General features: G+C 44.2%; 1 protein-coding gene across 1 annotated transcript; it reads left to right on the top strand.

Moving 5' to 3' along the window:
• Positions 1-42,595: 42,595 nt before the first annotated feature.
• Positions 42,596-106,294, top strand: Rtkn2 (rhotekin 2). The gene is made up of 12 exons (XM_052164189.1): positions 42,596-42,835; positions 49,960-50,156; positions 55,280-55,338; positions 59,626-59,679; positions 61,221-61,338; positions 64,764-64,958; positions 80,764-80,858; positions 87,670-87,776; positions 88,684-88,815; positions 99,194-99,356; positions 103,690-103,797; positions 105,196-106,294. Exons 1-12 carry the CDS (start codon positions 42,797-42,799, stop codon positions 105,726-105,728), a joined length of 1,800 nt encoding a protein of 599 aa, XP_052020149.1. The 5' UTR covers positions 42,596-42,796; the 3' UTR covers positions 105,729-106,294.
• The last annotated feature ends 5,694 nt before the right edge of the window (positions 106,295-111,988 follow it).

Raw genomic sequence — 111,988 nt, 5'->3', positions numbered from 1 at the left:
CATACATAATAATTTGCAGGGAGTGCTGAAACTCGATCTGACAAACATGTTGCAATGCAGACTTCAAAATCCCCACATACGTATTTCTGCCTTGTCATCCTCCTCCTTTCTACTGGGAGGGCTCACAGCAATTATGCTGTGCCTGCCTTGCTTATGCAGGTGGGGTGTTTAGGAATCCTAGAACACCCCCATTGTCCTGCCAGTACTCTGATCAACAGGAATGACTCTAAAAGCTATAGGAGAGGAAGTGCAACCTCACATCCGGGCGCTGCACCTGCCGCTGCTTCCTGTGATGTTCAAACAGCCTGAGGTGGGCAGGGATTTAAAAGTTAATGTTCGATTACGGAAATATCACAAAAGAACTTCTTATTCATAGAAGACAATGAACAGGTAGAGGCTACTCTAGACGGGACAAAAATGTGAGAAAACATTTGTCTTGGGATTTCCTTTACTGTTATAAAACATCATAACCAAAAACAATGTGGAGAGCAAAGGATTTATTTCAGCCTACAACTCCCAGGTCACGTTCCATCTGTGAGGGAAATCATGGCAGGAACTCAGTACAAGAACCGAAGCAGAGGCTGTGGAGGAGTGCTGCTTCCTGTCTTGTCCTCCTTGGCTCGCTTAGCTGGTTTTCTCATAGCACCCAGGACCTTCTGCCCATTGGTTGAAGTTTGGTCTGTTGCTATGTATTGTAAATACTGGCTCCCAAGGTCTAGTTACTCTCAGGCATAATGAAATCCTCACATACACCCAGCGATGTTATATAACCTCTCCCCCGCCCCCCCCCCACCCTTCAAGTTATCCCTGATTGGTCAATAGAAATGCTAACAGACCTTAGCTGGACAGAACAGAGGTAGGCGGGGCTTCGGTTTCTGGGTCTGAGGCAGAGACCACCAGTTGGGAAGGATACAGGAAGATGCCATGGGGTAGGTAGATTGTGAGCACATGGTCTTGAGGGCTGGCCAGTTGGAGTAGGAGCAGCCCAAAAGAAACATATATCTCAGGGTTATTTATTGGCAAGGAAGTAGACAAAATAACTTAGAGGGTTGATATATGCTCAGCTCTAGTGCTATTAAGACATAATAAATATAAAGGTTTTATGTCTTTTGTTTGAGAAATAAATAATCTAAGATGGGGAAGAAGCCCTGATTAATTTTTACCATCCATCACTAAGAAAATGCACTATAGTCTCTCTTATGGGCCAATCCGATGGCGGTTTTCTCTCAGTTAAGATTCCTTCTTCCCAGATGACTCTTTCTCGTATCAAGTCGATGTAAGTCTAACCAGCACAATGCCGTTTACAAACTGAGCAGGTTGTTTGGAGCTGTGACTCCTGAGAGAAGGAGGGACTGATGATGGAATCCTTAGCATCCTCAGGTTTCAGTCTGAAGGCTCTTTCCAGGCTGTGGAACAGCAAAGAGACGACCCCCCCCCCCATCACTGCGTGAATGAGACCTGATGCTGGAAATGGGAAAGGTCGGGGTTGTTAGAATGTCCAGACCAAAGGTCCAGAGAAGACAGGACGGAACACAAAGTGTTAACGATTATGTTGAGTTTCATATAAGACCAGGTGAATGGATGACCAAACTGCACAAAAATAGGAAAATCTGGTTGCTGAAAACTTCAGAACCCTCCGCACTCAGAGAGGAGTAGATGAGAGTTTTCACTTCACACGTCCTGTACTGGCTGGTTTTGTGTGTCAACTTGACACAGGCTGGAGTTATCACAGAGAAAGGAGTTTCAGTTGGGGAAGTGCCTCCATGAGATCCAGCTGTGGGGCATTTTCTCAATTAGTGATCAAGTGGGGAGGGCCCCTTGGGCTGGTGGTACCACCTTTGGGCTGGTGCTCTTGGGTTCTATAAGAGAGCAGGCTGAGCAAGTCAGGGGAAGCAAGCCAGTAAGAAACATCCCTCCATGGCCTCTGCATCAGCTCCTGCTTCCTGACCTGCTTGAGTTCAGGTCCTGACTTCCTTTAGTGATGAACTGCAACGTGGAAGTGTAAGCTCAATAAACCCTTTCCTCCCCAACTTGCTTCTTGGTCATGATGTTGTGCAGGAATAGAAACCCTGACTAAGACACTTCCAGAATGGGGCTAAAAATTAAATCTATCAGAATACTCCAGGAGCCAGGCGGTGGTGGCGCATGCCTTTAATCCCAGCACTTGGGAGGTGGAGGCAGAGGCAGGCAAATTTCTGAGTTCAAGGCAAGCCTGGTCTACAGAGTGAGTTTCAGGGCAGCCAGGACTACACAGATAAACCCTGTCTCAAAAGACCAAAAAAAAAAATACTCAGGGAATTCTAATTACTAAAATCAAAATTATCAAGTCTTAAGAGTGAGACCTGGTTGTCCACAGTGTACAGGTTACTATGAACTACTCCAGTGAGGTAACAGATATCGAACCAGCCAGGCTGACCAGCAAGCAATTTTGGCAGCTGACTGAGCAAACTGAAAAACATTTTAAAGAAACACAAGAAAGACTATTAATTGTTTTTTCATTAATATGATAAAATGGAATAACCAAGACAACTTATGGAAGGAAGAGTTTATTTTGGTTTTCTTTTCCCAGAAGGAGAACATTTACTGGCAGGGGAGACATGTCAGCAGGCAGCTGGAGCTGCTGGGAACAAGCAACAGAAACGTATTCTAACGGACTACCATCTCGTTTTCAGACTCCGCTTAATCACAGGGAGAAACTCAATTCAAGATCTCAGGCCCTGGAGGAGCTGGGGACTTCCAAGAGCTGAACAGCTTCTGTTGTAAACTGTGGTCTGAGTCCAGCCATCTCAAGGACAACTTGTCCGTCTTGCTGGCAGAGTTAAACAAGTTCATGTTCCCAGGCCTAGGAATGAACACCTATCCATGTCTCCAAATGTTTTTATTTTCTTTTTGCTATTTATTAGATATTTGCTTTATTTGCATTTCAAATGGTATACTCTTTCTGTGTTACCCCCCTGAAAATCCCCTATCCCCTCCCCCTCCCCCTGTTCATCTTCCACCCCCAATTTCCTGCCTTGCATTCACCTATTCTGGGGAATCAAGCCTTCACAGCACCAATGGTCTCTCCTCCCACTGATGCCTGAAATGTTCATCTTTTGCTACCTATGTAGCTGGAGCCATGGGTTCCTCCATGTGTACTCTTTGGTTGGTGGTTTAGTCCCTGGGAGCTCTGGTGGGTGCTGTTGGTACATATTATTGTTCCTTCTGCAGGGCTGCAAACCTCTTCAGCTCCTTGGGTCCTTTGCCTAGCTGCTCCATTGGGGACCCTATGTTCATTCTATTGGTTGGATGTGAGCCATGGGTATTTTGATCCATTTTCCAATAAGGATCAAAGTATCCACACTTTGGTCTTCCTTCTTCTTGAGCTTCATGTGGTCTGTGAGTTGTATCTTGGGTATTCTGAGATTTTGGGCTAATATCCATTTATCAGTGAGTACATATCATGTGTGTTCTTTTGTGATTGGGTTACCTCACTCAGGATGATATTTTCTAGCTCCATCCTTTTGCCTAAGAATTTCATGAATTTGTTGTTTTTAATAGCTGAATAGTATCTGTTGTATAAGTGTACCACATTTTCTGTATCCATTCCTCTGTTGAGGGACATCTGGGTTCTGTCTAGCTTCTGTCTATTATAAATAAGGCTGCTATAAACATAGTGGAGCATGTGTCCTTATTACATGTTGGAGCATCTTCTGGGTATATGCCCAGGAGTGGTATAGTTGGGTCCTCAGGTAGTGCTATGTCCAATTTTCTGAGGAAGTGCCAAACTGATTTCCAGAGTGGTTTTACCTGCTTTCAATCCCATCAGCAGTGAAGGAGTGTTCCTCTTTCTCCACATCCTCTCCAGCATTTGCTGTCCCGAGTCCAAATGTTTTCTTAACTGTTAACTGGTTAAAAAATACAGAAATTGCTGTTATCTAAACCAAGGTGCATACATCGTAAAAGCATATAACCAATTGCCTATTATGGTCTAACTACGGGCAGGTGACCCAATCCTTTGTCCCCTTATCACTCTGAGCCCCTGGCCTAATGTCTAGGAGAATGAGATAAAGATCCTGAAGCCAGGTGCCCTGGAGACTGCCCAGTCTCCAACGAATACATGCTTTGCTTAATCCATAATGTCAAGGTACAATTGGATAGCACTGCAGCTCCCCCCAGGTCCCCTTTGCTGTGTTTCCCATCCTTTGAGAATGTTGTTCAATCTCCCTTTGGTGATACCATTCAGATCCTGAATTGGCCCCCTCCCTGAATGCTCAGAAAATAAAACTGGCATTTTAAAGCTTCTGTGTCTGAAGTGAGTTTTCTCAGCATCCGCCCTGAACTCAACGGAACAAGAAGCTGAGAGATGGCTTCTTCAGCCATGGGGAGGAAGCTGTGAGAGCAAACTGGAAGGGATGGGGCGGGGTTGTAAATTCCCAGAGCCCTCCTCCGTGGTAAGCTTCTTCTCTCAAGGCCTTATCTCTTAAAGGTTCCATTACCTTCCCAAAACAGCGCCACCAAGTGGAGACCAAGTGTTCATGAACCTAAGACTATGGGGGACATTTTTATTCAAACCACCATTAAAAAAAAGTCCAGATGCTTAAATAATTAACCCCATGGTATTAAGCAGTCATTGAAAACTTACTGGTCATAAGAAGGATGAGAAAAAACGTGGACACCAAGAGAATCAGCAGAAACCGATTTAGAAATAGAAGAGACAGTAGGTTGGATAGTCCAAAGGACTCCGAAGTCATAAGACTAAATGCTCAAGGATTTAATGCAACTATAATGGGGGGAAACCTGGAAGTTATAAAATGAACCAACTGTAACTCTTAAGTCTAAAATACACAATACATAAAATATAAGCTCACTGAATAAAGTTATCCTAAACTAGACAGTACAATACAAAGAGATTGGCAAACGTTAAGACCTGGTGATATAAGATAGACAGATATAAAACAGGGGTGAAAATTAAGCAAGAATGAATTCTCATTGACCAAGTCACCTGGGAGAGAGAGAGGACTAGTCATTATGCAGTTAGAGACCCAGAGAAGAAAGGAAACAAAGAGAGAAGAAATATGAAATAATAACTGAAAAAATTTTCAAATTTGGCCAAATCTATAAACACATATGTAGGTTATTTTTCATTTCTAGAATGTATTCTGAACCAGATCCAATAAAGACAAGCCCACGTAGAAGAGGCACAGCACTGGACCATAAGTGAATATTATTTCCCGGCCAAATTCATCCTTTAGGGTGTGCTGATGAGGCTTAGAAGGGTTCTTTATAATCATTTTCCCCATGTAATAAACACAGTATGATGCTTTATCAAGAGTGCATGCTGGAGGGAAAGGGCAGAAGAAAAGGGCCGCCTGTCTTCTGGGTCCAGTGTCTGCCATTTTCTTTCTTTGGATTGCAGCAGTACCGTGTGTCAGAGGAACTCATTCAGAAGCAGCCGGAGCTCCTGCAAAGTAGCAGCACACAGTCCTCCAGAGACCTCGCAGCCCAGCTCCTGCGCGGGCTGGAAGGTTGCCTCTCCAACAAGATCCCCTTTAACAAAGCTGTCTTTTATCGCGTGTGTCCACCCCCGGCCTTAGATGTCTTTCCACGGTCTCCTTATGAGTCACTGGGTCTTGCTGCTTCTAAAATTCTCTTCTCTTTGACAGATTAACGTTGACAGATTGGGTGCGGAATCACTAAATGTAGTCTGTTTGGGATTTGTAGAGCATCGCCTTTGTTGCTTCATGTTTTTCCATCAACTTTGAAGCAATTTTTGTCCTGATTTCCTTGACGTGTGCTCTCTAACTCTCCTCACTCCTGGGAATGGTGACTCACGGGCTTCTGAGGCTATTCGGTTTTCTGTATTATTTTTATCCCTGGGTCTTGCCAACCATATGGACTTTGCTGGTTTCACAGCTCATCAATTCTTTATTTTTTTTAAGATTATTATTTTTTGAATAGTATACGTGCTAGGGTATATTGTGTTTATATGTACGTGCGTGCCCACAGAGGCCAGAAAACAGCATCAGGGTCTCTGGAGCTGGTGTCACAGGTAGCTGTGGGCCATCCTATTTAGATGCTGAAAACTGAACTTGGATCTTCTTCAAGAGCAGTATGCACTCTTAACCTCTGAGCCCTTTCCCTAAACCCTAATTAATATCTTACAAACTGCTCTAATTACAGTGTCTCTGCTCTGCATTGAAAACTGTCTTGGCAAAACATGTTCTCAACATGTAAATCATGTCACCGGTCCCACTGTGTGCGTACTGCTCCACCCCCGACGCCCCACCGGGAGTCTCTGTCCCCTTTGACATCTTACTTGTCATTTGTTTGTACAGGACAAGTTGCTGCTCAGAATAAGTACTGCGTTTCTAACATCCTCTTAGCCGAGGGTATCCACGCTCATTTGGTTCCCATCAGAATGTAAGAGGTGATTTAGGAACAACTTCCTGGTTTCCTCTCTGAAGGGAACCGATTGTCTCTCTCTCTCCTCCCTCCCCATCTTCTCAATGGTCAGAACGTTCTCTCAGACCTGAGCCATCCGCAGCCAAGCGCTGTCTGGGCAAAAGCAGGTAGCTCCTTCTGGAAGGAGGAATACACGACTGAGAAACCAAAATGGGAGCCGCTACTAGCGTTTAGATACAGGTTGGCACACTAGAAGCCTTTACCTGCTGTTTTGAAACTTGTTGCTATGGGAACAAAATCAATCCTGTTGGCTTACATGTTGTCTATTTAATATTGCTGTGGCAGAGGTGAGTCCTTGCAAGGGAGGTATGTAAGTCCTATGGTAGCCACTGGGGCTATGATAAAAAATTGCCTCAGATTGGATGACTAAAGTCACAGAAATGGATTTTTTTTCTTACAGACCTTGAAGTCCAGGAGTCCAGAGTTAAGGTATCTTCAGGACTCCAGGATATCCTATACCCTCTTTTGGCTTCCACAGACACCCACACACATGTATAAACACTCACACAATATCTATATTATACATGCATGCACACACATGTATACAAACATATATACATGTACACACATATGTACATGCACATGTGCACACCAAACACATACACACATAAACACATGTACACGTGTGCATGAAGACACACATACACATGCATGTATAAATGCATACACATGCACACACAAACACATATATACACATAAATGTGCACATGAACACACATGTACACACATGGGCACTCACATGTACACAGATACACACACACACACATACACATCTTGAAAACATCTTCATGGAGTAAGGTAAAGATTCCTCCTCATTAACTTGTCAAGATGAAAGGACTCCATGTTATTCCTTACAACCTTGCTGTGGTGCGCTCATTAATATCAGTCAACTACCATTTATCTCTTGTTTGTCCTTCCTCTTCAGAAATACTAATCAGTATTCAAATTATTCTTTCATGGTGAATAAGAGTTTATTCATACACTGCCTGGATGTTGGAGATCCAGTTTATCCATGGAGAAGATCAGGCTCTTAAGGAAGTGACTCACACGGTTAAGTTGCAGGATAACATAAACTAGGCAAGCTGAAGTCTCTGAGTGGAAAACTTCCAAGACAGCAAAAATCTTTTCTCTTTATTTCAAAGGTTCTCGATGATGAAAAGAACAATCTGAAAAATCTGCCCTCAGATTGTCTCTTTTTCCGTAGGTATCCCCATCGAAGTCCTGAGAACTTTACGTACATACTCAAGATTGGCATATAACCTGTGCATGATTCCATGTGCAGACCCTAGAGGCAGAGGGAGCATACCGTACCCCACTGAACCCCGCCCCTGTTGGCTTCAAGTAAATACAGATGAATCTAGAAATCACTAATCCTAGAATGCAATGCTACATTGACTGGGTTTTTAATCCCTTTGGAGACACAACTCCACGGAGTGAGGGCGTTTCCAGGGAGGCGTGGCTGCGGAGGAAAGCCCCGGATGTGGACAACATATTCCGATAGGTTGGGATCTTGGACTAAATACAGAGAAAAGAAGGCGGCAAGCCGAGCCTCAGCCTTCCGAGCTTTTAGTTTTCCAATTGCGCATGCTTAGTGACCTGCTGCTCCCTGCAACCATGACTTCGTGGTCCATGCGTCCATGATCTGTGGTACCCCTCAAAGTAAGAGCTACACTAAGTCTTTCCTTCTAGAAGCTCCTTTTAGCAGGCTTTTTTTTTCCTGCCACAACAATGAGAAAAATTAACTAATACAAACAGCAAACAAACAAAACCAACAACTCTCCTGTCTGCCTTTTCCTCCAAGTCTACGGTGAGCTTGACATAAAATTTGTGTGGTATTTGAAGTTGAACCCAAGCTTATAGGCATGAATACTTTGTTCCCCAAACACTTTTATACTATGAAAATAATTTGCCCATGTGACTTTTTTAACCTCTTGGGCCGCATTTTGAGCAAACTGTCAAAAAAACCCAAAAAAACAAAAAAACAAAAAACAGTGGAAGAATGTTTAGTGAACTATGGTAAATATCACGGTAAAATATCAGATACTTCAACCATGAATACCACATGATAATTTCCCCAAATCAATCCCATTTCCTTAATTACAAAATTAATCATTTGATATTATTAAGCAAATATGAGGCAAGATTAAAATGATGCTGTTTATTTCCTTACACATCACTTTAAAAATATTTATTGAAAACAGTGTAATGCTATTCTTGGGGAATGCAGGATTGCAGTTGAGAGTTGATTTAGTTACATGGCAACCAGGCTGCAAACTTTCAAGTGCGTTGTTTGTCTTTTTTTTGTTGTTGTTGCGAGTCCAGCCTTTAATAGCTGAGCCTTCTCTCCAGCCCTCAAACACTTAAAAAAAATTGCTACCACCTGAAGTCAATATTAATGTTTTTGTGAACAAAAGCATCATTTTCTTATCTCCTGGCAATGAAGCATGATGCTCCAACGGCCCAAGGACAAATGACTTTTTCAACGACTCTTCTACTAGACAGAAATTCTTGCTATCTTCCGAGAAAGGCGCGGCTGAAAATGAAATTGTTTATTGTTTCCATTGCCAAGGGATCCTCAAAGATTACCTCCGGAATCCAGCAAATTGAGGCAAACCAATGTATTGTCCAACCACTTAACGATCTGAAAATATTCATTTTATTTTGAATAGCAGTCTCCAAAGATTTCCGTCCAGTTCCTCTCCTGGTTCGACTAACTGGGTGGGGGTGGTGGAGAACGGACTGTTTTCAAAGACTAGGTTCCTGGGTCCCCAGTCCAGAGTGAGTTCAGCAGGAGAGAAAGTAGAAAGTCACCAGAAAGCTACTGCTAAAGTGGACGAAGGGTCCGTGACGTCACCGTTCTCGCTCACCCTAAGCCGGTGGGACCTGGAGAGCAGTCAGTTCAGGAGGTGGTTGTCATTTCAGTTCTTGGAGGATCGTCAAGACATGAATTTGAACACAGTGTTGTTTATAAGTTCTGGCATGAGGCTTGTAAAAGGGAGGTCTCTGGGAGCACCTCGGAAAAGTGAAGGGGACAGTAGAGGAGCGAGAGGCTGACCTCCCTCCTGGACACGGCTCCTTTCTGCCTGTTTGAAGTCCTTCTTATATTTTGTTTGGAAACATATTTCCACTGTTCAAGTGTCACCTCTGAGACATCAGTCATGGAAAAGTGGGGCCATAATGTAACCAACAGCCATGTTTGAGATGTTTATCGGAGAACCGTAGGAGCCGGACCTCGGTTCTAAGCGCAAGATATAAAAACACTTGGGGGTTGAGTGTTTATTCTTTTTTTTTTTTTTCAGTTGAGAGGAATTTGTTCTCAAGTCATGGGGTTTTTTTTTTTTTTTTCAGGTATTTCATGAGCTCTGGAGACAAATTGAGCTCAAATACTTGCACCTGAGAGATACCTGGGACAGATAAGAAGCTCCGCTCGCTCGCAAGGGTCCTACTAATGATGAACTTGTTACAGCTTACACCAGCAAGGGCTTGGCAGAAGGGATGCTACCTAACACTGCAGGTCGAGCAGCCGGCTCCGCCTCCCCCTCCTCTTGCCCCTCCCTTTCCTCTTCCTCTGTCCCTGGACCTTTTCCTTCTTGGAGCTTTGACCCATCATGAGAGAGACGAGAGAGAGACGCTGACCGCCTTTGAGTTTGCCTTGCTGGCAAGGTCTGGGAAGGCATCGGGCTCTCAGTCCCTGCAGATACAAAGCTCTCTCAGTCAGCCATCCCCGCCAAGGGTGTAGGCATGTGGGTGAAGCTGATCTCAGTCTTCCGGACTAACTTGTTCCCAGGTAAATACCATGGAGCAAACAGAGGAAAACAAAATAAACCCCGGGAAATCTTGCTGAATTGTTAACCCTCACACTTGTGAAGGACTTGTTACAGCAAGTCAGATAGCAATTACTCTTTACAGTGGGGCGATCTCAGGCCCTCCAGTGATATAATGATACCAGAGGCGCATTAATATTTTAATGCTCAGGCGTTTTGCTGGCCAATCTCCTGACTGCTCTAATCTGACTAATCCCTGCACTACATCCTGCCACGTGATCAGGTCTACATCTCTGGTCATCCTCTGGCTGATCCCCTTCCTCTGATTCTTCTCCCAGCGAGTCTCTGTCTCTCTGTCACTCTGTATCCATCTCTCTCTCTGTCTCTCTCTCTCTGTCCCCCCCACCCCCAGATCTGCCTTCCACTTCCTGCCAAGCTATTGGCCTTCAGATCTTTATTACAGCCAATCAGATCAAGCCTAGATTCCCTTGGGCAAGTGGGGAAAGAATGGCTATTATAAAGATGCCAGACATGGGCCAGAGAACCTTAATAACCAAGATCCTGCCAGTTTTTAGCTCTCTGTGGGGACAGAATTAACAACTGAATATATACAGAGACGCATCTTCCCACAGTGTACAGGAATAGCTCACACAGTGTCAGGAGCCAAGAGGGGGATATCAGACAGAAAGGCGACTGAATTCACAGTGGTTTGTTCTTTCACAACAAGATCTCTTCCTTTTGGTTGTGAAATTTTCAAACTAGCACCTGAGAAGAAACGGAAGGAAAGAGAAGGGAAAGGGAGGGAAGGGAGGGGCTGGGGGTGGGGGGGGGGGGAGGCGAGTCAGTCTTGGGGCTAGTGGGATAGCTCAGTAGGGAAGGACATTTGACATAGAAAGCCTGACCAGAGTAAGGTCTCTCGCCAGGCCAGCCAGTGTTACACAGTGAGGCCCTTAGAAATGGAGAAAAGAAAAACAACATATAGAATAAGCCATAAAACCATGACTGAGCCACGCCCCCTCCCCGTTTGACAGCAGAATCACCCACGAAAGGGCACAGAGCAACCCGGGGCGTGTCATTGCCAAGACTTGTGTAAGGAAGAGTATTTGCCTCTTGGTGCTTTTCTTCAGCTTCCTCTAGGGAGCGCTGCAGAGACACTCAGATGTGCCAGACTTTCCAGGGAGCTTAGAATAGGAAATTCCATTGGGAGATCAAACCAAGTGGGAACGGGAGATAAGTTTCAAAAGAGGAATATGTTGTTTGAGGGGGATCTGTGAAGGTTGGCAGCAATGAATCAAGGAGCCTCTAGTCGGCCACCGAAATCCAATCTTCGGGGCGCGTCAGCTGCAGAGCCCACAAAACCGAATAGCTGCTGATGACCAGCTGACACCCTGCAGTCTTCATTCCTCAAAGGTGCAAAAGGGATATTTTAAACGTTCTATTTTTTCACGTTCACTTAAATAGATGAAGGGCCTGCTTCAAGTTTTGAAAACCCAAGCTGTAAGAACCAATCTTTTGAATTCACCCTCTTCTTTTAAATGATTCCAATTTTGGTAAATTCATCTGCAATTCATCCACAAACGTTACATTTTATGACTCCTAATTTAAACTAAAAATGTGGGTTTTTTTTTCTTTCAGTGAAGAAAGCTCATTTTTCTGGCATTGTTAACGTGGAATAATGTCCTATTGCAAACTGAAATTCTCACTGAGGATTCATCTTTTGTTCTATACGAATAACTAGTTTTCACATCTATAAAATGTAAACAAAAATATCTCACACAAACCTCTCCTGATGAGTTTAATCATGGTGGCTCTAGTGACACAGGCAATACTGTCACCAGACTTGTTCTCATTATCTACATAATAGAAATAAATCATGACAGTATTGGAATGGGCACTGCTAGGCACTGGAAAAACTGTAAAAAGCCTTACAATTTAATCTTCTTTGTATTTTTTTTTTAATTTCGATTTTCTTTTCCTGTGCAGGCTTTTTAAAAAAGGTTAGTGTGGGGCTCACAAGATGGCTCAGCTAATAAAAACATTTGCTACCAAACCTTATGACCTGAATTTAGTTACTGGGACTCCCAAGGCAGAAGATATGACCTCTGCCTAGGCACCATGGTGCACACGCATAAACACGGGTGTGGAAATCTTTTAAATTAATATGTAACTTGATATATGCTTATTAATCTTCTCAAAAGAAGGATGATTTTTTTTCTGACTCTGGATAGAAGTGTTATATATTCCTCTTGGAGAAGGGGAAGGCAGGGTGTGTGGGGAGAAGGAATGGGATGAGGAACTGTGGGAGGGTAGAGCAGAAGGGACGTAATGACTGGACTGTAAAAAAAAGTAATAATAATAATAATAACAATAACAATATAGTGTTATTTCAGTACATGTATGTGTGTGACTGCTAGTCTGTTCCTGTAGGTGTGCAGGCCAGAGGTAGATATTGGGATGTCTTTCTCTACCTAATCTTTAAGATACGGTCTTTCTCTGTGTCTGGAGCTCCCCATTTGGTTAGTTTGGCCTGCCAGCAGGCCCCTCGCGGTCCCTCCACCTCTTCCCTAAAGTTCTGAGACTCTGAAAGCACCCTCCTCCTGCCTTTTATGTAGATAATGGCGGTCAAAACTCAGGACCTCATGCTGTATATAGCAAGCGCGCACGGGACCACTGCTCCATCTTCCCTTCCTGTGTGCATCCTAAGATGGTATTCCTAATTATCTCCCACCCCAGAGCCCACGCAAGGACAGCGGGGGACTGGGACAGGAAGCTACTGCCACGGGTGAGCTTTGTTGGTTTCGTTTTGACTTCCTGAATGGCGAAGCTCAGCTAGAAACCAAGGCCGAGGAAGTTTGTCGGTTTTACAACCGCAATATTGGGATGAAACCAAGATTCAACTCATTCACAGCCCCGAGCCCTCCCTCCTCTCTCAGTACGAGAAAAGACAAGCACTCAGGGGTGGGGTGTTTATTGTTAGACTGGCAAAGTGGGTAGCGTAGCATAAGAGTGGAAACTCATTCATTCATTCATCCATTCATTCATTCATTCCCTGGCACTTTACTGGATCTCTTCCTTTAAATCACAGTACTTACTACTGTTGGGAATGGCATACATCGGTTATTTTCGTCAGCCTCTCAATGGGACTGCAGCTGGATACCACAGTGACCCACCGCGAGTGCATCCCAGCATCTCCGGCAAAGTGGAAATTCAATACATATTTGTTGAGTACGGTAAACACTACAGAAATTCTTTTCCTAATCTGTCTCTTAGCCTAAAGCTCCATTAGGATCAAAAAGTCTGTTTGCCCTGGGGAGGGAATGGCATTGGACAAATGACTCAGCCACTGTTGGAGCCGGAGACATAGGATCCTTCTCTCAAGAACTGACCCCCTCTCAGGACCACCCAGCTGACATTTATCCTCAAATATTAGCTGTTTGTCTGATTCAGAAGTTGCTCCCAAGAGACTCTGACATATCCTGCAGCTGACTTTCTACAGAGGAAATTTAACATTTGGAACCCCCCCCCCCTTTTTTTTTCCCTGCTAGACACTTTGTTGGTTTTAAATATGTTTTAGTCCTTTTTTTATGAGGTATGTGTGTTGGGCAGCCTCACTGTGTAGCCCAGGCTAGCCTGGAACTGCTGTGTAGACCAGGCTAGTTTTAACTCAAAGAGGTCTACCTGCTTTCTGCCTCCCAAGTGCTGGAATTAAAGTCATAAACCACAATACTTTTTTTTTAAAAAAAAAATCTTAAAAAAGCAACACATATTTGATTTAAAATCCAAACAAATATAACTCTTTCAAGAGTCTGGTTCTACTATTTTTTCTTTTTTCTTACTTTCTTTTTCTGTTTGTTTTTGCTTTGTTTTTTGTTTGCTTTGTTTTTCTTTCTTAAGACAGGTTTTCTCTCTGTAGCCCTGGCCACCATGCTGACAATAGACCAAACCTATGAAGCTGTAAACAAGTCCCAGTTAAATGCTTTCCTTTGTAAAAATTGCCTTGGCCATGGTGTCTTAGGCAATAGAACCCTAAGACATTCCCACTGAGGTTTTGAACATGTTTACATTGAATAGTTTCTGAAAGCTTTGCAGAGAGCAGACCTTAAAGATGTTTTCTTTCATATGTATGCTCAAGCCATCCCTGTGCCGTTTAATGACATGGTCATCTTTCTTCCATTGGTTTTCCATGCCATTTTCTGCATAAGCTCAGGCTCCAGGTATAGACAGACCGGTCCCCATGCTTTGGACTGTTTCAGAGGTCTCATTTATGCCTTTCTGTGATGAGACCATATCATTTCTTACGGCTTATAACACATCTTGATGCTAGGAGAGGTAGCCTGGATGCGTTGAATTCCTGCAGTGTCAGGACAAGCTCATCCTGCCCCTCTGTGGGAACACCCTTGGGCAAGCATCAAAATGCCCCTGTCACTAGAGCCTCTTTCTTTTTGACAAAGTCATCCTAAAGGGAAGCACATAGCATGTAGCCTTTTGAAATGTATTTCTTTCACTTGGCTCCGTGCTTCTGATACTCATCCAAATCGTCGTGTGAGTCAAATCATTTGCTCTTTTTATTATGAGCACCATGTTCTGTTGGACGGTGGCGCTGGTTTTATTTACACACTCACCATTTGGGATGTTTCCAGAGGTTTCTGTTTCGTTGTTGTTTTGTTTTGCTTTGTTTTGTTTTTGAATGCATGGGCCAGATAGTCCACGAATGTTCAGTTTGAAAAGATTCTGGTACAGGTCCCCAGAGCAGTCCTGCTGTGTTGTACGCCACGTTGAATTTCATCAGCAGAGTTGGTTAGGTGGGGGGGGGGGCAAAGCACTTGTTTTGGATATTATCAATCTCACGGTTTTAAAGCGAGCATTCCCATCAATCAATGTCAGTGAAGCTCTTAGCAGTGGGCACATTTTACAAAGCAGGTTCTCTTTGGTGAAGTGAACATTCAAGTCTCTTGTGAGATTTTTAGCTGGGTAATGTATTGTCATATTGTTGAGAGTTTGAAAGTTTAGTGTGTGGATCTGTATACATACAAGTGTTTGGGGAAATCTCTTCTCTCTCTTTTCTGCCATGTGGGGCTCACAGAGTTGTTAGTCTTGAGGATGAGTATCTTTACTGAGTCAGCCCACCAGCCCTTACTGCTGAGTTTTAAGAGTATTTTCTTGACATCAAATCTGAGTCTTTTTATAGGGTATGTGTCTTAGTTAGGGTTTGACTGCTGTGACAGACACCATGACCAAGGCAACTCATATAGGGACAACAACATTTAATTGGGGCTGGTTTACAGGTGCAGAGATTCAGTCCATTATCATCAAGGTGGGAGTATGGCAGCATCCAGGCAGGCATGGTGCAGGAGGAGCTGAGAGTTCTGCATCTTCAGCTGAAGGCTGCTAGCAGAATACTGGCTTCCAAGATGTCATCAGCAAGGGAAGGATTCCTAAGTCAAGTCGGATGGATGAAAGTTCATCTGGGTCTTGCCATCCATGCAAGATGCACTACTTTCTCTTTGAATACCTTTTGTTTAATAAATATTGACTTATTCTTCATCTTGACTTTTTGGCCATGCTATCAAAGTACTTTTGCCAAGTAACATCTTATGTTTAAAACATATTATTCTAAAAATCTGTCCTGCTGTTAATTAATCTGTCTTGTCAGATAAATTTGGAACATATCCCCCTTGATAGATAGCACCTTGGTAGGAATATTTACCCAAGAGCCATCTCCCCAGCCCTTGCTGATGACATCTTAGAGAACATTGTCCACTATAGGGATTGTGCCTGGTACACTTTTTGTTTGTTTGTTTGTTTGTTTTGCCAACTTGACACAAAATAGGGTCATCTAGGAAGAGGAGCCATCAATTCAGAAAACACCTCTATTAGAATTGGCCAGAGGTAAATCTGTAGGTCACTTTCTTAACTGATGATTAGTGTAGGAGGTCCCAGGCTGCAGTAGCTCATGCTAACCCTGGGAAAGTGGTCCTGGATTGTACACAAAACCAGATTGAGCTAACTCTGGAAGCAAGCAATAAACATCATTCTTACATGGGTTCTGCTTCAGTTCCTTTCTCAAGTTTCCTACCCTGACTTTTTCACAATGGACTATAACCTGTAAGCTGAAATAAACCCTCCTTCCTCATTGCTATTTATCACAGCAATAGAAAATGAAGACAGACTTAAAAAGGCTTTTGAACTCCCTGCCTCGATTTTTCCACTACCTTAAAACAGCCTCAACAGCTATGGCGATTCTTGTGTCTACAAAACTCAGAACTTAAACTTGAGAGAAAAGTTAATATTTGTTAGGTAAACACTGGGGGATTTTCCTTCTGAAGCTTAGCGCATTCTTAGTGTTGCGCATTTCTCATCAGAGTCGAGAAATTATATGGTGGAGAGAAACTACTTAACTTCAGTTTACTCTTTCAGGAGTTAGATTGGAAGAAAATATAATGAAGTTTTAAAAATATTTGAAACAGTATGGGTGTAGTCTTCTGCCAAGGGTCTGCTTGTTTCAAAGTTTGACACAGTGTATAAGAAAAGATCAGCTCACAAATATTAGAATCCCAGAAGAAACCTTCTTTGATCATCTTTAATATCCCTTGGGAGCTTCTGTTCGCTTCCTTTCTCTCCTTTATGACTTTGTTTTATATGCTTGATCCATACACTATATTGGCAATCTGGGGCTCAGGAAGTCAGATTCCATTTACAATACCTACCTACAAACATGCTAGCATCTGGGCATCTGGAAGTGAATGAACCCCAGAAGCCTTCTATGAAGAAAAGAAAACCAACATAAATTGGGGTTTAGTTTTAATTATTTGAGTGTTACCAAACTGTATCTCAAAAAAGCAAAGCAACCCAGAAATTACTATTAATTCAGCATTGACCTTTAACAACAGGGCATTCTGGGGAATGGCCAGCAGGAAAATAGTAGGCCATCACCATAGAGATGGAGTTGTTCACCTCAGGATGCGCTCCCCACATGACCATTTCCATGACCTGTTACTCTAAGTGGTTGCACTCGGGTGATCTCTTCTGGTGATAATTACAAAACTGGGCCAGGTGCTCAGTACTTACACAATGGATCAAAATGAAATGCTGTGTTTTTAGGGCTCTGTGAGGTAGCTGTGAGACTCCAGAGCTGGAGAGATGGCTCAGTGGTTAAGAGCATTTGCTGCTCTTGCACAGACCTGGGATTTGCTTCCTAGCATTTGCTTGGTGGTGAAGTCTGTGAATCCAGTTCCAAGGAATCTGACATCCTCTTTTGGACTCTGTGGTCATCTACATGTGCATAAATGCATGAACATACATACATACACAAACATAAAATAAAAAAATAAGAATGATTATATCTTAAATATGAAGAGAGCGTAGTAACTCATTAAAGGTTCCATCTTTTCCCCACTTCCCAAACCACCCGATGTTTACTTAGAAAACTCACATCTAGATACTGGTAGAGTTGCTACTAGAATAGAATTAGGTGAGTGCATTGAGATCACTTGTCCCAGCCATTTTGCCTCTCTTGTGTCACCATCACAACTTCCTGATACCCATCTGTCATCTTTCCTATTCTTGGAAGGTTTTATACTAACTCTCTGTCACTCTAGACTTACTTCAGCTTACACTATGAGGGCTAGTGTTAGCTGCCAAATTGACAGGAACGAGAGTCCTGGGAGACAGAACTCTGGTCATCTTGATACATTAGCTGATGTTAGAAGACTCCCCTTGACTGTGAGAAGGACCATGCCCTGGAACTGGTGTCCTGACCTGAATAAAAATGGAGAGAGGGGAGACAGAGAGAGAGAGACAGAGAGAGAGAGAGAGAGAGAGAGAGAGAGAGAGAGAGAGAGAGAGAGAGCTGAGTACTAGCAAGAAACACACATCCATTTCTCTGTATCCTAATGGTACATGAGGCGTGGCCAGCTCCTTCTAGCTCCTACTTCCTTGTCTTCCCTGCTGTGATGGACTGTACCTTGAACCTCAAGTTTAAACCAACACTCTCTCCATAACACTCTCTCCATGAAGTTCTTTTGTCAGAATACTTTATCGCAGTCAAAGGAATCCAAACTAAGGCTCTACCTTTCCTACCATCCCTTTGCAAAAACATTATCTTCACCTCCCTCTGTCTCCTTTGTTACACCGAAAGAGGAGATGCTGTGTGCCTTAGTTTCTGTATCCTCAGCATCTTCATGACAGAGGACATTAGGGGCTCAATGGCCGATTTCTTTTTTTAAAAAGTTGGTCAGTAGAACTAACTCTTCTCTATGCGCATCCTTTGCTTCATTGTTGAATGTCCCGTGGTGTGTGTGTGTGTGTGTGTGTGTGTGTGTGTGTGAGACTATACCCACTCTCATTTACTTTCATCACTGCACTGAACACCCGGGTCTCATTCACTCTTTCTCTTTGTCTGCATAGCAGCTGCCTGCATTTCCTACTGGCTAACTACCCCACTCTGTGTGCTCTGGGTGGGACAGACACCATTGCTAGCTCTGGCAGTCGTCAGAAGACCTGATCATTATGTGTGGTGCTCTTTTGCCAAAGGATGCTTTCAGGAAAGAGTGTAGAACACAACTCAGGTGACTGTATGAACTCTGGGCTGCTCTGGGATTCTTCTGTATGCTATTCTCTTTAACCTGTGACTGAAACACTGAAACAAGATGTTAGCTTGAACTTGCATGAAGCCACTGTTGCTGGAGCCCAAGAATGAAGCCAGCACCAAGAAGCACAGAGTAATATTCAGCAAATCTCTTGAATTTTTTGAAGTTAGCCATCCATTTAGTCAGCAATATAAGAGTGCTTTTGACTACACACAATAAATTTTTTTTATCAGACTTGAGTACCGGGACTGGGGATGGCTCAGTGGTTAAAACATGAACTGATAAGGACATGGATGTTAGAGTTTGGATCCCTAGAGTCTATGAAAATGCTTTGTGAGTATGCTCTCCTGTAGTTGCAACCTCAGAAGGCAGAGACAGGGAATCCTTAAGCAAGCTGTATAGCAAGACTAGCCATATTGGTGAGCTCAGAGTTTGATTGAGAGACCCTGCCTCAAAAAGAATTAGAGAAGGCAATTTAAAAAGATTCTTGAAACATACACAACACACACGCACACACACACCACAAAGGAGAAAGAAAGGACATTTTATTTCCTCATATAGCAAGGAACAGTGATAGATTTTTCTAGAATTGATTTAGAATAAATTAGTTCATAGCCCACATTTCCTGTGCAATCCCTATAACATCATATCCTCATGCAATTATATCCAAAGGCAGAATAAAACTGGGTCCTCCTGCAGGCCTCTGCTTTTTAGTCTAGTAGGAAAGTCTTTTTCAAGGGTCTTAAGCCAATGTTTCTTATGTCTTATTAATCATCATGAACTCATGTGCCTATACCATAGCTGCAAGGGAAGCGGGGATAGGGCAAATGTCTCATATTTCCCATCTGTGCAGTGAAAGCTTCACAATTTAAGCACGGGGGAAAGTATTACTAGAGGGAGAAAGACCATTAGCAGGGTTACATCGACTGAATCATTGGGTTCTTATTTAGTCATTATTTAACTTTCTTGGAGTTAAGTTTCTGGACCTTGCCACCAATCATGTATAGTATTATACTTTTAAATTCATGTTTTATTATAAAAATTTATTTTTTTCAAAAACAAACTCTTACAAATTAGGACACTGTCATCAAAAAATGCATAGGTACACAAGTTCATTTCCACAGCATGGGTTGATTTTCTAGCATTCATTGAGGTGGACCAAAACATATAGATGCAGACTGAGTGGAGCCATTAATATATGTAGTGAGAGAATAACTGAGGTGTTGACTCACAGTCAGAGCTCTGGTATAATTTCAAAATAAAATCACTTCATGCGTCATAAGGTTCTTCACCTTGTCTTGTTTTTAATCTTTGAGTTTAAAATATTTGGAATTCAAGAGCAGCAGACACTTTTACCCACTACACATTGTCTAAGTGTATGACATTCTATTCATTTTTTAAAAAATAGTTTTAGGGAGAGCTGGCTTTTCCCTTTGCGGGCTGCAGCACTGGATGGGTCATTCAGGCCTGGCAGGAGAGCTGGCTACAGTGGTGTGGATGTAGGAAAAGCTGGTGGGCTGATGAGATCAGATCCAGGGCTTTGAATTGGCTTACCCCAACATCTACCCCATCAATGGATTGCTGGAGTACATGAAGGGGCCGGTCCTACAGATTCAAAACTACAGGATCTCCGTGACACAGGGCAACACAGGATATTCAAGAGGAGTCCCAGTAAGGTTCAAGTATTGATCGCATAGTAGAAGCCAGAGGCTTTGAACCAAACTAACTAATCATTGCAATGGGCATTTCCAAGCAAGAAGTATGAACAAAGGGGTGTACTTAAGGACACACTGCGACATACTGCAGCTTCCATAGTATTTTTTTCTCTGTTGGGGGGGTGCCAGGGTGAAGGAAAGGTATTCAGAGGGGGGGAGATGAGTGGAATTTGGGTACAGAATGTGAAAATCACAAAGAACCAATAAAAAGTTTAAAAAAATAATAATTGCAAGGGCCAGGGAGATGATTTAGTGAGTAGAGTGTTTAACACCAAGTCTAATGACCTAAGTTTGACCCCCAGAGCCAACACTGTAAAAGAAGAGAACAGACTCCCATGGGTTGTCCTCTGATTTCCCCATGCACGCCATGGCATGTGTACACACACATGCACATACATACCACACACATAAGTACATACACACACACATATAAACACACATGCACATATACACCACACATAAGTACACACACATACAAATACACACATGCACACCACACTCATAAGTACACATACACATGCACATACACACATTCACAAGTACACACACATATTCATATACACACATGCACATACATACCAGAGACATAAGTACACACACACATACACTCATATACACACATGCACAAGTACACATATACACATACACACATACACACATACACCTGCACACCACATACATAAGCATGCACAAGTATATACACACACTCATATACACACATTTAAACACATGCACACACGTACACATAAGGTTATTCATACACACACAAACATACACATGCACATATACAACACACACAAGCACACACACAAGTATACACACATGCACATACATATACATGTATATACACACATGTACATACATGCCCACTACCCACTAAAAAAAATAAATGTAAGAACTAAGGATAAGAAAGGATAGAAGTGAAAGCTGTTGTTTGAAGATTGGAATGTTGGGATTTCAACATTTTCTTAAAAAAAAAAAAAAAACAACCAGGCTGATACTAGGGGGAAAAAGTATTTTTTTAGTATATTTTAAGTGATTAACTTTTAACGACTTGAACAATTTGTAAATTAGATAACCTTTCCATTTTTTTCCTAAATAATGTTATTTTACTTTTTTCCAAAGGACAGGACAGATGGCTGTTATTTTCAAACTTAATTATAGCTGTGTATGTTAGAGGCACATTTACTGTCTTTCACAGTAATTTTCTGAAAAAAAAATCTGGTAATTTTTCAAGTACTGTGTTTTCAAGTCCTATGATAAAATATAATTAAAAAGTATGGGCTGAAGAGATGGCTTAGCAAAAGAGCAATACGGTTCTTGCAAAGGACCTGAATTCAGTTCCCAGTACCCACAGTTAAAAGCTCACAACCACTGTGACTCTGGTTTCAAGGTAATCATCCCATGCCATCTTTGAGAAGATCTGCAAATGTTTGTATATATCTTTCCCTGACAGCAGGTGCTCTCTCTGTCTCTGTCTCTGTCTCTGTCTCTCTTTCTCTGTCTCTCTCTTTGTCTCTCTCACATACACACACACACACACACACACACACACCACTTAAAAGCAAAAATGAAATGTTTTGTAAACTGATTAAAATTTATATTAGCCAGTTAGTACCTAAAATCTGAGGAACAGTAAAATATTTAGACAAACTGGGAAAATAATGGGAGATGAGGTGGGAGGGGACAATAGGTCAGATTGACCATGCCTGGGAGTTTCCCTGACCTTGGGTCCGCTGGTGCTTCAGTGTGGGTGACCCCTCGTGGGACTGGGCTCCACAGTTCTTTATGAAAGGGGCGAGGCTGGCACATTGGATTGGGACACTCCTTAGGCTCCTTAGGCTCCCAGGCTTAGGGGATTGTCTTGAGTATGGTGGCATCTCCAGCAACTAATTTGGTCTTCTCTGTAGATGTCAAGAGCACCTTTCCCTCTGTGACCACTAAAAATGGTTCTAGACACTCTTAAGTGTCCCCAAGGGTCGAAAATGACTCCAATTGAAGACTATTACTTGTAATCCCAACACCAGTCTTTAAGAAATTCAGAGTATGGGTGGTTTAGAGACATAATTAAAAATAGCATAGCACCTGAGCTATCAACCACAGATCAAATTACCTGGGTTTTTTTTTTCTTCCTCTAGAAAGACAAACCCACTAAAACACATGTGCCGTATTTTGACCCTGACTCGCATGAAATATAAAATGATGTGTCAAGAGAACCATAAGCTCACTCACCTGATACTGATGATAACACCGTATGATTAGAGTCATGGGGTTGAGGTTATGTCCTTTTAAAAGCAACTCATTTGGAGGGGCTTCTGCAACACTTCAGAAGCAAGGAGATCTTGTCTGAAATGTATTGATAGGGATGGAGGTGGGGAGAAACTCAGACAAAGGAAGACTCTGTGAGTGGATAGTGCTGAAATCATGTGACAGGTCTGAGAATTCATTAAATTATTCTCTTTAGATGACTGTAGTTGCCACAATAGCATTACAAAACATGGGTGCCTTTCTAACTGGTTTTGGCTCTAGGCGCTGTCCCGTTGACAGCTTAACTTTTTAAGAAAGAGTGATTTAAGTTATTAATTTCTAAGTTAATTATACAGACATAGCACCCATGCATTCATCTTCATATCCATTGGTTTTGTCTATTGACCAACTTACAACGCTACTGCTGAGCCACCATCTTCTTCAATTAAGGGGAAGAACAAAAGCTATTCTTTCTGCTCTGGTGTCCACAAATATTTCACTTAAATTTTGCCTTTTAAATATTTTTTTCAAGTGTTTTTGAAACTGCCATTTAAAAACCTGACTTGGAGTCAGGCAGAGTTGCCCATTACTGCAAGACCAGCTCTCAGGAAGTAGAAACTGAAGGACTATAGATTCAAACACACAAACCAACCAACTCTGATTGGAGAGTTGTCTGTTGCTGTATATGTGGGCTAACTTAAAAGTCTCAAGACTACAGAGTCAAATCACCTCTGCAACCACTGTTGAATGAAATAAAGAATCAAACATTCTGGCATTGCAAGATGTTTAGTTGAAAAAATGTAGTCTCCTTTTCTAGTTTGAATAAATATGAATTTTGTTGATGATATCTAGCATTTCAAAAATGTGCATGCATTTCAACTGTTTTATGACTGCCTTTACAACCAGAATATACAAATATTTAGTATCCATTGCTTTTAATCCATGCAACCGCTATAGTCTGAATGTTGTCAGACACCTGCCCAGTTCATATGTAATAGTCAATGTGATGATTGTATTAAGGTAAGGCCTTTGGTTACGTGATTGACCCACCCTCAGAGATAGAATCACCCGTATAGAATAAACGAAAGGGGGGCTGCTTTCAGTTCTCATCACATTGAAACAGAGACAAAGCACAGTCTTTAGGAAACATCCTCAATAAACTCCAGATCTTACAACTGACCACAGACCTCCAGGCCTTCAGCTCCAAAAGGTAACTTTGTATGATTTCTAAATTCCTTAAGGTTTGGTTCTAGCAGGCGTACAAACTAATACTGAAATTGGTATCAAGAGTGGGATGTTTCTCTAGGAACTTAAAAGATGTGAAAGCTACTTTGGAATTGGGTAGAGACCGGGCAAATATGCCCAGATATGTTGGGAAAAGTATCTGCACAGCCATGAACGGACCCTGGTGGCTCTGGAGGATGGGGAGTTACAGAGGACACATCCCTGGTCTATGACATTACACCAGAATGTGGCTGGAAACACCGATGATAGTTGCCATTGTGAAATTTAAAAAAAGGGCAGGGGGAGCTGTGTTTGTAACAAAGTGCCAGTGAGCTTGACTAAGCTCCATGTGCTGGTATTCAGGGGAAGCCAGAGTTTGAGGATGACTAGACAGGCTAGTTGACCATGAGAGCTCTGTTCCATTCCACCCCATCCTAGTGCATTTGAGAACATGGAGTGGTTAGCTGTGGAGAATCGGACATCTGCTTGCAGCTCCAATCAGGATGTTCTCATTGTGGCCATCTGAGTTGAGCATGTTTGCTTCTGTGTGTTTACCTGCTCTGCATTATGAGGACTGCAGAGAGAGAGAGAGAGAGAGAGAGAGAGAGAGAGAGAGAGAGAGAGAGAGAGAGAGAGAGAGAGAGAGAGAGAGAGAACACTAAGCAGAGTGATGGCAAAACCCAGACCTCAAGCCAGCCTTAGGTACATTTGCTCTTGGTGCTCTCTGTCAACTGTCTGTTTCTCCCTTCATATCCTACAGGTGTGGAAAAAATCATTCCCTAAACAAAAAGACTTCATTTCTTAAGTTCTTACTTAGATGCATGTGTGTGTACCTGAGTGTGTATCTGCATAGCACATGTGTGTGATATCTGTGGAAACCAGGGAAGAGGATACTAGATCCCTTGGAATTGGACTTATAAGTGGTTGTGAGCCCCTATGTGGGCCCTGCTAGGATCTGAATCTCGGTCCTCAGAAAGAGCAGCAAGTGCTCTCAACCCATGGAGCAATCTCTTCAGCTGCCCTGAGATTTCAATTCTATTATTTAGGTTCTATCTTGTTTGGGATGAGGTCTCATGTGCTCCCGGCTGGCTTCAAACTCACTTTGTAACTAAAGACAACTTCGGTGATTGGCTCTCCAGTCTCCGCCTCTGGAGGACTGGCATTACAAACATGCAGTCCCACACTGGCACTGAATTCCAGTTTTTAGTGGAGAGCATACTTGAGAGGGGTGAGGAAGACCCTCAGAGAGATGGCTTGTTTCCAGAGAGTTTGTACAATGGCCAAGAGCAATAGCTAACATTGAGTAAGGCTACCAAGCTGAAGCCATTGGGAGAAATATGACTTTTCAGTAGCATAAGTGAAAGAGGAATTGGCCCCAATTAAATTAAATGATAATCTAATTAAATTAAGTGGTAATCTGTACATTAAGAAAGTAACTGCACGGTAGAATTTCTCAAACAAATTGTATCCTCCGGGACAGTGACACTGCTTATCTTTGTTCTGCAGTTATTTTTGCTTCTTTTCTCCCCCATTTTGACATTCACTTCTAACTTAGCAATTGCTAAATGAAGTGGTAAATTATATGAATGCATAAACGTGTCTTTTTTGTCCTATAGTACCCACGGGAGAGGCTTAATCCTTCCTCGAAGGCCCAGCATCCCTTCACCACTCTGAAGGTTCAAAGGTCCAATTTTTGTTCAAATGTATCCCCTGCTGTAACCTACTAGATAACAAGATTCCCTTGTATCCTCTGCTGAGGAAAAATATCAAAGAACTAGATTCTTAATCTCCCAGATTCTAGCTTAAATTAATGAGAGATTTGTGTGCCCAATATTGACTCAAACAAAACAAAATGAACAAACAAACAAAACCAAGGGCCAAAATGATTAAGAAATTAAAGATAGCAATGTCCTCCACTTTATACTTTCATTTAAACATTTTGAAGATTAGTTTCCTCTAACCCACAGAGTAGTAATGAAGGGATGTTTGTACTATGAAGTCAAATATGATTAATTTTAGAATACACTCCTATTAAAAAATGTCTTAGAACTAATAAAATTACCCCCAGAACTCTCGGGTTAGTGTGCAGTAATTAAAGCGAAAATGAGCATGTAAAAATCTACAGGATAAAAAAACATGATATATTACATCCATAAGAATTAACAACTTGCAAGAGAAGAGCTAATTTCTTTAAAGAGTTTCAGTTTATTAGAAAATGGAAGCATGAAACAACTTGGATTCATTTCCTATTGACCCATTTTAAGAAAAAAGCAAATTGGTTATTAGAAAGTTAAATGAGAGGCCGGAGAAATAATCTATCTTAATTGATCATTAATTAATGTCTACCAGATTTCTGAGCTAGATATTTGCAATAAATTATTAATATTGAAATGGCTTCAATGGTTTTGCTAAGTGTTTGGCATAAGTTATCTTAATGGTACATGAAAGTCATCTTGTTACCCATCTGAAATGAATAACTTTATCCTTACAAGCATAAATATCATGACCATAACAACAGATTCAGACACGTTACCTCATTTTTTTAAAACAAATTACTCTGGTATCAGACATTGCTCATAGTACAATGCAACCTTTTGCTATTAATCTTGTTAGCTTAAAGGCTGCAGTGTAGCCTGGGGAAGAAATAGCAGTTCTTAGAGTCATTTAGTTCAAGATGTAGGATTTTAGTAAGTTTATAGGAGAATGGGGTTGGGGGCGGGGGTAAGGGTTGAAAGGCTTTTATATTATACATTACATCTAAAAAATTAAAGACTTGCAATCGAGCACATGAAAGGCTGTCTGGTTATTCTTCCAACAATGGCCCTTTCTATTCAAAGCTGAAGATGAATTCAACAGCGCTGAGCCTGCCTGGGCTTTGAAGAAACAGATGCGACTATTGTTCAAGATCTGTCTTGAAAAAGAATGCTTCACTCGGATTCCGAAAATTGTTGCCACTGTCAGGAAGGGGGAAAAAGCATTATGTCAGTGGACGAATGAATACATTCGATCTATGATAGGCAATGTTGAACTACACCATAGTCACAGACAGCATCTCTTGTGTGCATCCTGACCCGTGATAGCCAGCTGATCAAAGAATGCCACATAAACTCACAGGTTTGCAAGACAGAAGTCAAGCAATGTAGCAGACTCTACACAAGGAACATCTTCTCTTTCTGTCTTGTTCCTTCTTATTTCAATCTCTGTGACCTCCAACAACAGCTGGGAAGAGATGCCACAGTAAAGGCCCTCCACAGACCACCCTTCTACCTGAGAGAACACGGTCAACCATTCTAGGAAGGTGAGGCACATCGGGAAGCCACTACCTACCAGTTCATGCCCACTCGCTGATCTGCGATCCAGAGGGCCACATGGGCACACATCCTGAGATGCTCTCTTGAGATGTAGCAATGCTACTTGAAGATGCCATATCAGTACTTCCAATAGATAACAAAGCTACCAATTTATCACATTTGTAGAGATCATTAGGATAAAATAATGTTCCCCAGTAGCATACTAAGAGTACCTAGTAAGTGTGCTCTGCCTGGTTCAACGCTTTCCAATGGAAATTGGGTGGGTGGTTACTACACAATATTTCAAAAATATGTGAAACTGAGCAAAAGAAGCATGCATTAGTGTCCAGAGATGGTTGTGTAGGTGAAGGTTCTTGTCTCCAAGTCTTAGGATGTATGGTGAATCTTTTGGAATCATGTGACAGAAAGAAAGAACTGACTCTCACAAATTATTTTTTGATATACACATACACATTTTGGCCTATATATGCAAGTGTGTGTGTGCGCGCACACACACACACACATTAAATAAATGTGAAAAAATATCCTTTCAAAAAATTGCCTCAAATCAAGAATCTTCTTAATTAAAGGCCAGCCAAGCTCATGTCAACTAAGATACTGGACTTTGGGGAAGAAAATCTTTTAGCAAAAAATAATTTCTTGATCTTTTTCTTATAATGTTTATTTACCTTTTGAGGGTACAGTCACTTTGTAAATGCATGTTTTGGCTCAGCACTTTCAAATGTGCATCAAGGGTAGGGTTATCATGGAATGACCCCATTAGGAAGTGTCCTGTCGCTGGGCAATGGTGGCGCACACCTGTAATCCCAGCAATCTGGGAGGCAGAGGCAGGCAGATTTCTGAGTTTGAGGCCAGCCTGGTCTACAGAATGAGTTCCAGGACAGCCAGGGCTATACAGAGAAACCTTGTCTTGAGAAAGCCAAAATCAAAAATAAAAAATAAATAAAAAAAAAGCGTTCTGTACAGCTTGCTGGAGTTGAGGGAGCTCTGCTGATTTCCACAACAGCAAATGAAACTCTCATACCGAGATACTGCTGGGACGTGAAGCAATAAAAAGCCGTATCTGATGACCGTGCTCTCCGGCTTGCAGAAACATCTGTCCCGAGGGTCAGAACCAGGACCCCAGGTAATGAAAAGCCTCCATGTTGATATCAGATGCTCTTTCCCTCTTGGGCTACTTATTTCGACAGGGTATTTTCTTTTCGAGCATGTTCTAAGAAACAAATGCTCACCTTTCTGTGTGTAATCAAGAGAGAGTCTTGAAGAAACAAAATCGCCGTGTTCACGGTGGAGTAGATTGGTCAGAAGGAAGTAGAAACGCGAGGTGCTGAAAAGCAAGTTTTCAGTTAGCAGTAAAACATCACTCCAACCACTAACTGGGTTGTAACTGCAGAGGGAGTTAAAATAGATAAAGATAAAGATAAAGATAAAGATAAAGATAAAGATAAGCTTTTCCTACTCTCAGTTTTATACCTGAACTCCCAACCCTATCCCCTACCATGGTGAATGAGTGAGTGAATCCAGCTCTCTGAGTATTGAAGTAGCAAGAACCATTTTGCAAGTCAAACGATCTCAGATCCCTTTGAAGCAGTGATTTTGAAGGTTGGGCTCTCTTTTTCATTTCTTTGACCATCAGGACATTAGTACATCTGTCACATTGACACACTAAGAAAGAGAGATTTGTTTTGGTGGGAGGGACTTTGCAATCTGGAAAATCTCTCTCTCTTTTTTTTAATCTTCCTGTTTAAAACAATACTAATTATTCCATTAGGCTGTTGAACACAATTCGCCGGTGACATTTATATAGAGCTCAAAACATACTTTGAGTCATTTAGACTTCTCAAGGCAAACTAGAAAGCACAGAGATGGGTAATCTATTCCACTTGTTTAATAAGAGTCTCCTCTGCACTGAGTCTGGTGTGTAATTACTCATCACAAACTGTTGGCCTTACTGTGGTACCTATCAACACAGCACTTCCTACCATTACCATGGGGTTCTGTCTGACCTGTTTGGACTTTCATACCACAGCAAATGGGAAGCCAAAACCAACAACCTCAGGAGGCCCAGCGTTCCCTCTGGTTGACAGCTGAGGGAATAGGTTTATGTTCTTTGTCACCGATGCAGAGCCTGCTAACCAGCCTCCCAAATTCTTAAACAAGGTCATGGCACATTCTCCCATTTTTATATTTACCAGAAAATAACAGGAAAGGCACCTTTCAAGACTCTACGTTGCTCTTTCTAAAGAGGTTTCACTGGTAGACCAGCTCAAAAAGGCACTCGGAGCTTGAAAACAATGTGGTTTAGCAACATTGTAGCAACTGAGATTGGTAAACCAGCTCAGTGTTCACTTTGCTGTTGCACAAAACGTTAATCCTTTTCAACCTTAAAATAAACTCTGATTTTTCTAAAATCGTCTTTGGTTTTATTTTAATTGCTCAAATGGTTAACTTATAATAGACGTTCAAAAGCTTTTCGCATCTTTGTAAGAGAAGGCACACGTGGTCCCTGAGATGGTTTGGATGGTAATAGCTCCACTCCATGCTGAGGTTTTCAAGCATTTCATTCCACAGTTATCTCACTTAGATCTTAAGTTTTGGTAGCTTCTCCTGTGTTTTCTTGAGACTGGCAGTAAACAAAGAGTGCACCAACTCTGAGTTTCAAGAGACACTCTAGGCAAGTATTTGCGCAGGCTTTACATTTCTCAAACACCTTCACCTAGACAGGTACCACAGCAAGTCCGAGGAGCAGAATGGAGAACTCTCAGTTCTATAGTATAGGCTAATTAATTACCTGGGGCTCAGAGGCGTGAAATGTCCCATCAAATGGATATTAGGTAGTTTGGCTACTATACCACTGAATTCCTCCCTTTTCCATTGGTTACTTCTGACTAGTTTCGATTGTTAATTTGACACAATGTAGAGTCCCATGGGGAGGGAGTCTGGGGGATTGTGTAGATCAGAATAGCCTGCTAGCAAGTCTGGGAGAGGGGGCGCTGTCTTGATGACTTCATTGATGGAGGAGGGCTCTGCCTAAAAGTGGAGGGCGCCATTTCCTGGTCTTAGATCCTGGAGTATTTAAGAGCAGAAGCAAAACCCTTTCTCTTTAAGTTTCTATAAGTTGCTTTTTGTCAAAGTATTTGATCACAGAAACAAATGAAGCCAGGACAGGCTTAGCATCCCTTAAGATTGAGCAGATTAGGCTGTTGCACCTAAAGCCCTCAGACCCACAAGCCCAAAGCAAAACATGTGCTCCCATATATGCACCTCAAGATGACTCTTGAGTTCTCCCATTCTGAAACCCCGGGATGCCACACCATTCGCATTCTGGACACTTGCCTGTCATTGGGACAGTGACAAAGGAAACTGCAACACATAGCTACACAGCCCTCCCCGTTCTTCCAGCTGTTTTCTCAACCTCTTCTGTGCCTGGTTCATCTGCCAAAATCTCTTGGAACATCTGCCTCCAAAAAGGCAACCCTCTGAGGAAGGAGAACAAACTAGATCCTTTTCGATTGTTGCTAATTATAAAACAAATGCTGACTACTCCCCATCACTCCAGCTCCTCCAGATGACAGGCATTTGCCAACTGCAGGAGCGAACCCTGTTCCACGGAGGGAGAATCCTAAGCTCATCCTAAGCTTGTGTTCAGGATCGTGGGTGACCTGCTGTAGCTCTGACATGGGAAGATCTGTGCCTCCTGTCTGGAAGTATTCTGAACTCAAAACCTGTGAGCTAAGCGAGAAGATCCATGTGCCAAAGAGTCCAGTTCTCAATGGGGACACATTTATGGAACAGCTCAGTTCCCTTCTAGAAAGGAGAAAGCCAGGTGATAGCTGTGAAATCTCAGAATAAATGTTCCAGGGGTCTTCTGTCACCAGTAAGAGAGGAATTTTCTTGGAGCTGACCAGAGAGGGAGACACTGTAGTCCATTATTCTTCATAATTCTCGATTATACCTTCTGGAAAATACTACCTTTTCTGTTTTGCTCCGAATGGGTCTGTGTTCTTCTGTGTGTGTGTGTGTGTGTGTGTGTGTGTGTGTGTGTAACCCTGGCTAGGGACAACCAGGTAATGACGGAAGGACAAACACTTGGTAAATATGGGGTTCTTTAGAGCTTCTGTCTGCAAATGGACCCTCAGAATGTTTATTAGGAACAGAAGGAGGGGCTAGTGTCTGTAGGAGGTCTCTGTTGACCAGAAGTCTCTGGCTGTAAACATCCACGAGGAGAAAGCCACAGTTGCTAGTCTTCAAATACATTGATCAATCCTTCATAAACAATAAGACCCTAGAAGAGAGCTTCACCATCCCTATTGAGCCTGGCTCATAAGGCTTTGCCAATTTTTCATGGGCTAGTTTGTCTTCGAATCCTTTGACAATCTGCGATCGTGTCAAAACACTAATTCCCTAAGGATATCACTCTCTCAAGGTTTCCTCCATTATGTACAATTCATAGACCAAAATAACCACTGTCATGATTTGTATATGGTTGGCCCAGGGAATGGCACTATTAGGAGGTGTGGCCTTGTTGGAGTGGGTGTGGCCTTGTTGGAGTGGGTGTGTCACTGTGGGCTTTAAGACCCTCATCCTAGCTGCCTAGAAGGCAGTCTTCTGCTAGCAGCCTTCAGATGAGGATGTAGACCTCTCAGCTCCTCCTGTACCATGCCTGCCTGGAGGTTGCCTTGTTCCTGCATTGACGATTATGGACTGAACCTCTGAACCTGTGAGCCAGCCCCAGTTAAATGTTGTCCTTATAAGAGTTGCCTTGGTCATGGTGTCTGTTCACAGCAGTAAAACCCTAAGACAACCACTATAGAGCCAGAAAGAAAACTCAGCAAGAAAGATGTTGCTCTGGAAACCCAATGACCTGAGATCCATCCTCAGAGACCATTTCTTAAAATGTTGGTTTGTGTTGGGACACACCTGTAATCCCAGCCCTCCCACAGTGAGCTAGAAGGCACAGATGGGAATTACCCAGAAGCTCTCTGGTCAGCTAACTTAGAAAGGTGAGCATAGCAGAGGCAAGAGAGACCCTGCATCAAAAACATCAAAAACAAGCCGGAGGCAGACAACTCCTGAAAAAGCTGCCCTGTCTTTCTCATAAGGACGCTGTGATACACACTCACCTGCACACACATACATAGTAGTAGTAGTAGTAGTAGTAATAATAATAAATGAAAAGGAAATATTCACTATCCTCAACATATAATTTCCCTCTAAATTCAGTACAATTCTAACAAATTCCAATGGGTTTCTTTTTTACTACACTCATGTGGGGGGGAGGGGAGGAATAACGGGGAGAGGGGGAGGACCTGTGTGCCTCATCAGAGGACTGAGAACACCCAATGGGTATCAGCTCTCAGCTTGCATCATGTGGATCCCTGGAGTCAAACTCCAGTCGTTGGGTGTGGGGGCAAATCCCCTAGCCCCCTTAGCTATTTCATCGGCTCTCCAGTTGGTGTCTCCTTTGCTCCTTCTAAAACTGAGGAGTTTTAACTGAGGGCCAAAATTTTTTTTTTTGAAGATAAAATCTTTATTTTATTTTTTAAAGATTTATTTATTCATTTCATGTATATGAGTACACTACACTGTAGCTGTACTGATGGTTCTGAGCCATCATATGGTTGCTGGGAATTGAACTCAGGACCTCTGCTCTCTCTAGCCCAAAGATTTATTTATTATTGTATATAAGTACACCGTAGCTGTCTTCAGACACACCAGAAGAGGGCATCAGATCTCATTATGGATGGTTGTGAGCCACCATGTGTTTGCTGGGATTTGAACTCAGGACCTTCAGAAGAGCAGTCAGTGCTCTTAACCCACTGAGCCATTTCACCAGCCCAGGTCAAAATCTTATACAAAAGAGTGGAGGACCCAAAATAGTCAATGCACTCCCGAAGGGAAAAAGGTAGTGTGTGTCTCTAGAGAGAGTATTTGAACAATCAAGCGAGGGAGAGAGGGATTTATCCTTTGCTGGGTTCACAATAGTGATATGGCTTAAGAGAGCATTACCCAGACAAGGTGTACCAATGTTCCAGAAACTAGAAGGTGCTGGGAGATTGCTGTGAGGAGCAGGATAGGGGGAAATTTTGAGGTATTAGGTTTGCTTCCCTAGCAGGGTTCCTTCTGCTGCCCATAAATGGGCCCAGCTGGAGTGGGAGGCTATGTTGTACCGAAATCAGCAGTTTCCCCAAGATTCTATGCAAATATTAATTGAAATATTTTAAACCCTTTCAACTTTATGAACATTTAGGTGTCAACCACGTATTAAACATAAACAGTCACAAAGCACCCAATTCCTGGTGTGGTGATGGTAACTCCTATTAAAATTGTAAGCACTATTTGGTGTAAGTACAGTTCATGAAAGAAGTGATATTATCATCCATTTAAAAAATAAAAACTTGGGGCTGGAGAAATGGCTCGGTGGTTAAGAACACTGACTGCTCTTCCAGAGGTCCTGAGTTCAAATCCCAGCAACCACATGGTGACTCACAACCATCCGTAATGAGATCTGATGCCCTCTTCTGGTGTGTCTGAAGACAGCTACAGTGTACTTACATATAAAAATAGAAATAAAGAGAAAAAAAATAAAAATTTAACCTCTGGGTCCGATGTTTTATGTGTTCCTTTCCTTCTCAGATATATTTTACTTGACTCCCTCAAAATGTACACTAATGTGAAATTCTTTATGCACAAGGTTTTTAATTGCTCCTCTTGATGTATTTCTTTGCAACATATTCATGTAAATTGAAATCTTCCACACGTTGCTACTTTACTGAATGGATAAATACCTTCTCTCCTGATTCTTTATGTCTCTCTGAGTAAATATCACTTACACTCTAATGCAGCAGGGTTCCCCCTCCATTCCACATATGGGTTTAATTTTTATAAAAGTAAGCATTAAACTCCTGGTTCATTGCTTGTAGCAACATCCACACCGATGACCTTAATTGTCCTTTTGGTCCTGATGTCTTTTCATGGCCTGGGGTAATGCAGCTCCAGTTGATCCTGAAAACTCACAGGATTAACACAAGGAAGTAGAAAGTCACTTTCAGGATAAGGAGTGTCAACTGGGGAAGTTGATTATGAGTCCCTCAGAACTGCCCAGGGATGAGCACTGATTTGAGGCAAACTCTGCTAATTCGTCTCACTGCCTTGTGCACTCCATGAAGAGCACGCTGGTTTTGAGGCCCCTTGATCTCCTCAGGAGAGTGTGTGAAGACGGGTCACATTAGCAGGAACACCTTCTGTACGTCTTAACGTTTCCCTCGCTCATGGACAATGCATCATCTTGTCAATGCCTCTGGACAACTTCTTCCCGGGTAGTCCCAAGCTGTGGTCCACCCAGTCAGCTGTTCAGCACCAAGCATTACAGCACAGTGCCTAGGTTTTCAAATTAGAAAATAGGCTGTCAGGCATAGATCAGATGTCGGGTCAAGTTTTGATAGCGCCAAAACTGTATCATTATTTGGCCAAGTAAATATTTTTGCAGAACCTGTATGTTATCTCCAAATTCCACGTGGATGTTTCCTGAGTCGGGTCAGGAGATGAGGGAAATGAGAGGGAAGAATTGGGAGGAACCCTCCTCTCAGAGTCCATGAAGCCTTTGCCCAGCAAAGGGGTGGGGATTCTGCACAGTCGACATCTTCCATGGTGATTGTTAATAGAAATAATAGATAAAATATAGAAATAATATTCAGTTCACATATAGACATTTGATGTTCAAGTCATAATGGTTCAGGCTTAGGTTTTGAACGTGTATGACCTTGGATAACAATTAACTAAATTCTTTCCCGATTCAGCCTTCCGATCTCAAGCAAAAATTTTAACTTTACTTATTGTTCAGACTTCCCACTCTTGTGCATCCTGTGGGTGAGATTTCTACCTTATCCAGTGTGCTTCTAACACAGTGGTTCTCACCTATGGGCTGAGACTCCTTTGGAGGTCAAATGACACTTTTACAGGGGTCACCTAAGACCATTGGAAGACACATTTACATCACAATTCATAACAGTAACAAATTTTACAATTATGAAGTAACAACAAAAATAATTTTATGGTTGGGGGGTCACCACAATGTGAATAACTGTATTAGGGTCACAGCATTAGGAAGGTTGAGAATCACTGTTTTACCAGGTGTCCCTGGGTCAGTAATCTCATTTAAGCTCTCAGCAACACCGTAAAGATGATAACTAAGGGTCTGGTGAGATAGTTCAGCAGGTAAAGGCTCTTCTCCTGGAAGCCTGGGGTTTCATCCCTGGAACCCACTAAACGTAGAAAGAGAGAATCAACATCACACAGTAACCAGTCACATCTGATCAGAATTAAGGTCCACCCATGAGATGGGACCCATGACAATGCTCAGGTGACAGGGAACCTGAGACTGGATAGGCCAAGGGACTTGGGGAAAGGAACCTAGCAATAAAGTGACTCCCAATGACATTCTGTTATACTCATAGATCGGAACCTCACTCAGCCATCCTCCTGCCGTAGATGGGAACAAATACAGAGACCCAAGTGGGCAATACACAGAGTGAGAGACCTTGGACCATTTAACCTTAAAAGCAAGGTCTCCATCAATTCCCTCCCCTCGGGGCTCAAGGAACTTTGCAGAAGAAGAGACAGAAAGATCATAAGAGCCAGAGGGAGTGGAGGACATCAGAGAAAAAAGGCCTTCTAGACAGAACAGGGTTGACTCACTTATGACCTCACAGAGACTGTGATGCTTAGCTGCCTGAGTTCTTGCCTTGACCTAACCAAAACAAGGGAATGTAACTAGGAACTATAAACCAAATTAACTCTTTTCTCCCCAGAGTTGCTTTTCTGTTAGCGTAGGTGGTGCTGTTTGGGAAGGTTCTGTGTTATGGCAAATATTTAATATTAATTGGGAGTTTCTATCCTGCCTTAGATCATTTAGTTCCCACAGAAAAGACACACAACCTTTATATTTATATAAAATAAGCCTTTAAAACACTAGAGCTGGGCAGATACCTACCCTCTAAGCTGTTATGTCTGCTTCCCTATCAATAACCCCAAGTTATATATTGCAATGTTCCACCTGGGCGGCTCTTACTCTAATTACCCAACCTTCGTGGCCATACTTCCATGGTTTACCTTACCCCATGGCATCTTCTCCTCTCTGCACTTTCTTTCTCTTCTCCTCTCCTGTTCCTACCTCTAAGCCAAGCCCAGTAACTGAAGCCCCGCCCACCTCTCTTCTGCCCAGCTCTAGGCTGTTGGAATCTTTATTCAACCAGTGGTGTTACATTAAGGAGCTAGGTCACATGGCATCACTTAGTGTAGGAGAGGATTTCTGGGGCAGCCAGATCTTGGTTAGAGAGGAGGCAATGTTTTGCATTACAGTACATAGCAACAGACCAAACCTCAGCAGTTCTCCAACCATTAGGAGATGAGGCCTTGAGGGAAGAATCTGACATTGGGGAGTGAGCTTGAGCCCATAATTTATCCCACGTCTAGTTCACTCTATCTGCTTCCTGTTTGCAGTTTAAAGAGGCGATTCCTCAGCTTCCTGTTCCAGCTGCCTGCTGCGGTGCATAGCCCTGTCATTATGAACTCTTCTTACTGGATGCTTCTGTAAATCATCTCCATCACGGTTTCAACACAGCAACCAAAGGCACGGAGGTTACAGGCACATGACACATGTCCTCCGAATCCCTTCCCCCCCTCCCTCTCTCTCCCCCTCCCCATTCCCTTCTCCTGCCCCTCTGCCTGCCCTCCCTCTAAAGTTTTCACATTAACCAAGGGAAGGGCACAGGGCTGACACTAGAGCACTCGCACTCGCTGTCCAATCACCTTCTAAAAGCCCTCTCTCTGAACACTGCCACAATGGCGACCTAGCCTTCAATATCTGAGCCTTTATTCCTCCCTTTTTATTAGTTATTTTATTTATTTACATTTCAAATGCTGTCACCTTCCCAGTTTACCCTCCGCAAAGCTCCTCTTATACCACTCCACCTCTATGAAGGTGCTCACCCACCCATTACTGCCTCACCGCCCTAGCATCCCCCTATGCTGGGGCATCGAGCCTCCACAGGACCAAAGGCCTCCCTTCCTATTGATGCCAGATAAAGCTATCCTCTGCTACCTATGTATCTGGGGCCATGGATCCTTGGAGGAACACATCAGTCACACACCATCACAAGGATTCTCCTCCGTGTTCAATGTAAGCTTGTATCACATGGGTTTCAATTAGCAGTATGGCTTCAATTCCATTGTGACTGAAACTCAACCACCACCACAACAACAACAACAAAAAATAATATCCAGTGCAGTCTTCTAAAATTAGCTTCCTTCATCCAGTTAAATACCCACTTGCCCAGATAACACATGACTTTGGCGTGTTCCTTTTGAAAGATGGATGCAGTCTGGGTCGAGTGCTATAATTTATTCACATTCCTGAAGTGAACACTTGGATTATTTCAGTATATTTTTCTGTCACAAGCACAATGTTGCCAGTGCAGATTTACAAGTATTTTTTTTTAGAAAGGAAAAGATATATACCTATACCTAGGAGTGGGATTTATATAGAGTACACACATACATCATCAACCTCATATTTCCACTTTCGACCCAGAGTGATTAGGTACATTTCCATCTTCTCTGCCAGTGTGTCGTATTGATTAGATTCCCACCTTTCAAACCTTAGCATTATTGGATTAATATCGATCCGCTTACTAACCATAAAATCTCAACCCTCTCAGTCTTCATCTGCAATTTATAGACTAATAATAACCATAAACAATATTTATATTTTATTTGCTATATAGATTTAATGTTATATTCTATGTCTGCCAGACAGTTTTTATGACTCTATTGATTTTTGGCACTAGGGATCAAGAGCCCATGGTCTTGTGTTTGGTGGGTACTTTGCCACTGAGCTAATGTCCCCAGTTTCTTTCTATCTTGTTTTGACTGGCTGGATAAATTGTTCTATTGCCAGTGGTGGGTGATGAATCTTGAACATCTCTCTCACTCTCTCTCTCTCTCTCTCTCTCTCTCTCTGTGTGTGTGTGTGTGTGTGTGTGTGTGTGTATTTAACAATCTATTCTTAGAGTTCTTTGGGTCTAGAATGGTTGACTTTACTTATTGGTATGTTCTTCCTGTTAGCAATGTGTTTGTGTTCAGTATTGTGTTTGTGGAAGGAGAAGGTTTCAGGACACTTTCGAAAACCTTATCTCACCTGACTGTCTCTGTCTTGAAGACAGGATAGCTATTAGCATTCTTGTTTTACAGGTAAGAAAACTGAGCAGCCTTCCTAGTGATGCGGGGCTAGCTTCCTCAGACTCAGCATCCTGTATCCTTCATAAGACTGTATGCTGCTTCAGCTGTTTGTAGATTATGGCTGTCTTAGTCAGAGTTTCTATTCCTGCACAAACATCACGACTGAGAAGCAAGTTGGAGAGGGAAGGGTTTATTCAGCTTACACTTCCCACATTGTTGTTCATCACCAAAGGAAGTCAGGACTGGAACTCAAGCAGGTTGGGAAGCAGGAGCTGATGCAGAGGCCATGGAGGGATGTTTCTTACTGGCTTGTTTCCCTTGGCTTGCTCAGCCTGCTTTCTTATAGAACCCAAGATTATCAGCCCAGAGATGGCACTACCCACAAGGGGCCCTCCCCCTTGATCACTAATTGAGAAAATGCCCCACAGCTGGATCTCATGGAGGCATTTCCTCACCTGAAGCTCCTTTCTCTATGATAACTCCAGCCTGTGTCAAGTTGACACACAAAACCAATCGGTACAATAGCTTATTCATGAAAAGATCTCTCTCTCTCTCTCTCTCTCTCTCTCTCTCTCCTCCCTCCCACCTTCCCTTTCCTTCATCTTCTCTCCTCTCTTCCTCTCTTCCTCCTCCATTTTCTTCTTTCTCCCTCCCTCCTTTCTCTTTTTTTATAGAAAGTACAACTCCTTTGTGGAGTTCATTTTAATTCCATTCTCTGTAAGACGAACAGATAAGTAAAGAAAGCCCCAAGGTAATTTTCATTAAATTAAAAAAACACACTATTTATTTATTCATTCATGTATTCATTCATTTATTCATTTGCTTATTTATTGGAGGTAGGGTGGGCATTTTTATACAGAAACACTCATGTGGTCAGAGCACAACTCACAGAGGTCAGTTTTGTCCTTTTACTGCGTGGGTGTCAGGGATAGGTCTTGGCTTTGCAGCCCTGACCGGAAGCCCCTTTACCAGTTAAGCCTTCTCACCGACCCTCCAAGGTAATTTTCAGATAGGATTTTTTTTTTTGAGATTCTTCAGTGACATAAAAAAAATATCAAGAGTTGCCTATTCTGTAATAAAACTATGTTTTAAGAAAGCAAAGGGTCTGGGTGCAGTGTGGCATGTCTTGACTTCCCAACGCTCCAGAGGAAGAGGTGGGGGGGGGGGGCATGTCTGTGAGTTTCAAGCCAGTGTAAATTAAGAATAAGATAGGAAAACGGACTTTTTGACACTCATTGTCTTATTTAGTTGTTTTGTTTCTGTCACTTTCTATTTAATTATGAATTAACCCCAATATGTTGTAGCTAATCTAAATAATGCCCATATGATAATGGTATTATTATATGATGATATTATAATAGTGATCCCATTATTCGACCTCCAGCTGAAGCAAACTTGAGCAGGTGGGTGACTATTTAGCATTTTCCTGGCAAACCTGAGGAGAGTAGAAGGATGCCTCCATTTAGCTCCCACACATTTAAAAATAATAATTATTTTCTTCTAGTTGTAAAATAACTACCTTGCTAGATAAATAAAATTTCTCAAATGAATACAACTACTTCTTGCGAGCTCTCAAACCCAGTTTATTTTATGTTTGATGGTGTCTCTTGTAGCCCACACTGGCCTCAACTCACGTTGCAGGCAAGGTTAACTTGTAGCTTTTGGTTGTCTTGCCCCTACCTCTGGATTCCTAGTATTATCGGCCTGAATTGCCACATCCAGTTGATGCCAAGCTAGGGGATGAACTCAGGACCTTGTGCAGACAAGCATCCTGCCAGTGGGGCGCATCCTCAGCTCCTACTCTTTAAGCTACTGGTGTTTTGATAACTGGTTCTATTTTTACATGCATTATAGACATCAAAGAGAACTATGTTTGCTGAAACTAGCAGTAACAAAGAAAGGGCCTGGGGATAAATAAGGAAACAGAAATCCTATTCTGAGGTACTTTAATCACCAGCTAGGCCATAAGCTAGCTTAAGCACTTCCAGGACACACATCCCGATGACTTAGAAAGAGATAGGTGCACATCATTTCTTCTACAAAAAGAAAAGTCTTTAATAGCAACTATCTATAGTCTATGGGTAAGTACCCAAACACGGCCTCTTCTAGATTTCTTCCTAAGATTATTAAAACTACAATACTCATCCACCACTTTTTCTACATGGGTGTTCAGTTTGAAACTGGTCATCTTTTTGGTTTTTCTCTCTCAAGGTGCTTTGATCTGAGTCTGAACGCTGTATGTGTTACATGGTAAATGCTGTCTGTGTGTCTGAAGATCAGCTCTCCGTGTCTATTTCATTTATGTGTGTATATTTTCGTTTGTGAGTCAGGTGTAATGCCTGCTTCCTGCAGCTCACGTTAGTAGTGCATAATTACACCACAAAGCAGCAGCACATGAGACTTGTGTGCTAGGTCAAAGGGCACTTTGTGAGGATGGAATTCAGACCTGTGTTTGGAAGCACCTGGGTGAGTTGGGTGTTGGAAGTTTTGAGTTTCACAGGCTCTACAACTGTGGATCATTACAGGCTGCTAAAGGGAGAGGAAAATCACTCCTAACTGGGCAGCTTCTAGAATCACCTAGTTCAGAGGCTCTCAACCAGGCAATTATCCACTTGAGAGGAAAGAATGTATATGTATACGTATATGCATTTGCATTCGTATTTGTATATGTATATACAGTTTGACCCTGTTTATTTTGGGGACATCCCTTCTTGGGTATGTTGTCCCAATGGTCCACCTATCTTACACTTGTTCCAAAGTGGACTTTAAATGATATGGTCATTTTACTCACTGACCTCCTTGTTAATGTATATGTATGTGCATATGTATATACATACATATATGCATATGTATATGTAATATATGTGATGTATACATGTATGTGCATATATGTGTATATGTATATGTGTATATGTATATGTGTATATATGTATACATATATGTACACATATATATGCACATATATACATATATATATATATATATATACACACACACACAAATTCTCCCTTCTCCCTCCTCCCTCTCTATAATATATATTCAGTGTTGGGGGCAGGGGACATATGCTCTCACATCCTAGCACCCATGTGAAGATTACTTTTGGGAATTGGTTCTCTCCTTCCATCATTTGGATCCTGGGGATTGGAACTCAGGTCAGGAGGTTTGGTATTAGGTGGGTACCTTTTCTTGCTGAGCCTTCTCACTGGCACACTCAATTTCTTTTTAAGAAGCACATCTTTCAGTTGACTGCTTTAACAAGGATGTCTGTGAGTAAGATGACTATATCATTTAAAGTACACTTCGGAACAAGTGTAAGATAGGTGGCCCATTGGGACAACATACCCAAGAAGGGATGTCCCCAAAATAAACAGCATCAGACTGTTTACAGAAGGAGCGTTGCCCAGGCCTTTAATGAGGTGAGGTAGGAGAGTTGATTTGGTAGAGTCTTCCCTCGGGAGGAAAATGTCCAAAGCCCTACACATTTCCGGTACAAGATACTCCAAGGGATAATTTTAAACACTTTACAGGGGTGTGGACATCCTCTAATTAAAGTCTAAGCTGGAGAGTTTAGTGGTGGACCAGTTGCTCGCCATGCTTAAGGCCTTGTTCAGCATTTTGGCATCTTCCCTTCCTCTTTCTTAATAAAAGCCTGTGCTGATGACCAGGCTTCTGGATAGTGCAGTTTGCTGTCACTTTAGAAGCGAACAAACGCAGGGACATATGTACTCGCAAAAGATAATGGTGCCTTATATTACTGATTGGTCTGTGGGGTCCGGCCAGTCCATCCCTTTAAAGAACTTCGGGCAGGATGCATGAAGAAAGCTCACTTCAAACCTGACAAGAAAACCACCTGCGAGAGATTTCTATGGAGAGCCTTCTCAAAGGCTCCACCCCGCCCACCGGCTGAAGCCCCGCCCACTAGCCGACACAAACAAGCCACTCTGCTTCGGTTCAGCCTATCCAGGCGTGTTCTTAGTTCAGACTCCGCCCACCACAAAAAAACCCCGGCCCGCTTTTCTTATTGAGGCCACGCCCACCACACATCCAGACTCCTCCCACTCCCCACCCGTGCTTAAGCCCGCTGTTGCTGAGGGTCTTAAACAGTCTCGTGCTGTTTAAAAGACGGAGCGGCCCCTAGTGCGCTTGCGCGGCGGCGTGGGCCGTGTACCCCCTGCAGCCCCGACTTGGTACGGCCGAGCGGTTGGTGCGGTTTGCAGCTGCAGCCCTGGGGCGCGCTTTTCAAATCGTCCAGGACTTGCACCGAAATGGAGCGGCAGCTGCCGAGGGGTCTCGCCGCGCAGCAGGTGAGCGAGGCCGGGCACTGGCGAGCCGCAGCCGGGACCGATACCGGGTAGCCGGGCGAGCTCCGTGGGGTTGCACGTCTGTAGGCTGCACCCACGGAGGAGAGCGAGGCCCGGGGGCTGGAGGAAGACGCCGGGGGCCCTTCCCACCTGCGGGTCCTCCCAGGCTTGCAGAGCGGAACATCAAACTTGGGGTGGGGTGGGGGGCTGCGGGGTGGATGCTCAAATGGCTTGTTCTTACTTTTTTAGGAAGGTGTAAGTTTAAACGTGGATTCTTGCACAAATACTAGTTAAAAGGAAGACCGAGTTGCAAACAAATCCAGTGTCCTTTTTTTTTTCTATCTAAAATGTGTTCAAAATCTTTTACATTTAGTGTAGTCGAGAATATTTCTTGGGAACCCCAGTTAAAAGTATAGTTCCATTATTTTAGCATTTTAATTAAAAGAAGCCCCTTATACCCTTTTAGCTATATCTTCATTTCTGTTTTAATTTTCACCTCTTACTGGCTCCTGAAGTATAGTAATTTGAACCATATATTCTTGCTAGATTTGTGGGTCAAGAAGCAGACTGCAGGTTCACAGAATGAGGAAGTCCTCTTAAGTCTCTGGAAAATTGAGCCAGGCTTCGAGTTATTAGTCGTCACAAGACATGTTTTCCACTAACATACACTAAACTTTCAGCTCTCTTGTGAAGCATGTCTTCTTCTTTTGGTATGTATTCTTGGTGTCCTCAGTGCCTTTCCTAAGGGTAGCCTTGAACTCCTGACGCTCCTCTGGCCTCCTCTTTCCTACTGTGGAGTTTACAGGCAGTGCCCCACCAAGCCTGACTTCCGGGGAGTGGAGCTGTGGTCTAACCCAGTACCTTGTCTATTCTTGGCTAGCCCTCTATCAGCTGAGCCACACCCCACTCCTGTGTTGATTGTTAACAATACAGCCTCTATTTCTATGGAACTGAATGAAGATCTGTTGAGTTTCTCATGGGGATTGTGTGAGTGATGTTGTGGCCGTGCAGGTGTGCTTGTTAGTGTGTGTGTGTGACAGTGACATTTGAGAATGGTACAGAGGAGAAAAGAGGATAACGGAGCTAGCTGTATGGAAGGAAAGTGTGTGTGTGTGTGTGTGTGTGTGTGTGTGTATGTGTGTATGATGCATACAATACTCAGTATATATAGCAAATATTTTAAGGCATGTTTATGTAAATACAGCAAGTTAATAATTTTCTAAGCATAAGATCAAAATCATTCAAATGTAGAATTGGCTTTTGTTTGGGTCTTGAAGATAAGCAACAAAATAGTAATAGGTTTCAACGTCACAGGAATAAATACTGAGTCAGGAGGAGGATATTATACTTGACTAACAAACCCTGCATTCTTATTTGGTATGTGTCCCACTTCCCCCAAATGAAATCTGTGCTCTGACAGGACAAGGCCAGAGGTTTAGCCCTTTGTGCTCCAACCTCGGTGGCGTCCCTGACTCCTCATGTGCTGCATAGTGGCTTTGGAGAGAGGTTGGGGTCAAATCCCATTCTGCTGTGTAATTCTCAGCGACCCACGCGTGACTCTGAGTTCAGTTTCCACAGCTGCAGAATGGCTGAGGTACCTGTCTTGGAAGGATGCTGGGTTTGGTAGCCTCTCTGTGGCAGGAGCACAGGCTTGAGAGATGACTATTTTTATTACATCCCTTTGTCCTACTCCTTCGAGCACCTAACCGTTCTTCCTGCTAAAGTCTATGCTCCTACGAAAAAGTGCAAGCGGAAATGCCATTTGGGAAGAAACAGTTCGTCCTTGTAAAGTCTTCTCAGGACACAATTACGTTTCTCTGCAGTTCAGTTCCCTAGAAAGGCTAGTGTTAATTTTTTTTTTTTCTGTACATAAGCAGTTCTTCAGTTCTCATGTGGGATGTTGTTTAAGAAACAGAGATTAGGGCTGGTGAGTTAGCTCCACAGGTAAGCCTGCTTGCTGCACTTGATGTGGACCTCAACTTGATCTTAGGGACCTGAGGTGCAGGGAGAGGATACTCCCCAAGGTTGCTGTTTGACTGCTACATAAATACCACAGTATGCCAGGTATCTGTGTGCACACACATTACACACACACACACCCTGTACACATACCTTACACATACACACAGGCACACATGATAATAATGACATTAATAATTTAATTAAGTATTCTTGAAGTCAACATACTGTATATAAACAGCCTTTCCTTGTCTTCACCTCTCCTTTGGTCTCTTTACCAACTCGTCGTCATTACAGTTGTTAGGTGGGCAGCAGAATTACCTACGGATGGTTTCCGTCTTGGCTTTCGAAGCTTCCATCCCTGCTTGCTGTTGTCAAAGTCGCTTCTCAGGATGGACAATGAAGGCCCATTCTCTGCCTTTTTGTGCGGTTCTTAAAACCGTCCAGATGGCTCTCTTCCATAACCTAGATCGCCAGCTTTGTAAGTTTTACCTTTCTGTGGCATTCGAGGTCAAATCCAGGCCTCCACGCCTTTTAGAGAGGCCTTGCACTGCTGAACTATACCCTGCTCTGATGTCTCTCTGTGTGAAGATGCACACATGTCACACGTGTGCAGACTTATGCACGCACATAGGGAGGTCAGAGGTCAGCTTCGGAGTAGCCCTTGTTGTTTTGTTTTTTTGGGGTTTTTTTGTTTTTTGTTTTTTTGAGACAAGGTCTTGCCGAGTAGGCCCTGGCTGGCCTGGAACTCAGGAACTAGAGGAGGCTAGCATGGAGTCAGAGATCTGCATGCCTCTGCCACCCCTATGCTGAGATTAAAGGTGTGTGCCACTGTGCTGGGTGTGTGTGTGTGTGTATGAGAAAGACAGACAGAGAGACAGACAGACTATATTTCTTATTGAACCTGCAGCTTTCCATTTTGGCTAGACTGATGGCCAGTAAGCCCCAGGATCTATCTGCCCTCAGCTCCCTGACCCTGAGGTTTCAGGGGCACGCCCTGGTGCCCCGCTTTTCTGTGGGTGAACTCGGGTCCCCATGCCTGCACAGTGAGCACTGTGTCTGTCCATCTCCTCAATTCCTGATTTCTACTCTTATTTATCTTAAACATTTATTTTTATCTATGTATTTGTGTGTGTGTGTGTGTGTGTGTGTGTGTACACATGGATATGGGGTACCTGGAAGGCCGGGAGAAGGCATTGGATCCCCTGGAACTCGAGTCATAGTTGTTTATGAACTGCATGCTGTGGATTCTGGGATCCGAACTCACATCCTCTGCAAGAACAGCAAGTGCTCCCGTTGGGCCCCTATCTCCTGCTTTTCAAGGGTCCAGCTATTCTGCTTTTAGCTTTGTTCCGTCCGTTCTCAGCTCTTAACTTTACTTAACCGTACCAGGACAGTGACATAGGTTTCTGTTTGACCTAATGGTACCCTGAGAACGGGGACCGTTTTCCAACACTGCAGCATGAAGCATGCGGAACAGCTTTTCAGATTGGCCACAGTCTTCCTTACCTCTGCCTGGCTGTGCCCTGTGGGCTGGGGCTGGAACAGTAGTGACGTTAGCTCTTCAGCCCTCTTGGAGGCCAGTCAACATGACAGCATGCTCAGTGGGTGTCCCCTCCTTTCGTGACCCTTAGTCACGCTGGATGTCACGCTGGATGTCCTGAGTCAGACAGCACTTTCTCCCAGCAGTACCATGCACACCTACTAAGTAAAGACTAATTATTGGCTCTTTCAGCAGTTCCTTGACTAAGGGTGTTTAGTATTCCTGGTCAGAGGTTTCCTTCTCCAGGTAGGGTGGCTGCGAGCCAACAGGTTATATGGGAAGCATAAGCTTGCTGTGTGAGTGGACACTGTTAGCTAAGTGTATTCAAAGGCAATGCAGACAGCACGATTAGCGGGGAGTTCACCCTGCCACCTCAGCCCTCTCCCGCTTGCTGGTCTAGCTTTGACAAAGGAGACACGGCCCCAGTCTGCGGCGCCATCTACACGAAGTGCGTAAGAGGCCACATGGTAAATGTTTTCCATTTTGCCGGCCACAATCTTTCACATTTCTCAGCTCTGCCATTGTGGTTGCAAAGCAGCCAGAGCCAGTGATCCAATACAACTTCCTTTGTGAGCTGGTGTGACACAGGACAACTTTATTCACAAAACCAGCCACCAACCAGACCACAGTTTGCTAAGTCTTGCAGTAAAGGACGGAGTTCTAGAAATATCTTCCGCGGATGCCTTATTTCCTTAGTGTGCGTTAACTTAGTCTCACGTGTAAGCTTTGTTTTGTTTTGTTTGAAGACTTGGAGGTCCTTGTCCCTACCGTTTCCCAATCCTTTGTCATCTCCTAAGTTTTTTTTTTTTTTTCCAGCTGATAATAGCAGAAAATATTCCTCCCAGATAGATGGAAGCCCTAAAGCCCAGGCTAATGTGGAGTTTGGTTGTGGCCCCCTGCTGGTGACTCCAGGTTATTGCAACCTTAAGATCCTTGATTTTCTCTGTCCACAATTGCAGTCCGCCTGCTATTTAAAAAAACAAACCGCTAGAGCAGTGGGTCTCAACCTTCCTAAGGCTGCGACCCTTTAAGACAGTGCCTTACGTTGGGATGACCCCCCCCCAACCGTAAAATAATTTTGTTGCTACTTTATAACTGTCATTTGGCTACCGTTGTGAAACGTAATATAAATATCTGACATAAAAACATCTGATATGTGAATCCCCCTCCTCCAAGGGGGTCGCGACCCACAGGTTGAGAAACACCACGTTAGAGGGCCCTTTAAAAAAAAAGTTCTGTCTTCCTTCCAAAGACCTAAGTGGATGGGTCGGGAACTTTCATAAGGTTCTTTCTCCGTGCCTCAGTTGGTTCTCGGATATATAGCCAGCTTTTCGGAACCTCTGGCAGCTGTCTGTCTCATGGGGGCGTTTGAAAGGCCAAGCTGAATTCTGAGGCACCAGACGGCCTTTAGTTCTATTTGTGCTGTGGGGTGAAGCGGCTCACTCCTGCTTCCAGGAGCACCCAGTATGCACTTACCAGTGGTAACCAGCCTGCCCCCGCCCCGCCACTTAGTACTGGGTCACATAGATGGCTTTTATAATTAATTCCTGTTGACGTGAAAGGGGAGATGATGACGTTGGGGCTTACGAGTCATCCTTGCGTGCAGTCAGAGTTGGTGGGAGGCAGTCATGGTCAAACAAAAATGTCCAGCAAGGGACAGTGTTGATAGGGCGCCCCCAGCTTGAGTCAGTATATACAACATGACAAGGTTGGCCCGTGAGGACGCCATGTTGTGGTAACTAACAGAAGGCCATTAAACAGACCTGTTCTCCTGGGTGAATAGCTCAGCCGATTAGAGAGTCAAGTCAAACCATCTGACAGTTTGCGTTGGTGGGTGACCATCACAGACTGCCAACTCTCCTAACTGATTTCTTCTCTTTCTTTTGAAACGATTGTCCTTTTAATCCTTGACACTTCTTAGATCTTATCCACATTTTTAAATTGAATTTCATTACAATGAGAAAGTAATAATTTTTTTTTTAGGTTTTTTTTTTTTTTTAACCGCTGTAGTGAAGCCAGGATCGTCACTTAGAAATAGACACATGTGGGTTCCGTGCTTGGTCATAAAGAGGGCCTCTGTGGCTTCTAATATTTACAAAGTTACTGGGAGTGAACGGAGGACTTTGCGTCTTGTTTGTAGACTTTTAATGGTACGAATGAGCCTTGTGTTTTGAGTGAGGCCATCACACGGTCGTTTAACAGAAGACCAAGAACCAGAACTAGGCTACAAAGACATTTCTTGGTCACTCTGAAGTAAACACATCCAGAGATGAGTCTCTGTCCCCGCAGCCGAGGCCCCTGGCGATTTCCGGGCACGGAGTTTCCAGCCTTTGGCTCCTGAGTCAGGTGTCCGCCGCTCACTGTGAGGACGGCCGAGTTCGCTCCACTGCTAATCAGCTGTTTGATTAGCGCTGATTTTTCCCCCCTTGGTGAATTCCGTGTCCCTCAGGTGCTTCGGAGCCTCCTGTAGTTTTCGTGATCTGCGCATGTGCGTAGTATGCCACTTAGAGTTGTTATTGTATGCCTAAAAGTATTTTTATTTATATGTGTGTGACAGCTGCGGGAATATGTGCACATGTGTAGAGAAAGGGGGTTCTGGGTCCCCTGGAACTGACGTTACGGGCAGTTTTGAACTGCTGGATGTATGCGCTGGGGCCCGAACTGTGGTCCACAGGATGAGCATCAAGTATTCTGTTAATCACTGAGCTGTCGTCTCTCCGGTTGCTTATTCTGTAGGTCTTAAGGCTGCGTGACAAATGACCAGGCACATCCCCCTGCCCGCCTCCCCGGTTCTGGAGGCCAGAAGTCAGTGTGTTGATAGCACCACACACACACACACACACACGAACACACATACACACTCCTCTGCAGGCCCTCAGGGATACCCCTTTCTTGCCTCTTTCAGGCTTTGGCTATTGGGACCAACCTGTGTTCGATCTCTGTCTTCACGTGATACATATCTCCTCATGTATCCGTTGTCATATGGATCTGGCTTTGGTTCTCTCTCTCTCTCTCTCTCTCTCTCTCTCTCTCTCTCTGTGTGTGTGTGTGTGTGTTCATATGACCAGTCCTGTGTGTGTGAGTCTCCTTGTCTCCTTATAGCCCCTTTGTGTCTAAATCTATACATGGCCTCTCTGTATGTGTCCGTTATCTTTATGTGGCCTCTGTGTATCTTGTGTTTTCATGGCCTTCTCTCTGTGTTTCTGTGTCTTTTCATGACCTTATCAAGATGTGAGGCCCATTCTACACCAATGTGACCCCCCCATTATAATTAATAACACATGCAAAATTCTGTATCCAAATAAGGGCCCATTAAAGGGTTCTGGGCAGACATGGGTTTTGAGAGCTCTGTTAAGCTAACAAAAGTTATGGTAGCAACATGTTTTTCTCATCTTTCTTTTCCCTTTTAGCCAGTAAGTTGGAAAGAATTCCTAATAATGCAAGAAACTTGAGAATTTTGCATATAGCTTTTTGAAAACGGCAGTATTTTGTTTCACTCTGGGAAACTTGGTTTCATTCTCAGAACGGTGTAAAAACCAAACAGTGTCTTACTACATTTCCCGTTGCCTGTCTTAAATGTAGTTCTAGACTCTTGCAGCCTCTTACGGAGGATTCTCTGTTTTAGATCCGCAGCCTCCGAGAGAAGATAGACTTAGAAATCCGCATGCGAGAAGGAATATGGAAGCTGCTCTCACTGAGTATAAAAAAAGACCAGGTTTTGCACGCAGTGAAGAACCTCATGGTGTGCGGTGCTCGGATACAGGCGTACACGGCGGAGCTACAGAGGTTAGAAGAAGAAGTTGCAAATTCAACCAGAAGACGGTCAGTGCTGTAACTTACCTTCACTTTAGCGTACTTTAGCGTACTTCGGTATTTGAACAAAAGACATGAGATAGTTTAAATGTAAGTTTGAAAAAAAAAAATGTCAGGACACCAAACTGTTTAAAGGCCAGCATGGGAGTGCCAGCCAATGTCGCAGCTGAGAGGACAGCAGGGATCAAAGCAAACTCGATGGGAACAGGCGCTTCCGTTGGGCTGGCTAAGGTGGGCACACTTTCGTTCGAAAGTGAAAGTGTGTTAGGAGAAAAGGATGGGGCGGGCTTTTAAGGAGAGAGGACAGAGGCCGAGAGTGGAGTCTGTGGAGAAGTGTCTCTGAGAAGTTGATTGCTTGTGTTAGAGAGGCGGCTCGGTGGCTAAGGGCACTGGCTGCTCTTGCAGAAGACCCGGTTCAGTTTGTAGCACTTACAAGGCAGTTCATAACCATCCATAACTCCAGTACTGGGCGATCTTATGCCCTCTTCTGCCTTCCTTTGGGCTCTGGGCATGCACACGGTGCACCGCATACACATAAAAAAAAAAAATTAATGTTTTTTTAAATTAAAAATTTTAAGAAAATTAATTGTTTAGTTGTTTAATTAATTAAACAATCCCTTTTAGTATGCTTTTTGTACTAAGAGTAACAGGAGCTTAGGCAAATCGAATTGAGTGGGCCGCAGATGACAAACCTATACATGGACAGGGACTTAAAATAGACCAGCACAGCCCTTCCGATGGTGAGCCAGTTCCAGAGAAGGGAGTGGTGCTCCCAGAAGGGAGTGGTGCTCCCAGGAGGGTTGCCAACTAGTTCCAGTCAAGACTTGCTGCTTAGTTTCCCGTCCTGTGGTCCCTGTCACTCCACATGGCCCTTGTGGGATAGATGTAGCTTTTGTGTGTCACACTGTGTCTCATTTCACAGACAATGCCAAGTCTCACCTGGGCCCTGGGTGACTGGATCCAGAGGCTAGACTTCAGTGTGCCTTAGTATAGCCTCTGTCTCCCTGGTCTGTTTGTAGTTCTGGTACAAGGGGGAAAAGCCGCTCTGTGTGCTTTCTTGGTCATTGGGTGGGGCACTGTGTCCCACCCTGAAATTCTGTACAAGTAAGGTAGAGGCAGGTCAGAGAAGGTGTCTGTAAACGTAAAAGAGGAATAGGGTTGTGTTGCAGCAGACATCTAGATGCAAAGTGGCCGCTTTGTCAGTGGCCTTACCTTACTGTAAATGCTGACCCATTTGCTTGGTCCTTGTGCTGCAGGTGCACTGTGTGGAAGGTGAAAAGGTAACACCTCTATGTGGGCATTATGCACATATACATACACATATACATATATAAATATATATACACACTTATATATACGTATACACACACATATACACATATACATGCATATATATACACACATACATGCATATATACATATATATACATATACACATATAAATACACAAATATGTACATGCATACATGCATGCATACATATATACATATACATATATAAATACACATATATACATATATGTACATACATATATGTGTATGCATATATATACATATGTGTGTATATGTGCATACATGTATATATGTATATGTACATACATACACACATACATAGACATATCTATATCATATACATATATACACATAAATACTATACATATGCATACATATACACATACACATATACATGCATACACATATATACACATATACATATACATACATATACATACATATATATGTACATGTATTTAATGGAATGCTTTAGTAATCAGCAGATCTATTTTTTGTGTCTTATGTCTCATCATTACTAATAAAATTGTCCCAGTATCACCGTGTAGGAAGACATTTGGAGGCTGATGTTCCTGAGCGGGCCACAGGTCAGGCAGGGATGTGCTGAGTCAGGAGCTGTGGCAGAGTTGGATACTGACACTCGTTGCAGAGCAGAGTACTTGTCTGAGACAAAGCTCGTGCATCTAGACTGTGGTGAAGTTTGGTTTTATAGCTTTTATGAGGCTTTTTTGATAGTGAGGGATCACATAAATGGCAAAATTTGAGAAGGCTTGGTTTAGGGGAGTGCGAGACCAGGCATTCACTATTTTGCAGTTCCTCTAGTCGTCTTCTGGGACCCATATCTACCACGTTTACCGCTTCTTCAGCATTTGGAACGAATTGTGAGTTTGGCGTTTTTTTGTGAGCTTGGCACCTTAGCCTTTCTGGAGTGATGACTTAGGGAGATGTCAAGGAAGTCTCACCCATATTAGATTTGTATAGACAAGATAGGGTGGGGGAGGGGGGTCTGAGACTCTGAGCTAAAAATGAGCACAGCTTTCTGGTTTATTTCTTCCTTCACAAGTGAAAATATCTTGCGCACATATACATAAGTATATCCTCATCATTCATGAGAGAGCCTTGTAGCCCTTTACCGGTATTTCCTGGGATTTAAAATGATTCCCGACTCTTCCATGGGATCTCTCTGTTTACTGCTTCCCTTTGCATCTGCAGGTAGAGCCTGAGGCCACTGACCGAATATAACAGGAATTACCCCACACCTTAGCTCGCAGTCTAGATCTTCTACTAACGAACCACACATCTCTCTCTATGCCCTCTTCAGCTCACGTCTGCTATCTGTTTTATGGGGAGCAGTTTCGTCCCACCCTCATCTGGTGTGCAGGGCTACAGGAGGGCTTGCTTTTCTCGTTGATATGAGTGAAGGCTTTGGTGGTACGTGTAGAGAAAGTCTTAGATGAGGCGCCTCAGGGACGTGGAGTTAGACGCCGGCTGATCACATTAGCAAGTGTATCTTCTCCCTACACCTAGGCTCCTCCCCGGAGCCAAAAACGTCCGTGTTCACAAACACGGTGCCCGCGTTTGTGGGGCATCTTCAAGGATTCCACAGGCGCATTAGACCTGGCGCTTTCTTCCACAGCCGTGTCTCTTGTCGCTCTGTGGATGCTGCCAGGTGTACAGCAACTCACTAAGGGAAGCTGTGATTGATGGGTGAAGCCCAGGCGTGACTCTAGGTCTGTTGCGTGCACCGTTCCAAGCATGCGTGGTGCTTCCCGCCCTCTCCCGCGCAGTCCCAGAAGCCCCGTGGCCACTGAGGCTCGGTCCCGGGTGGGGCGCTCTCTCGGGCACAGCATCCTCCTCCACACTTGAGAGCTTGCATATCAGCACCTTCCTCCATCAGCCCCCGTCCCCCTCCCCAGCCGGTCCATCCCTTCTCCACTCTTAAGTCTGAAATGTTTTATTTGGCTTTATACAAAAAAAAAATACTGATGATGATAATTAGAGCCCTTTATAGGATTTAATTATCTGTGTCATTCAACATAATTGTGAGTTTTTAATAGTGCCGAGATAACATTGCTTGTTGGGTGTGACGGCCGTCCTCACACCCTCCTGCTTTATTGCTTACAGACTGTAAGTTAAAATAAGAACGAGCCCAGCGGGGAAGTAAAAATTCTGTACTTGTAGTAGTTCTATAATGAAACGTGTATTTAAAGGCATCGTCGCTGAATTTATTTCTTAAATTGTAGATGGTTTGGTGTCTGTGGAGAGGGGCTGACTAGAGCACACGTGGGGTATAATCTAGGATATCATGAAGCTATTACTATCATAGTTTTCGGGTGATTTGAAATTCCACACTATGAATTTTTGAGATTTAGTTTTCACCTATTTGCATAAAAGGTGGAGGGTTTATTATCTGCTTTCAAGTTACAGAATACCGTTCAGAATCCTCTTACTATTTCATTAAGGAAAAAAGTAAAATATTGTTGCCATTATGCTATTTATTGTTACAGTACACTAATTTTGGCACAGAAATGGCTGTTTTAAAATCCCCATATGGAACAATATAAAACAGGCCAATCTGTGTTTACTCAATGTTTTTTTCAGACAGATCTTGGAGTAAGAGAGTGGCAGGCTGGCGCCCTCTGTTGATAATTTTTTGTACCTACAGGTGATTTCCTTAATTTTATTATGTTTGTCTTTTAGGTGTTAGAGAGTTCTTACTCAGTGGTAGAATAACAGGCCCTGGGCTTAGACCTTAGCTCTGGAAAAAAATTTCTAGTATCTGCAGATCTTACACAAGAATGTAAACTGGGTTTGTTTGAATAAAATACACTGTTTCATAACTTTGCCCTATCCTCTGGTTACAGGTTTTCTGGCAAGTATATCTCTAACCTAGTAAAATGATCCTATTTAGCAATTTTATTGTTAATTTGGATGTCATTTGGATGTACTGGAAAAACATCCTTTTTTTTTTGCACCCGAAATAACATTTTTGAAAGTATTGGAATTGAAAATAACTAAAGTTCCAGAAATTTGAGGTTTGATTTTTTTTCTCATTTTTTTTTAAAAACAGACTTAATTCTTCAAAATGTTATCGTCAATTAGATTTCAATTATAGTTTGGGAATATCTTTACGTAGTAACTTTGCAGGAATCTGTTCTTTCTTTGCCTTATGTGGACCCTAGAGATCAAACTCGGGACCCCAGGTTAGACCGCAAGTACCTTTACCCACTGACCCATCTCATCTTCCCTGGCTTTATTTCTGAGACAGAATCTCCCTAGGTAGCACAGGCTAGCCTTGACTGTGTAATCTTCCACACAGTCTCACTTTGTTCTGTGCGGTGTGAAATCCCAATTTTGGGATTGGTGTTGGCTTCCGTCTTAGAATTTCCTTGGAAATGGTTTAATGTTCCCCTCCCCAAATTCCATTCTCTCTTATCAGAGTACTGTGTGTTCATTCTCTAAAGCTGACAAGAAGTGAGATGTCACGCCAACTGCACATAAAAATAACGCCTAGGGTGATTTGGGGGGTAGGACCAGCAGCCCACAGACTGGCTGGGTAAGTCTTTCCGACGCTTTCAGGCCAGCGTAGCTGACGAACTCGAAGTGCACGTTGTGTGATAGGTTGGACATCATAGTGCAACCAGTACACACTGTTAGGAAGTATAATAGTTTACATGCACTCAAAGGAGGTGTGTCTGTATCTCCCCTGAAAGCTAGCTAGCTGCTGAGTGGACATCCTTTGAGGCAAATACTTCACATTGGTCGTTAGTATTCATAGCTACCTCTCTATTTTAAAGTTCGGCTGTTTTCAAAAGACTTGATGTGTTTTTCTCTCGACAGGGATGCGAGTTTTGAAAGTAAAGATCGAGAACCCTGCAGAGGAAAGATCGCCCTGTCAGGTATGCTGTGGCGTGTCTCTGCGGGTCCCTGAATACTGTTTATGGGCTATCATTGCTGCCCTTGGGCATTCTTTATTGATTCTATTTAATCATTATGTTCTAAAATTGCCTGGAACTTCAGGGGTTGGGGAAACTCCGTCATATGTTACACACGTTGTGCGGGTTTTGTCTTCTGTTCAGGCTCTGGGGCGTGTGGAAGGTGTGTTCAAGTCACCTGCTTGCTGTTGAGTGCCCGGGGTTGGGCTGCAAACCCACGAGCGTCCTCTCCCTGACTTGTAAAGATACTCCGGGCTGCACGTTCCGTGGGGGTTTGGCCCATGCTTGCTCTGTTTATCACATTATACCCAAGCCATTGTCACTGGGCTTGGCTCCTGGTGGTTGCTCGGTGAATATATCGGGTAGATGACTGACCACTTTCAGCCAATAAAAAGCAAACTGGCCCCGCCCCGCCAAGTTTTCCATTCTGCCCAATTCTTCCCCTGACTCCGTCTTCCATCACGCAAGCCACGTGGTTTAGGCAGATTTTCCCCTCCTCCTTCCCTTGTCAACAGAGGCCTTGATTGAGACACTTAATTGGGTTGTGAAATTGTCATTTCCTCCGTTCCCTCCCATCTTTGCTCCGGCTGGAATGGCGTTTCCTGTTCGCAGGGCGAGGAGGCACCTCGCCACTAGGTGGCGCTTAGGCCGTCGGTCTCAGTTTCTCCAAATCAGCTGCTCTCCATCCCTGCTTGCACCCCTGCAAGAGGTGGCTTGGAGATGCCACACGATTAGCATGGCTGGCTCGCAGATACCTCATCCCCACAACCTGCAGGCAGCCTTGTGGGCTTCGCTGACCCCCAGTAATAGCTGGTGGATCCCATTGGCCCAAAGGAAGTAGAGCGATTGCTTTTGAGTCACCTGGCCTGCTGGTCCTCTGTCGCTCACAACCATGGCACTGTGATTTTATTTGATCTCCCGGGCAAAATTGGAGAAATTGCCCCCAGTAAGGGGGGAGGGGCGCTTCAGAAAATTAGATGAACTGCATTGAAACCTTTTATTTTTGCCTGTTTTGCGTGTTTTTGAGTTCACAGCGACGGCTTCCGCTTGTGGCCGGCCATACCTGCTTGCGTGGCCTATGTCCTGGTCCTGGTCTTGTGCTTGTGGCTGACATGAGGACCACTGCTTTGCCTGGGTCCTTTTTGCTGCGGAATGGAGAACATTTGCAGAGTCCTCTCTACTGTGTTTAAATACATTTTGGCATGTGTAGATTCAATATCGTAGAACTTAAGAGATTTTTTTCCCCATCACCACTTAATTAGTGCCCCCTTCCCTTGCTTCTAATAAGGTACCACTCCGTAGGCAAATGAGGTAGGTGACCCGTTCAGTGGGCTCAGTGACTAACACCGTCTGTTGTCCTTTTGAGATCGATCGTTTGCTGCCACCCCATTTAAAACAAAAATCCTTAAGACCAAGGGTGGCCTTTCCTAATCTCAGATACCTTTGTACAGAAGCCGAGGTCTACATTTTTTTCTCCCCAAGACACTTTTAAGTAAAATTAAGTCATGAACCCCGGGAGATGGGACGCCCATGTCCTTAGCATGATTTCTGCTGAGTGGACATCTTTGCAGCCCAGTTTGAGAATGTTTCAAAGATTGCGCTGTAAACAGGACAGACATAGATTTTGAGGTTTCCACAGACCAGAGCTTCCTAACTATCCAAATAACAGGTTCGCCCCATCCTTCCTCTACCAGGTGATGCGGGGCAGCTGGTGTGTATGTTCAATGACTAGGCCAAATCGCTTACCCACAAATCTCAGCAGTTTGGTTTTTTTTTTTTTTTTTTTTTGTGTGTGTGTGTGTTTCCCTTTTTCTTTTCATATGTGTGCATGTATATTTGCATGTATGTAGACATGTGTAAGTACATGTGTATATGCTTGGGGTCCCAGGGGTGTGGCATCCTCAGACCTTAGGCCACATTACTCATTTTGAGGTGGGGCCTGTCAATCAAACTCACCGGTTGCTGGTGATGCCTAAGTCTCTAGAGCCAACTTTCTTTGGGGACCCCCTGAGGCTGGAATTAACAGGTACGGCCATGGCCACCGGACAGGTAAGTGGGTTCTGCTATCTAAACTGCTTGTGCAGCTAAACCTCAACCTCTGAGCCATCGCCCCAGTCCCTAGATCTCTCTTGCCAAAATTATATAGCCAAGGACCTGGGACATCCAGTCAGCTACAGTGTTGTTGGGACTGTCTTAATTCGTTCGTCATAAAATGTCAGTAGAGACATTTAAATATAAATAAATAAATAAATAAATAAATAAAAGACAAAGGCAGAACACTGTAAGCTGAAACCCAACTGATCATTTGCCAGAATCTAGAAGGTATTTCTGTCATTCGAAGCTGGATCCTTCGCTGTGTGAAGAATGCACAGCCAGCAGGGACACTGATGAGAAAGATTCCCTTTGCTTACCTGGGGAGCCGAGAGGAGGCGGGGCCTGTCAATCAAACAGGCTCGAACCCAAGCTGTGGGGAGGGGGCTGAGAAAGGAAGGAAGCCTTGGGTCAGTGTCCTCCGGTGAGCGTGAACAGTCGGAAGTGTCGCCCCCACAGCCAGGACAGCTGCGAGTGAGAGCCACTGGCCACTGCGGTCAAGCAAGAAGTGAGTTTGGACAGGCCATCAGCCGGGTCATAATTCTAAAACAATGAAGACATCCACATTAAAATCAAGGGCAAAATTTCTGCGACTTATTACATCAACATAAATTAGCACTGGTTTGGCGTTGTAGCTAGCATAATGGCCAAAAAAACAAAGCTATTGAAAAACAAACAGGCAGATCGGATACTTTTGAGGCTAATGAATGGCAGATGGATATGACCTCGGGGAAGCGACTGAGACACTTGAATTAAAGCCTTCAATAGGATGCGACTGGATTTAGGATAAATAAATACAGAGCAGCAGCTTTTCTTAAAACCAGCAATAACTTGCTAGGGACTACAATGGAAAAAAATATAACTTACAATAAAGCAACAACCCCCCCCCCAAGCATTAAATATATAAGAAATAACCTTAATTAAAATTCAAGGGTAGGACCTGGAGGCAGAGCTCTCGGTGGGAGGTTCTTCTGAGCCTCTGGGGTTGACTTCCAGTCCTCAAACAAAGAGTCAAAGTTAGAGCAAATGTTGAGAGTAAATATATTATGTAAAGATAAAATATTCAGTGTTATTAGTTCCCTGGGCCAGTGAGGGTGCTCAACAGATACAGTTGCTTGCTACCAACCCTGATGACTTCAGTTCTCCTGAGACCCACAAGTCGCCTCTGATCTACACACACAGACATAAAGTAAATATATATGTGTGTGTGTGTGTGTGTGTGTGTGTGTGTTATACATTCCTAAGTTATTTTGCATATTAAAACATTTGAGCCCGGCGGTGGTGGCACACACCTGTACTTGGGAGGCAGAAGCAGGTGGACTTCTGAGTCTGAGGCCAGCCTGGTCTACAGAGTAAGTTCCAGAACAGCCAGGGCTACACAGAGAAACCCTGTCTCAAAAAAACAAAAACAAAAACAAAGACAAAAAAACAAAAACCAAAGCAACAAAAAAACAAAATTAAAAAAAACATTTGAGAGGGGATTTTGACCAAAATTGAAAACAATTCTTATAAAGAACCAGTGACAGTCACATGCCTCCAAAAGACAATGACAGTTGGCATCCGAAGGTGTGCGTCGATAACTGATTCCGTTCCATACAGGACACATTTGGCCCAGGAACAAGCACGGATGGGCTCAGAATGGCACAGATAACAAAGAAGGCAGCATAAAGCTGGGGGGGGGGGGAGGGCATAGACGTGGAGCTAAAATAATATTCTCAGGGATGTGTTCTCACTTCAAATACAAATTTCACACGTATTTAATAATTCCTAAAAATACGCCCGTAGAGCTGGAGAGATGGCTTGGTGGCTGACAACATGCGCCGACTTGCTCTGGACCTGTGTTTGGTTCCCAGCACCCACATTTGGCTCACAACCACAGGTACCTCAGAGCTGTTGGATACAGCGCCCTCTTCTGGCCTTTATGGGCACCTGTCCTACAAGTGGTGCAGAGACTCACATGCAGGCGAAATACCCATCTGCATAAAAATAAAACATTTTAAAAAATCATCTATAAATGGTAATTAGGAAATTGCTGGTGTACATTTCTTTTTTTTCTTTGGTGGGCATAATCTGTCATGGAGCTCAGAGGTTCCCATTGCGGGTGAAATAAAAATTATGAAAATAATCATTTCTTTTTCTTTTCTTTTTCCTTCTTTATAGATATCCGAATACCATTAATGTGGAAAGACTCCGATCACTTCAGTAATAAGGAATGTACGTATGGCTTTAATTTGTATCTGGGAATGTTTCCTTGAGTGCATAGGACACACACGTGTGATTTCCGAGCTCAGAACTCTTTGGTTCCGAGACATATCGGTGCCGTTTGGCAGTAAGCACCATGTCGGCGAACTGTTGATTTCTCATTTGGTAGTCTGCGTATCAGTTCCCTGGCTTAGATTAAGATATGCATGCCCAGGAGGGGAGGCATCAGGGATGGATGGGAACTTATGTGATGGGCTCAGGGTGGCGAGATGGGGAGAAAGGTAGAGCCCTCTGTGCCCCAATAAGGCATGGGTGAGTCAGTAAATGTGGAATTTCTTTTTCTTTCTTTTTTTTTCTCTTACTATGACCAGGAGGTCTGAGCTTTGCTTTGCTAAATCATTTAAGAGGATGTAATGAAAAGTTTTTAGCTTGGTGGCGTCTTCTTCTTCTTCTTCTTCTTCTTCTTCTTCTTCTTCTTCTTCTTCTTCTTCCTCTTCCTCTTCCTCCTCCTCCTCCTCCTCCTCCTCCTCCTCCTCCTCCTCCTCCTCCTCCTCCTCCTCCTCCTTCGCCATCATTTCATTGGCTATACACAGTCTTCACAAGTCTGTGTATTGCTTGGATCATGGACGCTAACCTGAAATATACCCTAGCTATTCGAGGCAAAGCCAGGAATCCCGGCAGCCCTTCTACCGCGATAGCCTTGTCCATATTCCAACAAAACAGAATGGTATCAGGCATAATTAGTTTTACATGAAGAATCTAAATCAGGTTAATGTTTGTTTTTCAATTAGGACGTATAATTCACTTCACCAAGGAATGCTTGTGGGATCTGAGTCAATCTTCCCGATTACTGTAGAGAATAAACTCTCTTAAAGAGCTACGTTTTCTCAGTAATGAGGACTTAGCTCTTTAATCACCTGGTATTTTTTAAGACCATCACCAAATTGGAGAGTCTGGCAGCTGTTTTTTGCATCCGTGCCTGCTGTTGGGGTGTTGGGGTTTTTCAGGAACCTTCTTCCCTTTCATAGAGTTTGGTGGAAGACGTTTGGCCACTGTTCATGCCCCTGCGCTCTCTCTCTCTCTTTTTTGTTTTTTTTAAAGTTTTTTTTTTTTTGGTGTTTTTTTTTTTTTTTAGATTTTTTTTTTTTTTTTCGAGACAGGGTTTCTCTGTGTAGCCCTGGCTGTCCTGGAACTCACTCTGTAGACCAGGCTGCCCTCAAACTCAGAGATCTACCTGCCTCTGCCTCCCAGAGTGCTGGGATTACAGGCATGCGCCCTCTCTTAAAGTCACCTTTTCTTAGGACTTGGACGTAAAATGAGGCTATCATTTATATGTGTGGCGCTAAATTGACCAAGAAGGTGGAAAGTTCTCGAAGTGATCCGATCTGACTGCAGAGATCTCTTTGGGATGCCGAGGGGCTGATGTTTCTCTCTGATGCTCCTGGGTTTGAGGTCGGGTTTGAGTGAGCGATGGGGGGAGGGACCACCCAGTGTCTCACACAGGCGTGATTCCCGTCCAGCTTGTGACGGCTCCTACACTGCCTCTCCTCTAGGCACACAGCGTTTCGCCATCTTCTGCTTATTCAGGATGGGAGCTCAAGTGTTGGACACCGACATGATGATCGTGGACCAGACGATCACGGATATATGTTTTGAAAATGTCACCATATTGTAAGTATCCTTAATCCTCAGAGGGTGAAACCTGAAGTTCTGCCTCTTTTTTTCTTATCAGTGAAGAAAGCCTAATTACTGTCTTTAAATTCCGATGGCCTACATCCTGATGGGCCTTGGATTCTTTTCAAAGCTCTAGCAGCTTTAAAATGTTTAAAAGTCACCCCCCCCCTTTTTTTTGGATTCAGAATAAAAATCTTATAATATTAGCAAACAACCAGTTGACTCAGTGGCTCCGCTAAACTTCTTATAAATATTTATATTTCTGTCACTAACCAAGCTATGAGTATGATAGAATTTCATTTGATGCTTGATGTAAAACAGCGAATTTGGGCATAAAGCTGATTTTCTTTTTCCTTCACAGGAAATTCAGTGCTAAGCTAATGAAGTGGTAAAAACAAGTGTACTCGTGAACCATTCTCTTAAGTGCTTCTTAGGGTGAATTTTGGGTGCTCTTTCTCTTACGGTGGGCCTCTCTCGTGTACTCAAACAGTCCAGAACAGCTTGGCCATCTGAAGGGCTCTTTTATGGGACTGCTGTCTGCAGACTCATTTTATTATGATGGTCATCCTACAGAGAGGTGGAAACAGCTTCCTCGGGTGGCTGTGGACATCATTTTTAACCAACGTGAGTTTTTCCTTGGCCTCGCTCTCAAAGTCTTTGTTGGCCTGCCTCCCTGTGGGATGTGTTTCTCATAAATGCCTCCCGATGCCATTTCTAGATGGATTGGTCCTAGCTGCTCCAAGTCCACTTTAGATTTCAGAGGAGTCATGTCACACCGACAGGACCGCAGTAGCCAGCGTTCTGTGGCTTCTGCATCTAGTGTTCCAGAGTAACCGCATAGGCAGTAACAACGCGCTACCCTGGGCTATTAGCAGTAACGCAAGCCTTTTTGCAAGTTGTTCTTAAGCCAACAGAATTTAGTTCTATCCTGCCCAGGGAATAGTCCCAAGTTCTTATACATTTTAGGCTTAAGTGTATTTCCTTCATTATCTCTTTATCTTTATTTCTATTTCCAACGCTGTGAATGGCTTTTTCTCCCCCTGCCAGAATTATCCCACTCACTAATCGTCTCTTATCTTCACATCAGCCTGCCATTGTTCATGTTTTGCCACAGAGACAAAAGTTAAGATAGACGCCCCCCCCCTTCCACCCACAGGAAGAACAATACAAATGACTTGGAAGACAACAAATGATTTATTGGCAGTTTTGGGGTATAAATATTTTAAATTGGCCTAAAAATAGCTGCTGACAAATGTTCTAAATGTTAAAAAAAAAATGTGCTCTTTGTTACGACGACGACGCTTGTTTTTAATAAGTCTTCAATATTTATGAATCTCTGGTTTTCTTCTAAATATTGACATTTGTTACTCATTACCAGGAACACTGTATGTTTAGACATTGCCAATGCCAAGTAAGAGACTATAAAAATAGCTGCGAGTTAGTCCTTGGATAGATCCGAACTGTAGAGTGGCCATTTGAATTTGAAAGCCCCAGGACTGAGGCCACCTTCTGCCTTCAGGTGGCCTCTGCAGAAGAATGTGGTGCTAAGTGTGGTTTTCGATTATTTTTGCTATTGCTTGGCTTGTTGGGGGGGGGGGTTAGAGTAGTTTTTTTGTTGTGGTTTGGTTTGGTTTGGTTTGGTTTGGTTTGGTTTGGTTTGGTTTGGTTTGGAGACAGGGTTTCTCTGTGTAGCTCTGGCTGCCCTGGAAGACCAGAGCCAGCTCTGGCTCTGTAGACCAGTCTAGCCTTGATCAGAGAGATTCACTTGCCTCTGCCTCTCACGTGCCAGGATTAAAGGCATCCGCCACCACATGGTATTGTGTGTTGCACTCTAGTAACAACACGGTGACTTTCTATGCTAATGGTAATTTATTGTACCTGGAAAGAGTATAGCCAGTCTTTGTGCTCCTAGATTGTAGAGTTCCTTCCTTCCTTCCTTCCTTCCTTCCTTCCTTCCTTCCTTCCTTCCTTCCTTCCTATCTATCTATCTATCTATCTATCTTCTTTGTGTGCATGTTTGTGTGTGTGACTTCGAGGGCACTTGTGAAACAGAGCCTGTGTGGCGGTCAAAGGCAAACCTCCGGTGTAGACCCTCGCCTTCTACCTAGTGTGAGGCAGGAATAACCGGGCAAGCAGGCCCGTGGGTCTCACAGACACACGCCACTGCACCTGACTTACGGCCTTGGGAGACCCAGACTAGGGTCCTTACGCTTGTTAAGCATTCTCCTACCCACCGAACCATCTCCCTAGGCCAATGAGAGAGTTTCTGAATGGCTTTGAATAGTGCCCTATCGGGTCTCTTCTCCTTGTGCGCACAGTGCTTTGTGAAGACAGAGCCCGCCCTCTGGGGGCCTGTGCTTTCAAGTACATCCCTTTATGTTAGTCTTGGGGTCCTTCCCCTCTCTATAACCAGATAGTGGAGTGTTGATAGCTGTTGGCGACGGTGGGTGAGGCGGTCTGGCTACGAAGGCAAATGGGAGTTTGAGGTCTCATAGATTCCATTCAGAGACGATAGTCATTTTCCAGAAATTACACATGTGGGCTGGAGAGAAGGCTCAGTGGTTAAGAGCACTGACTGCTCTTGCAGAGGTCCTGAGTTCAAGTCCCAGCAACCACATGGTGCCTCACAACCATCTATAATGGAATCCGATGCCCTCTTCTGGTGTGTCTGAAGAGAGCTACAGAAAAATTACACACGTGATATAAACACTTAAAATGGCGGCATTGAAGGACTACAGAGGAGAAGCAGCGCTATCAGAGTCTTTTATTCTTTTTTTTTTTTTGAGCTCTTTGCTTGCTTATATTGGCTCAAAGGAAGCAAAGCCCTGTGTGTGTGTGTGTGTGTGTGTGTGTGTGTGGTGTATGCGTGTGTACATGCATGTTTTTCCGAGTGTTGAGCGTTCTTGTATGTGTATGGGGGTGTTCATACATATATGTGCATGTGCATCTGGAGGCCAGAGGCCGACCTTGGGCCCTGTCAACTGTGATTTTAAAGACAGTCTCTTGCTAGCCTAGAGTTCACTGCTCAGGCTACGCTGCCTGGCTAACAACTGCCAAGGATTCTCCTGCCTTCCCCTCACTAGCACTGGGATTACAGAGCCATGCCGCTGTCCCTGGCATTTAAAAAAAAATGGATTCTGGAGAATGGACTCAGGTACACATGCTTGCTTGCTGAGTATTTTAAAAAAGAAAAGAAAAGAAAAGTCATTCCCCAAGTCCCCAAGACTCTGGGTTTAGAATCTACCAGCTCTAAAAGTCACAGTGACCCTCTAAGGCTACTTAGAAAGTAAATAAATGTGGATATGGTGTCTCCTTGCGTATGGTTGAAACACTGATTTTGAATAGTAGGAAGGCGCTGAGGGGTTTTAGTTTTGTTCTCTGCTGAATTAGACTCTGAACCTGATAACTGCTCTTGGTTCCAGCAATGAGGCGGGGCCCGACTTCCGGATAAAGCTAGAAGTCTACAGCTGCAGTGCAGAGGAACCTTCCATCACCAACACCCCAAGGAAGCTGGCTAAAAAGCTGAAGACGTCCATCAGCAAAGCCACGGGGAGGAAGATCAGCGCCGCACTCCAGGAAGAGGACCAAGAGGCCTGCTTGATCGTCAGTTCCGTGGCGTAAGCTTTCTGAGGCAGTGGGTGAGGTCTTTCCAAGCATGGGCTTTCGGATGTGTGTTTGTACTTTAGCTGGGAAAGCATCCCGCAGCAAAGGGGAACCCAGTTGTGAGGTATTTACCCAGCTGAGATGCGCTCGGCCCCTTCCTTTGAAGGCTGGAAGTCAGGTGAACTGCTTTTGAGTCATTTGGGATACCATGTCTAACGAGAAAGATGGAACGGTTTTCTCAAAAGCAGCCCGTGTGTGTCAAGTATCTGCTACCTGACTCTAAGTGGATTTCTATGTGTGTGTCTTTTTTTTTTTTTTTTTTTTGGATTTTTGGATTTTTTTTTTTTTTTTTGAGACAGGGTTTCTCTGTATAGCCCTGGCTGTCCTGGAACTCACTCGGTAGACCAGGCTGGCCTCAAACTCAGAAATCCGCCTGCCTCTGCCTCCCAGAGTGCTGGGATTACAGGCATGTGCCACCACCACCCGGCTGGTTTTTTTTTTTTTTTTTTTAATGTTTTTAAACAAACCAATAGAATATCATTATCGCATTTAGCAAACTGAAAAAATTAATCGTGTGTGACTGGGTAGTCGTATATTTCAGATTATACAGTCCTGAAAAAAACACCTTTGAGGTGTGTCTGTTCAAATCAGGTCAGTAGGACTGCACGTGAGTGAGCCTTTTAGGTTTGTTACAGTCTATTATAATTCCATCCACTGTTTTGACATAGCCTTACTTATTGAGGAAATCAGGTTTTGTGGGGCGCCTGTATAGGTGATCTAACTGATGATGTCTCTGTGATGCTTTGAAGGCATCTCCCTGGCTCCTGGATTTCCTGTTCCTTATGGTGGGTCTGAGGGACTGGTTGGATTGAGATTCTCAGTCCAGCGCATGCTCACATGTTTGCTGTGTGCTGTTAGGGGCTCCCTGTCTCCCTTCTGAGCTCGGGAGTTTCTAGCCTGATGCATCCTCCACCATAGAGCTGTTTGCACATAATTCCGCGTCTCACCGGAGTCATGAATCGGATGGCTCTCTAGATCTGCCCTGCGTTTCTTCTTCTTTTTAATTACTTCTCGGAGAGTTTGGCGCAAGGTGTTTGGATCCTAAATCATCATCTTCTGCAGTTCCTCCCACCCCAGATCCACCCCTCACCTCTTACCCACCCAACTTCATGTCCTGCTCCCCACACTCCGACAGGTCCTTCCAGACAACTTTGTGCTGCCCAAAATACGCTCGGATGCGTGGATCCTGGCTGATTGGCCAGGGGCTACAGTCTTAAAGAACACTGTCTGTTTCTTTAGCTGACAGCTAACAGTAGCCAATAGCTCTACAGCAAGCGGTGAGACTGTGTCCAACTTCCCTCACCATGCTGGGATGTGGTCTGGCTTGGGCTGCCACAGGTCCTGTGGATGCTGTCAAAGCTGCTCCGAGTTCATATGAGCGGCTGCCCTGCCCCCTGGTCACAGGACAGGGAGACCTGTCTCCAGAACACACAGTCTCCATGCAGTGACCCATCACCTGTGATTCCTGGATCCTTTCTGCCATCTTCCACACTGATCCCTGAACCTTGGGAGGGAGAGGTGCAGGATAGGTGCCCTGTTCAGTTGCCCTGCATTTCTCCATAAGCCAGCGCTCCTGAAGACAGCCACCTTCACAAATTCTCTAACCACAACTGCAAGAAAGTCAGTGGCGAGGAGAGAGGGAGAAACAATACAAAATGACGTTTACGCTTGACCAAGTTTTAGACTTAAAGACGTGCTGGTCACAGGCCTAGGGGTGGGCCTGCTTCTGTCCGAGCGCTTAAGTTGTTACACATCCATGTTTTCCCATGTTGTGGTTCTAATCCTCCCTCCTGGATCACGGGGTCCCTCAGAGTGACCGGCACATCCTTTCACGGAGCTCGTCTTTGGAGGCGTGATTGCTGTGTGCTCCAGGCAGGGGTCCTTATTCATTGTGGGGGGTTTTGATGTTTGTTTGTCTTTGGTTTTTTTTCCAAAGCTGAGTCATGGAACCATATGATGTGCCTATAAAAAGATAAAGGGAGGGTATGTTCTATGGAGGTGTAGACAGGTATGGGGAAGGGGTGCCTCTGCGGGCCCACGCCCCGAGGGACCAGCCACAGTATGGTGGAGTATAGAGTTTATTCAGGGAATGGGGCAGGGAGTTAAGAGGGTAGTAGAGGCAGAGAAAGTCAGAGGAGAGGAGAGGAGGAGAGGAGGAGAGGGCGACCATGAGCGTGGAGAGAGAGGAGGGAAGGGAAGAAAGGACAGAGCAAGAGTAAGAGACGAGGAGCAGGTCCAGAGCTTCAATTAGTTTCACTGTGTCCCTGTTTAGTTTCTGTTTTCCTGATCGGTCCGTTGAGGAGGGTGGAGTGTTGAAGTCACCCACAATTATTGTGTTAGGTGCAATGTGTGCTTTGAGCTTTAGTAAAGTTTCTTTTACGAATGAGGGTGCCCTTACCCAGAGGATTCCCCAGCATGTAATAAGGATACGTGCTCCACTATGTTCATAGCAGCCCTATTTGTAGTAGCCAGAAGCTGGAAAGAACCCAGGTATCCCTCAACAGAAGAGTGGATACAAAAAAATGTGGTATATCTACACAATGGAGTACTATTCAGCCATTAGAAACAATGAATTCATGAAATGCTTAGGCAAATGGATGGAGCTAGAGAACATCATACTAAGTGAGGTAACCCAGACTCAAAAGGTGAATCATGGTATGCACTCACTAATAAGTGGTTATTAACCTAGAAAACTGGAATACCCAAAACATAATCCACACATCAAATGAGGTACAAGAAGAAAGGAGGAGTGGCCCCTTGCTCTGGAAAGACTCAGTGCAGCAGTGTAGGGCAATACCGGAACAGGGAAGTGGGAAGGGGTGGATGGGGGAAGAGGAGGAGGGAAGAGGGCTTATGGGACTTTCGGGGAGTGGGAAGCCAGGAAAGGGGAAATCATTTGAAACATAAATAAAAAATATATTGAATAAAAAAAAGTTAAAAAAAAAAAAAAAAGAGAGAGAGAGAGAGAGAGCGAGGACCAGCCAAGCAGATCCTTTTATAATGAATGAGTCAGGCATACCTGACTGTTGCCAGGCAATGGTGGGGCGGAGCATACCTGGCTGTGGGCGGAGCTTAGATAGAATGCTAACACCCAGAGTCAGCATTTCTGCACAGAGCCCTGATTTCCTTCTTGTTCTTTCCTTAAACATAATGTTTTTCTCCACAGTTTTAGGTATGTGCTTCACTTGGAAAGCATTGACTCGGCCACATTCCTGAAATGTCTTTGCATGGCTAATAGAGCTAGCTCTTCCATGCATCTTGAAGGTTCTGTAGTCACAGACATGAAATAGCCTTAAGTGTTGATCCCGAAAGCCTCAGAAATGAAGATTTAGCTAAGAACTCTTCCCATGCCAGATACTCTGCTTCTGGTGGCTTTCTGCCATTTTCTTTCCTTTTTATCTCCCTCCCTTCCTCCCTTCCTTTCTCTCTTTCTTTTCCTCTTCTTCTTATTGTTTTGTTTTGGGTTTTTTTGTTTGATTTTTGTTTTTGGTTTTGGCTTTGGTTTTGGTTTTCGAGACAGGGTTTCTCTGTGTAGTGTGGAACTCACTTTGTAGACCAGGATGGCCTCAGAAATACACCTGCCTCTGCCTCCCCAGCACTAAGATTAAAGGTGTGGACCACTTCCGCCCAGTTTTTTTTTTCTTTTTTTTATGGCTTTGATAGAGGCTCAAACCAAGAAATATGCTGTATACTATGACTGACTGCACAGTGCCCAGTGGGTAGCACTGTCAGCCCTGGATAATTTGTGAAATCCTGTTAGGTATATTTTTTCATTATAATTTATTCAGATTTACTGAAATAGCATCTATGAGTCACTGAATTGATTTTCTGACCCATAAATACATGAATGACAATTTTTGGTCCGCAGTCCTAGAAGATTCTCTCCAACAGAGATGTTGAAACCGAGGCAGGGGTCCTTGGTTCTTCTCCCTTGAGACATAAGACTTAAGATACTCATTTTCCTCCGGAATCCTGTTGGGTTTTGCTGAAATGGGTTTAACACTGTCATAAGGCATCTGTGTCGGTTACTTTTCTGTTGTCATGGTAATACACCGTGACTGGGTCAGCTTATAGAAAGAAAAGTTTATTCTGAATTCCGTGGAATCAGTGTTAATGATGGTAGAGCAAAGGCACGTGGGCAGGATCAGGGAAGCTGAGAGCTCAGGGTGCCAAGCACAGAGAGGGGCTTTGAAAGCTCAGAGTGACACAGCACACTTCCTCCAACAAGGCCACACCTCCTAAGCCTCCCCAAACAGCACACAAACTGGGGGCAGATCATTCGAATGCTAGAGACTGCGGGGGTGGGGGTGATGGTGGGGTGGTTTCAGACCACTGAAGTAGTAGAAACATTTCTTGTTTATAGAGATGACGTCATTCTGCTTTCAAGCTCCATATTTGTTAGACTGGAAAGAGACTTCCGAGGTAGCCATCTGGTACAGGGGTTGCCTTTCCTAAGAGCAACATTGTTGAAGAACAACCAGAACCTCGCTCCCGGTGCTCTCTTCCAGCTGCGCCTGCGCCTGCGCCTACATGCTGCCTTTCTTTCCTCTGAGTTTTCAGCTCCTCTACTGGAAGGCAGAGGTGCTTAGACACAGCCCCTTGCTCTCAAGGACATTTTGGGGCTTTCAGACACCCTGAAAGCAAGTGCCTTAGTTAGGGTTTGACTGCTGTGAACAGACACCATAACCAAGGCAACTCTTAGAAGGACAACGTTTCATTGGGGCTGGCTTACAGGTTCACAGGTTCAGTCCATTATCATCAAGGTGGGAGCATGGCAGCATCCAGGCAGACATGGTGCAGGAGGAGCTGAGAGTTCTACATCTTTATCTGAAGGCTGCTAGGAGAAGACTGGCTTCCAGTCAGCTAGGATGAGGGTCTTAAAGCCCACGCCCACAGTGACACGCTTACTCCAACAAGGCTATGTCCACTCCAACAAGGCCACACCTCCAAATAGTGCCACTCTCTGTGCGGAGCATATACAAGCCATCACGGCAAGTGACAACAACAAATAGAGGGAAAGTTTGCTCTTTGATGATGAGTACTTAATTTTTTTATTATCACTTACTATTTGTATAACCCAAGGCAGATTAATACAGTCCCTGCTCTACCCCCACCAAATAAGGACAGTGATTCAGGGATATCTGATCCCATAGGACCATCATTACGAAATTCAGTAAGCTAATCCTTGGGCTTTGTATACAATAGGCACTTAATTACTGCACTGTTCGTCGCGTTATCGTGATCGTTCTCCCTAGAGCTTTCCTTTCCTGCAGAAGCACTCCAGGCAGAACCTTGACATGGGACATTCAATATAGATGTGGTCTCACGTTCAGGTCCCCTTTGTAATTTCATAGATGATGACATAGATGAGGCTAGACCTATAGATGATGTAGATGAGGCTAGACCCATAGACAATGGCGTAGATGAGGCTAGACCTTTGTCTGGCCTGCATTTCTCCGTGAAGCCCAGTGGTTTTTGTGGGAGCCTCTCATGTGTTCCATTATTGCTTACACACAGCCTGAAGCCCCTCTAAACATCCACTTCGGTACTTGGTAGGAGCTTGTGCATAGCATTGGTATTCAAAGAGTGCAGAGGATAAATTTTGCTTTTTAAGATACTAAGTCCAGTGCTGAGACTTGCACTGCAGGTCTTATTTAGCCTTTAACCAAAATGAGTGCCTATAAAATACTGTGTAACTAGGAGACGGTATCTGGCCAAATAGAGCTATTTTTCTTTTTCTTGACAAGCATGCATTTTTTTTTCTGACTATCATCTAAGTAGTCCTTATTTTCCATACCTTTTAATTCCTTCCCCCACCCCCAATATTATAGCAGTCAGTCTACTTGATAGGAAAAAAAAATGTAACTGATTAAACTTTTGGGTACTCGGTAAAGGAATGAGTGTAATGTTTTGGAGACACGCTGTTAATCCTGACCAGAATGCTTCTCAAGTGAAGTCATTGTTGGTTTGGAAGATGCCCATGTAATTAGTCACGGGCTAAAAATGAAGCGACTTCAAATACCATCATAAAATGGTATTGTTGGGCTTAAAGAAGGCAGTGAACATTTTTGGCGGTCTTTTTGGAACGTTCCCTGACGTGACTCATTTCCTCCTCTTATCTGTGGAATGTAGGCTTACCGAAATCTCTTCAGCTAGAACTTGCCAGTTTCCCCCTAACAGCCGAATTAACTGCCTTTGTATTGGGACTAGGACAGTGTTCTTCATTGTTCAAACACACTTTAAAAAAAATTCTGTTAAAACTTGTAGTGTCATGTGTGACACTTTAGGTGACTAGAAGATAAACTAAATATAAAATCAGAACAAGATGTTGGGTGAAGAGTGGTTAAGAGCTCGTCTGTCTGTGACCACAGTACCAGGGCACCTGAGGTCCCCCCTGGCCTCTGAGGGTCCTGCATGCGAAAGTCGCACAGATGACCGTGCAGGCAAAGCACATACCCATAAAATAAAAATCAATCACCCAAGAATCGCCCATGCTGCATCTTAAATTAGAATGAAGGTATAAAGCATCCTAACACATCTCCAGTAAGTGAAGCTTCTGTGGTTTGAAACAATACTGTTAGAAGGGTTGAGGATGGGGAAGCTAATGTAGTTTCTCAATGTAACGAAGGGATCACTCAGCTCCCACCCCATACAACTGGCCTTGGAACGGACCCTGCAGCAGGGAAGCGACTCTTGTGAAAGGTAGTTACTACATTGTTTGTTTTCCTTGAAAAGATGGTTGCCCCTTAATTTTAGCTCGTTGTTAATGAGATGGGCCAGCCACCAGCAAGTCAAGTTGTGCTCTCTGAACTTCCTGCTCTTTTCCCTTTGCTAAGGTGAGCCAGAAGTCCCTGCCCCTCTGCTCACCTGGACCCGGGAGGGAGATGCTGCCTCTCAGGAGTACCTACCTGAAAGGAAAGCAAGGAGTCACGGTTCTCCACCAGCCAGACTTTCAGACGTGGTTTTCAGCTACCACGGCTTAACCACACCAACCAGGTCGCTAGGAAAGCGAATTTCAGGACTAGAATCTAGGAAGGGGAAGCACAGGGGTGGGGCATGCTGCTTTGCCTCTGAGGGGTTGTCTTCCTCCCCTGCATCTAAGCTCCTCCCTGTGATGTGTGTTTAGGCCTCACCCCCCAGATCTCCTCTGAAGTTCCACCTTGGCCCTGTCATGGGCTGGCTGTATCCTAGCAAACCCGTTTCTAGAAGGGATTATTAGTGCCTTTCTTTTTCATACTGTTATTTTTAGATGTACCATTCCCAGGACATGAAGGTTAATGACCTGTGTATCTACCTTTTATCAGTTGGGGAGTTGCATTCTTGGGCATGGTCATGCTTTTAAGCCCATGCTGGATTCACATACACACACACACACACACACACATGCACGCGCGCGCGCGCGCGCACACACACACACACACACACACACTCATGTTGACACAAGCTAGGGTCAATTGAGGAAATAACCTTCATCAGATTGACCTGTAGGCAAGGCTGTGGAGGTATTTTCTTGATGAATGATTAATGTGGGAAGGCCCGGCCCAGCCCAGCCCACTGTGGGTAGTGCCATCCCCTGGAAAAGGTGCCCGGTATATAAGAAAGCAAGCCATGTGGATTGTGCCAGTAAGTAGCCTTTAGTCCAAAGCCCACCTTCAGTTCCTGCCTCCAGGTTCCTACCTTGACTTCCTTCCAAGACTGATGATAAGCTATAGGATGACGTCAACCCTTTCTTTTCCAAGTTGTTTTTTGTCATGGTATTCATCACAGCGATGACAGAGAAGCAACCTAACACAAAGCTGAAGAAAAACCTTAAAACCTGTAATTTGAGCTGGACAGTGGTGGCGCACACCTGTAATCCCAGCACTCTGGGAGACAGAGGCAGGCGGATTTCTGAGTTCGAGGCCAGCCTGGTCTACAGAGTGATTTCCAGGACAGTCGGGGCTATACAGAGAAACCCTGTCTCGAAAAAAAACCCAAAAACCCAGTAATTTGGTCTTTGCATAATTTTTACGTAAATTGGCCACACGAATAGCATGCCTTTTCTCCAGTGCTCCCAGTGCTCCAAGAGCACAGATGCACAGGGTCTAGCTTTCTGCTGTGCACAGCAAGAACACCATTCATGTTTAGCTGTGTTGGAGTGAATGATCTCAAGTGACATGTGTGGTGGTCGGTAAGAATAAATTATAGTGTATCTCCTAGAAATATGTATTGTCATAATATTATATATTAAGAAAAATATATAAGAAATATGCAAGACACTATAATTTATATATGTATATATAAATACACATATACATTGCATGTATATATATACATATGTAGAGATTATATATGTAATACATATATAATATATATAATGTAATATGCATAATATGTAATATAATATACATGTATACATATAATATATACATATATATGTATACACACACACACATATATATATATATATATATATAGAGAGAGAGAGAGAGAGAGAGGGAGAAAGAGAGGGAGGGAGAGAGGGAGGGACGGAGGGAGGGAGAGAGAGAGAGAGGGGGAGAGAGGGAGACTGCTAGAAATACACCCTGGCATATTTTTGGTTTTTGTTTGTTTTGTTTTGTTTGCTTGTTTTCTTCCTCTCTCTCCTGGATGTTTTCTGTCCTGTAGTTAATGGACACAAAGATAACTTGTCTGCTCCATGAGCTCCTCAGACCTTGGCCCGGTCTGCAACATGGGAGTCTTCCCATGGCCTTTGGCCTTGTACCTTTCTGATGTCCCAAGGTCTTATCACCATTGACCACATCCATCGATGACCTTTAGAGCAAGGATGGTGCACCCTCCGCCACCTCTCTCTCCTCCCTTCAGAGTCCTGCTCCTCCTACTCCTGCTGCCGTGGGTGGACTCCAGGTGTCTTAGTCAGGGTTTCACTGCTGTGAACAGATACCGTGACCAAGGCAAGTTTTATAAAAGACAACATTTAACTGGGGCTGGCTGACAGGTTCAGAGGTTCAGTCCATTGTCATCAAGGCAGAAGCATGGCAGCATCCAGGTAGGCATGGCGCAGGAGGAGCTGAGGGTTCTACATCTTTGTCCAAAGGAAGCCAGGAGCAGACTGGGCATGCTCGGCATCTAGGAGAAAGCTCTCCAAGCCCATCCCCCATGACCCACTTCCTCTAACAAGGCCACACCCCATAATAGTGCCACTCCCTGGGACGAGCTATACAAACCATCACACCAGGCTTGGGTAAATGCTTTGTTGTTGTTAGTTTTGTTTTTGTATCATTTTGACACCTGCACTCCTGAGGGCTTAAGAGAGAAGTAACTAGTCCCAGTTTTAAGATGGATGTCCTGATGATGACTGACCAACCTTGGCAGCTCTTGTTACAACCGGGCAGCCCTTTAGTTTCTGCGGCCTTTGACTTTTCCTCATAAAGGATTAGGCATGATTTTCTTTCTCCCCCAACCCCCAAGTTCTCTCTATTCCTCTCCCATGGCCGACCCTTGTGTTTCTGGTGCTGCTGATACTGTCCGGGCCTTCACCAGCCCACTTGTCTCGCCTCCGTGTGTCTCGGGCTCATCTTCTTGAGAACTAGATCCCACTGGACCTGCCTTCTCGGTGACTGAGATGATTCCTTCCCACTTCCTGCTTCCCTCAGCCATCGCCTTCCCTTCTATCATCTCCCAAATCTATCAGCCAGCGGAAGGACCTCATAGCTCTCCGTCTCAGGAGATGGTTTCCACAGTCTGGGCTCACCTCTTTCTCCCCTCGCTCTCTTAGATCGTTTGAGTCGGCCTTCCTCCCGTGCCCCGAATCCCAGCCCACGGGAAGCCCCGATCGATCAGCGATCAGCGAGGCATCCGCACTGTGCCACATGTGGCGTTGGGCGCACTGGTGCCCTCCTTCCAGATAAACCCAGCTGGTCACGCTCCTGTGCTCATGGCTTTCCAACGTAGGCCAAATTGTCCTCACTGGTCACAGGCTTTTCATGGTATCTTAGGCTTTCATTGCTGTGAAGAGACACCGCGACCAAGGAAGCATTCACGTGGGGCCGGCTTACAGGTTCAGGGGTTCAGTCCGTTATCATCCCCGCGGGAAGCATGGCGGTTCGCGGGCAGACACTGTGCTGGAGGAGCCCAGAGTTCTACATCTTGATCTGCTTGATATATATATATGAATGACACTTCAAAGCCCCGCCTCCACAATGACGCACTCCCTCTAATAAGGCCACACCTTCTGCAGTAAAGCCACACCTCCAAAGTGCCATTTCCCACAGGGCCGGGCCTGTGCAACACCACACTTGGCTCTCTCTTTCATTAAATTTCACCCCTATACCTGGAGCTCTCAAATTTAGATATTCATTGTCTTCTGGCTCAGCGTCCACCTTCCTGCCCAATAATGGGCAATTAAATGGAATTGATCTAAACCAGAGTCCGTATCTAATCCCCCACCCCCATTAGTAATCCCATCATTTCTAGTTGCTTGCACAGAAAGCCAGGGTGTTCTTCCGAAGCTGTGTTCACACTGAGTCAGCTTTGAGAAGGTGTTAATATGTCACCTCCTTCCACACTGCCCCAGGCCTGCATCTGCCCTAGTTGATATTTCTGTTTGCACTTTAGACACTTCCCCACAAAACAACGGCCACAGGGACCGTTTCGTTCTGGTAGGGCTCAGGCCTTAAGAGCTGCCTCTATCCGAAACCCATCCATCCGCCCACCGTGCTCCTCCAGGTGTCACCCAGAGAAAGATCCAGTGTCTTTATCCCACGTGTTGGTGCTGTGCGTAGCTTCCGCCCCCTGCTGGCCGGTTGGGCACCAGCATCACCGCCCTTCTCTCTCACTACCCTCCAACCAGGCCCTGCGTGGGCCGCTAAGCCACCCGGCCTGAGCTCCTGGAGTTTTTGTGAACTGTCCTTTGACTGAGCTGTCCCTTCTCTGCTCAGGTGTCCACACCTTTATGACTTGTGTAGGAGGGACTTCCGCTTGTCTGCCTGTCCGAGATAGCCTCTTTCTACCTTAATCCCCCTTTTGGGCCTTACCTAGCCTCAGGTACCTATTATAATTATATATTTTTTCGATTTTTTTTCCTTGAAAGAAATCCATTGAGAAATCCATTTCCTTGAAAGAAACTCCATTGCTTATTGTAGGCTCAGTGACACACGGAGACAACCCTAGATGGCTGTCGGTAATCCTTTTCCAAAAGATAACAACACATTCTGCGTCCAGTCGCGGACAGGAAGTCTGTTTCATTTTCTTTCATAAGGGAAAAAAAGATTGCTTTTATCAATTTAAAACACTTAATAGTTTTCAGAAAAAATGTAATTCCAGAGACCAAATGAGCATCTGGGGAGGGTGCTCCTATATTATACCGTGTTACCGCACAGCTGGCGTCGTGCTGACAGGCTGTGTGCTGTCCGGACGGTCCTTGTGCTGGAAGAATGCCTCAGTTTCTTTAGTTCGTTCTCCAGTTTTCTCCAGCACTTCCTCAGTTCTGCAGGGGCGTGGGGTTGCACATGGATGTTAGGGGAAAATGAAAGCTTAATTGCAAAAGGCTCTGTGGAAATGTGCGTGGTGTGTGTCAGTGCTAGCCAAGGCTAGCCCACATGGAGCAGGCAGGGCTAGTTGAGGATAGCCCACATGGAACAGGCACTGCTGGCAGAGGGTAGCCCACATGGAACAGGCACTGCTAGCAGAGGGTAGCCCACATGGAACAGGCACTGCTAGCAGAGGGTAGCCCACATGGAATAGGCAGTGCTAGCTGAGGGTAGACCATATGGAACAGGTGTTGCTAGCTGAGAATAACTCACACAAAGCATGAGGCCTTCATAAACGTTAACTGGAAACACTATGTGTTGGAAGTTATTCCGGTCAGTAAAAACTACACAATCAGAAACTAAGAGAATGGGCTGGATCAAGGGCTCAGTGGTTCCTAGCACTGGCTACCCTTCCAGAAGACCTGGATTCAAGGGTTCAATGCCTAGCACTCTCCTGGCTGCCCATAACCATCCGTAACTCCAGCTCCTAGAGATCTTCTGCCCTCTTCTGGTCTCTGTGGGCACCAAGCATGGACATAGACACAGGAAGAATGCTCATATACAAGAAACTTAAAACATTTTTTTAATTTTTTTAATTAAAAAATTTTTTTTTATTATATGTAAGTACACTATAGCTGTCTTCAGACACTCCAGAAGAGGGCTTCAGATCTCATTACAGATGGTTGTGAGCCAACACGTGGTTGCTGAGATTTGAACTCAGGACCTCTAGAAGAGCAGTCAGTGCTCTTAACCACTGAACCATCTCTCCAGCCCAACATAATTTTTTTTTTTTTTTTTTTTTTTTTTTTTTTTGGTTTTTTGAGGCACGGTTTCTCTGTGTAGTCCTGGTTGTCCTGGAACTTACTCTGTAGTCCAGGCTGGCCTCGAACTCAGAAATCCACCTACCTCTCTGCCTCCCAAGGTTGGGATTACTACAGGCATGCCCCACCACGCCTGGCTTCCAACAAAATTTTTTTTAAAAGAGGCTTTCCTAAAGAATATTTCCTAGAGTATTCTCTTATTTTAGAGAAGATGTATGTGTTCCTGAATGCTTGCTGTGCATGCTTTTTTTAATCATAGAGATCCCATGAAAGAACGCGCATGCGCTTGCTAACTCTGTACGTGTTTTTATTATCGAGATCTCATTAAAGATTTAGTGGGAGGTAAGTTTGTGAAATAACAGCTGGCACAGTGGAAGAACTTCCTGTCAGAGTCGGTCTGTGTCTGTGTGTGCACACGTGTACCTTTAACATGCTCCAGGATGGCTTAAGAGTCTGCTGTTCAGGAAAATAATAAAACCATAAAAACTCATAAAATTGAGGTTGCCAGCATGGAAAATATGGTTGATATTTATAAACAGAAATTCTTTTTTTTTTTTTGTCCTGTTCTGGGAATTGAATTTAGGGCCTCACAGATACTAGGCAAACCTTTTACCACTGAGCCCAGCCCCACATGCGATTTTCCTAACCATTTGCTACCAAGATACACATTTCTTCTCCAGGATGCCTTAAGAATTCTGGCAAGAGTGCTGTGCTAATATAGACACAAAACCAGGACCACAGTGAGAAGGCTCGATCGACGGCCTCCCTCACCTTTAATGAGGTAGAGACTCGAGACCTTTTAAGCCCATAACCGGAAGGAGATTGCATTTGTCAGACAGCCAGACAGGAGTTAACGTGGAAAAGACAGATGCTAACAGTGTGTTCTCACATAGGGAGTTGAGGCCTGCAAGTACAATTGAGGTGTTTTAAAGAGAGACCACGCCCGGCGGTGGTGGCGCATGCCTGTAATCCCAGCACTCTGGGAGGCTGAGGCAGGCAGATTTCTGAGTTTGAGGCCAGCCTGGTCTACAGAGTGAGTTCCAGGACAGCCAGGGGTATACAGAGAAACTCTGTCTCGAAAAAAACAAATCCAAAAAACAAACAAACCAGAAAAAAAAAGAAAGAAAAAGAAAAAAAAAAAAGGAAAGGAAGAGCAAGGGCTCAGAGTGACGGAAGTAGAAACGTCAGAGGGCCACAGGAGAGGTCTGAGTGGGCCTGGGTGCTGCTTACCTAGTTACTGATTGGGACAGTAGTGAGTTAGGCCATCCAAACAGACGGGGAGACAGGGAGAGGCTGGAACCTTTGTGGAGTTCTTCACACAGCCCCTCAGGACTTGAGCTCTTAGAACCCTAGGGTGCGGTCTGCAAGGTGGAGTCCCCACACCATAGAGGGCTCAGAGAAGCTGGGTCTTCATCAGATCTTGCCTGGGGGCTGCCGTGTAGCTCTGAAGCTCGCCACCCACCCCTCAACTTGCTGTGATTTCCCCTCCCACAGAAACTCCATCCCACCCCGTTAGCTGATCTCCACTTGCGCTTTCAGCCTCGGGCTGCCCTGCCCTAGGTGCACCAGCCACGCGCCTGCTTCCGTTTTTTGCTTTGGAGATGTTTTCTCAGCTCTCCCTGCCCAGGCCGTGTCTCCCCCTGTTCGCTTGGCATGCCTGCTGAAGTCAAAGGTCAACTGTGCGTGTCTTGCGTGGTCACTCTCAACCTAGAGTTCATCTGTCTAGTTAGAGTGACCGGCCAGTGACCCCCAGGGATCCCCCATCTCTACCACCGTGGCAGAGAGTACAGATGTGCGCCCCTTAATGTTTATGTGGCTGCTGGGGACCTCCACTTGGGTCCCCATGATGGCGAGCCAAGTCGTTTGCCCGTTGAGTCATCCGGCCAGCCCTGAGGTCTCTTTGTAACTGCCTAAGTGCCACTTCCTCGGGGACACCCTCTCTAACTGACCTTCTGAGCATGATACTTCTCACCGACATTGTTTCCTTCATAGAAAAGGTTTGATGCCCACTAGCAATCGCTGGTATTTTATATGTTTTTGTCTCTGTTTCCCCTCCTGCCTGTGCCAGAACATCTCATTGAATCTTATTTACGGCTGAATTCCCATCACCCAGCATAGGATTTAACGCAGTGTTTAGAGCAAACGGAGACCCTTTGGTGAAATAATTTGTGATGGGAAAACCTTAGAGATTTTATTGCCAAAATATGAAGTGATAAAGCTGCTTAATTGGCTAATAACATGTATTGACTATAAATCTGTCGTCCATGTACAGAGATGGGGGCGGGGAAACCCTGAGACAGGGCCTCACTTTGGAATCCAGGATCATAGTCTTTGGGCTCTGCCTCCAGCTAGCTGAGACCATAGGGTGTGCCACCATGTGTGTCCTGTATAGCTAAACTTCTTTCATTTTTTAAATGGCAGAATATATGTGACTTAAATTGACGGTTTTAACAGGTTTTAAGAACACAGTTGAAAGTTATGAAATATGTTTAGTTTGCTGTCCTGGACGGCCGTCCCCACAAACCATCTCTGGAACTTTCTCACCTTCTGGAACTGGAATTCTCTACCCATTCAACACTAACCCTCCTCCCCCTCCCCCACTCACCCTCCCAAGGCACCGTCCTACTTCCGAAGGCTTGGAGTTCTGTAGATGCTTGTTCCCCGTGAGATCATATGAGATTTGTCCTTTTGTGGCAGAAATATTTCATTTAGCATAACGTCTTTCAAGTCATCCACGTTGTAGGTAGAATGTGTCAGACTTGTCTTCCTTTTGAAGTTAGGTAATTCTATAGGTATATGGATGGATGGACAGACAGACAGACAGATAGTAAGTGATTGGTAAATAGAAAGATTGATAGGTAAAGAGGTAGATAGCATTTATCTATTCATGCCTGATGGACACTTGAGTTTTTGAGTACTATGGGTCTTGTAAACAACACCTCTGTAAATACAGCGCACGTGTGCGCACACACACATTTCCATGCTTGTTTTGCGTTCTTGTGGGTGTGTGTTAAGAAGCAGAACTGCTGGATTACCCTGTGATTTTTTTTTCCCTTTTTTTTAGTTTTTGGAGGAACCACTGCGGTGGTCTCCGCAGCAGCTGCCTCGTGGCTCTGACTGACAGTTGCACACCCCAGCTAGCATCACTGACGTTAGCGGCCATTTTTCCTAGTAGTCCATGTTAACCAGAGGGTGCCTCGGGTCGATTTACACTGGAAATGTTCAATGGCCTTTTTTACTTTTGTGTGTGTGTGTGTGTGTGTGTGTGCCTCTTGAATGTTTTTGGAGAAATGTCAAGTTTGGGCCATTTGCCCTATTTTTTAGGATGGGGCTGTGTGTTGGTTTTATCTCGTTGAGCATTTGAACAGTTGACCGCATAGATAACTACACGTAAGAATATTTAAAGATGCCTTCTCTCTCCTCCTCAGGGGTGCAAAGTACCATTTGCTGGCTCATACTACGCTGACCTTGGAAGATGCCGGAGACTGCTTCAAGACTCATAACCTGTCTGTCCACGGCGATGGTGAGTGTGCTGTGTGCCACTTATTGTGTGTCATTTATTGTGTGTACTAGGTATGCACGTGGAGTGACAGTAATTCCTAATTTTAACATGTTCCCCTGGAAGAGATATTGGCTTGAAAAATATACTCATGGATGAGTCTGGTTTATTTTTTTCCCCAGTGTATTTCTGTCTTCCCTACAGGAGAAAAATTAAGGTTTTTTCCCCCTTTCTAAATCTGACTTACAGTAGGAAGAACTGAAGTCTTCCATGTCCTTATGTGTGGCTCAAAGATGATGTTTCTCCTCTCTACTAGCTGGATGGTCAGATGTGTCTGGCTTTAAAGTTATCGATCAAGGCAGCCACCCTTTTCTGATAGAAAGCAGAAGGTGAGCCGGGCAGTGGTGGCGCACGCCTGTAATCCCAGCACTCTGGGAGGCAAAGGCAGGCGGATTTCTGAGTTCGAGGCCAGCCTAGTCTACAGAGTGAGTTCCAGGACAGCCAGGTCTATACAGAGAAACCCTGTCTTGGAAAAAAAAAAAAAAAAAAAAAAAAAAAGAAAGAAAGAAAGCAGAAGGTGTGGAGAAAGTAGGGTTACGTTCATTTAAATAATTTTCTTTCTGAATAATAACAGTATCTCTCTTTCTCCCACCCCTAAAAGGAATCTGTGGGAATGTCTTAAGAAGCAAGAAGCTTAGGGGGCGTGGAAGGTGTGTGAGCATTTTGCCAGCTGCGCCTGGGATGGGAAATACAGAGCAGTGTCGGGCATGGAGCTCAGCTGTAGGAACTGAGTTACACACCCACGCTGGGTTTCCAGGGGAACGTGTATGGAATGTGCACAGGCTGATGGGCGCTGCTTCTGGCTTCCTGCTGTAAAGCTCAGAGGCCCCAGTGCTAATGGGATGGATGACTTCATGGTGACTTTTTTTTGTTATAAGCGTGTTCTTTAATTTCTCAACCCCAATTTTTTTTTTTTTTTTTTTTTTTTTTTTTTTTTTTTTTTTGGTTTGGTTTGGTTTGGTTTGGTTTTCTCAAGACAGGGTTTCTCTGTGTAGCCCTGGAACTCACTCTGTAGACCAGGCTGGCCTCGAACTCAGAAATCCAAATCTACCTGCCTCTGCCTCCCAAGTGCTGGGATTAAAGGCGTGCGCCACCACTGCCCAGCTTTCAGCCCCTGATTTCAATGATGGCTCTTAAACGCTTACACCTCCCTCCTAGCCCACCACCCACCACAGGTAACGGAGAAGAACGGTTATTAGGATACGGGGAAGAGGACCTGTTTGGAAATGGTTCTTTGGAGCAAATCCCTTCTGGGATGTCAGGAAATCAGCAGTTCAGGTCACAGGTCAGCAGTGGTAGCTCGATCCACTCACAGACATTTTACGGATCTAACCAGCCGTCCAGTTTAGTCATGTCTGGCAGCAGCGGTGGTGGCACGACTTAGCCGGAACAGCCAGGCCTCACCCTAATCATCATGAGTCAGTGGGGGTTGGGGGACTAGAATCAGCAGGGACTCGAGGAGAGAGGTTCTTTGACATGTCTCTACATCAGACTGAGAAAAATCATTGATAGCCTAGCTCTATACCCAAGCGTCTCCCACAGTCCATTGAGTCCCATTTATACTCCCGCCAAACCTCACGCGCCCTCCATTGATCTAGCCTCATGTGTGTGTGTGTTGCCTCAGTATAAGAGTGTCTTGGCAAAACTCTACGTGAGTCTGTCTCAGCTGACACCACTCTGCCAATCGGCCTGAGTCTGAGGAAGCGGCGAGAAGCCCCAGCACACCACCAGAAGCTTTTAGGTGCGGTTTCTCTCTGTGGAGTCACAACAAATGGAGCTCAACTATGCAGTGTAAGGCGGAGCACTACGTGCGTGCGTGTCTTGTTAGCAGAGAATCCTCCATCACGCGTCCTTTCACGTGCTCGCTTTAACAGAACACCCTTTCACCTGTGTCCGCTTCAGGAAAACGTTCCTTCACGTGTTTGTCCCAGGAGAACACCATCATAGCTGACTCGCTCAAGAACCCTTAGGTTTCCACTTCATATAAGAAGAGAGGGAGGGTGGTGGGCTATAAAACATGTGGCCATTTAAGGAGCATCTCTAGATACTAGTCACCGATACCAGGCCCCTTGGGACTCTGGATGTCCTTGGGACTCTGGATGTCCTGCTTCCGTGACATTGCCTTCCCTGTGGGTCTCTCATGGCTCCGCCCTCCGTGAGGCCTTCCCGGATGCCCTGGTTTGAATTGTGTGCATGGAGGTGTTACGCTGTCTTTAGTGGCAAGCATCTGTTTGTCCTGCATGGTTTTTTCTCTCTCTGCTTTCTTGTGTCTTGAGTCAGTTCCAGACAATGTCTTCGTAGGTCTATGTGGACCTAGTCCATATGCGAGCTTTATAAACGCAATATCATCTCCCCCCCCCCCCGCCTTTATCATTCAGCTCCTGCAGTATTGTCTGCCCCAAGTCTGTTTCTCCCACAGACTTCTTTTTCTCTTGGTTTTAATGCTCATCCCTGACACAGGCCCGGCAGCCTTACCCACTAGTATGATAACTAACTATCCCTTAGAAATAATGGTGGATTTGCATAGTCTCTGTGGCAAGAAGTATGAACAAATTGAGTTTTCTGCTCCTGTTTTCTCTCTTTCTTTCTTTTTCTTCTGTTTTTGCTTTATATGATTCAGTCTCTGTTATTTAGTGCACATACTTTTTAAATAGTGTTTTTATTGTTAGTTTAATATATATTTTTACATTTATATATTACATATATGTTATATGTACATATAACATACATATATGTATGTGTGTATATGTATGTGTATATATATGGCCTGTCTCTTCCAACAAGGGGTAATTACTTTTATTATTTGAATTTCCCTCTGTTGGTAAAATTATGCACTATGTTGTAAATACCTTGGAAATTGCTCTTAAGTTGTAATCGCCAAAATAAACAGGAAGAGATTGTTTTTGCCTTTTCTAAGACAGCATGGAAACTTTAGAATGGTTAGACTGTGTTTCCCTAATCCATGCATTCTGGCTATAGAATATAATTATAATTGTGTTTGTTTTTTAATTTCACAGGGTACATTGAGCTTGACCTAACCTTACCTCAAGCTCTAAGTGTAGGGGGTTACTTTTAATTTCTATATCTTGAACTTTGGATTCCATTTTTTTTCTCAAACCAGTCCTTAGAAACAGTTTCTTTTAGAAAGTTTGTTTTCGGGGGGCTCCTGGGGCTTTTGATTTCACTTTTGAAAGGCATTCTTAAGGGCCTTATACTTGGTACTTTGATTCCCTGTCCATCTTTTCCCCTTGGTTCAGAAGGAATGTTTAAGTATTTTGAGATGTGTTGGGTACAAGGGTTGAGAGAGGTCATGAGACACAGACAGAGTGACTGGGGCAGTGAAGCTGTCCTGGGGATGTGACCAGAGAGGGAGCTGACAGGGGTGGGGGTGCCAGGCGCACGGGCAATGCCATACGTGGACCGTGTACATAGGGTCCCCACCTAAGACAGGGGTTGGTTTTATAAGTGCAGAGATTGCTACTCAGCTTAAGGGAGTGTCCTAGAGACCCTCTTTCTTGAGGGAAGCACAGAGAAGCTGTGGCTGTTCTGTTCCTCAGTAGTCTGAGGCTGCAAGAAAGCCCAGGGGAGAGGCGGCAGGTAAAGGCAGAGTACATGACGCCTGCGCTGTGGAGCTGGGGACCCAGCATCTCCAGGATGGGGCAGGGTGGGATGTGCCACACCTACACCTGCTGTCAAGGATGTGACAGGAAGGGATTCTACATCTCCAACCCCTTCTCAAGGGTGATGCAGGACGGGCTCCAACATCTCTAGGACGCTCAGGAGGGGAATCCGCATCCAGCATCCCCCTCTCAAGGATGTTCCAGAGGGGATTCCCTCTCCCAACATCTCCATTGAAGGATGCTGCAGGAAGGAAAATTTTTTTCCCCTTCCTTACATAAAATCTGAGCTCATTTTATGAGATGCACATTATTAGATGTGGTGTGTTAGGTTCAAATACATTATTGATTGCACAAACTTTATGGACTTGCCTGCAAATCTAATCATTTATGATTCTGCGTCATGGGGAATTACATTCTAACTTAAAAAAAAGAAGCAAGTCACAGATATTTATAACATAAGCCATTCATAAATTTGAGGTTCCTATATAAAAGAAATTTATGTGTCACTCAAAGATGCTGGGCTATGGAGAGTTTTTATTTTGCTTAATGCTCGTTGCAGGAAAGGTGACTCCCACTTACCGCTCTGTGTCTGTACTTTGGAATCGCTGTGTGTTTTGTGTAGATGCATGGATCCTACCAGGCCACCTTTACTAAGCCCTGAATAAAAAAACGCATTTCCATTAGTCCCAGAAGGTAGGATATTGTGGTAGTCCATACAGACTGATGCACGGGGACGTGGTCAAAGCTCTGTAGTTTTATCTTATCTCTTTATTTAGGCTGGTTCCCTCCTTGACGGATAACTAAGCTCTGCTAATTTATACACTACTGTATATCTTAGTGTATGCTCAGTATCCTGGTTAGTTTCTGATATCATCCTGACAGGCCTAGGAAGAACCCCTTTGAAGAATTTCCTCCATCCGTTTGGCCTGTGGGCATGTCTGTGGAGTGTTTTCTTGCTTGCTAATTGATAGAGGAAGGCCTGGCCCACTGTGGGCAGGACCATCCCTACGCAGGTGGCTCTGGGCTGGATAAGGAGCCTCCTTGCTGAGCAGAAGCCAGAGAACAAGCTGGTAATTAGCCTTCCTCAGGTTCCTGCCTTGATCCCGCCCCTGACCTCCCTCATTGAAGGACTGTTATCTGGAAGTGTAAGCTGAACGGAACCTCTTCTCTCTGAATTGCTTTCGGTCACCGTGCCCATCACAGCAACAGAAAGCAAACTAGATGGCAAAGGAACTGTATTTTTATGGGAAAAAAAAAGGTTTTTTTTTTTTCAGTGTCCCTAAGACTTTAAGTAAATAATGATCGCAGCCAACAGCTAGCTGTCAGGATGCAGCGAACATTCAAAAAATCTTTTCTCTGTGGGACAGCCTGAGGTGAGGCCATGCCCTGGGTATTTGTGCATACCCTAGCCACAGACTACAGTTTCCAGTGCTTTCCTTCCATATGGGTATCTGTACCCATATGGATCTATACCTACCGCTGTGCCACCTCGGAGGAATGCCAGCATGTTGGGGGTGGGTTGTTTGTTTTAGAGAGGACTTTTCAAAATAATCTCCAATTTAGAAAAAACAAGTTTATTGCCGAGGTCTTCCCTCCTACACACACATACACACACACACACACACACACACACACACGAGATACCAAGTTGCTGTAACACACACACACACATACACACACACACACACACACACACGATACCACGTTGCTTACAGCGTGTGTAACAAACCCCAAGAACTTTAACATCTGTTAAGTACCGTTGACCACCGCCACCCTCCTCAGCAAGGCGATGAGACCCATGCTTCCCGCCCTGCTGCAGCGATGCTCCTTTGGAAGGACGCAGCGCCCCGCATCAACTCCTAAGTCTCGCTCTTGACTCTCACAAACCTGGCATCTTTAGAGAGACTTGCTGGTTATTTGGTAGGAGGCCCTCCTTTGTGCTTGCCGGATGATGTCGGCTCCTTGTGTGACTTGACTCTATCTCTACGGCCATGCTCTCTGCCTATTGGGGGTTAAGGTGGCCTCTGTCGGTTAAGGTTGTCTTCTGACTCTCTCGTTATAAATATGCATTCTGCGGTTGGAGCGGGAGGCTCTGAGATGTGTAAGTAGGCGTTCCCTGTTGGCCTTGCTGTTGGTCTGAGGACTGTCACAACATGCCAATGTCCTTGTTCACTTTGAAGTCGCATGTTGTAGAGGTGGCAGCAGGGAGACAGACATTCAAGAGGCTTGAGCCCTTCCAAGGCCCCTCTTGGAACATTTCCTTGCCTCCCTGGAATACTAAGATATTCCAGCACATTGTGCTCCATCCCAGATTGGGGGTGGGGGCACCCTGGTTTCCGCTCCCTTTTCTTGGTGCACTGGTGAATCACCACATCATGGTGTCGTTTCATTGCTCTCGGGGACTGGGGCCGCCCAACCAACATGGTCTTTTCTTTCTCTGCTCGGTTGTAACTCCTCACACTAGCCTACGCCAGGCCTGCACACCCTGCTCACTATAATCTCTCGAGGCTGTTCAGCTGCTGTGTAAACTCTGCCTTGGTGTGAACACCCCTTGGCTGGCTCTCTGAAGTTCTGCTGACTTACGCTGGTAGTCCTCCTCTCCCTCCTCCTCTCCCCACTCCCCCTCTTCCCTTCCCTCCTCCTTCCCTTGTGTGATGTCATCAGCCAGTGCAGTCCTAATAGTTTCTTCCCTTCCCTCTCACGGGCTCACCCTCAAGCCTGCCCCTCATGGCTCACAAGGACTTGTTCAACAGGAGCCCGGGAAGGGGTGGGCGAAGGTGATTAAGTGTCTCAACATGGGTAAGATAATGTTCTGCTCAGAGGCTCGCCTTACTAATCATTATAATAACGATCAGATCAAGAAGGGAAATCTGGTGACCACCAATCACTTTGTGTAAAACTCTGAACAATCCCCTTGAATCATTCTGAAGTCAAGAGACTAAAGGCCGCTGCCCTCTTCCAGTTGACCACTGTGTTGGTCAGGCCCCGCCCTGACCGCTCTCACGTGCTTGTATGCTCCATTAGCATTCAGGTAGACAAACCTGTACGTAAGACGAATGTTAAACTATGTTAACGGTAAAGAAAAAACCATCGTGTGTAACAACCTTAATCGTCAATTTATAACTTCCCTTTTCCTCCCTTTGTTCTTTAAACAGAGGACCGCTCCTTTTGGCTTCCCTTGTACGGCAACGTGTGCTGCCGGCTAGTGGCCCAGCCGGCTTGCATGGTTGAAGATGCCTTTGCGGGATTCCTTAATGAACAGGTAGAGCACGTCGATATCCCTTGGCTGTGGGGTACCACTCAGACCCTCTACACAGGCTTTTGCTCGAGGGGCCTTTCTGCAAGTGTTAGTTTTTTAAATACTGCCGTGAAAGGTGTGGGATTGAAGGGGTGGGGGCTGGGTGACTGTGGGGTAGCCTCTCCAGTTCTCTCTGGTTCTCCATCCCACAAGCACAGGCCCAGGATCGTGGCAAGGATTCTCTTCTGGAAACTGACCTCAGCTGCCCAGCGCCTTTCACATAAAGGCTCTCCTGGCAGACAGCCTTTGGCACGGTTGGAGCCTCTGGGCTTCCAAAGCTGCCTCTGTGCCACCTCCTCCTGATTTATTCATAGTCATAGTTATTTATATTCAGTAAATAATTAATTGTGGGCTTCAATGAATCAATAGCTTTTTTTCCTAAAAGATTCCATTAGAAGGAAAGAAAATCTGCATTCTTACCAGGTAGTCAATATCCTCTAGTGTTCTGGAAAAAAAAGGGGAGGGGAGGGAATTATTTTCAGTGTGGAGAGAGTTATTTTTATAATTTCCCTGAGTCTTTTGATGAATTGCCATGGAATTCTAAGCACTAGATTCTAATAGACTAGCTTCCCCAAATCTGTGTTGATTTATGATTTTCTGTATGTAAAATTGTATGGTAATAATTACCTTCATTTTGCTTAATGCTTCTGAGAATTCCAGGCGTCTTCTCTGCTCTAGGGTTTGAGGTGCCCAGACTTAACCGCACCGCCGACGCTTAGCTAATTCTGCCCCCATTTTTCAAGTTCTAAAACTGTAGCTGAGTATGTAAATCCTGAGCTGGGTTTAAAGTTAAGGTGGTAGTAATTTAAATTGATATTTGATAGTTGCTTGACCTGTTTGTTTGTTTGTTTGTTTGTTTGTTTGTTTGTAGCAAACAGGAAAAGGTCTGGTTGGCTGGAGAAGGCTGTACTGTGCCCTGAGAGGGGGTAAACTCCGCTGTTTTTATGGTCCAGAAGAAATCGAAGCTAAAGTGGAACCTGCTCTTTTGGTTCCTGTTGACAAGGTGAGCGGCACCGCTGGTCCAGGGTGGGCACTGAGCCTCTGAGCTGTAGCCCTGACCCTTTGAGATGCTGTATTCACAAGGACGCTATGGCTCCCACAGGTTATGTTCCTGTATGTTCTTGACATCCTTGAAGTCATAAAGAAAAGGAACCAAGGGCTGTGGAGATGGGTTGTTCTCTTTCTTTGCACAGAGAGGCTAGTGACAGGGTGAAGAAGACCTGCTAAGGGACAGGTCTTAAAGGCTAGAGTATGACCCCCACCTTGATGAGATAGTTGTGGCAGCTGGAGACCTGGCGCATTGGTTAAGATGGTTTCCTGCCCTTGCAGAGGGCCCTAAGCTAGTTCCCAGCACCTACATCCTGCCGCTAAGGTAATTTAGCTCCACCTCCAGGGGATCCTGATACCTCTTCTGGCCCCCAGGGCAGGTACACAGAGCATATACAATCACAGAGACAAATGCGTAAGGGAAAAAAACCTTAAAAGCCCTTTTAAACACTACTTATATCTTTTCATGAGGTTAAAGGATGCTAAAATATAAATCATCAGCCCAGGCTATGGGGATGTTCTTTCTTGTTACTACTCAAAGGAGTTTGTATAAAGACCCTGTCGTTTCTCGTGGGATGAAGGGGCAGTGGTCCAAACCAGCACAGGAAAGCTTGGCACAGCACTTAGAACATGTGAAGGCGCAGGCTGCACTTAAACTGTCCCACCCAAGAGTCCACCGAGGATCCTTATCCGGTTTTGACACAAGAAAGCAACATCGTTGTCTAGTTACAACCTTTTCACGTAGAATTCTGTAGGGAAACGATTCAGCACAGGACAGACCGAGTTTCTTGACTTCGCCTCTCTTGCTACATGTATATTGTATGCTGCCCTCCGCTGACAGAACCTTCCCTAGAATACTTCCATCTATGTCTCTGGAGCCACATCCCAGTTGTGTTTTAGCCGTTTCCGGTAACGAGGTCTATCTGGACCACATGATTGGATAGGACCCGCTGCATCCTTTAGTGGTGTGCTGCCTACCCTTCTTCTCTGAAGAGTGACCCGTAAAGTCACGTGTGATTTTATGTAAAAGTCATACTCCAGAAAACATGGGAACAATGTTCTTTCCTGATCTGTCTGGACGTGAATTTAGTTCTGCCATCTTTTCCAGCAATGTTTTTATCTATCTCATTTTTAGAAATTTTTTTTATTAAAGATTTATTTATTTTATATGAGTACACCATTGCTCTCTTCAGACACACCAAAAAAAGACATCAGACCCCATTACAGATGGTTGTGAGCCACCGTGTGGTTGCTGGGAATTGAACTCAGGACCCCTGGAAGAACAGTCAGTGCTCTTAACTGCTGAGCCATCTCTCGAACCCTAGATTTTTTTTTTTTTTTTTTTGCTCTTTACCCAAAGGAAGTTGTGTAGCAAGACTTTTTAATCTCGTAGTTTAAGTCCACTTAACTTAATTTTTTTATTTGCAAGTTCTTCATGATAAAGTTTTAATTAAAAAAAGTCTAAAGAGTTATTTTTTAAATACATAAATAAATAATGCCTCCATATTAAAATATAATGAATTTATCTTGGTTTAGAAAAATGGGTTTATAGAGTAAGTAATTTTATTAATGAAGAATCCATATACTTTCTCATTTGCCAACTTTGTATTTTGTTTTGTTCATGCAATCTCTTTAGTCTCTTGCTACTTTGAAAAATTCAAATGTATAAAAAGGTTGAAATGGAAAGCCAGCCACCTATGGCCTTGAACAGACAGGACTTCCTGGAGTCTGCCCTTCAGGCCTTCCGCTGTTGCTAATGGCTTTCTCTCTCCTGGTTATTTTTCTTTCTGGGTCATTTGAAAATCAGTTGCCAACAGCCCGTTTCTACTAACAGAATACTTTGTATATAACTAACCTGATCACCTACAGGAAGTCTGTTGCTGATGCAGTATTACTGCACAGAGAGGGATTGCCCCATGTCCCTAACACAGCTGACTTCCATTGATTGATTGTTTTGCTCCAGGACCCAGAGGCACCCAGGTCCTTTGCCTCTCTTACCTACTCATGTCCTAGCCTGCCTTTGTTTTCCCTTGGTGACCCTGACATGGTTTGTAAGTTCAGGTCATCATGTTTGAGGGGGAAGTGTAGGTGACCAGTTGGTTCCTCACATTCAGATCAAGTGTTTCTTTGACTTGGGATGACCTGGGTATGAGAACATGCCTGTGGGTTTGTATTCCATAGCTGGGCCGGAAGACTGGAACCCCGCCAAAGGTTTCTTTCGTTTTGTACCATTTTACCTTAGGCATACGCTAAGATAAAATGTAGCCTAAACAAATGATGGGCTTTAAATTGTAGTGTGTGTGTATGTGTGTGTACTCATGTACCCAACATACATCAGTGTGCAGTATGTTCTAGCAAATGTGGTGGCTAGAAAGTATCAATCAGATCGCTCGGGGCTGGAGTTCCAGGCACTTACAGGACACACAGCCATGAAATATGGCCGGGATCCTGTCCTCATAAGCAGACGCTAAGCGGTCTTCGGATACCTCACCGTCCTCCTAGCCCCACAAATGACACTTTCAAACTCATTTGCTTTCTTCTAGAAAAGGTATTATAATGGTCAGCTTGCCTCCTCTCAGCCCTATGGTAGGGCTGGTGCCCCGCTGTTCAGGTGTATCATTTCTGTTTGACATTGACATTGGGTCAAACTTGTCAAACTAATCAAGAATATGAGGTGACTCTTTTCTGAGAAGGTAGGAAAAGATAAAAATCATTGAGCTCGGTATGTATATGTATACTATACATATACAATACACACGCATATATAGATAGATATAGATATATAATTTTATTTCTTTTCTTTTTATTATTTTTTATTTATTTATTTATTTTTTTTTTTTTGGTTTTTTGGATTTTTTTTTTTTTTGAGACAGGGTTTCTCTGTGTAGCCCTGGCTGTCCTGGAACTCACTCTGTAGACCAGGCTGGCCTTGAACTCAGAAATCTGCCTGCCTCTGCCTCCCAGAGTTCTGGGATTACAGGCATGTGCCACCACTGCCCGGCTTATAATTTTATTTCTTGATAGATACACTGCTGAACAGGTCTGGAAGGCAGAACTAAACTTTTCCTCTCTCCATATCCATCCCGAATGGGATTTCCAAATGTAAAGCAGCTCGGAGCAGAAGGGAATCTAAGCTGGAAGCCACAGGTGAGATAGATGAACCTGAATCCAGCCTTTCTCCTCTGAATTCAGGAGGGCTTTGAGGTGAAACCCGCCTCCGTTGCCACAGCTACTGCCTCTGCACTTCCTCTCTGAGGGTACAGATGTCATTTCAGGAGAGTGGCAGCAGCAGAGTTTGCATCCCGCCAGAGCTGACAGCCTCTTCCCAGGTGATGGGTCGGGTGGCCCAGGTGGCTGATGGTGCTGTCCCCTCAGTGCATTAGCGGGGCGCTGGGGGTCTTCCTCCTGTGGCAGGGCCCGTGCTTTTGCGCAGCTCACCTGATTGGATGTTCACAGGGAAATTGTGTAGATTTGGTCTTAGAGCGGGAGGAAACACCCAGGAGTGACATTTGACCTCTACAAGCGTGAAAGTGCTTTACTAGTCAAGTGTTAGGATAGGAAACAGGGTTGAGTCTTTGAGAGCTGCGGTCTTGTTGCGATTTAAATACTAGACATTGGCCACTTCAGTATGTTCACACTGGGATTTGGTTTTCTGGCCGCGCTCTCCTTTGCCGCCCCCTCCTCCCTCTGCTGAGCCCTCCCCCTCCCTCTGCTGAGTCCTCCCCTTCATCTGCTGAGTCCTCCCCCTTCATCTGCTGAGTCCTCCCCTCCATCTGCTGAGCCCTCCCACTCCCCCTCCCTCTGCTGAGCCCTCCTCTTCCTCTGCTGAGCCCTCCCCTCCCCCTTCTGAGCCCTCCCCTCCCTCTGCTGAGCCCTCCCCCTCCCTCTGCTAAGCCCTCCCCCTTCATCTGCTGAGTCCTCCCCTCCATCTGCTGAGCCCTCCCACTCCCTCTCCCTCTGCTGAGCCCTCCTCTTCCTCTGCTGAGCCCTCCCCTCCCCCTTCTGAGCCCTCCCCTCCCTCTGCTGAGCCCTCCCACTCCCTCTGCTGAGCCCTCCCACTCCCACTCCCTCTCCCTCTGCTGAGCCCTCCTCTTCCTCTGCTGAGCCCTCCCCTCCCCCTCCTGAGCCCTCCCATCCCCCTCCTGAGCCCTCCCCTCCCCCTGCTGAGTCCTCCCCTCCCTCTGCTGAGCCCTCCCATAACACCTCACAACTTTCTGCTCACAGTAAACTTCATCAATCAGGTATTCAAATCTGCCACACCTGTCCCAGGCATATTGACACCCCCTAAAACATGATGGTTACGCCATTGCTTATTCTGTTTTGCTCATTTCTGAAAGTGAGTCAGATGTGCAGAAAAGTCAGAAGAAACAGAGAAATCGGCCTCGCAGCCAGCGCCTAGATTCAACAGGCCTGCGGTGTTTCTCTGTCTCTTCCCTGGTCTCATTTCTTTGCTGATGTGTTTGAACACAAGGCTGTCGCACCTCCCTGAGGAACACAACTTGTGAAACAGCTATTTCACGCCTGTGTTGTAACAGCTGAGAAATGTAACATTACGGTCCAACATACCTATAGTCCATCTTTAAATTACCCCTGCGTTGCCCAAAATGGCTTCTTGGCTAGATTTTTTTAATGCAGGACTTTTCTGATTAGCTTTCCTTCCCCAAGCAAGGTGTAAGAGTGTCTTGCTGGTGCCATGCTGGCCAGGGGACTGCACTGTAGTTCCCATAGACTGGGCATTTCTCTGTCCCCTCCCCATTCTCTCTAACTATGTAATAAACTCATACATTTTTGTAACTAATTATTTGGCTTTTAAATGCATGGTAGATTTTCTCGATGGCCTTTTCTCATGATGTTCAAATAAAAGTTTTGTTTAAGGCCACCATAAACACTATGTGAGCAGCTAAGTTTGGTAACTGCTAAGCTATGACATGTCTGATACAGTTCTCCAGTTGGATTGCAGGGAGGGGGGCTCTACTCCCTGACTATAATTCTTGTCCTTCTAAATGGCATTTCCTGGAAGGCCAAGTCGGTTCATTAATTTTCATAGGGAGCCATCTGTGGAAATGGTCACATTAAGGGAAGAAAAACCTAAAAGCTATTCCCCACGTACTTTCAATCCAAATTTGAAAGGGTGATTTACTTGAAAGTGATTGCTTCAACTTCAAAAAAAACTTCCCTCTGAATGTTGTTTGGGCAAGACACTCAATGGCGGGTACTTAACAACAGTCTCCATGCACCACAGAAAGTGCTTTATTAGCCAAAGCTTTATCCATGGCTGGTGGGGTAGGAAAGAAGCTAGAGTCTTCGAGATCAGCAAATCCGTTTTGATTTACATACTAGACATCAGTTGTTTCAATAATGGATCTGTGCTGAACCAATCAATAACTCTACTTGGTGTAATAGGTTCTACTGAATTGTCTCAAACATGCTTTTAACTACTATATTCATCAACCCCTTTAGAAAGCCCAGTGGCTGCAGATCGCACGGCATGCTGTCCCCATTCGTGGTAGTCATTTTGATATCGGAAGCCTGTCAGCTACACAGTTGTCCTTTATTAAATATAGCCACAACAACTGTTGTTTAGTAGCGTTTTTCCTTGAGGCATTTACATCCACAGACGCTATTGACAGAAATTGAAAGTAACTATTTCAAACTGATATTGGCCGTGCCTGACACTTGGCTTAATCAATGACTGCGCTGTACAGAGCTCAGACGTCCCCTCCGTGTCCTGTGGATGTGCGCATGCTCCGACACCAGACCCGTGTCAGCCCTGGTGTCGGTTTTAAGCACCGCTGTTTTCATTCCGGATCATCCAGGCTTGAGACTTGTCTTTATGATATATTGTGAGGAAGGAAAGAAATGTCGCTGGTATCACAGACAACTCAGAGGCAAGAAAGACTTTTTACAACATATTTTATTTTTTAATTTTCAAGAGAGTCAATACAGAACGCTGTAATTGAGCCCCTCTCAAGCGTACTGTCCTCCCGTACAACCCCAAAGATTTCACTCGTGTATCTCCCAGTTGTATAATGACAAAATATATTTTATATACATGTAGTCATATGTAGTTAATATAATAATAATAATAATAATAATAATGCAGACAGTACTCCCATTTCCCAGTAGAAGGGATTTGAGGTCTGATTCCAGATAGAGGACCCTACTTGAATTGGTTGGAGTTTTGAATGTCCTTTTTGCTGTTTCCCATCTCCTTTCCCCAACACACCGTCAACATAGTTTATTTATTGGAGAAATAGTCGTTCATCCTACAGAGTTTTCCATAATCTGAATTCTTCTGTTTGCATCTCTGAGGTTTTCGAATGGTGGTTGGGGTTGGTATGGCGCAGGAGTGTATTTTGAAAACACATGTCTGTATACAGAGGTGTAAAATACACCCGAGCCTGCGGCTCCTAACGGCACCCATCTGTGCTGCTGCTTAAGATGGCTGCACCCATCTTTTACTGCCAACTGCAAGCCGCCAATATCTTAGCATCCTGTGTTTCCTGCTAGGTTACCTCTAAGGTACCTCTCTGGGAGGCAGCAGGATGAGCTGCGTGCATGTGTGTGTGCATGTGTGTGTGCAATGCGTGTATGTGTGCATGTCTGTGTGCGTTTGAGTATGTGTGACCAAGACAACGAACATCCTTCAAAAGCGGCCATCGAGATAGTTTATAATTCTTGCGTATTTAGAATTCAGAGGCCAGGCACAATCTAACCCTCTCCCTTGTTTTTCTTACTGATGCTTCTGTTGTCCCAGAGGCTAACGGAGTCCCGCAGGTGGTATCCTTGACAGGAATCTGCAATCTTCATTTTCTGGTGGGACAGGAGACTTGAGCATCATCTTCTCCCATGGTGACTCAAGCATTTTCCCCAGAGTGTTTGTTTTTTTTTTTAGGAAAGGCGCTTTAAAAAAGCCATAATCTTGGTGCGGCAGTAGGCTTGTCTGGAGAGGGTGGGACACTTTTTAATTCAGGGTGATAGAAGCTAAAAGGAAACTTCCCCGTGACCTCAGAGTGAGTCTTTGCTGCAGAGTTGAGCTCTCACGGCCTTCCCAGGGAACCCTTCCATCTTACTGTGCAGCAATGGACAGGGACATTCCCAGGGGCAAAGTCAGAGCAAGCTGCCTGTCAGAATCTCACCATAATCCCAGGTCCATCACAAACCGGAAGAGCTGAGTAGGAAACATCCTCGGAGAACGGAAGTACCGCGCATGCCTAGTGCTGTCAAACCAAACCGACTCTTTGGATGGTGAAAAGGTAAAGCAGGAATCCGGGTTCCAACATCTGCTTCTCTCTTGGAATGTGTGTGAGCGATGCGCTTGCGTTAGAGGCTGGTCCTGGGCTCCGCACTGGTGATGGATGCACTTAACCTGTGGTTCTTCTCTGGTCTCATTCTTTTCTTCAAAACCATGCAGCCACTTCCTGGGTACCAGATACTAAGTGGTCCTTGAGATGGGACAAATGCGTGACTAGGTAATTTCCAGACTGTTCGCTTTTGTGCCCTGAGGAGAGACATCGAGTGTCTGTCCTTGCTGTGAGTTTAGGATATAGGTTCCGAAATTTATCCTGCTCTTTTCTCATGACTTTGTCTTTGGAGGAAGGTGGAGGTGAGCCTGGTTTGATGTCAGCAGTGAAACAAGCAGCTTGGGTGGACTTCAACCCCTGACAAGCCATACCTGTGCTAATCTCTTTCTTTGACAGTGTTTAATTACAAACACTTCCCATTAGTTAGATTGTCTGGGTGAAAACATATAATTTAATCTAAACTCTGCATTTCATTTTTACTTGTTAACAAAAGCAAACAAAGAATTTGACATATGCCATTACTCGTGAGTCAGAGACAGGCAGCTCGCTGAGTTTGTACCCAGCCTGGTCTACATAGTGAGTTCAGGCTAGCCAGATCTACATAGTGAGATCCTCTTTCAAAACAAACAAAAGCCCTACCTTTGGATGTTTAAAATCTGTCGCGATGGCTGTGGATACTATAGTTAACAGAGGGTGCTATGTTAATCTATATTGCTGACAGCATTTACTATTTACTTGGGATATAAATGGTCTGCTTCTTCATTCTCTGCTTCAAGTCACTTCATTAGAAAGAATACTTTGTTGAATGTATAAACACTTACGTGCAAAGAATCCCATTTTCTTTATTTAGTACTTGAATCTATTTAATCCCATCTACAAGAGTAATCAGAAATTTATGTTGAAATGAAATTAAGTGGAAATAGTCAAAGACTCAGAATATTTCTTTAACACCCCCCCCAATTGAATTTAACTTTCAGTTAGGATGAGAGCAGTATCCTGAAGATTTTTCTAAATCGCCCTCTGCTGCTGATAATAAAACTTTATTTTAAAAGAGATTGGTTGGTGGTGCTTGGTTGATTGGTTATTGGTTGATTTGGTTGTTGGGTAGTTGATTGGTTGGTTGGATAATTGGTTGATTGGATCTTGTTTGTTTGTTTGGTTGGTTGGTTGGTTGTATGATTGGTTGAGTAGTTAGTTGATTGGTTGCTGTTGTTTGGTGGTTGATTTGTTGAATGGTAGGTTGGTTGATTGGGTGTTGTTAGTTGGTTGGTGGTTGATGGGTTGGATGGTTGGTTGGTGGTGGTTAGTTGGTATTGCTTGGTTAGGTAGTTGATTGTTGTTTGGTTGGTTGGAAGTTGATTAGTTGGGTAGTGATTGGTTGGATAGTTGGTTAGTTGTTGGTTAATTGATTGATGGTTAGTGGTTGACTGATTAGTTGATTTTGGTTTTAAAGGATGCCATTTAGCAGACAGTGTTTTACCTTTTTATGTCGTATATATGATAACTGAGATAATTCACACAGTTTGTTGCCTACAGGTAGGAATATGCAAAGACCTTGTTACTATAAAATCGTTGTGTTGTCCCTATGTCCCATTGCAGTCTAGAAAATGTCTGCACTCCCTGACTTCCCAGTGACCAGCAGTCAGAGCCATCCCAAGATGGCTACCAGTTCTTATGTTTTGTAATAGTCTGGAAGTTCAAAGACACACAGCTGCTTTCTGCAGCAGACGTGATCCCATGGGATTCTGGAAAAATCAAGACCTGTAGAAAATAATTTCTGATATGGTACAGATAGTGTTCAGCTTCCAGGATTTACCCATTCATCAGGGAATAAAGTTTCCATTCCAATCCCACAACTTCCCCAAAACTCACAACACAATTGTTGTAGGTGTGTGCAAATGTGGGCTATTACTTTCCCCCACCCCCAATCGGCATCTGTGGCTGCAGGCCTGTGCATTCTGCACACACTGCAGAAAGGTTAACTTCCTCTTTCCAGACTGGACTGTATTCAAGGGAGCCTTTGGAAGCTGCTGGGTGTCTAAGTGAGACAGACTAGAGTTGTGTTGTGCTCTTTTGAAGAGTGTATTTGATATTTTATATCAAATACAATAAAGTACACCATTTAACTTTTTAAAAGTTTTTATTTTCCAATTTAAAATCAAGTTTTACATTTTTAAAACTGTTTCTAAAATGGTCTAAATGGCCTCTGTGTCTCCCATTGTGTTTCCACTGGACAGGGCTGTCCTCGGATGTTGGAAAATGACCCTTCTGTCCCAGACGTCATTCCTCCAACATTCTTCGGTCTAAGCCACCTGCCCTTGCTGTCACTACTTAGCTGTCTGGGACATGGGGATTGGCCTCCGCCTTCCAGCACTGTGAACGTCAGGGTGTTGTCCTACCTGGTACCACTCAGAAAGGGGTTGAGATTTCCAACAGGACTGACACCATTTTTCTTGGCGTAGAGTGTTATGTCCATCCTCAGAGGAATAGCTTGAACATTGGGATGTCTCTAAATCACACAGATCTTGACCCGTGAGCATTACAAGTGAATGTGACATGTGAAAGGAATGTTATTGATGAAAGCCTATTTGTTTGTTTGTTTTTTTTGTTTGTAACTGTGACATTTTTACCACTTTAACCAATAACACTGTAATATGTATGACTATTGGAATAAAGAAGAAACAGACTTGACTGATTCAATCTTATGACCGTTGGAAATACAGCTTATTTATAACCTCACTAAAGTCGTGCCACACTGCGCTCACTTCACCACAATTTTAAGATGTATTTAAAAAGCAGGAAGCCAAGATCCTAATGGCGGCTATGTCCCCCAAAACATGTAATTTTGAACATATCGTATATATTGTGTACAGTATACTCAAAACTCTTTTAATGAAAGCAGAAACATGTTTCTTGAAGGCATTCTAGATTCTGAGTCTGAATACTGAAAATTCTTCAAGAGACATATTTTACATTTCAAAGCACCAGAACTATTTTCTTAGAAACCACCAATTTTATCATAATTTTTAGGAAACCAGAATTCAGCCCATGGAAAAGGATTCGAAGAAAATGCACTGTTTCTCTGTCCTCAACACGGCGGCCGGGCGAGCGGTGAGTCACATCTTTGCGGCTGACAGCCTAGCGGACTTCCAGGAGTGGATGAGAGCCTTCCGGCAGCATTTCTTTGATCTCAGTAAGTAGATATTTGTGTTCTCTGGGTAGCAGTGTGTTCATGTGACTTGGGAGTCTGGACAGCAGCCGTCCAAATATTAAAATAAAGAACTCGTATCGGGGATTTTTTTTCTTTTTTTAAATTTCCCCAAAACCACGGCCTCGTACCACAGACCTTTTCCAGATAATGATCTGCTTAGCAGAGCCTCATTTTCAGTAAGCCTTCTGCTAACTGCTTCTCTGCTGTGATATCATCTTGTGCCTCGTGCAGAGATGAGTTTTCGCCCCATAGATGTCTTGTTTCCATCTCAGTAACACAATCCAGCTCCGTGCATAACATACTTCAGCATCTCAGGTTTTCTTCTCCACCCATGGGAACCTTGCTCACTGGTAGACTCTTGGCCTCAGTGATACACCAAGCCACCGGTGCATTATCTGTGATTTTACTTTGAAAATGGAGCTGTTGGTGACCGGCTGCCTCCTGATCCAGCTAAGCTTCCTGTTAGAGTCAGCCAGTATTTCATGTCTACAGAATGCTACAGGCTCATGCCGTAGAGTCATTGGCAAGCGACGGAGTGATTTATGGGCCTCTGTGAAGAGGTGGCACCTGCTGCTCTCCGGCAGTTCCCAGGCCTGCTCTGAAGTGCGCAGTCAGTGGATGTCGGGGAGGGGATTGGGAAGGAGGCAAGGACCAGGCACCGAGTGTGAAGATGGTTCAGTGTTCCATGCCCCTGATGGCCTCTCCAGAGGTCCCCAGGAGGTAAATTACTTGACTCTACTCCCAAGATGAGGAAAGGGAGACCCAGAGAGGCCTGTGGTTTGTGGCGTTGAACTAAGGAAGTCCCTTGAGGTGATTTCCTGAAGCCTCATCCTGAGGCATGTGGTGAACATCTTAAGTTCTTCTCCAGGTTTGCAGCTGTCCTGAGCCGTTTCGGCTTACGTTGCTACAGACCGTGTAGGCAGGAGTGACTTCAGAATCAGCCTATGTCCTCTTGTGCTGTTTCTCTGAGACTGGGTCTCACTACATCTTGGCCTCTGCCTCAGCTTCCCTAGGACTGACTCAGTCCGCATGCAAGGGTGGTGATGGTAATGAACACCTGTAGCTCAGGCTAGCCCTTGCCCTTGAAATCCTCTGGGATTACAAACTGCACCATTTAGACCTGGTCAAGACCCTCCTCTCTCTTGCTGATTGCAGTTAGACCTTTGACCGCTTTCCTAGTCTCTCTGATTCGGAGAGTCTGACTTACAAGAAGACACTTATTTTAAGAAGTGATTCTTGGCGGTATATGCTTTATATGGGCTTAATGACAGAGAAGGGAGCAGTTAAAGTACTAATCCAGAACATTCTAGTCTGACTGTCTGGGACCAGGGGAGGGCCCACTCTCTAGGTAACTTTTCACGTGTGTCACTTTGAAGCTAAACACTTTTAACCAGGTTGTGCCAACCTGGCATCTTTAAAGTACCACTTCCCTTACATAGTATACTTTGTATGTCAATAAAGCAAATATGGAAGTGTTTCTATTACCCAAAACATTACATTATAATGTAGTTCTCTAATTTTCTTATGTTTTTGTCATTTTAAAATTAACAATCAATTTTGTACCTCTCTGTGTTTCTCTGTGTGTCTATCTTTGTGTGTATGTCTGTCTATCTGTGCATGGGGGGGTATATGTGTATGTGTGTCTGATCTATAAGTATGTATATGTGTGTGTATCTATGTATGTATATATCCATCTGTCTGTGTCTGTGTGCATGGGTATGGGTATATGTGTGTGTCTGTGTGAATATGTATGTGTGTGTCTCTTCATCTGTCTGTGTGTACGTATGTGTATATGTGTAGTCTGATCTGATCTGTATATGTGTATCTGTATATGTATGTCTGTCCATCTGTCTGTGTCTGTGTGTATGGGTATATGTCTCTGTGTGTGTGTACCTGTGTATGTGTGTCTGTCCATCTGTGTGTGCATATGGGTATATGTGTAGTGTATCTATCTGTCTGATCTGTGTGTGTGTGTGTGTGTGTGTATCTGTCCCATCTGTCTATGTGTATGGGTATATGTCTGTGTGTCTGTCTGGTTTTTTTTGTGTGTGCCTGCACGTGCACATGCATGTGTAGGCATGTGTAGGGTACAGCACATGGGTGCAGGTCAGAGCACAGCCCTCTTCTCCCCCCGCATGGGTTCAGCATCGAGCCCCTTGCTATTGAGCCATCTCATCCTAATTTTCTTAGTGGCAAGTGTGCCCTCCTCATCCTGCTTGAAGTATGGTGTATAGTACAAAGTAGAAGAAGATAACAAGGATGGGATAGCATAAGAATAATTTAATATCTGGGTCAAATTTCAGTCCTTCAGCCCAACTTAAGAAGGGAAGACTAGGAGAGTGAGCTCATCAGAGTTCATGAGGAAGTGTTAATAAACAGGTATGCTTAGCCAGAAGAGCCCTGCTCAGGAGGCTGGGGCAAAGGAGATGGCCTTTACTACCTGACAGCTTATAAAGCCACCTGTTCTATAGTCGCTGGCTAGGAACGGGAGAGCAAAGAGAGAATGTTTAAACAAACCGATCATTAGAGGTTGTTTTTTCCCCCAAATATTTACTACAAATACTGGTTTACATGACCAGCTGAGCATAATAGATTATTGTAATGGGGAACACAGACAATAAATATTGGGGTAGGGGCAATAAGATGGCAGTGGGTAGCAATGCCCAAAGGCCTGAAAACCTCCATTCCATTCTGAGGGGACCTGTGGAGGAAGGAGAGCCAATTTCTGCAGGCTGTGCCCCTGTCACTCACAGTAGTGCCAGAGTGTGCGTGTGATCTCACACACACACACACACACACACACACACAGGTCTAATAAGGTAGCAGCATTGTGGGAAACATCTTTGATGGAGACCACGTTATGTGAACACAGTATGTCCTCCCTGATATTAACCTTGCGTTAGCCTATCAGCCATCATGGATTTCTGTGTAAACAGACTCAGTCACTGCAGAATGCTTCTGTTGTAAAATCACCTCTGACATGGGGAACACGCGGACGATGCAGGGTCATGTTCCCGACCTGAGCATGGTTAATCTGCTGTTTCTAGTGCAGCCACGAAGCACTTTATCTTAAGATCCCCCATGCAGAAATCATCATCTCTTCACAGCGTGGCACGGCTGGAACCTGAGAGAGAAGTGCCGGTCCGTTTAGAATGAGTCATTATTTTTCATTAAATACCATGTTTCTCCCACTGCAACAAAAAAGGCAAAAAAAAAAAAATGGCTTTTACATATTTATCTAAAATATAAAAGGGGGAGGGGCAAGATGCCAGCTCCCGCTTCAGGATTCAGACCCTAGGGAGGGACCTTTGCAGCTGTGTCCTTGGGGGGATTTATTTCCTGTTGGTGTGCTAATCAGCATCATAATAAAATACCCCCAAAAGGCTTTTTGATGTGTCTTAACTAGTTATGGTAATGGATTCAAAATGCAGGCATTTGTCACCATGTAGCAGGACAACAAGATGAATATGTAATAAACACAGAATGGCTTAAGATTTTTAAGCCATGGAAAACTACCTTGTTGGACAGATTGAATATGCACATTCAGGCTGCTGAAAAAAAGGGAAGGAAGTGTCAACCTTAGAAGGCGCCTGGTGTGTTGTCCCTACGAGTGATTTGAGATACAGGGCCGTGAGCCCGAATGATTTCTACAATGTCATTGGATAGACACACGGCATGCAGGGAGGCGATTCAGCAAGTACCAGACTTATTTAGCTATAGAGGAGAAGTAAGTCCCCAACTCTTAAGGTTTAGATAGTGACACAGTGATGACTGTTAAACAATTCTCATTTCTTAATTGGAAATTTAACTCAAAGATATGTCTGAGGACTTGAATTCTGTATTTCTTCCTCCGTCTTGACAGCTGGATTCCAGTGGGGATTTGCCTTTCAAACATCTGGATACTGGATATCTTTATCTACAGTAGAGAAGAGAAGCCGCATACACTTTCTTTCGACGTGAATATGACATTTAATGTGATTGTTGATGTTTTTGTGTGGTGCTGTGCTAGCTGACCTCGGGATCTCAGCGTCTACCCAGAACTGGTCTTTTGGTTGTTTAGTTGTTTGGTTAGTTTTTTTAATGAGTCACTCATGCAGAATCAGCTTCGGAAACTGGATGTGTGCTGGGTTTTCATGCAAGCTTCTTGAAAGCTAGGCTTCACTGATAAACTGTTATTTTCTAACACGCGCGCGTGCATACACACACACACACATACACACACACACACATGCGCATATGCGCACAAAGTACTGATATTGGTAGAAAATGAAATACAAAGTCTCCCATTTGTCCTGCTCCTTCCTTTTTCTCTTAGGCCAATGGAAGCATTGTTGTGAAGAACTTATGAGAATTGAGATTATGTCACCACGGAAACCACCTTTGTTCCTGGCAAAGGAGGCGACCTCAGTGTATCACGACATGAGTAAGTGGGTGGGGCTTGCCTCTTCCGAGCCATAGAGCGACATTGTCCACACCCCAGCCGCTTATTCTGTTGACATTAAAATGCTAAACTTCTTAGGGAACAGTCAAATTGAATAATAATAATATAAAAGGCTATGATTAGAGACTGAGGAGCTCATGTTTAATAGATGAATCAATACAAAATTAATGAGTGCGTATTTTTTGTAGTTTGAACTCTCATGGTCAAATAAAAAAAAACTCCAGGCTTGAAAGAATAAAGTCCTTAGCAGATGAGAGTCAGAAAATATGAACGTGCCGACTCTAAGATGTAATCATGTTTAGTTACTGTTTTCTCTGTTTTATCCAGTGGGTTTTGCTGTTGTTTGTTTGTATGACAAATAGGGATATATTAATGAATGGAAGCACTCACCTCTGGTCAAAAATAACTAGTTAAGTCTAATTCAAAGAACAGTCTTCCTTGAGGTTCTGTTTCACTTTCCCACACCTTGAAAGGTGTTACTCCTGAGGGGTGGCCTCCCAGATGGAGCTGCGAACATCTGGACAGTAGTGGCCGGACAGTATCTGCCTGTGCGTTTGCAGGGATGTGTGTGTGTGCGTGCCTTTAAAACCTCAGAGACTCAAATCAGTAGACCTTCATCTCAGAGTTCTTACTTTTCCCAGGGGAGTGTTGCCCGGCATCCGTGTCACCTGACGTTAGTGCGAGGGTTTGGGACTCCCGCCCTGGGCAACGATTTTGGAGGATTTGGGTCTGTTTGCTTTCCCTCTGCCTCACGCTCAGTAGAGACATCAAGGGTCTGTAGGAAAACCTGCTGACTCACTACTCCCATGCCCTTTATAAAGAGAGCTGGCAAAATACGGGTTTGAGTCTAGGAAAAGTTACTGTATAATAAATAGTTAAGCTGAGCCGGACGTGGTAGCGCACGCCTGTAATCCCAGCACTTGGGAGGCAGAGGCAGGTGGATTCCTGAGTTTGAGGCCAGCCTGGTCTACAGAATGAGTTCCAGGGCAACCAGGGCTACACAGAGAAACCTTGTCTCAAAAAACCAAAAAATTAAAAAAAATAAATAGTTAAGCTATTCAATAAGTTAAAATTCAAGAAGCGCTAGGAGGTGTCCGCCAGTGCTGTGTATGTGTGAACGCTATGCATTTTCTCTGTATATGTTGTATATACGATGTCTAATGTATACGTATAGTATATGAGACCCTTGCTTGGGGGCCCTCTTGATAGGGCTTACTTTCCTAAATCGGTGTTTTTATTACGTATCCTGCTCCCAGGTTTTTAGTAGTCATTATAGGTAGACCATTGATTTGGAAAATCAGAGCTTATTTAGATAAAGTACATATATGACTGCTTGATTTTTTTTTCCTTCCATAAAGTTTCTTCTTGAAATTCTTACAGGCATCGATTCACCGGTGAAACTTGAAAGCATAACAGACATAATACAAAAGAAGATCGGGGAGACCAACGGACAGTTCCTCGTCGGTCAGGATGAAGGACCCACAGCACCCCCGTGGGCCGCAGTCTTTGATGGCAGTCACCAAATGGTCATCCAGAAGAAAGTGTTGTCCCCAACAGACAAACCGGCCCCCGATGGGAAAAGGAAAAAGAGGCGAGCCCCGCTCCCTCCTACGGATCAGCCTCCCTTCAGCGCAAAGACACAGGGTAGCTCGGATGAGGCCAAGGCCCGCGGGGTCCAGGCCAGTGTCTCAGAAGCCTCCCCTCCAGATCCCCGACTGTCACCACCTGTGCATCCTCTCCAGAAACCAGTGGCTGCCCCTCGAAAGCTTCTCCCTGCCAGGCAAAGCAGTTCCGTCGATGGTGGGCACATGGACGCTAAAACCAGTTTTGATGCGAAGCCAGTGCCAGTTCCAAGGCAGAAATCCATCAGAGACATTCTGGACCCTCGATCGTGGCTCCAAGCACAAGTCTAGGAAGCTCGGACTGTGTAAATCCAGCTGTAAGGCTCTGGTCAGAGGTTATACGTGTATTGTTATGTAATTGTATAGGTAAAGACCAGAGCAGCTTCCAGAAGCCGCTAATAAGCTATTAGGTACAGAAAAGCACCTTTAAATAGAGAATTAGATTTTTCCTTCTCCTTTCCAGAATAGAAATGACCCCCCCCCCCCCACACACACACACACAGAGCAAAAGAGGCAGTTTCTAGACAGTATCCTACTTGTTGGAATGGTTAATTTATTCCTAATTTAGTAGCTGGTAGAAGAAAGCGTTGATTTTTTTTTTTGAATCTAGTAATATAGAATGTGTTCAATACAAGCCGTATTCTCACTGTGAGAATTTTAATACTTAATGGAATGTTTCAAAGGTTTTGTTCAAACCACAAATTATAGAATCCACCCAAGAAAATGTTTCCCTTCAGCTTTCTGGAATTCGCATCTAACGGTCCTCCCTCTGTTGTTTAACTAGATGTCTATAGGGTTGACCTTTTCAATTCCTGGGATAAATGTCCCAATATTAAACTCTTTGTCTTTAAAGGGAATTTGTAATCTGCTATTCAAAGTCATTTCCTTGATGAGCCCTGAAATCCTGTTGACTCTGCCGCTCGTCAGCGAGGAGGCGTGTGTTTCTTAGCGAGTAAAGTGGATATGAAATGTCCCCTCATTTCAGGGCTTGCTGTATGATGTGAATTTCTATTGTGGCCTCTGGTATTCAGGGAGACAAGAAACCGGTTAATGCCTTAGAATTTTACTTAATACTTAGTTTAAAAGCAGACGGCAGATTCAAAAATTATCAGGAAGGTTGACCACAGTAATTTTTAGAATTAACCTATTTTCAAATTTTTAATTAGATTTTCTTTTTTTCTTTTCTTTTCTTTTTTTTTTTTTGAGTAAGGGCTGGTGTCTATTATTGATATTGTCTGTTAAAAGTCATATTCATTCAGTCATCACATTGGCGTCATTTCCATAGGAGGTAATTTCCATAGCAACTAACCACAGTGACCCAAACAGGATTATGAATTAAATGGGAGTAACTAGCTGGAGGATGAATATCTTAAGTGGACAAAAAAAAAATCCACTTTTTGTAATAACCCCTTTTGTAAACAAGAACAGCGGAACCGTTTTAAAATGTCACCAGAATTTCCAAGCAAAACTCCCCAGAGGATGTTAACACCAGTCCTAAAAGGCCCGGGACCTCCCAAGCCCTACCGGGCACCATAAACCATCACGATGTGGGAAGCAGGCTGCAGACTGAGTTCTGTTGAGCTGGGCGGGAACTACATCCGTGTAAAAGGGCCAACAAAGGCTTTCATGGAACTGACAGTTCATCGGTTTTAGATAGCAGAGGGGGAAAGTTTGTCCGTTTTGTCTTGTTTTTGGTTTTCATTTCTACACAGTCCTGCTATAGCTGCCAGGTAATAAATACACTATTGCTTGCCCAGGACCCCCAATAAAAAGGGGAACCCGGGAGCAGGGACACACAGCCCTCCGGGAAGGTAGAAGCTATGTGGAGACTCCTACACCCATGGAAACCTGGAGAGCAGATGGGTGTGGTTTTGTTGTTTGTTGTAATATAACTGGAAGGGTCTCAGAAGTTTTGGTGGTAATTGCCCCCCCCAATACTTTTATATTTTATGTATATGAATACACTGTAGCTGTCTTCAGACACACCAGAAGAGGGCATTGGACCCCATTACAGATGGTTGTGAGTCACCATGTGGTTGCTGGGAATTGAACTCGGGACCCCTGGAAGAGCAGTCAGTGCCCTTAACCGCTAAGTCATCTTCAGCCCCAGTAAAGTTATATTATTGCTTGAAAATGCTTCTGGTAGCCCTCACCGACATCTTCAACAGTGCCCATGAACTGCTGATGCAACATTTTTTTTTAAGTTAGAAGATACTGCTGGCAAAATGGCTTCTGATCCCTGGCACCCAAGTGTCTCCAACCCAGCCCAGTGTCCCTTACTGCGTTCCTCTATTGCGAGCCGGGATTTAAATACACTAGTCACCTTCCAATTTCTTGTACAAGTTGCAGCTGGAAGAATTGTGTGTGTGTGTGTGTGTGTGTGTGTTCTTGGAGACATTCTGGAGGAGTTGTGTTCTCAGACGGCAGCTCTGAACCAGGTCTGAAATCAGCCTCTGCCAGAGCCTCGTGGTGGGTGAAGGTCTGCCCAGTCCCTGCCAGTTTCTGGAGGTCCCGCTCTGCACCTCATTAAATATTAAATGCTAGGCCACGCCCACCCCACGCAACAAAAGAGAAGTTAGGACGGACTTGTCCTTCCCTCTCTTACTCCTTCTTCCTAACTCTTCCCTCCTTCCTTCCCCCTCTTCTCTCGTTCCTTCACAACTTAAAAGTATCAGGAGATACTAAAAAGCTGCTAAGGAATTTTTAAGAAGTTTCCCCTCATTTGCAGAATTATGTGACGCATCCTGATGGAGGCGGGATGTGTCACGTGATAGGAAGGGCGCGGCGGCGGCTTTGTCTGAGCTGGTCCTCCAGTGTCCTTGCGATTCATTTCTTTGCTATCAGATCTTGATAACATTAAAATTGGAGAAACTTAATAGAAAAAAAACCAGACATTTCTTACTATGGTGCTTTCGATGATGACGGAGAGATAACGTTTCAGACAGTTGCGGCTACACTTCAAGGTCTGTGCTATAAATTACAAACAGCAATTTCCTTATTTTGACATCTTTCAAAGAGAAAGAACACCCTTTTAAGCACAAACATACACTTCTCAAGCTAAAATCAATCAAAAAAAAAAAAAAAAAACCCCACCAAGCATGATCGTGCTTGCCGATTTCACAGATTCTTAACTGTCTGTACCGCTCCATACACAACTTTCAGATATGACTGTGTGTGGAAAACTACACATTCCTTATCAATATTTGTCTCTGCCTTTTAGGAGAAAATGTCCCTCACTTAGCACTAAAAGATGAATCATGGTATGCACTCACTAATAAGTGGATATTAGCCTAGAAAACTGGAATACCAAAAACATAATCCACACATCAAATGAGGCACAAGAAGAACGGAGTAGTGGCCCCTTGTTCTGGAAAGACTCAGTGAAGCAGTATAGGGCAAAACCAGAGCAGGGAAGTGGGAAGGGGTGGGTGGGAAAACAGGGGGAGGGAAGGGGGCTGATGGGAATTTCGGGGAGTGGGGGTCTAGAAAAGGGGAAATCATTTGAAATGTAAATAAATTATATCGAATAAAAAAAATCAATAGGTGCCTTCGCGGCTTAGAGACCACTGGTGCAAGGTGGGTAGGCAGGCGATGCTGGCGAATCTTCCTTCGGCCACCTACTGTGAAGTTAATTAATTCAGCCCAAAGTGAAATTATAGGCTGTGTTTGGCTTAGTTTGTGTTCAGTGCCATTTAAATGCAATGGTCTGTGCAGCTCAGCGGGGGCCAGCCGTGTTAGGGAAGCGGCAAATACCGGGAGCAAGGGGGAAGAAAGAGGCTTCTTGCAGTACTTCCAGAACTTTCCGGAACTCACTGTTCCGTTCAGGAGTGGGTAGCTGGGCAGCAGTTAAGGTTCAATTAATGACCGTTTACATCCTGGACCCTTTACAGTCTTCTCTGTCCTGTTCCGTTTCAACAGCCTTTCTAGCATTTCTAGACAGGCAGGGGTGGTGCTTCCCTTTAGTCTCAGAACTGGGGAGCCAGAGGCAGGCAGATCTCTGCTTTTGAGGCCAGCCTGCTCTGTGGAGTGGGTTCCAGGACAGCTACACCAATAAACCCTGTTGTGAAAAGCCAGAGGGAGCCGGGCGATAGTGGCGCACGCCTGTAATCCCAGCACTCTGGGAGGCAGAGGCAGGCGGATTTCTGAGTTCAAGGCCAGCCTGGTCTACAGAGTGAGTTCCAGGACAGCCAGGGCTACACAGAGAAACCCTGTCTCGAAAAAAACCAAATCCAAAAAACCAAAAAAAAAAGAACCAAAAAAACCAACCAACCAAACAAACAAACAAAAAAAAAAACCTAAAACTAAAAAGAATAGAGAGACTCTGTCTCTGTGTCTATGTGCCGTGTGGGAGAGTTCATGCGAATGTATACGTGCAAACGTGTGCGCCCATGGAGGCCAGAAGAGGTCCTTCCTTGGACCTCGTGGAACTGAATCACAGGTGAGCCTCCCTTAGTGTCAGTGCTGAAGAACTCCTCTGCAGGAGCAGCAAGCTCTCTCCACTACCACCTATCCAGCCCAAAATACATGTTAACTACTTTATTGCTAATAATAGTTCCATGAACATTGTTATAGATTGTGTCCTCTCCCAGTTAACCATTAGAGGAAATAGACCACTTTTGGGGTTTTTTTTTTTAAGGACTTTTTTTTCTTTTTAAATTTTTTTACTCATTTGTGTGTGTGTTTATGTATAAGGGGTATGTGCCACAGCCCACGTGTGAAGACAGGTTGCCTGTGGAAGTCAGTTCTCTTTCTATCAAGTGGGTCCTTCGAACTGAACTGAACTCAAGTCCTTGAGTTTGGCAGCAAGCCCCTTTATCTGTTTGAGCCGTCTAGCCAGCCCCCACCTTGGACTTTTTAAAAGACAGAGTTTCACTTGAAAGTAGGTTGTATTATTTTTCTAACGTGTTGCTATGATTAGCAGTGGTTCTTTAACCACATGTAGATCAAATGTCTGGATTCAAAAATATTAATTCTATCAGACTTTTTTTGTGTATGATCAAAGGTACTTGAGGGAAGTCTAAGTCACATAATTAAAGTTTGTGAAGTAATTAAAGAACTTGGTTCATGGAGACGTTTTCTGGCGCATTTCCTGGGGTTCTCTGCCTGGGCTGATCTGGTAGAGGTGGATGGCCGACTAGCTTCAGAGGGAAAATCCCCATCAGATCCTAGGAAACTCAACATCTGGGCACCTCGGGATCCTTCATAATTGAGCATTTGTGTGGAATCCTAGGCAGTCTGTGCACCCCCAAAAGTCTTTGAGGGTACCCTGTTTTTAGTTTATCAGGCTAGGCTTTCTCCCCCCTGTCTGTGAGTCACTGGCCACATGGACATACCTTAAATTAATTCTCTTCCGTCATACTTAATTTATTCTCTTGGAACACATCAGGGAGAGAAGTGGCAACCCTTCTTTGAGTCCCTCATTTCCTGGTTTTATTTCCAAGGGTGTTGTAGGGTCAGATGTATTTTACATTTTTTTCCAAAAGAAAAATTTCCATTTCTCTCAGGAGAGAGGATAACCAATCAGTGGGTATGGATAAAAACACCTTAACGTTGAGTGAATTTAAAAAATAAAATAAAATTGTTACATAGATTTTTGCTTAACAAATTATTGTTTAAGATCTTTGCTTAACAATTAAGCAAGATCATGCAGAAAATTATGTTTTCAACAGGTAGCAATTTGCTTTTGGGAAACATGGTCATCTCTTACGTAGGCTACTAAAGGAGAGGTCAGTTGAAAAGACGGTCTACCTGTAATTATGTCAGGCCACAGACGTGTTTTGCAACACCAAAATATATTCCTTTAAATGTGGAAGAGTTGTATCTTCATATCAAAATATCTACAGGAGAGAAAACAGACAGGACTAAGACACGTGGATCCTGAGAACTCATTGGCCCAAATTCTAAGCTTCCGGTTCAGTAGAGACCCTGTCTCAAGGGAGTAGGGCAGGGAGCAGTAGAAGACGTGACATCATGCTCCGGCCTCCTAGTGAGTAGATGTCACACACACACACACACACACACACACGCATCCATACACGCACGAATGCACGCACATACACAAATAATATTTTTTTAAAAAAATCTTAAAGCTATTTCATTTCATTTCACTTGCACATCTATCTGTGTGAGTGCAAGTGCCAGCCAAGGCCAGAAGGGGGCGTCCAGTTCCCAGGAACTGGAGTTATAGATGGTTGTGAACCACCGTGATGGTGCTGGGAATTGACTTGGAGCCTCTGAAAAAGCTTGTGTTGCTTTTAGTTACGAAGGACTTACAAGGGAAGGCACCAGAATCTCGAGTGTTAAGAGTAGCCCGATGGTTTCATTTCCCACTGGTCAGCCCCAGTGACATGTAAGACCGAGAGCCGTGGCTGGAGCGATACCTTCAGCCCCATTTCCCCTCCCTGCTTCTGCGCAGAAGGCAGAGGTGCTCTCCATTGCCCTCTACAGTCACTCCTTCCAAAGAGCAGGAGTTTCCTTTGCCAGTCTCAATGCTGATTCTTCTTGGTCTTCCCCACCCATGAGAGAGAGAGCAACCAGGAACTGCAGATGCG

The sequence above is a fragment of the Apodemus sylvaticus genome, chromosome 19 (genome assembly GCF_947179515.1).
Source record: "Apodemus sylvaticus chromosome 19, mApoSyl1.1, whole genome shotgun sequence".
Classification (NCBI taxonomy): Eukaryota; Metazoa; Chordata; class Mammalia; order Rodentia; family Muridae; genus Apodemus; species Apodemus sylvaticus.
Note: the sequence above shows the minus strand (reverse complement) of the source record. Positions and strands in the feature narration are given on the sequence as shown.

Bases quoted from the DNA above. Each gene is read 5' to 3' on its own strand.
- Rtkn2 (XM_052164189.1), top strand. From the start codon at position 42,797: ATGGAGCGGCAGCTGCCGAGGGGTCTCGCCGCGCAGCAG. The intron at 50,157-55,279 runs GTCAGTGCTGTA...TTCTCTCGACAG, and splicing joins GCAAATTCAACCAGAAGACG to GGATGCGAGTTTTGAAAGTA. The intron at 87,777-88,683 runs GTAGAGCACGTC...GTTTGTTTGTAG, and splicing joins CGGGATTCCTTAATGAACAG to CAAACAGGAAAAGGTCTGGT.